Source organism: Schistocerca nitens, chromosome 8 (genome assembly GCF_023898315.1).
Source record: "Schistocerca nitens isolate TAMUIC-IGC-003100 chromosome 8, iqSchNite1.1, whole genome shotgun sequence".
NCBI classification, from domain to species: Eukaryota; Metazoa; Arthropoda; class Insecta; order Orthoptera; family Acrididae; genus Schistocerca; species Schistocerca nitens.
In genome coordinates, this window is record NC_064621.1 from 607,738,360 (window position 1) to 607,882,538 (window position 144,179).

At 42.1% G+C, this 144,179-nt stretch overlaps 1 protein-coding gene across 1 annotated transcript; it reads left to right on the plus strand.

The window, feature by feature from the left end:
* Positions 1-9,547: 9,547 nt before the first annotated feature.
* On the plus strand, positions 9,548-83,063 carry LOC126199693 (homeobox protein CDX-1-like). The gene is made up of 3 exons (XM_049936620.1): positions 9,548-9,629; positions 19,512-19,657; positions 82,821-83,063. Exons 1-3 carry the CDS (start codon positions 9,548-9,550, stop codon positions 83,061-83,063), a joined length of 471 nt encoding a protein of 156 aa, XP_049792577.1.
* Positions 83,064-144,179: the final 61,116 nt, after the last annotated feature.

Sequence of the window (144,179 nt, forward strand, 5' to 3'; positions counted from 1 at the left end):
ATACTTGATATTTATTAAAAGAAATAGCCCACTTCTATAAGTAATCAAATGCTATGGTTTAGAAAGCCATTGTATCTTCCTCAAACTTCGGAAATCAGATTAATTATTTCTTGGGTAGGGCTCTCATTCTTTGATTTGTTTAAATTTCCCTTGGTTTCCGTGCCAATAAAACTGGCAGTCTTCCTGTCATTCAGACATCTTTGACTGTCGATTAATATATTTCCATTATCGAGAATTTATCCTTCCCCACGCTTTTTATATTTATTCAAACAGAGTCCTGTTTGACTGCAGAAACATGAAGTAAATTTCAATGATCGCACTACTGGAAAACTCTGAAATTATTTTATGTGGCTTGTCTTCGGCGTGAAAAAAATTTACTGGAATACAAAGCTTAAGAATTCTCTCAGCTGCGGGCATTAACGACAGCGATTTTGTTTTTGAGTGAGGTAGAAGGGTGTGATGACTGACAACATATAAGCAGAACTCTTTCAGCTCCTCTGTCCTTCCCGTGTATACTGACAAATAATTTAATATTTTCGTGGCGATTATTTCAATGTCGACAGTTAAGACTCCACCAGCGCTTGATATACTATTGTGGAGAATATGGGCAGGGCATCCAGTTCCTTTTACATTTTTTCCTAATTCTTCTTTAACGTGGTGAAACATACTCCGCTGGCCGCTTCGACGAAGCCTTCCAAATTTGGTATTGATACTGCCTCCACAAAAAGCGATTAATTTATCTAATGGAATATGCAATTGTCTTAAAGTGTTTAGACAAAACTTTGCAATTGTCTCAGATGTTTCGTCATTCGCCGAATCAAACTTAGACAGCTTCTGTTGGGTTCCATGTTACAGTAAAGTATTGAACAACTAAAGCTAACATGTTTTCAGTCTTGCGGTTCGATGCGTCGGTGCCTATGCTGCAAAATGAAACTTTTGCATTTGTACACGGAGTGTGGTGCGAGAATATTTTCTAACAATCGCTATAGCCTTGGTCCTGGCTGTAGACTGCTTTGCGGCGACTTTAGAGTCAGGATACAAAAAAAAAAAAAAAAAAAAATGGTTCAAATGGCTCTGAGCACTATGGGACTCAACTGCTGTGCTCATCAGTCCCCTAGAACTTAGAACTACTTAAACCTAACCAACCTAAGGACATCACACACATCCATGCCCGAGGCAGGATTCGAACCTGCGACCGCAGCAGTCGCACGGTTCCGGACTGCGCGCCCAGAACCGCGAGACCACCGCGGCCGGCTGAGTCAGGATACACTGTGGAATTCAGTATTACGGGACAGTCAAGGTAACTGAAGGTTTGATAATGCTTGGCAATTTCATAAGCTGTTGTTAGTTTCGCAGCAGACCGGGCAACTCTTTCTCGGTATCTTCTTTAGTCATGAAAGCAGAAATAGATTTTGATGTCGACGCTACCGCGAATCTATTTGTATGATTCTTCGTAGAAAAGTGATGCCTCACATCTGCCTTACCTCCGTGAGTTACTGAGATGGAACAGCTACATATCTCTCACAACGCTTCCTGATACGTACGTCCTTTGTTGACCAAAAGACCATTATTTTCTGTAACCGTCCGAAAAGTGACACTTTCTCTTTCCATCCTTAGGCATTTTCTTAAGCTATAACACGATAAATTTATTAGATCGTAAACAGTCGACAATGACACTTTAGTCTTCGAAGTACACATCAAAATGGTTCAAATGGCTCTGAGCACTATGGGACTCAACTGCTGAGGTCATAAGTCCCCTAGAACTTAGAACTACTTAAACCTAACTAACCTAAGGACAACAAACACATCCATGCCCGAGGCAGGATTCGAACCTGCGACCGTAGCGGTCACGCAGTTCCAGACTGTAGCGCCAGAACCGGTCGGCCACCAGCGGCCGGCGAAGTACACATCAATACATGCTTGTCGCCTTATATACACGTAGTAAACACTTTAAACATTATTAACTTGCACTCGTTATTCGTATTCGTTTACAAAAAATCGCCTTATCAGATCGCTATTCAAATGGGAACTGCCAGATTCTTCCGCGTGGCGCTGCTTGAATACTTCCAGCCCCGTACCGCGGGGGAAGTCGGGTATTTTCTCGAATGATGGCGCTAGATCTAAAAGGTGCTTGCATCGCCGATACAACACGCAACGTCATCTGTGGGGCAACCTTGTTAACATAAACTTGTTGACATAAATAAAACCAAGGGAGGTTGCATTTACATGTTGCGCTAACAGATGGCGTCACTTCAGTATTTGAGCCAAGCTTTTGACAGTATTTCGGAAAATCAGGACCAAATTGGGCCGTGTCGGGACGAAAAGGTCCACAACGGTGATGGTCCCGATATATCGGGACGGATGGCAACCCTATTTTTCACAGCAAAAGTTACTTCTTACATTGATGACAGAAAATCAATTTGCTCTCCTGTACTATATTGCGAATATAGACATTAAGTACATATCTGACAACATGTTGTATCTTCTGCGACCGGCGTCTAAAACGTTTGGTTTTCATACTCCGTAAGCCACTACGCATGGCGGAGGGTATCTCGTGGCGCTTAATAGTAATTCCATTTCCTGCAACATTCGTAAATGTTACGAGGAAAAGACGACCGACTGTATGCCCCTTGCGAACCTAATTTCAGTTACCTTATCTTTGCGCTCCTTACGTGGGATATATGTTTGCGGTAGCGTTGCTTCTTATAGAAAGGTATATGATGACTTCGGTTCGTTGAAATGCGTATCACTTAAAAAATTTAAACGTAAAATCTTTGGGCTTTTGGTGTGTGTTGAAGAATGAAGATGCTAGTGCGACAAATGTATTGAGTTTTCATTCAGTGTTTGGAGTCCTTCAAGTAGGCATTATAGCAGACTGTAGCGAATGTGACTCAGTCCAAGCACGAAATTTAGCCATACGTGACGAAGGGCACCCCACGGATGTTAACCTAACTAGAAATGACCGAATTCGCCTAATAAATGTGGAAGAACCCCGATGTGTCTCCCCTGATTTCTCGCGTGCGTAAGTTTGGAGCTAAATGAAACCAAGAATATTTAACTTTACCCAGGAATAACTGAATATTATGGTCTCATACGCAAGCAAGGCTCTTAAAATTATAACATGATGAGTGTTTACACATCTGTCAAAATCAAAAAAAGTTTGCCCTAACAGATATTTCACCAAGTCGTGGTGGGGTACTGTTCGCTAACGTGATAGCGGACACTGCGCAACGCGCTTATTTGATCCACGCAGGACAATAATCCACACTAGAATTAGCACGGAAACAAGAAAACATGGAAATACAAATACTCACTAATAACACAAATGAATATGCAGAAGCGATTAAAAAGAGAATAAAAATTAAGACTGAATAAATTTGGTCTTATTAGTAACAATAGCATTTATTTACTGTAATAAGGACAATGTAGGAAGTTAATGGATTTGTAGAATTATAACGTCTATAGTAACAAGTAGTTTAATAAACGAAACAAGTTTTAATTATTATCCTGAAGGAACGCAGTTCAATGTGATAATTCAGTGACAACGAAAAGCTATCAGTGTTTTCGCAAAAAGTCTTTGCAGTGCTATTTGGGAAAATAGCACGTGAGAGTTGAAACTTTTATCATTGTTTTTCAAGGTCAGTCCCCACATAACTGGTGCTACCGGAGAGTCGTCGACGTCCGTGTCGTTGGTCCACAATCCTTGAGCGTGCAGCCCACTTGTTTTAACTGTCTTGCTGTTCCTCTTGATTGTAGACGGCCATTGCGAATGTAGCAGGAACGCGCGATGTTCGTAGAATTATCTTAATTTGCGCGTCTGTATGCAGCGACGAAAGTAAAACACGAGCCATTCAATTAACACGTGACATATCCCAACTTCATAATGTTGGTTAACTGTTATTAGTCACAGTTTCAGATTTATGGTTTTCCGTTCGATCGCGGAAGTTACTCGTACACTGCCTTCAACAGTCCGTATCAAAACAAACCGTACCGTGCACAACAGTCACCGTAACCGCATCAACTGCGCCGCGATCGGCACATATTGCATTCTCGATTGAAGTTTTTGGTACCAGTTCACGACACTAAAATGCGTTATCATATTTCTGTTTAATTTCGCTGTCCGCGGTATGCACTAACCAGCCCGTGCTATCTACAATCAAAACAGATCATTTTAAAGCATTCACCCAGCTTAGCGGTCCGCACGTCATCGTTTAAGATTTATGTCGCGAGTAGCAAAGTGACACGTTCGGTTATAGACTCCTTGTCCGCGGTACACACCAAAACCAGAAAACATATCACCGTCCATACAGTTACTTTACATCGGTCACGGAAATGTAGGTAGTGGGGAGCGGGCGTGGTAATTACGACGATAAATAATCACTCCCCTCACTTGCTATGAACACTTTTACTCTCGCAGCGTATACACGATTCGTGTAGCATAGAGCGCGTACTACAGAGAACTGATCTGGCAAAGATACAGTGGTTCTTGCTGCGGTAGGGCAGCGATGTTATTGGGGGGTAGAGACAGTGGTTCTACGTCCACACAAACACAATGCATACTATAGAGCACTTTGTTCTCGCTCCCGACTCTATGCTGGCGCTTTTCTCTGTCGACCTATCGATATGTTTCTATACCTCTCACACTCGCTTCGCATTACACATTCAAAGTTACCGATTACGTCGATTTACGGTTTATTATAAAATTATAACACCACATTACTCTGTTCGTGGAAAATAAATTTAAACACTGTTAACAAGCGTGAAAACGTGCAACATCAGAACCAATCAAAATAGGGATTACATTCACAACTGTATGATGTAAACAAAAACATAGTTATTCAAAGAAATAAATTTACAACACTCGGCCTGAAATAACTGTTTCAGTGTATCAAGAAAACAAACTAGAACGAAAAAGAAAGCACGGGAAACACGGGAAAAGTCTGTATCGTTCTGTAGTGTTAGCTTCACAAGACATCGTACGAAGGCAGAGACGCTATGCTGTATTAGCAGCACGTTAATTGTAGCTGGTACGATAGTGTAGCAGAGATGTGTGAAACACCAACGCAATGTTTTTTCTCTCGAAATGCTCTTGGGCACATTTTCGACGGGACGTTTAAACCCTAAGCTTCCTTCTTACCTTTGGGTAAATTTAGAGCACCGGTGCTAGTGGTAAAGTAGGAAACAATTCCACTACTTCCATCGCAAGTGTGTACCACGTAGGGATAAGACAAAAGAGATTAGGGTGCTCACAGGGGTGTCTTCCTTTGCTCCAGGTGCGAACGAAATAACAGAGGAAATAACAATACAGAAAAAATTAATCCTGCGCCAAGGAAAAGGGGGGTTTGTTTGTCCTACGCGTTTCAATGACGAGAGCATCTTCATCAGGTGGCAAGCATCTCGCACTTAATGATTTAGTATAAACTACTACACATGTATGGAAGTGAAACATGGACGATAAATAGTTTGGACAAGAAGAGAATAGAAGCTTTCGAAATGTGGTGCTACAGAAGAATGCTGAAGATTAGATGGGTAGATCACATAACTAATGAGGAGGTACTGAATAGGATTGGGGAGAAGAGGAGTTTGTGGCACAACTTGACCAGAAGAAGGGATCGGTTGGTAGGACATGTTCTGAGGCATCAAGGGATCACCAATTTAGTATTGGAGGGCAGCGTGGAGGGTAAAAATCGTAGGGGGAGACCAAGAGATGCATACACTAAGCAGATTCAGAAGGATGTAGGTTGCAGTAGGTACTGGGAGATGAAGAAGCTTGCACAGGATAGAGTAGCATGGAGAGCTGCATCAAACCAGTCTCAGGACTGAAGACCACAACAACAAACAACTACACTAGTTATGTTTATTCATGTGTAGTACAAGCTAGAAAAGTTCGAAAAAATCCTAAATGGCAAATTATATTATGAAAACATTTTTTAAAAACGGTTTTCTTGTACATAATGAACAGAAAATCCAGTAATATTTTCACACATCTCACTGCTATTAAATAACTGTATCCATGGAGCAAAATCTTATGCGCAATTACTGTTGAAATAAATGAATTTAAACCATTGTATTTTAAACTGTCCTAAGCACCAGCTAAGGAAAATGAAAACATGTAATCGACGAAAAAACCAGTTTGACTGTAAGCTGAGTCTTTGGCAAGTAATACTATAGTTGTACTAAGTTGTGATTTACCACTCTGAATATGAGTATGCGAATTTCTTTGTTTTGAAGGAATCACAAAATATAACATCAGCATCTAAATTCTAAGGATTTCCCGACTTTCGAGTGCAGTGGGAACACGCAAAAAGACGAAGGCAGGGAAAAACAGAGGCAGAACAGCACGCAGATAGACGTCATACCCAATAAACTTCCACAGAACTCGAAATATAAAACTGGAGCACTGACTTCATAATCTAAATCCTTACGGACTCAAATGAATGGTGAAATCCCTTACGTAACTGTTTTTACTGGCTAGCATTGGCAGTTTCTTGCAACACTATGCGATGGAGCCACTAAGTTATATTACGTCTTGCTCTGGTAATGATCAACTGAATTACCCGCACTGTGTATAGACGTCAAATAGCAAACACGTTGAAGATATAGCAGGATTTTCCTTACTCGAGAAAGAAATTGTTTTATGATCCGCAGGCGACTTGTGTAATTTGACGTACGGCGGAAAGCATTTGCGATTTTCCGCGTCAGAATGCAGTGCTGCTGCAAGAAACCGCCAGTCATTTTTGTTAGATCGGTCGTGAAGGGGCGGCCTTCTTCATCTGATGAGTAATATCAGACTTTTCGCGCTTGATGAAGTTACCTATGAGAACTACCTGAAAAGAACTGCACAAACTTTCAGTCAGATCTTGATAAGATTTCAAAGTTGTGCATGGACTGGTTTCTCACTTGAAATATTCATGAACGTAAAGATGTGCACTTCATCAAAAGCAAAGTTGTAGTACCCTATGATTACAATAATGTTGAGCTACAGCTGGAATCCGTCAGCTCATGCAAATAACGGGCTGTAACGATGTGTGAGGCTGGGGAAACAGATACATCGTATACGCTAAATGGTGGCTGTAGCAGGCGCAACACCAGTTCATCGGGAGGGTACTGGCGAAATGCAGTCAGGGGGCTGATAAGGCACGCGTGCGAACCATTATTAATTATTGCTCAAGTGTATGGTAACATAGCAAACAGGATTAACAGGAGATATTGAAAGTATGCAAATCGCAGGAAAATGCTGAAGACTACGTGCGTAGATCGAACAAACAATAAGGAGACACTGAATCGTATGAGGGTGAAACGAGATTACGGCTGAAATTGACTACAAGAAAGGTGTTCACTGGTAGGACATATCTCGAAGCGTCAAGGAATTGTTAGTTTGGTAACGGAGGGAAGTCTGGAGGGTAAAAATTGAAAAGGAAGACCACGGCTCAAATACAGTAATTAGATTCAAATGGCTGTACAAGTTGTGCTAGTCCTGCAGAGACTCATACAGGATAGACTGACGAGGACAGCTGAATCGAACCGGTCCTCGGACTGGAGACCGCAATAAAAATACAAAGAAGAGCAGTACGAATGGCCACGTGTTTGACACGTGACGGGGTGTCACGAAGTAGCTGCCGTACCTACAGTGGCAGGCGGCCGACAATAGACCTCAACTGTCCCACCAAATCCTACTTAACAGTGCTTACAGGGCCAGTTGTGAGGAATATGGGCATACGCTACAATCCCCTACGTTTTGCTGCCTTAGCTTCTGCGAAGACAAGTTTTAAAAAAATCAGAATGCGCACAGGGGTATCTAAGCGGGCATTCTGTCAGTTTTCCGTGCACGAATACAACGGGAGGTACCTCTAATAATTGGTACAGCGAGAAGCTGGGAAGTTGCACAGGTCACACCAATATTCAAGAAAGGTAGTAGGAGTAATCCATTAAATTACAGGCTGAGTGCTATTGACAAGGGATTTCAGATCGATACCACATTCCTGAATTTCCGGAAGGTTTTCGACACTGTACCACACAAGCGGCTCGTAGTGAAATTGCGTGCTTATGGAATATCGTCTCAGTTATATAACTCGATTTGCGATTTCCTGTCAGGGAGGTCACAGTTCGTAGTAATTGACGGAAAGTCATCGAGTAAAATAGAAGTGATTTCAGGCGTTCGCCAGGGTAGTGTTATAGGCCCTTTGCTGTTCCTTATCTATATAAACGATTTCGGAGACAATCTGAGCAGCCGTCTTCGGTTGTTTGCAGATGACGCTGTCGTTTATCGACTAATAAAGTCATCAGAAGATCAAAACAAACTGCAAAACTATTTAGAAAAAATATCTGAATGGTGCGAAAAGTGGCAGTTGACCCTGAATAACGAAAAGTGTGAGGTCATCCACATGAGTGCTAAAAGGAACTCGAACTTCGGTTACACGATAAATCAGTCTAATCCAAAATCCGTAAATTCAACTAAATACCTAGGTATTGCAATTAAGAACCACTTAAATTGGAGAGAACACATAGAAAATGTTATGGGGAAGGCTAACCAAAGGCTGTGTTTTATTGGCAGGACACTTGGAAAATGTAATAGACCTACTAAGGGGACTGCCTACACTACGCTTGTCCGTCCTCTTTTAGAATAATGTTGCGCGGTGTGGAATCCTTACCAGATAGGACTGACGGAGTACATCGAAAAAGTTCAAAGAGGGGCAGCACGTTTTGTATTATCGCGAAATATGGGAGAGAATGTCACAGAAATGATGCAGGGTCTGGGCTGGAAATCATTAAAAGAAAGGCGTTTTTCGTTGCGACGCAATCTTCTCACGAAATTCCTATCACCAACTTCCTCCTCCGAATGCGAAAATATTTTGTTGACACCGACCTACATAGGGAAGAACGATCACCACGATAAAATAAGGGACATCAGAGCTCGTACGGAAAGATATAGGTGTTCATTCTTTCCGCACGTTATACGAGATTGGAATAATAGAGAATTGTGAAGGTGGTTCGATGAGCCCTCTGCCAGGCACTTAAATGTGATATGCAGAGTATCCATGTAGATGTGGATGAAGCACCCTCTGCCATGCAGATCAGTGGTTTGCAGGGTACAGCCGCAAACGTAGCTGTTGCTGTAATCGTCGCAACGCATAGATTCTGAGTATGTACCGAATTAGCAGTCGCCGAGTTGAGAGGGCAGTCCACGATTGATGACACTGGCAGGAGGCGAAGGTGGACTGTCTTGTGGGGCGTTCACGGAGATCCGGGGAAGAAAGGCCAATTATTTTTTAGTAGTGCCCGGCGCAGGCTGGACGCTGGATGCGGGCTAATTGGCCATTACAGCTGCGGCCTGGGCCTGTGCTATCGTGAGTGGAGCAGAGCAGAGCGGGGGATCGTAAAAGGGCGGCCCGCGGCCCGGCCAGGGACCAGGGTAGGCTGTAGGCTCGGTCTGCGGCTCTCTCCCGTTTTTTTGTGCCGGCCGGCGGGCGGGCGGCGTCCGCTTTTATTGGAGCTGCCGGGCCCGGCCGGACGTTTCAATTGAGCGGCCTCGCATCGCATCGCAGGCATGGCGGCGGCGGCGACCCAGCAGCAGGTAGGGGCGGCCGGCTTTCTTCTGCTCTTCCCAGAAGAGCCGCGGGAGGCCGCACGCACGCCGTGTTCTCGTCTCGTCTGGCGAGCGATACCTACCTCTCCTCATTATGTCCTTACGTTAAATCACGTTAGTCGCATTCCCTGAAACCCTCGGAGAGAATCTGTGGGATGTGGAAAGAAGTCCCTAGCAGATGATTAAGAGCTTGAAACCGTGTACGACAAGATGAAAAAAGCATTATGCGGAGTATTACAGGACTGATGCGAACTGGTATTCGATAGTCGTAAAAGAAACAGAAGGAAGGAAAAATAATAGTGAAACATGCACCGGGGAAATCTCGGAGTACCACTAGCAACTTACGACGTCAATTATTTGCTGGATGTATTCCAATCTCTTTCTCTACACTTTTTACCGTGTACAGTTCCCTCTAGTACCATGGAAGTCATTCTTGATGTCTTAACAGATGTCCTCACATCCTGTCCCTTCTACTTCTCATTTTTGTAACGCATTCCTTTCTTCTCCGATTCTGCGGAGAACCTCATTCCGTAGCTTATCACTCCACCTAATTTTCAACATTCGTCTGCAGCACCAGATCTGAAGTGCTTCGATTCTCTTCTGTTCCGTTTTCCCACAGTTCATATTGCACTACCACACAATGCTGTGCTCCAAACGTACATTCTCAGAAATGTCTTCCTCTAATTAAAGCCTATCGTTAATATCCAGACAATGCCAGTACGTAGTTTAAAAACATCACCCTGAGGAAGCCATGTTATACATCTCTCGGAAAAGTTTTAGACCAGAAATCTTAAAAGGTTTAAGCCTACATCCAAGTGAATGTTAAAACTTTAAAGATTATAATGGCACCAAGTTAAAATTACAAAGCAGGGATTCTGTATTGACTCGCTATCTCTATAAATTCAAAATTCACTTGGATGTGGACATAGCTCTTTGAGATTTCTGGTCTAAAATTCTTTCGGCGGGTCTACAACCTGGCTTCCTCACGGTGATGTCTTTAAACAACACACTGTCTTTGTGTTTACGAACGCATGTCATTGCATGACTACAGCTAATTATGTTTTCCTATGCATGTTCACTGCTTTTTTACATTATTTTATAAGCATCAACATATTTTATACTACAATGTTAAATGGATCTGTCAAATATTGACCTTTACTATTAGAACTCCTCACATTTTTTGGTCAGCATTTACAGTGTTTGTATATCCTACTTGAGTGTACGAAATTTTATTAGGTTACTTTTCCTCCATCTGTTCACAGATCTGAAGATGGTTGAAGATCGCAACGAAAATTAGTTTTCATACTTTAACCTTTTCTAGAGGAAGGAAAATTTTTCTTTGTGAGATTTATACAAAAATATGTACCTATTTCAAAATATACTTTCTACACATGGCCTCAATTTATGGACTAAAATAGCCAATGATGAAATATTCTCTACTGCTATAAATAAAATGGCCGTGCAAAATGACAATCACAGTATACAACTGTACAGTTGGCAGCACTGGCACATGGTGAAAGGACTGAACACTCACTCACAAATGTGTACCCCAGGTTCCCATTGGCGAAAAATATTTCTGTTCCAGCTAATACACAGTGAAATTAATGTACACAGTTGTTGCCAGAGGCCCTGAAAGGGTTCATTGTAATAGGAAAATTGCAATCTGGGCATTAAAAGTTTACTTAAAAAATTTAATTAAAATATGAAGCACTACCGAGAAAGCTCAGAACGGAATGATAGTCTCATGCGGAGCTATATAATATTTTACGACTGATATTCAAAAGTCGATTTATTAACCAACTTCGATGGAATTTCTTACAGTTCGGATGAAGTCTAGGAATGATTTAAATGAATGACGCTGACGTTAAATGTTTTTACGCGTCGCATGTAATGTACAGAAATAGCAATACATCTCATAGCGAATACTGAATCAACTTGGATGATTAATTACCACGTCAGAGTTAAATCGCGTTCTGGACCCAGTGAAATATCAGGAACTGTCTAATTAATTCAATACTCATTCATTATTTCATGGGCAACAATGAGAGTTATTGAAAAGTTTCGAATTCGGTTTACGTTAATTTTGGGCCGAGCGATTCAAAGTTGAACGGCAAAGTTGAAGGGCATTTAACCTGGGTAAGGGTTTATAGAAACTACCTGTCAATGCTATAAGTTTATTGCAGTAAGTTTAATCTTTCAGTGATAAATAATAAATTGAAATTTGCGTACGCATTCTTGAGATTCTTGGTGGACAGTTTGTCTGTGACCGGGTTCGTATTTGGTTTCAACATTGAACGTTAACCTAATTAACGAAATTTGTAGGGTAAGAGTTAAGGGAGACATTTATTTAAACGCCTCTGTACTATAGAAAGGCTCATCGGAAGAAATTATCACTATAAATGAACATGAAAGAAGAAACTGCAACCAGCGGTTAACGAACTTTATCAAAATCGATTTACTGAGACTTTGTTTCACAAAAATCACAAAATATTTACCCGAGAAACGGAATTCAGCATTCTACGTCTACAATTTCCTGATTCTACTTCTTGTTAGCGAAAATGGTCTACTGTTGAAGAACTGGGCATTAGGAAGGAGAATCACTGCATTTAGATTAATGCGTGTTCGTTTTGTTTCCGGTAAGAATACGATTGTGCACCTGCGGCGTGGCAACATAGGATCACATCAACTGTGTAAAAAATAAAAAGCCCTTATCCATTAAAGAATTTCGTCGTAAGATGCCCGTAGTTGACATCGGGAGCGAGTTGGTAAAGCGCACATCTTTCGCAGCTTGTACCTTGCGACATCCGTATCTGCGACTACAGCAACCCGATCGTCAGCGAAGAGAGGTTGCGCAAAGTTGTATCTTCTGTGGTCGCCCCCATTCCGCAGCACCTATTCCTCCCTCTCTTAAGGTCTACCTCGAACGAGTTGCTGAACAAGGCAGGCGCTACAGAGCATCCTTGTCTTACGTTAAAATCAACTGTCGAGATCGCAATAATACAGAGTGATTCAAAAAGAATACCACAACTTTAAAAATGTGTATTTAATGAAAGAAACATAATATAACCTTCTGTTATACATCATTACAAAGAGTATTTAAAAAGGTTTTTTTTCACTCAAAAACAAGTTCAGAGATGTTCAATATGGCCCCCTCCAGACACTCGAGCAATATCAACCCGATACTCCAACTCGTTCCACACTCTCTGTAGCATATCAGGCGTAACAGTTTGTATAGCTGCTGTTATTTCTCGTTTCAAATCATCAATGGTGGCTGGGAGAGGTGGCCGAAACACCATATCCTTAACATACCCCCATAAGAAAAAATCGCAGGGGGTAAGATCAGGGCTTCTTGGAGGCCAGTGATGAAGCGCTCTGTCACGGGCTGCCTGGCGGCCGATCCATCGCCTCGGGTAGTTGACGTTCAGGTAGTTACGGACAGATAAGTGCCAATGTGGACTCTCCATACAGTTGATTGTGGAATTTGCAGCTCTCTGCTAGCTCTGCGAGTCGATTTTCCTGGGCTGCGAACAAATGTTTGCTGGATGCACGCTGAACAACTGTCGTCGATTCACTTCTGCCGTACTCAATAGCACAAAAAGCTTTCTGTTGAGCGGTCGCCATCTTAGCCTCAACTGACGCTGACGCCTAGTCAACAGCGCCTCAAGCGAACAAATGTACAACTAAATGAAACTTTATAGCTCCCTTAATTCGCCGACAGATAGTGCTTAGCTCTGCCTTTTGTCGTTGCAGAGTTTTAAATTCCTAAAGTTGTGGTATTCTTTTTGAATCACCCTGTACTATTGCGACAGTTGATTTTAACCTAAATATAGCGTCAGGTCCCTGTACTCCATAGACAATGTTGTCTAAATTTATAACATTATTGCGATCTCGACTGTCGATTTTAATCTATATATAGCATCAGCTCGCTGCGCTTCATAGGCAATTTGTCTAAATTTATCCTTGCCTTAGTCCTTTCCAACATTAATGTTGACCATCAGCCGCTTTTATTTTATTTTATTTTTATTTTGAACCCAAATATCGACCGGTTTTAGTCATGGACCACCTTCACGGATAACTGTTAAAATGGTTTAAGCCACAACATTACATTTGTCATTATTTAAATAATGTTCTTCAACCTTACTAGTACAGCATGTACAGAGTTGCTGTGTAACTTTCTTTAACAAATGTATGCGATACTACCGCAATTATCATGATGGTGCACAACCTGTTCTGTGGACCGGTTATCACAAGTTTTTTTGCAGATCTGCTAAGATTAAATGAGTAACTGTACCTCTAGTTGTTTGTTTCTCCATGAGGTCGCGAAGAGTACCGACTCTGCTATTTGTTTCGAAATTGCATGATGTCTCGAGGGCATTCTACGCGTTGTTTGCGCTGTGATTTCCCATTCTCATCTCAATGTCTGCTGCAGCACTCTGCCATGCCTCGTTCTTGGCTTTACTTATTGCTTCTTGGGAGTCTTTGCTCTTTGCCCTCTATACAGCGAGACATGTCGGATTTCGTTATTAGCCATCGATGGTATGCCGTCCGCAGCTCGTGGTCGTGCGGTAGCGTTCTCGCTTCCCGCGGCCGGGTTCGCGGGTTCGATTCCCGGCGGGGTCAGGGATTTTCTCTGTCTCGTGTTGACTGGGTGTTGTGTGATGTCCTTAGGTTGGTTAGGTTTAAGTAGTTCTAAGTTCTATGGGACTGATGACCATAGATGTTAAGTCCCATAGTGCTCAGAACTAATTTTTTTTTATGATATGCCATCTGTTTCTCCTCCGCTATTCTCCCACGTACCTCGAACCACCACAGGTCGTTCGATCTGATCCGCGTGGGTTGTTTTTTGGCCATAGCCTCAATGTCTGCACCCCGTACTGCAGATTTAATGCCTTGGTACATATTAGTTGCTTAGTCATCCCTAACACCTGACATTTGTCCAGCTATCCTGAGCTGATAGAGAAAAATTAACTAATTTTCAAGTTATATTGTACTCCGTTTCGGTAGTGTAGTCCGAAGACTCATCTGATGCTGTTCTCCATGCTACTCTATCCTGTGCAACTGTCTTCGCCTCCGAATAACTACTGCAAACTACACCCTTCTGAATATATTTACTGTATTGATCTCTTGGTATCCCTCTACGAATTTTACCCTCAACAATTCCCTCCAAATTTATTGAACAACATGACTAAAAGAAGACATCTGCTGATAGGACACATTCTGAGCCACCAAGCTACTACCAGTCTAAACTGGTAGTAGCTTGATGGCTCAGAATGTGTCCTTTCAGCAGATGTCTTCTTTTAGTCATGGTGTTCAATAAATTTCATTCTGCTCTAATTCTATTCAGTGCCTCCTCATTAGTTAACTGATCTGCTCATCTAATCTTGAGCATTCTTCTGTAGCACCACATTTCAAAAGCTTCTATTCTATTCTAGTCTAAACTGTTTATCGTCTATGTTTCATTTCGACACATGGCTACATTCCATACACATACATTCACACATACAAATACTTTCAGAAAAGTTATCTTAACATTTAAATCTGTATTCAATGTTAAATTCTTCTGCTTCAGAAGCGCTTTTCTTGCCATTGCCAGTCTACATTTTATATCCTCTCTACTTCGGCCATCATTTATTTCGCTGCCCAAATAGCAAAAATCAACTACTTTGAAAGTCACATTTCCTAATCTAATTCCATCAGTATCACCTGATTTAACTCGACTGCATTCCATTATCCTTGTTTTGCTTCTGTTAATGTTCATCGTACACCTTCCTTTCACGACATTGTCCATTCTGTTCAGCTGCTCTTCCAAGTTCCTTGGTATCTCTGACAGAATTACAATGTCATCGGTAAACCTCAAAGTTTTGATTTCTTTTTCTTGAACTTTAATTCGTATTAAAAATTTTTCTTTGGTTTACTTTACTGCTTGCTTAATGAACAGATTGAATACTAAATCTACAAATGTTATAAACGTAGGTTTGCTTTTGCTTTACTTGTCTTCGAAGACAAGTCGTAGGGTCAGTATTGCTTCGCGTGTTCCTACATTTCTCCGGAATCCTGACTGACATCACCCAGGTCGGCTTCTACCAGTTTTTCCATTCTTACATAAATAATTCGTGTTAGTTTTTGCAACCATGACTTATTAAATTGATAGTTCAGTTGTGTCCACACCTGTCAGCTCCTAATGTCTTTGGAATTGGAATTATTATATTCTTCTTGAAATCTGAGGGTATATTACCTGTCTCATACATCTTGCACACCAGATGGAAGAGTTATGTCATGGCTGGCTCTCACACGGCTATCAGTAGCTCTGACAGAATGTTGTCTAGTCTCGGGACCTTGTTTCGACTTCCGTCACTGCTCTGTCAAATTCTTCTCGCAGTGTCGTATCTCCCATCTCTTCATCTTCGTGCTCTTCCACTTCTATAATATTACTTTCAAGTACACCTCCATTGTATATATCTTCTATATACTCCTTCCTCCTTACAGGTATCCATTCCTTGCTTAGGACTGGTTTCCCATCTGAGCTCTTGATGTTCATACGGCTGTTTCTCTTTTCTGCAAAGGCCTCTTTATTTTTCCTGTAGGCAGTATCTATCTTTCCCATAGTTATACCTGCTTCTAAATCCTAACATTTCTCCTCTAGTCATTCCTGCTTAGCCATTCTGCACTTCCTGTCGATCTCCTCTTTTAGATGTTTGTATTCCCTTTCGCCTGCTTTATTTACAGCATTTTAAAAATTTCGTCTTTCGTAAATTACATTCAATGTCTCCCGTGTTATCTAAGGATTTCTACTAGTCTTTGTCTTTTTGCCGGTATGGTCATCTGCTGCGTATACGCTCTGCCCCAGGACTGCTTGTGTCGCAGTCCTAGTCATATGTTATTGGACACTTTGACAAATTGCCTATTGGCTTCTGTCTCGGGTTCTTCGGCCGACGTTCATCTAATGATTTTTCTGACGTTTCGCCAGCACGAGTGGCTGGCATTGTCAAAGCTTCACCCTCCATTGCCGGTGGTGAACTGGAGCCGAGCTCGCGGGCGCAGACTATATGTACCTGGCGCGCCAACGTCCGAGGGCTTCTCCGCGGTCATTTCCGGTGCGGTTCTCCTCTTGCTACCTGCGACGGTCGTTCGCTGCAGTACGGGAAGCCAGGATCCGTTGACCTTAAGGCTTTCCTCTTTCTTGTTCAAACTGTTCGCGTGTTTTTGTATTTCTACAGCTTCTCTGAACAAGCGCGTGTGATAGTGGTTCTCTACAGCCAGAACTTCCGTGTCGGCGAATTTTATTACGTGGTCGGTCTCATTCAGTGCGTGTTCTGCCACGGCCGATTTCTCCACCTGCCCCAACCTGCAATGTCGCTTATGCTCCTTGATCCTGGTGTTAATGGATCGTCCAGTCATCCCGACATAAACTTTTCCGCATGTGCATGGTATGCGGTATATTCCCGACATTGAAAGTGGGTCTCTTTTCTCCTTCGCCGATCTAAGACACTCTTTGATCTTCCTTGTCGGTTTGAAGATCGTCTTTACGCCATGTTTGCGCAATATACGGCCGATTCTGTCCGTCACTCTGGGAATGTATGGCAGAAAGCCCTCGGACGTTGGCGCGCCAGGTACATATAGTCTGCGCCCGCGAGCTCGGCTCCAGTTCACCACCGGCAATGGAGGGTGAAGCTTTGACAATGCCAGCCACTCGTGCTGGCGAAACGTCAGAAAAATCATTAGATGAACGTCGGCCGAAGAACCCGAGACAGAAGCCAATAGGCAATTTGTCAACAAGTGGCCACGAAAGCCTCAACAATTTTGTATTGGACACTTTCTTTGAGTTGTCAAGGCTGTACGCCTGGTTGGTTAGGAAGGAGTTGAAGTTTGTGATGTCTGAAGATGGGTGAAATCCCGAAAGGCGTAACATGTTCTAATAAAAGAGTCAATTGAACATCTCATGACTTTATTGCGATTGTACAGAATTGGTTGCCAATTATTAATGGTTTTCTTTCACTAGGTCGATTGTGTCACCGGGTTGTGGAACTGCATATATCCCATTTTAGACTAGGGCGTCGACGAACTGGAGTGGACAGGCCGTTGTGTTAGTGCTAATTTTAAAATAACGTAAAAGATCTAATATTTAGAGTTTCTACGAATATACTCTTCAGTAGAGTAGAACGAGTTGTCCAACGGAAAGTATTGTACTATAAACCGTTCTTAAACTCCTCTACATCACCCACAAAGCCACAAGAGACCTGACATACTCCTCCTACTTGTTTCACACATGTGTACGCATGTATTTGAGTCCTATCTGTACTCGTGCTAAGCCCTGGAAGTGTTTGTAGAGGTTTTAGTCCCTTGTCTTTTACTATTTTTTGAAAAAGGTATATATATTGTGAAGAAGGCGTCAAAATACAACCTTCTGTAGGATTTCTCTGTAGGATGTTCTAGAATTAATCCCACTTTATAATTCTTTTAACTGCCTGATGCATTCTAATGTTACCATACTACCCCAGTAAGTTGAGTTTCTTCGAAAAATGGTTCCACAACTCATTAGTGGATGGATACGTGCAGTATAGTTTTATCATTAACTGCAGCAGTAATCAGTCTTGCGGCAAATGTAGCTGAACTAAGATGCTTCATTAGTTCTAGGCTGTGGGTTTTCTAATTAAGGATGTGACCTACCTGTAGACCCAAAGTCTTCATACTTTGAACTTCTCGAATTTCATTGTTTCAGGAAGCTATTTTGATAGCTTGTAAAGTTCGATGAGAAGCAGTGAGGTGTAGGCGCCAGCTCTTGTCAAAATTCGACGATCATTCATTTGCCTCGAACCATCCGTTGACGTTTTCAAGTACTTAGTTTGCTTCCTTTTCAGTAAGGGGATTAGTACTACTTTCTGTTCTTACAGATGTTTCACGAGCCAAAAGGACGAAGTTTCCATGTTCCGAAACGGCAAGTAGAAGATCATTTATGTATTAGAAACGAAAGAAGACCCAAAATAGAACTTTGCGGCACGCCACATCTGATGGGGTGTGCCCGTTGTCGTGTGAGCGATACGGAAGAGTCCATCTTGAAAGTAGGACAGGCAGGGGACTGACACCCACTTAGCCGTACGGATATCTACTTCGTGTGACGCTACTTCAGCTTACAGCCATTTAACAGAGCAAGATGTTGGCTCGTTGGGGGAATTGTGTAAGCAGACACGTCCACACGACGCCCGCAGACGCATGTCAAGAAATACGCGTGTGTCCAAACACTTGTTGTCCCCACGCACTCCATGTACATGCTCCAAGCTAGCGTCAAGTCATTGCTAATTTGTCAGTATATATGTATGAAATGCCGTTGCAATATTTCAGAAATTTCTGCTCGCAAAACTGAAAATTCGTATCTCTGGAAGGGATAATATTACCCACGGTGCAATTTCTGTAGAGATACAGTTGACAAATAGATACATGCAAGCCAATACTGGCCCTACAACTTGTCTTAGTTGATAAGTTAATGAAATATATATATTTTTTATCCGTGTTGGATCTTGTTGAACTCTGTGGTTGTCATTGAGTTAAGGACTGTTGGCGGAAGACGCAACCAGCCACAAATAATAATAAAAAACTCTGCTTTTTTGCCATGACCTGTTTCGACATATGTCCCGCTTTGCTACAAAAGTATGTCGTCCGGTCTAGGACTGCATAAGAATATTTGACCAGTTAGTGCCACTGTATGCTGCTTGTGTGATATAAATAACACAAGAGGGCTATGCCAATGTGCTACGATTGATAACATTTAACACCACTGAGTTCTATGCAGTTGTATTTGTGCTAGTCTCCTTTTCCTTTCTGGAAGGCTGCACGAAGTGTTTTAAGTGTAAACTTATTTCGTGGGCGAGTTACGGTTGCTCAGAACCGTTGCCTTCGCTGTGTTAACGGCGCGCTCTCTGTCCCGCAGGCAAGACGCGGACCAAGGACAAGTACCGGGTGGTGTACAGCGACCACCAGCGCCTGGAGCTGGAGAAGGAGTTCCACTACAGCCGCTACATCACCATCCGCCGCAAGGCCGAGCTGGCGGCCAACCTGGGGCTCTCCGAGAGGCAGGTGTGTACAGTCTGGGCTTTGCTCTCACTCTGCAGTTTTTACCCGGCCCCGCCCTTACCCTCAATGCGCAATTTACTATTCACGGGTGCCTCGGAGTGTATCCTAGCGACCTCTCTCTCCCCCCCCCCCCCTACGTCTGCACTCTGCAAACAACCGTGGAGAACGTGGCAGAATGTACTTCTCCACTGTACCACGTGTTAAAATTCCTTCCCGTTCCATTTACTTGTAGAACACGGGAAGAGTGATTGCCCACGCCCTCTGTGAGAGCTGTAGTTAGTCTCGAGGTTGTACTTCACCCCAAGATGCCTTTTGTAAGAAGCATTTCACGGGACAGTTTGCTTCATCTTCAATTGTTGCAAGTTTAGTTCTTGAGCGTCTTCGTGACCAACTTGCGACATTCGTGCTGCCCTTTTTGGCACGCAGTCAATATGCCCTGTTACTGTTATTAGGTACAAGTCTCACACTCTTGCGCAGTATTCTTGGATAGGTGGTGCTACCGCTCTGTAAGGACACTCCTTTATAAAATCATTGCATATTCTTAGTATCCTGCTAATCAACAGAAGTCTGACACACGCCTTACGCGCGACTGAACCTATCTCGCCGTTCCATTTCAGATCCCTACCATGTGTTACACCCAGATATATGTATGGGTTGACCGATTCCAGCTGTGACTCCTTGATCTTGTAGTCGTAGGATATTACGTTTTTCATTTTTATAAAGTGCACAATGTTACATTTCTGAACATTTGAAGCAAGTTGCCAATTTTTATACCAATTTGAAACGTTATCAACATCTGACTGAATATCTGTGCTGCTCTTAAACACACCACACGAACATTTTTATACCAATTTGAAATGTTATCAATATATGACTGAATATCCATGCTGCTTTTAAACACACCACACGAACAGCAACGCTCCGAACGCACTTCCCTGGACCAACGGGAGAGAGTATGGTGCGCCCTCCCTTCTCAATCCAGTTACAAATTTCGCTTGATATCTCATTAAAAGAAACTGGAGAGATCGTCAGATGAACTGAGGTAGCAGTCATTGAAACAAAGGCCATTTTCGTCGCAGCGAGATCTTTCGCAACATTTCAATCACCAACTTTTTCCTCCGAATGCCTAATACTTTGTTGACGCCTACCTACATAGGGAGAAATGACCGCATAATAAAATAAGAGAAACCGGAGCTCACATGGAAAGACTCAGGTGTTGGTTTCCCTCGCGTACTGTTCGAGAGTGGAACGGTAGAGAAATGGGTTGAATGTCGTTTTGCGAACACTCTACCGAGCACATAGGTGTGAATGTACGCACGTAGATGGCTGAAGTAGGTCCAAGGTTTTCGGGATTTCATGTGAGAAAACGCGAGCAGGTTTTGGGATCCACGCTCACTGGCACGGAGGCGGCACTATGTCCGAGATAATCGTGCCCTGAATTTCTTTTTCTCCCCAGTCCGAGTCAGTACCTTTTTATTAGTTGCCCGATCTGGCCACCCCCTTTCCAGCATTGTTCTGTCATACGATGCTAGACAGCTTCTGTCCTTGTCTGTCGTCTTTATCGCTATCGTTTCATTTCCGCGCAGGTTTTCGTTTCGCTTTGTTCACAGGGAGTAAGGGCTCTACGTAGGCATCAGCGGGCACGTACCATTCTGAGAAGTCGAAGCAGTAGTTGCCATTTCCATTGAGAGGGATTATAAATATAAAAACAATGATACTCTGACATTGTGCAGCTTGTCCTGTCGAAGTAGGGATTCAAAATTCATAGGAAGTTAACAGTAATAGGCACCAATACACAAGGCTGGACTGGGCGATTTCGAGTCATTCATGAAACAACGCGACGCATTATTAAACTTTCGACCTTCTAAACGGAACAAGGTAATATTAAGCGAAGATTTCATCTTAAATGTTTCGGGCGTGTCTATTGTGAAACTATGGTCAAGTCACTTTCCTTTTCATATAACCTGTCTTTCTCTCATACAATTTACAAAAAGAGTCGTGGGAACCGGAACGGCTGCACTTGATGCCGTTTGTACATACACAGCGAGATTGCAATGCTGTTATGTAAATACTTGAACTATGATCAGAATATTATGCGAAATAAGGAAGAAAAAACATAGATGATGACAGGGTTAAACACATTACAAACTGTTTTACAAAATTTTAAGCAAAATTATGAGAGCGTCAGAATTTGTCTCTGGAAGAAAAAGTTCCTCCTGCAACAAGATAAGAATTATTTGGACATTTGTAAAAAATGAGACTGGAAAAAGGAATCAGGACATTTCTTTAAAGCTAAATAATGAACTGACCAAAGAGAGCCCCCAAATAGTAGGAACTTTTAACACGCCTTTTTTCTGTAAGCAGTGGGTAAGTTACGCCTGACAACTACCCCTGTTGGTGTACATCGCTGTGTATAGATGCCACTTCACGCTACTTTTTTAAAATTTCTTTTAATTTGAAAACTTCTGTCATTCGACTCTTCACTTAATTAAGCATTCTGTTGAAACTATTACTCCTCGACAATTGTCAGGTCCCGGCGGAGGTTCGAGTGTTCCCTGGGGCATGGGTGTGTGTGTTTGTCCATAAGATAATTTAGGTTAACTAGTGTGTAAGCTAAGGGACTGATGACCTAAGCAGTTAAGTCCCATAAGAATTCACACACATCTGAACTTTTTTTTAATAATTGTCAATTGAATATTCTGATAACCTAGAGACTAAAACAAAAATAAAATAAAGTCAGTTATGATAGGAGCGGCTGCCTCCGCTGCGTCTGTGAAGTTTTGAAGTGTAAGTCTTGCTGCTGAACTGATAGGCCACCCAAAAAACGTATTGGCTTTATTCTTCCTGCTGCGAGATGGGTGGGACTTGGCAACATTGTAGAAGACGCTTGGCAGCACTGTGGTAGTCGAATTACTACCTGGAGAGACACAAACTATCCTGTTGAACTCACTTGATATTTGCTTGGTACTTGATTTAAATAGTCTGAATGATGTTTACTAATGTCGTCATGTAATTATCACATGTCGAGTACCGTGCTGAAAATATTAGATGTCTTAACTTCTGATTGTGCTTCGTTAGCAATCCGACGAAGTGCTGGTTTCGGATCCTCATGCAACTCAAAAATTTACCACATGCCATTTCAAGTTTGTTATTTGTGAATGAAACCATAGTTATCACCTTTCGTGAATGGATAACAAGGACTATAATCGCTGGATAAGAGTCCTGGTACAGTATAAACATTTTCGTCATGTGATTTCACGATAAAATTTGCTAACTGTTATCAACAAACAAGAAATAGTTTTGAGTAAGGATTAGGAAAATATTGATGTGGAAGAGTTACAGGCATTTTTGGTGTCTCAGATATTAGAGTGCTAACATTTTAGAGATGTCACTCACTGTAATGAATCTGAGTTTAGGAGCGTTAAGGGCCGTCTCATCTGTATTATTAGACCGCTATCCTAGAACCTACCACCACTTGCAGGTTGCCTGTTTGGCGTCTTGTTGTTGTGGTCTTCAGTCCTGAGACTGGTTTGATGCAGCTCTCCATGCTACTCTATCCTGTGCAAGCTTCTTCATCTCCCAGTACCTACTGCAACCTACATCCTTCTGAATCTGCTTAGTGTATTGATCTCTTGGTCTCCCTCTAGGATTTTTACCCTCCACGCTGCCCTCCAATGCTAAATTTGTGATCCCTTGATGCCTCAAAACATGTCCTACCAACTGATCCCTTCTTCTAGTCAAGTTGTGCCACAAACTTCTCTTCTCCCCAATCCAATTCAATACCTCCTCATTAGTTACGTGATCTACCCACCTTATCTTCAGCATTCTTCTGTAGCACCACATTTCGAAAGCTTCTATTCTCTTCTTGTCCAAACTGGTTATCGTCCATGTTTCACTTCCATACATGGCTACACTCCATACAAATACTTTCAGAAACGACTTCCTGACACTTAAATCTATACTCGATGTTAACAACTTTCTCTTCTTCAGAAACGCTTTCCTTGCCATTGCCAGTCTACATTTTATATCCTGTATACTTCGACCATCATCAGTTATTTTACTCCCTAAATAGCAAAACTCCTTTACTACTTTAAGTGTCTCATTTCCTAATCTAATCCCCTCAGCATCACCCGATTTAATTTGACTACATTCCATTATCCCTGTTTTGTTTTTGTTGATGTTCATCTTATATCCTCCTTTCAAGACACTGTCCATTCCGTTCAACTGCTCTTCCAAGTCCTTTGCTGTCTCTGACAGAATTACAATGTCATCGGCGAACCTCAAAGTTTTTACTTCTTCTCCATGAATTTTAATACCTACTCCGAATTTTTCTTTTGTTTCCTTTACTGCTTGCTCAATATACAGATTGAATAACACCGGGGAGAGGCTACAACCCTGTCTCACTCCTTTCCCAACCACTGCTTCCCTTTCATGCCCCTCGACTCTTATAACTGCCATCTGGTTTCTGTACAAATTGTAAATAGCCTTTCGCTCCCTGTATTTTACCCCTGCCACCTTCAGAATTTTAAAGAGAGTATTCCAGTTAACGTTGTCAAAAGCTTTCTCTAAGTCTACAAATGCTAGAAACGTAGGTTTGCCTTTTCTTAATCTTTCTTCTAAGATAAGTCGTAAGGTTAGTATTGCCTCACGTGTTCCAACATTTCTACGGAATCCAAACTGATCTTCCCCGAGGTCCGCTTCTACCAGTTTTTCCATTCGTCTGTAAAGAATTCGCGTTAGTATTTTGCAGCTGTGACTTATTAAACTGATAGTTCGGTAATTTTCACATCTGTCAACACCTGCTTTCTTTGGGATTGGAATTATTATATTCTTCTTGAAGTCTGTGGGTATTTCGCCTGTCTCATACATCTTGCTCACCAGATGGTAGAGTTTTGTCATGACAGGCTCTCCCAAGGCCATCAGTAGTTCTAATGGAATGTTGTCTACTCCCGGGGCCTTGTTTCGACTCAGGTCTTTCAGTGCTCTGTCAAACTCTTCACGCAGTATCTTATCTCCCATTCCATCTTCATCTACATCCTCTTCCATTTCCATAATACTGTCCTCAAGTACATCGCCCTTGTATAAAACCTCTATATACTCCTTCCACCTTTCTGCCTTCCCTTCTTTGCTTAGAACTGGGTTGCCATCTGAGCTCTTGATATTCATACAAGTGGTTCTCTTCTCTCCAAAGGTCTCTTTAATTTTCCTGTAGGCAGTATCTATCTTACCCCTAGTGAGACAAGCCTCTACGTCCTTACATTTGTCCTCTAGCCATCCCTGCTTAGCCATTTTGCACTTCCTGTCGATCTCATTTTTGAGACGTTTGTATTCCCTTTTTCCTGCTTCATTTACTGCATTTTTATATTTTCTCCTTTCATCAATTAAATTCAATATTTCTTCTGTTACCCAAGGATTTCTATTAGCCCTCGTCTTTTTACCTACTTGATCGTCTGCTGCCTTCACTACTTCATCCCTCAGAGCTACCCATTCTTCTTCTACTGTATTTCTTTCCCCCATTCCTGTCAATTGTTCCCTTATGCTCTCCCTCAAACTCTCTACAACCTCAGGTTCTTTCAGTTTATCCAGGTCCCATCTCCTTAAATTCCCACCTTTTTGCAGTTTCTTCAGTTTCAATCTGCAGTTCATAACCAATAGATTGTGGTCAGAATCCACATCTGCCCCTGGAAATGTCTTACAATTTAAAACCTGGTTCCTAAATCTCTGTCTTACCATTATATAATCTATCTGATACCTTCTAGTATCTCCAGGATTCTTCCAGGTATACAACCTTCTTTTATGATTCTTGAACCAAGTGTTAGCTATGATGAAGTTATGCTCTGTGCAAAATTCTACAAGGCGGCTTCCTCTTTCATTTCTTCCCCCCAATCCATATTCACCTACTATGTTTCCTTCTCTCCCTTTTCCTACTGACGAATTCCAGTCACCCATGAAGAAAAATTCGGAGTAGGTATTAAAATTCATGGAGAAGAAGTAAAAACTTTGAGGTTCGCCGATGACATTGTAATTCTGTCAGAGACAGCAAAGGACTTGGAAGAGCAGTTGAACGGAATGGACAGTGTCTTGAAAGGAGGATATAAGATGAACATCAACAAAAGCAAAACGAGGATAATGGAATGTAGTCAAATTAAGTCGGGTGATGCTGAGGAAATTAGATTAGGAAATGAGACACTTAAAGTAGTAAAGGAGTTTTGCTATTTAGGGAGTAAAATAACCGATGATGGTCGAAGTAGAGAGGATATAAAATGTAGACTGGCAATGGCAAGGAAAGTGTTTCTCAAGAAGAGAAATTTGTTAACATCGAGTATAGATTTAGGTGTCAGGAAGTCGTTTCTGAAAGTATTTGTATGGAGTGTAGCCATGTATGGAAGTGAGACATGGACGATAACTAGTTTGGACAAGAAGAGAATAGAAGCTTTCGAAATGTGGTGCTACAGAAGAATGCTGAGGATAAGGTGGGTAGATCACGTAACTAATGAGGAGGTATTGAATAGGATTGGAGAGAAGAGAAGTTTGTGGCACAACTTGACTAGAAGAAGGGATCGGTTGGTAGGACATGTTTTGAGGCATCAAGGGATCACAAATTTAGCATTGGAGGGCAGCGTGGAGGGTAAAAATCGTAGAGGGAGACCAAGAGATCAGTACACTAAGCAGATTCAGAAGGATGTAGGTTGCAGTAGGTACTGGGAGATGAAGAAGCTTGCACAGGATAGAGTAGCATGGAGAGCTGCATCAAACCAGTCTCAGGACTGAAGACCACAACAACAACAACATGACTATTAAATTTTCGTCTCCCTTCACTACCTGAATAATTTCTTTTAGCTCGTCATACATTTCATCAATTTCTTCATCATCTGCAGAGGTAGTTGGCATATAAACTTGTACTACTGTAGTAGGCATGGGCTTTGTGTCTATCTTGGCCACAATAATGCGTTCACTATGCTGTTTGTAGTAGCTAACCCGCACTCCTATTTTTTTATTCATTATTAAACCTACTCCTGCATTACCCCTATTTGATTTTGAATTTATAACCCTGTAATCACCTGACCAAAAGTCTTATTCCTCCTGCCACCGAACTTCACTAATTCCCACTATATCTAACTTTAACCTATCCATTTCCCTTTTTAAATTTTCTAACCTACCTGCCCGATTAAGGGATCTGACATTCCACGCTCCGATCCGTAGAATGCCAGTTTTCTTTCTCCTGATAATGACGTCCTCTTGAGTAGTCGCCGCCCGGAGATCCGAATGGGGGACTATTTTACCTCCGGAATATTTTACCCAAGAGGACGCCATCATCATTTTATCATAAAGTAAAGCTGCATGTCCTCGGGCGTCTTAGAGGAGCACAAAAAAGTTATTTTCAGTATTCCCCGTAATTATTGCCCGAATTTAATAATTTACAATGCTGTCGTAATCTACTCAGCAAGAGCTGACAATACGTCAAACATGAAAGTTGAAACTGTGTAAATGTCCTGAGGCAGCGTAAGTTGCGGCTCCCAGATTGTCCGGACAATATCCATCTAGTGTTCGGGAATGAGAGCACTTACGACTTCCAACAATTGTTACACATAATTTCAAACCTTTACGATCCTTTTTCTCGCTGATATCCCCACAAAGAGAAGAAGGGAAAATAAATTTTCAAAAATTTAAATTTTTCACTCCTCATGCAGTAAAACTGCCGCATCAGGCATGACATTTTTATTTATTACTTCTTTACTACAGACTGTATTCGCAACACAACTTGCTGAATGTAGCCACATACACATCGCTGAATGTATCTGCCAAATTATATCGTTGTACAGCAAATAGTTCAGTAACTACCACATTATAAATATTGAGTTGCGTGAAAAATTAGATTTTGCTTAAAATGGAGCGCAAATTGCCCAGACTATATTCCTCCAGTGTCTCATAATGAGAGCACTTAGCGACTCGCAACTCATTTTAAGGATAATTTCTCGCCTACATGCCTGAAGTCAAATAGTTATGCATTAACTCATCTGGGAAGGTAATCAGACTTTTGAAGGTGTTTTAAAACGAGAGTTGCATTCTTTGAAGAGTAGGAGATTTACTAGTCTCTGGTATTTTTGCGTATAGTGGTATTCATTTACGTGTGGACCTATTGCCGTGCAGTCCGCCTCCGTAGCTGGGTGGTCAGCGTAAACGGCTGTCATGGGTTGGACTGTGTTTCGATACCAGCCTCCTAGCGCCGACTGAGGAGCTGCGTGGCAGTGTAGTAGCGACTCCACGTTCTGGAAGTCCGCCAAACGGCCGAGGGTGGATGTGTGCTGACCACGTGCCACTCCACACAGCAGGCAGAGGACGACACGGCGGCCGGTCTACATCCCTTCGGTCTTACCGGTCTGGAAGTTTACTGTCGTACAGAGCAGTGTCCTCCAGCACCACTTGTGGTGACTATCCTGTGTAGTCAAACGATATACCGAAAAGAGTTTAGAGGACCTGCAAGAAAGTTACGATATGTGGGCTGCGTGCAAATCAGGAGGAACGCAATTCAAGTCATTCGGATACTTTTGAACACGTTAATAGCATTTTCTGATCCACAGGTACGGAGCGTATTTATTTTATATTTATTTTCAATTATGCTTTCCCAGATAGAAGAGAAACGATTTTTTAATTCCATGTTGGCAATCCTACCCCCATGAACCATGGACCTTGCCGTTGGTGGGGAGGCTTGCATGCCTCAGCGATACAGATGGCCATACCGTAGGTGCAACCACAACGGAGGGGTATCTGTTGAGAGGCCAGACAAACGTGTGGTTCCTGAAGAGGGGCAGCAGCCTTTTCAGTAGTTGCAGGGGCAACAGTCTGGATGATTGACTGATCTGGCCTTGTAACATTAACCAAAATGGCCTTGCTGTGCTGGTACTGCGAACGGCTGAAAGCAAGGGAAAACTACAGCCGTATTTTTTCCCGAGGACATGCAGCTTTACTGTATGATTAAATGATGATGGCGTCCTCTTGGGTAAAATATTCCGGAGGTAAAATAGTCCCCCATTCGGATCTCCGGGCGGGGAATACTCAAGAGGATGTCGTTATCAGGAGAAAGAAAACTGGCGTTCCGCGGATCGGAGCGTGGGATGTCAGATCCCTTAATCGGACAGGTAGGTTAGAAAATTTAAAAAGGGAGATGGATAGGTTGAAGTTAGATATAGTGGGAATTAGTGAAGTTCGGTGGCAGGAGGAACAAGACTTTTGGTCATGTGAATACAGGGCTATAAACACAAAATCAAATAGGGGTAATGCAGGAGTAGGTTTAATAATGAATAAAAAATAGGAGTGGGGGTAAACTACTACAAACAGCATAGTGAACGCATTATTGTGGCCGAGATGGACACGAAGCCCATGCCTACTACAGTAGTACAAGTTTATATGCCAACTAGCTCTGCCGATGAAGAAATTGATGAAACGTATGATGAGATAAAAGAAATTATTCAGGTAGTCAAGGGAGACCAAAATTTAATAGTCATGGGTGACTGGAATTCGAGAGTAGGAAAAGGGAGAGAAGGAAACAGTGGGTGAATATGGATTGGGGGAGAGAAGTGAAAGAGGAAGCCGTCTGGTAGAATTTTGGACAGAGCATAACTTAATCATAGCTAACATTTGGTTCAAGAATCATAAAAGATGGTTGTATACATGGAAGAATCCCGGAGATACTAAAAGGTATCAGATAGATTATGTGATGGTAAGACAGATTTAGGAATCATGTCTTAAATTGTAAACCATTTCCAGGGGCAGATGTGGACTCTGACCACAATCTATTGGTTATGAACTGTAGATTAAAACTGAAGAAACTGCAAAAAGTTGGAAATTTAAGGAGATGGGACCTGGATAAACTGAAAGAACCGAGGTTGTACAGAGTTTCAGGGAGAGCATAAGGGAACAATTGACAGGAATGGGGGAAAGAAATACAGTAGAAGAAGAATGGGTAGCTTTGAAGAATGAGATAGTGAAGGCAGCAGAGGATCAAGGAGGTAAAAAGACGAGGGCTAGTAGAAATCCTTGGGTAATAGAAGAGATACTGAATGTAATTGATGAAAGGAGAAAATACAAAAATGCAGTAAGTGAAGCAGGCAAAAAGGAATACAAACGTCTCAAAAATGAGATCGACAGGAAGTGCAAAATGGCTAAGCAGCGATGGCTAGAGGACAAATTTAAGGGTGTAGAGGTTTATCTCACTAGGGGTAAGATAGATACTGCCTACAGGAAAATTAAAGAGACCTTTGGAGAGAAGAGAACCACTTGTATGAATATCAAGAGCTCAGATGGCAACCCAGTTCTAAGCAAAGAAGGGAAGGCAGAAAGGTGGAAGGAGTATATAGAGGTTTTATACAAGGGCGATGTACTTGAGGACAGTATTATGGAAATGGAAGAGGATGTAGATGAAGATGGAATGGGAGATAAGATACTGCGTGAAGAGTTTGACAGAGCACTGAAAGACCTGAGTCGAAACAAGGCCCCGGGAGTAGACAACATTCCATTAGAACTACTGATGGCCTTGGGAGAGCCTGTCATGACAAAACTCTACCATCTGGTGAGCAAGATGTATGAGACAGGCGAAATACCCACAGACTTCAAGAAGAATATAATAATTCCAATCCCAAAGAAAGCAGGTGTTGACAGATGTGAAAATTACCGAACAATCAGTTTAATAATAAAATACTAACGCGAATTCTTTACAGACGAATGGAAAAACTGGTAGAAGCCGACCTCGGCGAAGAACAGTTTGGATTCCGCAGAAATATTGGAATACGTGAGGCAATACTGACCCTACGACTTATCTTGGAAAATAGATTAAGGAAAGGCAAACCTACATTTCTAGCACATGTAGACTTAGAGAAAGCTTTTGACAATGTTGACTGGAATACTCTTTCAAATTGTTAAGGTGGCAGGGATATAATACAGGGAGCGAAAGGCTATTTACAATTTGTACATAAACCAGATGGCAGTTACAAGAGTCGAGGGACATGAAAGGGAAGCAGTGGTTGGGAAGGGAGTGAGACAGGGTTGTAGCCTATCCCCGATGTTATTCAATCTGTATATTGAGCAAGCAGTAAAGGAAACAAAAGAAAAATTCGGAGTAGGTATTAAAGTCCATGGAGAAGAAATAAAAACGTTCAGGCTCGCCGATGACATTGTATTTCTGTCAGAGACAGCAAAGGACTTGGAAGAGCAGTTGAACGGAATGGACAGTGTCTTGAAAGGAGGATATAAGATGAACATCAACAAAAGCAAAACGAGGATAATGGCATGTAGTCGAATTAAGTCGGGTGATGCTGAGGGAATTAGATTAGGAAATGAGACACTTAAAGTAGTGAATGAGTTTTGCTATTTGGGGCGTAAAATAACTGATGATGGTCGAAGTAGGGAGGATATAAAATGTAGACTGGCAATGGCAAGGAAAGCGTTTCTGAAGAGAAATTTTTTAACATCGAGTGTATATTTAAGTGTCAGGAAGTCGTTTCTGAAAGTATTTGTATGGAGTGTAGCCTTGTATGGAAGTGAAACATGGACGATAAATAGTTTAGACAAGAAGAGAATAGAAGCTTTGGAAATGTGGTGCTACAGAAGAATGCTGAAGATTAGATGGGTAGATCACATAACTAATGAGGAGGTATTGAATAGAATTGGGGAGAAGAGGAGTTTGTGGCACAACTTGACAAGAGGAAGGAACCGGTTGGTAGGACATGTTCTGAGGCATCAAGGGATCACAAATTTAGCATTGGAGGGCAGCGTGGAGGGTAAAAATCGTAGAGGGAGACCAAGAGATGAATACACTAAGCAGATTCAGAAGGATGTAGGTTGCAGTAAGTACTGGGAGATGAAGAAGCTTGCACAGGATAGAGTAGCATGGAGAGCTGCATCAAACCAGTCTCAGGACTGAAGACAACAATACATGTTGGTAATTTGTTATTTTAGTTTCCCACTGTAGTTTCTGAAGATCTGGACATTTAAGCAAAAATTTTGTGATTGCGTCCGACGGAAAATAAAATAAATTATAATCACTTCCAATTGTCGAACACATTAAGTCCTGTTCATTTGTACTGCCTGCCTGGAATGTTGCGAAGTTGGGACAGAAGTCTCAGTGGACGTTTCATGGTCCTTTTAAGGCCCAAATTTAACTGTGTGCAGCTTACAGGAAAACTAACAGAGCAAAATTTTGGAGGTTATTCATTAGCCGTTAGTTTTTCGGGTTTGAGAGCGCATTACGATTGCGGATCAGTTGTATAGGATTTACTATAGGCCAGCACTTAGTTCGTAACTATTTAGTTGGAAAATTTTGTCAGTAGAATAAAGAGGACAGGTTGGCGCTCCATAACTGATGCCATAATTTCGGCTTCCTTGTCTCCAGGTGTTTAATTTTTTCCTGATAATTACCAACTGATAGTAGAAAGGACAGAAATTGCTGCCTAGTAATAATTTATGTATATCATCAACGCAATATTTGCTGTTTCCATTTTACTTGTCCTGCTTTGAATTCTGCTCCACTCTGCTGCATCTTTTGCCGTTCGTAAATAATGTATTGGGTCGCCTTGCTCGGTGGTAGCCCTTCTTCGGCGACTTGCAACACAATTTCGCTGCCCTCAGCTTTTCACTTGGCCCCAGAAGGCTGAGTGGACCTCCTTCCAGACTTTCCCACCACAAAAAGTCAGCAGCGGTCATCGGGAATCGATCCTGGGAGCTCGGCGTTACTATAAGGAGACGCTAGCCGCCAGATCACGCGGTGAGTTCGTGTTTATTGCTGTTTTATTACCTTTCGCTGTTACGAAATTAGAAAAATTTAAAATTAAAAGCCTTGTGTCACGCCAAAAAAGTGTGTGCTGTCTAATGGAGGAGAGGCTCTGACGGGCGAGGAAACTAAAAATATAATAAAATCTGTCGCGTGCTCCCCTTCCGTAATTTGCGCACTGTTCACTGACTTATCTTTGCCTGCGAACATTTGCTCTCCTTTCCATTATATTCTATGTCGGCACCGTCACACCTCTGGTTCTGACTGTCTGTAAAATTAATTACGTTAACAGCAACTTGTCGTAGCTGCTCGAGGAGGTATTTTGCGCGGTAGCTTTAGTGATCGGTTTTCACGCTCGTCCTGCCGGGTGACAATTCGCGTTACTTTGAACTGGAACGTGACTGTACAGTCACGTGACCAGTCAGTTTCTGCTGCAGTCGGATTACCACTTCGCCATGACGGGTAATACATACTACATTGTTGATACAAATTAATGTGCTCTCCTGTACTATATTATGATTATGGGGAGTAAACCACAGGCTGCATAAATGTATCCTCAGCAGCCTAACAATAAAATACGTGTTATTGATGAAAAGTGGGCAAGCAATAAAAGCTCAGATGCTATTTAGTACAATTTGTAAAAAGGATATATTGATTAATATAAGGTAAAACTGTGGAAATACAGTTAACAAGGCATCAGGCCGTAACCTTAAGTTAGGCGTGCAGCGATCAGGATTGAAATCTGTAGCAAACAGAGCCTATTGTGTTGTAAGTTAGCTACTTGAATTTTGCTATGATGAAATCGGTGCTGATGGACAATAAAACCGGGTTAAAAGCTGTGAGCTGTCTGGGGAAGTTAACCGTGGATTACTGGGCAACTGTTTCACCAGGTATCTATTCTAGGTTTACCGAATTCCCAAACAGACTAACATTAATGATAATCTTTTAATAGTCATACAACAACCGGTAATATATATAAAAAAGAGAATTTAAATAAAAAGAAAGAAATCAGTTTATATTTGGAAATTTATTTTTAAGATTGATCATGAAATTTCAGCATATTAAATTCTATTCGTAACTAAGCTGGTGCCTTGTTTAAGGATTGTAAAAATGTTACGGAACACATCAAATATGGAGCCAAGATTGGGAGACTGCATACAACACTGCATTCATAAAACAACACACAAAGAACGTTGAAACGCATGCAAGAGAAAGTTAACCACTACAAACAGATTCAAATTTTCACCCAAAGAAATTACGTTCGTAGCACAATCCTGTCCGTCACGTAATTACCACACACTGGTATACTAAATTCATATTAACTCTTTGTGAAATCTTCGCGAAAAGAATAGCTGAGGGCTACTTTGATGATTACACCACATGCTTCACGTGGTCAACTTGGTTTACACAAAGCGTATAACTCCACAATAATTTTGATAATCAAAATAAATTTGATCAAAAGCAATTTCCAAAAGAAAAACCTCGAACTGGTTATTAACGTCTTACTGTTAACCTGACGGGTCAAACAGTTATATAAGCACGTGGTACTGGGCTCGCAAAGTACATCCCACGTGGGTTGAACATAAAGAAAAGTTGCTATATTGAAAAATATTGTCAAGACGAGACGTTATAATCACACAAGCATTCGCATTAAGATTGATCTTAGTTAGAGTTACTGATCAACACGTGGTTCCACTTTACTCAAAGTAGTGACAAAGCAACTACCGGAAAATAATCTGAACTTCACACGAGAATTACACTGCGTTGCAATTTACGATAACATTAGATATTTTAGAGCTAAACCTGAAATAGAGATGATTAAATTTTCAGTTAGGCTGAACTTAAGAAATCCATTGTCCTACGGACTTAGCAGACACGCGCTTAGCCGGAGATCTTACCACTTCAGACGCTCGCCACGGACCAACTGACCTGCGCTACTACCGAGCGTGCTTCCTGAGGGTGGCTCACAAATACAAACGGAAGTGGCCAGAGGGGCAGCTTCCTATACCAACATGACAACGGACGGACAGGACCATACTAAGGATGGAAACTTCTTTGCTTTTAGAAAGCGTAGCTACCTGTTCCGACGTTGGTCCTACTGTTCTCTAGCAGACAGCCTTGTCTGCTACCCTCAAGCATGCAACTACAAACACGTTTGCTCATTCATCCTCTCACACACAAGGGAAGGGGGATGACAGTATCTTATCATATACAGTATATAAAAGAAAGCAGATGTAGGTTCTGTATGAGACTGTGTGACATGAATTACATATAAACTGTGTTTTAAAGTGTAGTAGTGTGACAGATCGTTCTTGTTTATGTGTAAAAGTAACACGTTCCACTACTCAGTCTCCTCCCAGATAGTCAGAAACGCCACAGTAAATTTAGAAGAGGAATTTATGCCGTAATGACAACAGATTTAAGAAATTAAACATGAAAGGAATCCAACAGAGACCTTTCAGTGTGTACATGAGGTTTAAGCGCAATGTAGGGATTACCCACCGCAGCTACTGAGCCAATACTTATATAGCCACTTTACCCGCACTCTGTTCGTCTCTGTTCTTTATACACTCGATATAGAAACTCAGGAAACGCAGATGTTATTTTACAGTTAGCACCATCAGTAACTTTTTCTTCCAAAAAGCATTAAACATCATTTGTTTCTCCCCGTCTTTTAATAGCTTACCGCACCTATGTTTCGCTGTAGAACGCTTAGCAACCTAACAGATTTTCACAACGCATACCGATTGCCAGACCCACATGGGGTTGACTGACGGGACAGAGGAAGTGACTGTCCAGTGAGATTTGGAATGATAACTAGAATGGTGAATCGTATAGCTCTGCGATTAGCAGAAAAAGCTCAACACTTTCGATGGTTCAGCATGCCTTCCATATAATTATATTAACAGCGAAATATCTCCTAACACGCCACGCGGGGTAGCCGCGCGGTCTTGGGAGCCTTGTCGCGGTCCGTGTGGCTTCCCCGTCGGAGGTTCGAGTCCTTCCTCGGGAATGGGTGTGTGTGTGTTGTGCATAGCGTAAGTTAGTTTTTAAGTTAGATTAAGTACTGTGTAGGCTCAGGGACCGATGACCTCAGCAGTTTGGCCCCTTTAGACATTACCACAAACTTCTCCTAACACGTAAGTATGGACTATCCCAGATGCAGTCATAAAACTTCTTTATTTTATTTCTTTATTAATTTATGCATTTATTTCACCTGTCAAGCCGGTCTTACATCCAATAGACATGCCTAGTTCGGTGATATGACATATGTAATACATGAACAGTAGATAATAATAATAATAATAATAATAATAATAATAATAATACCCGTGGAGGCCCGGGAAAAGAATAGGCCTCCGGTATGTTCCGCCAGTCGTAAAAGGCGACGAAAAGAACAAACCACTAATAGGGCTAACCCCCCTTTAGTGTGATTAGTTGGTTCAGGACAGATCTAAAGAAGCCTCGGACAAGCGCCGTCATGGTCGGGGACGACGCTTGAACCCTATGCCCGCCCACAATGGTAACGACACTGCTAGCCAACTGGAAAATGATTTAAATCCAAATAGAGGTGTTTTGCAGGATATGCTTCCTGCAACCACCCTAGAAGGAAAACAAAGGCAGAGGATGAGATGGTCAGATGAAGTTAATCGACACCTCATGTTCTGTTATTACCAAGCAACAAACCTAGGAACCAACACAACTGGATACAGATCACAAGTATACACAACATTTATTACCAGATACCCAGAATTAAAATTTTTAACAGAACAACGACTAGCTGATCAGATCCGTGTAATAATCAAAAATAACAGGATACCCCAGTCAGAATTAGAAAACATCAAACGACAAGTACAACAAATACTGGAACAAAATAATGTGCAATCAGAAGAAGAAGAAAATACAGTAATGGACTCAAACATCCCAGAGCAAACAAACAAAGAACAACACGCACCAATTAAACAATCAGAGGAAAACGAAATCTTAAGACAGCCACCAGAACAAGCACAAATAGAACACGAAGTGACACACATGTTAGATATAGAAGAAAAATTTCAGCTAACATATATAGAATACAAAGACACAAATACAGACATAAGACCATTCTTGCATAGACCACCAAATAACCCACAAGTCGAAACAACAATAAAAACTACAACACAATCATACACAACAAAATAAATGAAAACACAACTATCGAAGAGTTACAACTACTGGTTTATATAGGAGCACTCACTACACTAAATATACACACTAGACAGAGATCAGAACCAACCAACACACAGAAGAAACCCACAAAACCAGCATGGCAACACAGGCTACAGATCAGAATAGAAAAACTGAGAAAAGACATCGGACAGCTAACACAATTTATAAGAAATGAAATCTCGGGAAAAAAAACGAAAAAGGTTAGGTAAAATCTCACAACAAGAAGCGACAGAGCAATTAGACGAAAAGAAGCAGAAATTACAAAGATTAGCCAAACGACTCAGAAGATACAAAAAAAGTGAAAATAGAAGGAAACAAAACCAAACATTCAACACAAACCAAAAGAAATTTTACCAGACAATAGATAACACACACATTAAAATAAACAATCCACCAAACATAACAGACATGGAACACTTCTGGAGCTCAAATGGTCTAACCCGGTACAACATAACAGGCATGCACGGTGGATACAAGCAGAAACAGACACATACAAGATGATACCACAAATGCCTGAAGTGATAATTTTGCAACATGAAGTCACCCAAGCAATTAATTCTACTCACAATTGGAAAGCCGCTGGAAATGATAAAATAGCAAATTTCTGGTTAAAGAAGTTCACCTCAACACATTCACATCTAACTAAATTATTTAACAGTTACATTGCAGACCCATACACATTCCCTGATACACTTACACATGGAATAACTTATCTGAAACCTAAAGATCAAGCAGACACAGCGAACCCAGCTAAATATCGCCCCATAACATGCCTACCAACAATATACAAAATATTAACTTCAATCATTAAACAGAAATTAATGACACATACAACACAGAACAAAATTATAAATGAAGAACAAAAAGGCTGTTGCAAAGGAGCACGAGGATGTAAAGAGCAACTGATAATAGATGCAGAGGTGACGTATCAAGCTAAAACTAAACAAAGGTCGCTACACTACGCATACATTGATTACCAAAAAGCTTTTGATAGTGTACCCCACTCATGGTTACTACAAATATTGGAAATATACAAAGTAGATCCTAAATTGATACAGTTCCTAAACATAGTAATGAAAAATTGGAAAACCACACTTAATATCCAAACAAATTCAAATAATATCACATCACAGCCAATACAGATTAAGCGTGGAATATACCAAGGAGACTCATTAAGTCCTTTCTGGTTCTGCCTTGCTCTGAACCCACTATCCAACATGCTAAATAATACAAATTATGGATACAATATTACTGGAACATACCCACACAAAATCACACATTTGCTATACATGGATGATCTAAAACTACTGGCAGCAACAAATCAACAACTCAACCAATTACTAAAGATAACAGAAGTATTCAGCAATGATATAAGTATGGCTTTTGGAACAGACAAATCTAAGAAAAATAGCATAGTCAAGGGAAAACACACTAAACAAGAAGATTACATATTGGATAACCACAGCGACTGCATAGAAGCGATGGAAAAAACGGATGCCTATAAATATCTAGGATACAGACAAAAAATAGGAATAGATAATACAAATATTAAAGAAGAACTAAAAGAAAAATATAGACAAAGACTAACAAAAATACTGAAAACAGAATTGACAGCAAGAAACAAGACCAAAGCTATAAATACTTATGCCATACCAATATTGACCTACTCGTTTGGAGTAGTGAAATGAAGTAACACAGACCTAGAAGCACTCAATACACTTACACGATCACAATGCCATAAATATAGAATACATCACATACATTCAGCAACAGAAAGATTCACATTAAGCAGAAAGGAAGGAGGAAGGGGATTTATCGATATAAAAAACCTACATTATGGACAGGTAGACAATTTAAGAAAATTCTTTATAGAACGAGCAGAAACTAGCAAAATACACAAAGCAATCACTCATATAAATACATCGGCTACACCACTACAATTTCATAACCACCTCTACAACCCTTTAGACCACATAACATCAACAGATACAAAGAAAGTAAATTGGAAAAAGAAAACACTTCATGGCAAGCACCCGTATCATCTAACACAGCCACACATCGATCAAGACGCATCCAACACATGGCTAAGAAAAGGCAATATATACAGTGAGACAGAAGGATTCATGATTGCAATACAGGATCAAACAATAAACACCAGGTATTACAGCAAGCATATTATTAAAGATCCCAATACCACAACAGATAAATGCAGACTTTGTAAACAACAAATAGAAACAGTAGATCACATCACAAGCGGATGTACAATACTAGCAAATACAGAATACCCCAGAAGACATGACAATGTCGCAAAAATAATACATCAACAGCTTGCCTTACAACATAAACTTTTAAAACAACAAGTTCCTACATACAAGTATGCACCACAAAATGTACTGGAGAATGATGAATACAAATTATACTGGAACAGAACCATTATAACAGATAAAACAACGCCACATAACAAACCTGACATCATACTCACCAATAAAAAGAAGAAATTAACACAACTAATCGAAATATCCATACCCAATACAACAAATATACAAAAGAAAACAGGAGAAAAAATTGAAAAATACATCCAACTGGCTGAGGAAGTCAAAGACATGTGGCATCAGGATAAAGTTGACATCATACCAATTATACTATCAACTACAGGAGTCATACCACACAATATCCACCAGTACATCAATGCAATACAGCTACATCCAAACGCTTATATACAACTACAGAAATCCGTAATTATTGATACATGTTCAATTACCCGAAAGTTCCTAAATGCAATATAACATATACCGTACAGTTAATATGAAGTGACGCTTGATCAAGGTCCGCGTCACTTTCCATTCTCAACCAGACTTAACGTCTGAGAAAGTAAAGAAATAATAATAATAATAATAATAATAATAATAATAATTATTATTATTATTATTATTATTATTACATGGTAATGGATATACAGGGTGTAACAAAAGGTGTGGTCAAACTTTCGGGAAACATCCTTCACGTATGTAGGAATGAAGCGTATTACATGGCCATTGTGGTGTCACCACAAGGCACCACACTTGCTAGGTTGTAGGCTTCAAATCGGCCGCGGTCCGTCGGTACACATCGGACCCGCGAGTCGCCACTGTCGACGCTAGCAGACCGAGCGCCGCCACTCGACTGGTCTTACGAGACAAGCTAGCGCACTGGCCAGTTCTACAGCCGACTTTAATAGGAATGGTTCACTTGTTATAGCTTCAGAGATCTCATTTGCAGACACGCTAGTTAGCATAGCCTTCAAATAAGTCAGTAGCTACGACCTAGCCAGGCGCCACATACAGTTTATGCATTGACAACTGGTCTATATGTGTGAAGCAATCAAAATTGTAAAGAAGTATTCGCAGTTCCGTCTATAACTGCACTTGTAAATATTATTGTACAAAGTCAAGATCGACGTTTACCGCTGATTCTGAATTAAAGCTAAGTATTTAATTGTATTCCCGTCTAACTAACTTTCTAATCACCTACGATGTTTCAGATACATCCCGTCAATGATGGTTCATTGATCCTCACGTCAGCCTATGTGATAAACGCGTGCAATTAATGGCCACACCTCGTGATCAGTCTAAGAGGCAAATTGCATGACTCAGCCGGGTCACCCTTTTTCCATGAGGCCCATAGTTCCGCCTTATACACAACAGGCATGGTTCTCGGAATACATTATTTCCATGTTAGAACTTTGCATAATCACATTAACCATGGAAAATATACAGAAAAAAAGATACCAGTATTACAGGAAATGTTTTCTTGCATGAACTGTTCAAAATATCCTCGTGTTACGTATGGTTTGAATGTAGGTACAGTTCACCGCCAGAGATTGTTTTTCTTGTGGAGCGAAGGTAATGTTGACAAGTGACACTTCTCTGCTTGTGTTGACTTGTAAATTTAATCACTTTTTGCTTTACTAGCATCAAACACGTAGCGTCAAGTGTTTCGTGTTCATGACAGAGTTGGTTTTCCGTACAGTGCAACTGAAGTGTACTCAAATGTGGAGTAGCAGATGCCCACTTACTGCACGGCTTAGAAGATAAGGGCCGTGGCGTTCAACATTTGCACGGGAGAGATGTCCAAATCGACGGTGTCAAGACGTTTGAAGCAGTTGGTTCTCGTGCTAGGGAGCATGGGACGTTTAAGCCTACAGCTCGAACTGGAGGAGGCCTAGAAGGATAGGGAGACCTCATCTGGAGGAGCAACTTCTTCGTCCAATTGACAATGACCCTAGTGTCAGCGTAAGATAATTAGCTGCAACAAGTAATGTTGATCCCACGACTGTCTGGAGAGTGCTACGTGAGAACCTGCGGTATCCGAACCGTGTGGAGCGTGTGCAGGTAATGTCAGCAGTTAAGTTTCTTTCTCGTCTCACTGTCGACGTTGGCTGGCTTCTAAAAAACAGAGGGACAGGCAGAGGTGGAGCCAGTTCCTCGTCCTCCGCGCTCTCCGGGCGCGTCAGCTGTCCTCGCCGGCTGTGGCCGGCGACTTGCGTCGCGACGCGCGCCCCACCCAACTCCGTTCTCTCCCGCTCGCGGACGGGCCTGGTTGGTTGTTTCGGGGAACGAGACCAGACAGCGAGGTCATCGGTCTCATCGGATTAGGGAAGGACGGGGAAGGAAGTCGGCCGTGCCCTTTGAAAGGAACCATCCCGGCATTTGCCTGGAGCGATTTAGGGAAATCACGGAAAACCTAAATCAGGATGGCCGGACGCGGGATTGAACCGTCGTCCTCCCGAATGCGAGTCCAGTGTCTAACCACTGCGCCACCTCGCTCGGTTTCGGACGGGCCGGAAGACGGCCGATAATACACGGTCGACAGCTGACGCTCGACCTTGTAGTCATGTTAGTATTCTTTGCTCTGCCGTAATTACTGCAGTACGACAACGCAGTGCAACATGTACATACTTTTGTCCACCCCTCCACTTTCTTCTGAGCGAGAGGTATCGTTTCTGTTTCGTTCGAAAAGTTAATGACAGGTACACCAGTAGACGGTAGAGGAGCTGTCTTCTGTTCGATAGACGCACAACACAACGACAAAGTTAGAAATGATCTGCGCAATGCCGCAATGAATACTACAGTGCCGCAACGTAATACACTGCATAGGTTGAGAGTAGTTACGAGCAGTACCAAACGTTCCAAATTCTGTCATTCAGTAGAGGAGGGGGAAGGAAGAAAAAGAGAATAAAATACCACGCTCGTCGACTTAATTTCTCGGTCACAGATACAACACTGATAAAAAGCAGATGCGTTTTTTGGACATTATATCTGTAGTGGACTGTTAAGGCAGCCAGTCCACAGTGAAGTAGCCGAAAGGGCACGCGTCAACTCACGCCGTCTGGCGTTAAGTCTGGAACAGGATTCGTAATGAATGTGATAAAGAAAAGAACGTAGCTACTAGAACACTTAACTTTTATATTGTCCTTTGGTATACAGCATTCTGGATGATACAAGTGAGACTATCTTGAGGTACATGCAACGTTACAAATGGTTAATGGCGCCTTGCTAGGTCGTAGCCATGGACTTAGCTGAAGGCTATCCTAACTGTCTCTCGGCAAATGAGAGAAAGGCTTCGTCAGTGTAGTCGCTAGCAAAGTCGTCGAACAACTGGGGCCAGTGCTAGTACGTCTCTCGAGACCTGCCGTGTGGTGGCGCTCGATCTGCGATCACTGCCAGTGGCGACACGCGGGTCCGACATGCACTAATGGACCGCGGCCGATTTAAGCTACCACCTAGCAAGTGTGGTGTCTGGCGGTGACACCACAATATCTAACATCTATTAACTTAATATTTAACAGAGGTGTGAAGTTCGGAGCTGGCCTATTGCTTAGAAGACAGAAAATATTTTCATCACTCTGCTATCGTCTTTAAATGTTTTTTCTCTAGCATATCTATGTTCGGACCATCCATTCAGATCAACGTCAGTAACGCTACGCTAAGATTAGTATTTGTTAATTTCATTGCTGAATAAAACACTTCCACAAAAATATGTGATCCCTAGCATATTACAGACTCGAGCAGCTATTCGAAACAACTTCGGAAACCGTTCTCGAGGGAAGTTCTTGTAAAACATTTCAGTACTTTCTGCAGTACGAAACCTATCCGTCAGCACACGACTGTGCTCCACTAAAATCAGTTTCAGATCTATTTTAGTCAAATCTACTTTCAAAGTTTTGTTACAAAGCCTGTAAGCACCGTAACAGATGAATCAGAATCTTCGTTCAGTGACTTTTTTTCAAGATTTATTTCATTTCTAAGTAGTACAACTTCTGAAAACCGCGCAAATGGCCATTCTGAAAGTTGCTTCATTTTCTTTTAAAACCCAAAGAAGATGTCAAACATCGGCAATTACTTTATGCCTACTTTGTAAAGTTGTACTCAAGACTTTCAGGTCCTCTGTAAGATCAGTCAGAAATGCAAGATCTAATAGAAGTCATGAGACTGTTTTACTGGTGTTCTTTTCATGTCTCGACACAACCAGCGTACTTTTTAAAAAAGTAAAAAAATAAACGGGACACCGCTATAATGACACCAGAGCTCCGCCAGGAACGATTTAAACTGCCGATGTCCGTGTGATCTCAATTTATTAACTCTTCTTACAACAACGTAAATGATGCCACTGATTGTGACAAATTTTCACAGTGCATCGTTGCTATTTCCTGCTGGATACCATCTTATTTCACCTTGTTCCTTACCAAAGCAACAACACAAGCCTTTTGACCAATCATTGCAGGGATTTCATCTGTTGTAATCAACGAAAGTTTTTCCCAACAAAGCTCATATTTGTCAATACTATTTCCTAAGAGGCAAAATATGTCATCAGACGTACCTGTATCGTGCACTGGCACTAAATCAAGGAGTTCCTTCACTAAGATGAAATAGGGTCAACACCTCTCATAAACTGAGCAATATCCGGTACATCCACGCTTTCATACAAAGCCAATGAGAAAAAAAGAACAAATCTTTAGTCTAACCTTTCAGTTCCTTTTTTATGTCGTTTGCCATTTCTTCGATGCGTCTACAAACTATTTTCCGTTAAAGAGGAACTGTTTCGAAAACTGGAAGCGTCGAAGGAGACAAGACTGTTGTAGCAACAACAAAATATTCTTAAACAAATTTTCCGTCCTTGTTTTGGCTATTTTAAGAGATATGTGCTAGCTTACTCTCATTGCTCAATCATTGTGGATGAGATATACTCTCCCTTACATGCGTTACAAGGAAGAAGTGAAATCGACGGCAAAGCACCACGATGCTATATAAATTACAGAAACATTTTTAAGAAATGACGTATATCTGTACGAACTTTCTGTCTTTTCTGTTGTAGCTCGAGAAGTTTGGCTATCATTTCCTCAGTATACAACGTTATCACGAATTTCTCATCAATTTTGCTTCACAGCTTACTTCTTCCACGCCAATAAAATAGCATTACAGCACAGGCACTGACGGGTGGTTTGTGTTTGAATCGAAAAAGTAATCTTCTTCCCACTGTGGGGTGGAGAGTAGGGATTTGACCGATTTTCGTTTTGAGTGTCTTAATTGCTCCTCAGCCAATCTCCTCTCAGTAATTTTATACTACCACGAACGGCAAAGAGGCTTCGCCAACACTAACGACACGAAGTAAGCGGGCCAGTTTTGTTGCGCGCGCATCTCTAATAAACGGTTGTGGAAGGCTGTGAAATACACACATAAAAAAAAAAAAAGGTTTTGCGTCACCTGGGTTCCGAGACTTCTGGAACCTGTACAGAAAAGTGGCATGGAGATCAACATAAACATCATTTCCGCCCTTTTTATTGCTAATGATAACCACACATTGTATGTTGTACCACCATACAGCGAGACCTTCAGAGGTGGTCGTCCAGATTGCTGTACACACCGGTACCTCTAATACCCAGTAGCACGTCCTCTTGCGTTGATGCATGCCTGTATTCGTCGTGGCGTACTATCTGCAAGTTCATCAAGGCACTGTTGGTCCAGATTGTCCCCTTCCTCAACGGCGATTCGGCGTACATCCCTCAGAGTGGTTGGTGGGTCACGTCGTCCATAAACAGCCCTTTTCAACCTATCCAAGGCATGTTCGATAGGGTTCATGTCTGGAGAACATGCTGGCCACTCTAGTCGAGCGATGTCGTTATGCTGAAGGAAGTCATTCACAAGATGTGCACTATGGCGCGAATTGTCGTTCATGAAGACGAATGCCTCGCCAATATGCTGCCAATATGGTTGCACTATCGGTCAGAGGATGGCATTCAATACAGTACAGCCGTTACGGCACCTTCCATGACCAGCAGCGGCGTACGTCGGCCCCACATAATGCAAAACAGCAGGGAACCTCCACCTTGCTGCACTCGCTGGACAGTGTGTCTGAGGCGTTCAACCTGACTTAGTTGCCTCCAAACACGTCTCCGGCGATTGTCTGGTTGATAGCATGTGCGACACTCATCGGTGAAGAGAACTTTATGCCAATCCAGAGCGGTCCTTACGGCATGTCGTTAGGCCCATCTGTACCGCGCTGCATGGTGTCGTGGTTGCAAAGATAGACCTCGTCATGGACGTCTGGAGTGAAGCTGCGCATCATGCAGCCTATTGTGCACAGTTTGAGTCTTAACACGACGTCCTGTGGCTGCACGAAAAGCATGGTGGCGTTGCTGTCGGGGTTCCTCCGAGCCATAATCCGTAGGTAGCGGTCATCTACTGCAGTAGTAGCTCAAATGGCTCTGAGCACTATGGGACTTAACATCTGAGGTCATCAGTCCCCTAGAACTTAGAACTACTTAAACCTAACTAACCTAAGGACATCACACACATCCATGACCGAGGCAGGATTCGAACCGGCGACTGTAGCGGTCACGCGGTTCCAAACAGAAGCAGTAGTAGCCCTCGGGCGGCCTGAGCGAGGCATGTCATCGACAGTTCCTGTTTCTCTGTATCTCTTCCATGTCCGAATAATTTCGCTTCCCTTGTTGAGAGCCCTTCCTGCACAAAGTACCAATCCGGACACGATAGAATCGCGGTATTGACCGTCTAGGCATGGTTGAACTGCAGACAACACGAGCCGTGTACCTCCTTCCTGGTGGAATGACGAACTGATCGGCTGTCTGACCCCTCCGTCTAATAGGCGCTGGTCATACTTGGTTGTTTATATCTTTGGGCGGGTTTAGTGACATCTCTGAACAGTCAGAGGGACTGTGTCTGATACGATACCCACAGTCAACGTCTATTTTCAGGAGTTCTGGGAAACGGGGTGATGCAAAACTTTTTTATGTGTGTTAATACGTGGTACTTCTGGGAGAGATCAGCGCACAGGGATCACGTGCAACAGCGGGTTGATGCATGTGTCCTTGCTAGCGGTGGGCACTTAGGAAAGTGTTTCACATTGTGCTGATGCGTGCTTTTCCGGTGTATATTCCGTGATGAATGTGTTGAAGAGTTGTAGAGACTGAGCACGTACATGGAAATAAAGCGGTTCCAGATCCATGCCCGTATAATATATTTTCTTCGTCTACGTACGAGGAATTATCTTCTCGAAATTATATTATATATGTCTGCCTGATTGACATCGCGCGAGTAGTTTTCTCTTTACAGTTTTTATCAAACGTGATTGACATGTAACAGAAGTGTGTGGCGGAAGCACTAAAATAATCAAAGGTGGGGAAGAAGCAGATTCGTCAGAGGGAGAGCGAGAAAGAATAGAGTAAGGTTAACAGATGAACTGAAAGGAAGAAAATAAATGTAGAGACGAGGAAACCTGGGTAGTGTTGACGATCTGACAAAAACACCGGTCCGCTGTTGACCAGAACAAAGACAACAGAGATACACTCCTGGAAACGGAAAAAAGAACACATTGACACCGGTGTGTCAGACCCACCATACTTGCTCCGGACACTGCGAGAGGGCTGTACAAGCAATGATCACACGCACGGCACAGCGGACACACCAGGAACCGCGGTGTTGGCCGTCGAATGGCGCTAGCTGCGCAGCATTTGTGCACCGCCGCCGTCAGTGTCAGCCAGTTTGCCGTGGCATACGGAGCTCCATCGCAGTCTTTAACACTGGTAGCATGCCGCGACAGCGTGGACGTGAACCGTATGTGCAGTTGACGGACTTTGAGCGAGGGCGTATAGTGGGCATGCGGGAGGCCGGGTGGACGTACCGCCGAATTGCTCAACACGTGGGGCGTGAGGTCTCCACAGTACATCGATGTTGTCGCCAGTGGTCGGCGGAAGGTGCACGTGCCTGTCGACCTGGGACCGGACCGCAGCGACGCACGGATGCACGCCAAGACCGTAGGATCCTACGCAGTGCCGTTCCACAGGACTACATCCAGCATCTCTACGATCGTCTCCATGGGAGAATAGCAGCCTGCATTGCTGCGAAAGGTGGATATACACTGTACTAGTGCCGACATTGTGCATGCTCTGTTGCCTGTGTCTATGTGCCTGTGGTTCTGTCAGTGTGATCATGTGATGTATCTGACCCCAGGAATGTGTCAATAAAGTTTACCCTTCCAGGAGTGTATATCGGAGGGGGAAGCTACGCCTGTTCCCGTATTTATTGCCCTCCAGCAGAGTTGTTGCGGTCGAATTAATCTTGGAACCGAGAGCTGGCTGAAACCCGTAGTAGAAAGCTCCGAAATATTTAGCGAGTCAAGGTAAGTGTATCGAGAAGACAGACAAGACTCCGCAGGAAGGAGAGTGTTCGCCGCAGCCAACAAAGTATTACGTCTACGGAAGTCGGAATTGGCTGTTACTGTTGAATTATCTGGATGCGAGTAACGGCCCTAGGTTAACTCAAATTAATTATCGGACTTCTTAGCGGCACCGATTCCGCTGTCAGTTTTAGAAATCATTCAGTGAAAGTCTACGCTCTGTAGCGCGGAAATACAAAGGTGGCAGGGGTAAAATACAGTGAGCGAAAGGCTATTTACAATTTGTACAGAAACCAAATGGCAGTTATAAGATTCGAGGGACATTAAAGGGTAGCAGTGGTTGGGAAGGAAGTGAGACAGAGTTGTATCCTCTCCCCGATGATATTCAGTCTGTATATTGAGCAAACAGTAAAGGAAACAAAAGAAAAATTCGGAGTAGGTATTAAAATCCATGGAGAAGAAATAAAAACTTTGAGGTTCGCCGATGACATTGTAATTCTGTCAGAGACAGCAAAGGACTTGGAAGAGCAATTGAACGGAATGGACAGTGTCTTGAAAGAAGGATGTAAGATGAACATCAACAAAAGCAAAACGAGGGTAATGGAATGTAGTCGAATTAAGTCGGGTGATGCTGAGGGAATTAGATTAGGAAATGAGACACTTAAAGTAGTAAAGGAATTTTGTTATTTGGGAGCAAAAGAGCTGATGATGGTCGAAGCAGAGAGGATATAAAATGTAGACTGGCAATGGCAAGGAAAGCGTTTCTGAAAAGAGGAATTTGTTAACATCGAGTATAGATTTAAGTGTCAGGAAGACGTTTCTGAAAGTATTTGTATGGAGTGTAGTCATGTATGGAAGTGAAACGTGGACGATAAATAGTTTGGACAAGAAGAGAATAGAAGCTTTTGAAATGTGGTGCTAAAGAAGGATGCTGAAGATTAGATGGGTAGATCATATAACTAGTGAGGAGGTATTAAATAGGATTGGGACGAAGAGGAGTTTGTGGTACAACTTGACTAGAAGAAGGGATCGGTTGGTACGACATGTTCTGAGGCATCAAGGGTTCACCAATTTAGTATTGGAGGACAGCGTGGAGGGTAAAAATCGTACGGGGATGAATACACTAAGCAGATTCAGAAGGATGTAGGTTGCAGTAGGTACTGGGAGATGAAGCTTGCACAGGATAGAGTAGCATGGAGAGCTGCATGAAACCAGTCTCATGACTGAAGACCACAACAACAATAAAGTCCGCTACTGCTATACCATAACCTTAAATTTGGAGGCAGATCGAATAATGAAACTATCTTGTTAAAGCGATCATGGTATAGAGCAGTGTTACCCTATGAGAGGAATTTTGTTATGTTGACCGTGGTTTACCTCACGGAGGTGGCTTATCGGAAGTGAAAGTCAAAATTACGTAAATATTTAAACAGTAACAAACCTGTTTTACCTATCTACACTGTTCAAAGAATAAAGAAACCGGACGCCAGCCTAATTAGGCAAGAGAATGAGTAACATTCTTATTCAAGAACTGAAAATAAGTAACTTTAATGGGCAAACAACCTATACTTTTGTCACTCGAGAGTGCAATGAACTCTGGCACCTGAATACAGTATGTTCACGTTAAGATGGGAGCTAACAGATTAGAACAAACTATTTGCATAAATATAACAGATAACAAAACACCCTATTATCATGAGGACTTAGTCAAACTGAATGGTCTCAATAACGTTACTATTAATGTTCACTGTAGAATCGTAAATTGGATATAGGTTTAATATTACTTTTCAAACAAATTCCTATCTGACATGAAATACGGATATGGTCCACAGCAAATTTAGTTACGGTGCATAGGTTAAGTCTTTCACTACTGAACACCATTCTAGTTAGAATGAAAATTAAATGGAATTCACTAATAGGTTACTTCTCACTGTCTTTTCAATTAAGAAATTATTATTTTCATAAATAGTGGTCTTTCTATTAATCGTTATCTAGCATGAGCACAATAGACAAACTGTTGGTCCTGTTACGCCATTAAAATGCAATTTTAATACACAAGAGGAGCCCAATATCGTACAGAATTTGACTTGAATAGCAAGAGTAATTAAAACTTTCTATAATTAACTTTGTGCATTTGAACTACTGTCAATGGAGAAGGTCCTTAATCTTGACCACTGTAGCAGAGCAAACTAAACACTTTCACTACACTAGAGAAACACGTACTTAGCAAGCATGAACATACAACTCTCAACAGTTGCAGTTCTGAACTTTTACTGCAGTGAAACACAAATTTGAGATATTTGTAAGAGCCTTTCAAACAATATTAATTTTAGCACACTCTATTGCCATATTAATTTTAATATGCCTTCAATAAAGGACACTCGGTAAACACTTAGGCGTGGGCGGGACCCTAAGCGGATATGTGATTGTGGATAAATCACGGTAGGTGCAAGAGTTCAGTCAATTTTTTTACATTATATTTGGGTACACTATAACATCCTATGAGCTGATCCTTCACTGTACATTACTATAGTGTTCCATTGCAGTGATTGCGCAATGTGGTGGCGATTGCATATTGGTAGGTGGATTTGCAGGTAGAATTGCTGGACTGTCACTTCTTGGTGGCGATGATAGATAACAACTCCAGGATAGTTCTAGCTCTTTATCCATCCATCCGAGGCATTGGAAGACGTCAGGAAAAGCCTCTCTCAGAACCAACACAATACACAACTTTTACAAAGGGGATGTTTCACAGTTTAGCGGTTTTACGTAGGAACAGAATTTTCTCGGGTTCTCGGCAGGATATTTTGCTAAGGTATGCGGAAGTTGTATGCTTTGCGCATTGACCTTTTTACAGACGTACGAATTTGTACTAACTTTTGGCTGTTACCATTTGCACGTTCGTTTTGAATCGAGATTGCTAGAGTCTGTGCTTCCTCACAATTTTCCGGGTTTTGTTCTTAAACCACGGTGCGTCTTTTCCATTCTTTAATGTATTAATGGTTCAAATGGCTCTGAGAACTATGGGACTTAACAGCTGTGGTCATCAGTCCCCTAGAACTTAGAACTACCAAAACCTAACTAACCTAAGGACATCACACACATCCATGCCCGAGGCAGGATTAGAACCTGCGACCGCAACGGTCGCGCGGTTCCAGACTGAAGCGCCTAGAACCGCTCGGCCACACCGGCCGGCACGCCAACTAGAGTGTGTCTTGAGTGATAATTACGGACGGTCGTTGAAGAGGTTCGTGACGCAGGCTAAGAAGACAGCTGCAAAAGCTACTGCAGAACTGAATGTCGCCCTCGCAATTACTGGGCAATTTATCACTGAGTACGACATCCTTCGTAGTGCACGAGTGCTTAACGATTTCAGTTTCTTCCACAAGCGCGGTGTAAAATCATGAAGTTCCGAGTGAGTGCCGCGGCTGACAGCCACTAGATTTGAGACGCACAACGAAGGCGGTACTGTGTTTCACCTGCCCCCTCCTTGTGAGCGAATGTTCGTGGAATCTATTTTTAAAGATGCTCCCCGTTTGGGCGATGCAAGCCACATTACACTCGTTAGACGCAAGCTTATTTTCTCCAGAAGCAGCATACATATCTGTAGGGGGTGGCTCATTAAGGATGTACTGATGATGAATTTTATTAGAGCTGGTGAACATCACATTTACATTATGATCACAAAACAGTTTGGCGATTCTGTAAGACACGTAACCTAGAAACGGGAAATTATCGCCCCTATAATCCTGCGTTGAAAGGCTGTGGGCATACACAACTTGTCAACGATGGAAGGACTGTGGCCATATTTTAAATTATCCATTTCCCTATTAATTGATTTTGATGTAAGTGGAGTTTCAGTAATACGAGGCATCACGGCCCTGAAGTAACCCATCCTATATTTATGGGGATGACAGGAAGTGGCGTGAATGACAGAACCGCTTGTCGAAGGCTTACGGTGAATATCGCATTTGATTACGTTGGCAGCGAGGCAAAGTTTCAAATCGAGGAAGTTTAGGATCCCCTCGCTATTCGTAACTCCGTGCATAAAGGTTATTTTATCGTGGAGGTCACGGAACTCTTCTACCAAATGTGCTACGTCGCGCTCATCACTGTGAAACACCGTGCACATGGCGTCTGTAAAAACAGATGTTAGCGGAAGCAGCGAAGGCACGGGCAAAATAATTACGCTCCAAACTGCTGTCAGCGAGAAGCCCCGCGACACAATACCCCTGGCTAGGCCACCTTGCTACGTGTTACAAACCGGACACAATAGGAAGGACCAGGCCCCTTTGCTTTTTTCTTTTATCACTGGTTTATTACATCAGAGAAATACACATTTTAAGACAAAATTTAACTACATGAAATATTGCTTCCAGTAAAGGTTAACATGAGCATTGACAAAACTTAGTTCTCTTAAGGGTTTCTGGTGGCAACAAATTTTAAGGAGGCAATGTAAGGTTTATATCAATTTAGCTCAAACACGTAGCTAGTGGTTGAATCACGACACAGACACTTTAACAATTTCGGCAACAAATAAATAGCGTGAATTTGTACTCTCAGTAACCAACTAATCAACAGCCTTGCCATTGAATAAGTAGTAGGCCATTTGGAACGAATTAGCAACAACTAGGGGAGTTAATACCAACAGTCCTTAAATGTCTTGCTCCCCATTAAATAAACTTACAGTAATTAAATGAATAACAAATCAAACACACTACGCTCCACTCAAACTCTTCAGTGGAAGCCAAGCCAAAATGAAGATTCACTTCACTGACCAGCACTGAAGTCACACTGAAGCTCATCTCTGTGTTCCCAGACACAGATGAGGCAAACTTGTACAAGACAAGATTTTGAAGGGAGCACATCAGTAAAACCGGTAGTGGAGCTAACTCGTGCCACTGAAAATTAAGGTACTAGACCGGGGCACAAGGTGGTATACAATGAGGTTGCCTTAGTGATATACTGCACTCCAAAATATTAATTCAAATGGCCAATTCAAAATTAAGTTCACATAAACCAGTATTAATTAACGAGGAGTGACACCAGGTCGCTCGAAGGGATGACAACACTTCATTGAAAATACGATTGCCGGATGCGGCAGTAACACCAAACACCTACTCCGAGTTTTAAGCAGGAGTCACTTCCCGCTATACAAGTAAACATTTAACCAAGCACAAGGAAGGAATCCCAAAGAGAAAATTAAAATAAAACACCCAAAAGATTATAAAGGAGAGGGAACCACAACTATTTAAATTTAAACGAATTAGCTCCCTCCAAAGGCAGTGTAAACGCTAAGGCCACACTTAACAGGCCATCAAAATTGGTCACAAAAAGTCTTATACATTTGCTCCTTTTCTTTAAAAGAAACACAAGGCTGCTTAACTTCTGCTGGACGTCCGGTATGGCTCGTGTAGGATACACCAGGCATCAATCCAAGCTAGGCGGTCGCAAGGCACGGCGAGCAAAATCAGGAGAGCAGACAGACAGGCAGGCAACACATATCCTCCATCCTGAACCGGCACATCGCGTACAACCAACTCCACATATAATGTGGTTGCTTCCCACCTCGTACCTCGCGGCGTCTCAGCAGGTAGCCCGAGCAAACGTCAACTGCCAATGCGGAAAACAACAAGGCAAGCAAAGATAAGAAACATCGAAGGATCGATAGTGGACATCCAAGAGACTGGCGCGCCAGTAACGAGAGCCACGGCTCACATCTGACTGCCTATAAAATTTATTATGAAAAGATCAACAACTGTACGACAACAAAAATCTATGCAAAATTATTAGCTTCGCAATTTCATCAGTTCCTATACCTCAGCACCTGAACAAATGATCTCGAATAACAGTGTCAGTATGAAGTAGCTAGCAGCGATAGAGTTTGTAAATGGTCAAAGCAAAATTCATTACGGAGGTTCTTGACAAAGTCTGTAAAGCAAATTTTCGCCTGTGCTCACAAGTGAAACAATAGAAAAAGAGTCGTGCAAAGATTTCAAAACATCTACAGGTGGATAGTTTAATTTGACAGAGAAAATATGTAGGCCTACGTACAATCGCACGAAATAATATTCAGAAGGCAATTCACGGAGCTTTTTTATCTTATACTGTGCATTTAATTTCTAAGTAGCAAATAACGCTGAAAACCTGAGTATTTGTCCGTCAATAGAGCCAACTTTTTCGCTGTTACGGATTATTTGTTCTTGATTGTTCCGTTAATCTATGTTTTTATTTATGCAAAGTGCAGGTTTTTCTTTGTCCAGGTATTGTGAAACCTAAAGTAAGAATATGTCAGCAGACGACGCCGCCTGCCATTTTAAATACGTTGCTGAATGTTTTTTATCGTTCCGTTCCGTCGAGTGTAAGTCTACCTTTCATCGGTACACAGCGAGAATAGTAATGCACCAAGGAGTGAGACCTGTGGGGTTCTCGGTTAGGTATGTTTCCACGGCGATTTCTCCAGGCTACAGACGACTCGTCGAGACGTAGTACAGCTGAGTGAAAGGCGTTGCCGAAACCGAGCGTTAATAAAACGGTCGTTTCGTGGCTGTCCACAGCACTAGTCACTCGGACGAATGCATTAGCTGCGCTACTGTGTTTGCAGAGTAACGCTGTAGCTTGTGAGGCAGCCCGTCTGCGGAACACGAGCGACGCGCTGCGAAGCCCTGTGGATGCAGACCCACGTCCGGCGGCGGACAGCAGCCGTCGCCAGATGAGTGGCGCTGTCGCCTGTCTCGACTGCCCCTAATTGCGGTGCCACGCGACCGCCCCGTCTCTCCACGCACACACACACACACACACACACACACACACACACACACACACTCCACGCCGCCATATTTCTCCGCGACGCGGTTTACGGCCTCGCGGAAGTAGTAAAGATAACTGCCGCCGCGAATAACAAAAGCGAAGCCGCCACCCATAAACGGCCTAATGCGCTGGCCAAACGTTATGCTAATTAGCGACAGCGCCGAGCGCCGGCGCTCAATCATCGCGGTAAACAAGCGGCAGACGCTACCGCGGCGCGCCGCACGCCGCCGTTGTCCCCGAGATCGCCGAGAGCGCGCGTCACGCACGCCACGCGAGGGCCACTTCAACTCCGGTATCCGATTTTGATAAGATTTCAAACTGCTTGAAATATTGGAAATTTGCGTTAAATGTTTGCACTCCACAAAAAGCAAAAATGGACAACAATGTGCTGGATTTCAAGTATGTTCTCGACCTATACCGTTCGATTCAGTGTGACTCGTTAGAGACTACCTGGAAACCCCTGAGTTCAAGAATCGATCTCCCGTGCATAAAACAGCTTCGAACATCTAATTACACTACTGGCCATTAAAACTGCGACACCACGAAGATGACGTGGTACAGACGCCAAATTTAACCGACAGAAAGAAGATGCTGTGATATGCATATGGTTAGCTTTTCAGAGCATTCACACAAGGTTGACGCCGGTGGCGTCACCTACAACGTGCTGACATGAGCAAAGTTTTCAACCGATTTCTCATACACAAACAACAGTTGACCGGCGTTGCCTGGTGAAACGTTGTTGTGATGCCTCACGTAAGGAGAAGAAATCCGTACCATCACGTTTCCGACTTTGATAAAGGTCGGATTTTAGCCTGTCGCGATTGCGGTTTATCGTATCGTGACATTGCTGCCCGCGTTGGTCGAGATCCAATGACTGTTAGCAGAATATGGAATCGGTGGGTTCAGGAGGGTAATACGGAACGCCGTGCTGGATCCCAACGGCCTCGTATCACTAGCAGCCGAGATCACAGGCATCTTATCCGCTTGGCTGTAACGGATCGTGCAGCCACGTCTCGATCCCTGAGTCAACAGATGGGGACGTTTGCAAGACGACAACCAGCTGCACGAACAGTTCGACGACGTTTGCAGCATCATGGACTATCAGCTCGGAGACCATGGCTGCGGTTACCCTTGACGCTGCATCACAGACAGAAGCGACTGCGATGGTGTACTCAGCGACGAACCTGGGTGCACGAACGGCAAAACGTCATTTTTTCTGTTGAATCCAGGTTCTGTTTACAGCATCATGATGGTCGCATCCGTGTTTGGCGACATCGCGGTGAACGCACATTGGAAGCGTGTATTCGTCATCGCCATACTGGCGTATCACCCGGCGTGACGGTATGGGGGCCATTGGTTACAAGTCTCGGTCACCTCTTGTTCGCACTGACGGCACTTTGAACAGTGGACGTTACATTTCAGATGTGTTACGACTCGTGGCTCTACCCTTCATTCGATCCCTGCAAAACCCTACATTTCAGCAGGATAATGCACGACCGCAGGTTGGGGGTCCTGTACGGGCCTTTCTGGATACAGAAAATGTTCGACTGCTGCCCTGACGAGCACATTCTCCAGATCTCTCACCAATTGAAATTGTCTGGCCAATGGTGGCCGAGCAACTGGCTCGTCACAATACGCCAGTTACTACTCTTGATGAACTGTGGTGTCGAGTTGAAGCTGCATGGGCAGCTGTACCTGTACACGCCATCCGAGCTCTGTTTGACTCAATGCCCAGGCGTATCAAGGCCGTTATTACGGCCAGAGGTGGTTGTTCTGGGTACTGATTTCTCAGGATCTATGTACCCAAATTGCGTGAAAATGCAATCACATGTCAGTTGTAGTATAACATATTTGTCCAATGAATACCCGTTTATCATCCGCATTTCTTCTTGTTGTAGCAATTTCAATGGCCAGTAGCGTACTTTGCAAATGAGTTAATCCCTTAAATATTTCATTTCAAGCCTGTAAGCGAGAAAAAGTTTATAAAATATTCGAAATTATGTTTAAAGTTTGTTGGAAGTCGCTACCGGACGAATGAAGTCCGGGTACCAGCACGCCATCTGGTATGCCCCCTCAAGACAAACATACAGTTTCTAAGCGTAATTCTTGTCTTTTTGTGTGAAACTACTGACATAAGATAATACTACTTAATGAGTAGATTGCTACAGCATTTTAAATTCTTAAATTCGGACAGTAATTACGCCATCTATTGAAATAAAATTCCTCGGTGCCACTGGAAGACGCCAGGTAGGCAGGCTGCGACTGGTGCCGGGTTCCGGGGTGGCTCTTCACTGATACAGATGAGGCGCTCCTTAACGCTTCCAAAGTGAAATTAGTGACATTTCCAAAATTTTACTACCCTTTATAGTGTCTCAAACAAATATGCACGTAACATGCACTGTCTTAGCCTTAAGTTCTGGTCAACGAGAACAAGTACATTTTCGCAGCATTTTATCTCGTCTTTGGCTGATGTACAAGCTAACAATCGAAAATCAGTAAAAGAATCTTAACTTCTCCGCGTTACGTCCTCTTGACTCCTCAATTCATTACTGCATATATACGAAGGTGCCAACGGCCTTGCCGCAGTGGTAACACCGGTTCCCGCCACATCACCGACGTTAAGCGAGAGCACTTGACTGGGTAACCATCCGGTCTGCCGAGCGCTGCTGGTACGCGGGGTGCACTCAGCCCTTGTGAGGCAAACTGAGGAGCTACTTGATTGAGAAGTAGCGGCTCCGGTCTGGGAAACTTGACATACGGCCGGGAGAGCGGTGTGCTGACCACATGCCCCTCCATATCCGTATCCAGTGACGCCTGTGGGCTGAGGATGACACGGCGGCCGGTCGGTACCGTTGGGCCTTCACGGCCTGTTCGGGTGGAGTCATATATTCGAAGGTGAAAGCCACATGAAATTACATAATCGCAGACTCGGCAAGAGCAGTATTTTTCTGCCTCCGCCGACATAATTTTTGTTTTTTGTAATGCAGGAATATAGCACTTCATTGATTAATGAGTTTCACTGAATAAACTGTTAACTGTATTTTGTTTCTTTGCGTCTCCTCTCAGGGTCAGATACCTAGTTTTATGTGCTAGTCCCGAAATGCTACTTCATTGTGGCAAAAGGACTTCACATAGACACAGAACGTATTGAATTTAAAAGTATCTAATCTCTTACTAATTCGTGAAGTTTCGGGCTCGCTCTTGTTACAGAAATTGCTTATTGTATTAGAAGAGCATTTCGTCAGAATGTTACTTGGTAAACTATAACTGATCTGTATTAGTTCAGTGCATGTTTTGTATCGTTTTGTCGTTAATTTGTTGAACATCACAGATAAACATCAGAGAAAAATCAATCACCAACATTATATTCTCTAACGCAATCTACAGCAGCGTAACAACAATCGGGTAGTTTTTCGATTTTAAGGCCGTCGCAATCTACCCGTTTGGAATTAGAAAAAGTTGTTGTCAAACCCAGTTTCAAACATATTTTCGTCCAGAAAAGAATTTTGTCGATGCTCTTTCCAGAAGGAGCGAAATAGGTAAATATGTGAAAGCACGAGATCAACAGCACGGGTAAGGAGAGGGAAAACGTCCCAACCCTGGTTATGGCTGTTGTTTCTGGCAAATCAGCAGAACACAACCTTGCTGTAGACTTCTTGCCCGTTTCTCTTACACTGCACTAAACGGCGTCTCAGTTGTAGCAGTCAGTACCAGCTGCGATGGACATATAGGTAAGCTGTTTGTAGAACACAACACCCTCTTCTTGCCGCCACATGCGCGACATTTTAATTTGTGGACTCACAGTGACCTTTGCTTCAGGAGATGTTTTATTTCTTATGATGAAGTTAACATCAAGACATCACACGTCGTCGTCAGTTATGATGTAACGAGGTAGGGCAGCAATGCTTGAGGACAAAACTGATGACATTCAAGCAAAAATGCTTATATAACCATCGCTTTGACTTTTGTTGTTTCGAATTAAAGCGTGATATTCGCTGACACACGAGATTTGACCCTTACCCATTGAATGAAAATCTTAAGCGAAAAATGAATGTGTAAGTAGCCCGTTTGTATGTTGGCAGCGCTGTAGACTATGTTAATATCGCTGACAGCGCTCTGCGCCCTTAGCAAGAAATTCTGTGGTTGGACGGACTAGCAGTTAGCGAGTGGATAGAGAAGTGAATGCCCATGTTTTTTCTTAGTGGAGACTCTGTGTTGGTAGGACATGCACTGTAAAGTGAGACGTAAGGAAATGTATGATGATATGTTTGATTGGTAATGTTTGGGCAGTGCAATTATTAACAACTATACAATTTTTGGAACTGGATGTCAAATGAATACGGTAAAATTTTCTAAATACGTTATTTGCTATTCAACAAAATTTTTCTTTTTGCTAACCACATGCCTCCTAGTAGTTAAGAGTCTACGGGTAGTTAGAATCTTTTTATTAAGCTGGCCGCTGTTGGTACTTGCTGTAATTGCTGCAGTTCGTGTTATGAAGATTTTTTGTGTGGTTAGTGACTTATGAAAAATAATGGGGTTTGCACTATCGGGATTCGTGATTGAAATGAGTTTAGGCAATTAACAGTGTTGGAGGTAGTTTCGTATTTCTTTTATTTAATATTTTTTGGATTTTTATTATTGTCAGGATTTCTTGCAATTCAGGGTCATTCTTTTGGGTTAACTATCGTAAGTCATGTTATTACTGTATAGCAGCACTGTCACCAACTAATTCTTTAATTATTTTTATCATTTAAACACTGACTCACATAATTTTCCCTGACAAAGACGACTCAAACTTAACCTATTCATTTATTACTCACAATAATAAAAACAATAATTAGTTCCACCAAATACGTCTTCAATTCCAGAATGAAATTATCACTCTGCAGCGGAGTGCGCGCTGATATGAGCCTTTCTGGCAGATTAAAACTGTGTGCCGGACCGATACTCGAACTCGGGTCCTTAGTTCGAGACTCGGTCCGGCACACAGTTTTGACCTGTCAGGAAGTTTCAAGTCTTTAATTATTTTCATCATTTAAACACTGATCTACAGAATTTTCCCTAACAAAGACATCTCAAACTTAACCTATTCATTTATTACCCACAGTACAAAAGACCAACGTAATGTGACTGCTATACAATGACAACATGACTTACAATAATTAACACAATAGAATGGCCCTGAATTGCAGGATATCCTAAGAATAACTCATTCTTTTTCATAAGTCACTTACCACACAGAAAATATTGATAACACGAACTGCAGCAATTACAGCAAGCAGCAACTACGGCCAGCTAAATAAAAAGATTCTTACTATACTCAAACTACTAGCAGCATATGGTTAGCAAAACAAAGATTTTGTTGAAGAGCAAACAATGTATTTAGAAAATTTTACCCTATTCATTTGACATCCAGTTCCAAAAATTATATAGTTGTCAATAATTCCATTGCCCAAACATTACCAATCAAACACACGTTATCATACATTTCCTTGCGTCTCACTTTACAATGCATGTCCTACCAACACAGAGTCTTCACTAAGAAAAACCATGTCCACACACTTCCGCATCCACTCGCTAACTACTAGTCCGCCCAACCACAGAACCTCTTACCGAGGGCGTAGAGCGCTGTCAGCGATATTGACACAGTCTACAGCGCTGCCAACATACAAACAGACTACTAACAAATGGTTGCTGTTGATCATTGGGTGTACTGACCCGAACCATCATTGATTAAACTGTCGAAACGTTCTTAATCATAGCTCGTAAGTCTTTCCGAATGTGGCAAATCATTCATCTCAGAACGCTCCTCCTTGAAACGAGAAAAAAATTCCTGTCATCATTTCCCTGGGGTCAGACGCCCTACACGCGGCACCAATGTTTACACCTGGCTTCACTGTCTTCCTCCACATTCTAATTGCAATGCGGACAATATTCCGCTAATATTAGATCTTTTCACAACTGACCCTCCATTTTCTAAGCTTTAAGCAATACCCATGACTTTCAAATATGCAAAATTCAGTGCGGTTGAAGTCATAGATCAGAAAATGAAATAAATTGCCTTTCCGCTTGCGCCAAACTTACACCGTTAGCGTGTAAAGGAAATGTGTTTTAAAAACAGTCGTGGAAGGAGTGGGTTCAGCTCTCAACTGCACGATCACAACGTGCGATGTCGACCGCCAGGCCACGAACTGATAAATCGCCAGCACGGCTCGTGTCCCCCTCGCAGGACAGTCGCTGCAGGTGGCTGGACACGGGGTCCTGCGGGCAGCCGGTGTACAAAGCCTTCCACGTGGTGTTGGTACAGTACCTGTCGCCGCCTCAGGCGAACGACTCGGATTTCATATGTGCAGTCGCCGCGAATCGCCAGCTTGTATGTCAAAAAGACTGTACATCGGGAATTACGGTATGGATTTTATTTTGTTGATAATCCAAAGACCACGGTGATTATTATGGCAGTCGAAACTTCCTGGCAGATTAAAACCGTGTGCCGGACCGAGACTCGAACTCGGGACCTTTGCCTTTCGCGGCAAGTGCTCTACCAACGGAGCTACCCAAGCACGACTCACGCCCCGTTCTCACAGCTTTACTTCTGCCAGTACCTGGTAGAGCAGTTGCCCGCGAAAGGCAAAGGTCCCGAGTTCGATTCTCGGTCCGGCACACAGTTTTAATCTGCCAGGAAGTTTCATATCAGCGCACACTCCGCTGCAGAGTGAAAATCTCTTCTGGAATATGACAGTCGTTTTCATTCACTTATCTTTTCCTTTTGTATAAGCCGCGTGTTTTTCATTAGCTTCCTGTGTTCGGCACGCCGTTCAGCCGCCCATTTGGGACCAGCTGTTTATTTCTTGTGTGGCAAAGACCCGCATGTGACCATACTGTTGTGAAGATGTTTCCGTTTTGTCTGTCGCTTTTTGTTGTATGACCATTTCCTCCAGATATTTTCTGACGTTCACCTAACACGATGTTCTTGTGTTCATACGTTCCAGTTGCAATTGCATTTTATCCTGCTCAAGTCATGGTGCATTATTCGTAGGCGGACATAAAACCCAACTGTGACTTTCCACACTGTGTCAGTAAAACTCACATTTTTACAGTAAATGAAGTTTCTAAAATGTTACTCTGTCATTGCTGTCTGAGAAAACTAATGCCCATAACTCTATCACGTACATCATTGCGGAATTCTTACTCAATACTAACTTCGTCTGTTAATAACAGATTTTTCAACAATATCTGAATAAAAATTTCACTATAATTATTTCTCTCCAAAAAGTTTTCCAAACAACTATTAGACGTCATAGGGTTGGCGAGTCGTTTTGTATAACCTCGTTAGTGAACTAACCAGTTAGAAAAATCATTAGGATGAAACAAGGACAGATAGCCATACGGGAGCGATGGCCAACAGCTGTTGTTCTCCAATTACATGCCTTACAGCACGACCGGTCACATGGTGGTGAGTCTTTCTCGCGAGTGACATGTTCATGCTTGCCTTGACTCTTTTATTTCAATGAAAAGTAAGTATTTTTCGTGATTTTAGATTTTAATACATCTTAATCTTCTATATAACATGTCAATACTTTTCCATCTTTCCATAAGCTAGACTGTGAGTAGTTACGGATGCTTACATTTCATGGCTGTAAAGGTCTATCTACCGTCATGTTATTTACTTTTCATTTTTGACGGGATATTTTTTTTTCTTTTCTTTCTGGTGTCAACTAAATACGTTCGTCTGCTGCAGTAAGGGGCAATGGACAACTCCCGAGTGCCTACGTGTGTACACGTCGGTGTTTACGTTTTACTGTTCATTCACAGATGCCCACGACAGTAGTGGGCGAACAGCAGACAACTTCGCCTTTTCCGAGGCGCTCACTTCTAAGCGCCAGGCCACAGCAACCTGCCAGAGTCGCTTATGTCGGTGCATTTCCCTCTTTGCACCTGTAATGCCGCTATAATGGTTCCCCATTACTCTCTGCTCCATTTTATACTTTCCTTTCTGCGTGATTTGTCCGTAACACCACCAAGACGCATTCATTGTGGAGTTAGGCTGTGGTCATAATGTTTTGGCGATATCAAGTTAATAAGAAAGTCCCAGAATTTTCACAGGTACATAAATTAAAAAAAGCTCTATGCAGTAAGCAGGACGCAGAGTGGAATTTTTTCAGATCTCAATCCGCGTCTCTATTCACCTCATTACAGTCAAGAGATGTCAGTTCGAACTTGTGTCTTACGAAGCCTGTATCTTTCTATTTTCTGAAGAATTTAACCTCAGATACGTCACTAACTGGCATTTAATTATAACAAATCGTACAAAAAACAACGATCTTTTGATTAATCTCTAATTCGGAACTGCCTTAAAATGGCATACTCAAGCTATAATACGAAAAGCACCACGTATGTATAGCCTTTAAGCAGCTATACGTCGTTTCCTGTCTTTTTTTTTTATAACAAGTCGTACCAGAAAGACGGTATACTCAATTTAACCCTTGCTTGCCAACGTTATCTGAGTGTCACTATATTGATTGATTGTTTGTCATGGTACTCCGTGGTATAAGGAGAATTTTGTCCACTTAATACTAATGAAACATGGCCATTTGATATGAGAATGGGCCCATTTGTATTTCATTTTAATGTGTCACACTTCCCATTTCCTGTCTGTACCCATCCATGAATGTCTGATTGCATGAAGTTTGAATGTTGTTGTTGTTGTTGTTGTTGTTGTTGTCTTCAGTCCTGAGACTGGTTTGATGCAGCTGTCCATGCTACTCTATCCTGTGCAAGCTTCTTCATCTCCCAGTACCTACTGCAACCTACATCCTTCTGAATCTACTTAGTGTATTCATCTCTTGGTCTCCCTCTACGATTTTTACCCTCCACGCTGCCCTCCAATACTAAATTAGTGATCCCTTGATGCCTCAGAACATGTCCTACCAACCGATCCCTTCTTCTGGTCAAGTTGTGCCACAAACTCCTCTTCTCCCCAATCCTATTCAGTACCTCCTCATTAGTTATGTGATCTACCCATCTAATCTTCAGCATTCTTCTGTAGCACCACATTTCGAAAGCTTCTATTCTCTTCTTGTCCAAACTATTTACCGTCCATGTTTCACTTCCATACATGGCTACACTCCATACAAATACTTTCAGAAATGACTTCCTGACACTTAAATCTATACTCGATGTTAACAAATTTCTCTTCTTCAGAAACGCTTTCCTTGCCATTGCCAGTCTACATTTTATGTCCTCTCTACTTCGACCATCATTGGTTATTTTACTCCCTAAATAGCAAAACTCCTTTACTACTTTAAGTGTCTCATTTCCTAATCTAATTCCCTCAGCATCACCCGACTTAATTTGACTACATTCCATTATCCTCGTTTTGCTTTTGTTGATGTTCATCTTATATCCTCGTTTCAAGACACTGTCCATTCCGTTCAACTGCTCTTCCAAGTCCTTTGCTGTCTCTGACAGAATTACAATGTCATCGGCGAACCTCAAAGTTTTTATTTCTTCTCCATGGATTTTAATACCTACTCCGAATTTTTCTTTTGTTTCCTTTACTGCTTGCTCAATATACAGATTGAATAACATCGGGGAGAGGCTACAACCCTGTCTTAATCCCTTCCCAACCACTGCTTCCCTTTCGTGTCCCTCGACTCATATAACTGCCATCTGGTTTCTGTACAAATTGTAAATAGCCTTTCGCTCCCTGTATTTTACCCCTGCCACCTTTAGAATTTGAAAGAGAGTATTCCAGTCAACATTGTCAAAAGCTTTCTCTAACTTGAATGTATGGGATATAGAAAGTTGAGAAACTAACCAAAGGTAGTTATAATGTGGTGGTCTTGCTAAAGCAAAACCTATGGGCAAAGCAAAACAAAGAGATTGCCTGAGGGTTTCGTAAAAGATCGACGGAATTGAGAGTTTGAGGGTCGCAGGTTGTCACACCCAGTAGGAGATGTTCCCCTCCCTATAATTCGAACAGAGAGACTTTGTCTCAGGAAGTGCGCCATTTTTTCGGCACTGTTAGACTGGCTGAGCTGAAGTGCAGACGTTCTTGTGGAGCTGTTGCGGGTATGGTGAGAAAAACGCATCAAAACGAGTTATGTCATCGTCGATAAGATTCGCAATCTGTCGTTTAGAGTCTATGTAGTCAAGGAAGTGTTATAAGACAGTTTAATTACGATTATTTTGATGATTCAGGTGATAGGAGTAATTGTGTTGGCCATCAGTTCCGCACTCTGCTTCGTGAATATTTGCGGGTGAAATTTGTTCAGTTGAGGGAACGTTTGATGAAGTTGCATTTTAACCGTAGTTTTTGTAGAATAAGTTTGATTTTCATACAGGTTTCTTTGAAACGAGGGTGTGAGCACATGTTCGCACCATTTTGCGGGAGTAGAGCTTAACGAGTAGAAATTCAATGTTTTGCATGTGTTTAGCCATGTTAAATGTTTGCTAATGGGAATAGAAAGCGACAAAAGTATTTTTATTTAGTTATTCTGCGAATTTTTGGTCGTTTCTTTGTGTCGTGTAGTGGAGGGATACGGCTCACCAACAGTGAGTGTAAAATCTGTTCTAAGACCCGTAAGGCATTAGAGTGTTGTAAATTGTACCAATGATTTATAAAAGTGATTTGGAGAAATTTGAGACCGCTTTTTGTGGGAATTTTCGTTCAGTTTCAACTTGTTTCTTTGTAAGTAAGATCTGACCATGTGGTTTAGCAACAGTTCATATAATATCTGAATCGAGAGTGATTCAAATGTTGCTTCTTGCAGTCCCATACAATGATTTTGGTATTTTTCGGGTAGATGTTTTTGTGAGTACCAGTGGATTCCCATGTGTTACCGCCACGTGTGTCTTATTTCCCCCACGCTGGTTCAAATAGTTTGTTTCAATATCCTTGCATGAATTAATGACCAATCAAACATACATCCAGAGACGTGACTTAGAATTCAAATTTCGTGTAGATGTTATTTGGTATAGCCAGGCTGCCCCTCTTTCTTTATGGGAACAATATCAGATATGAAAGGCGTACAAAATATAATTTGAGTGTGTACAGCAGCATAAGTCCCCTCAGGAATCTCTCCCCCCCTCCCCCCCCCCCCTCCCTGTATTTGCGTGAATGTTGTGTTAAATGCTGACATGCTGAACGGAATAGAAACTAACTCACATCCACTATCCCACAGCGTGACGGAAATTCTTTTGTATGTAAGAGAACAAAGGAAAATCTTAACTGTCTTCATTGTTTGGAGTCAAAACGCTAGATGTTATTGCCATACCAAGCCTCTTGTTGTATAAATCCCTTTTGAAAGTTGTTTCGAGAATAATTAAAGTAGATACTTATATAGAATCATGAAATTCTATCGATATAACAAAATTACCACTCCCTTTCCTCATTAAATGCGGATTGTTTTTCAACTCCACTGTAAAGAATAGTCTGAAAGATAAACTAAGAGATTGCTGAAGGAGTAGTCGAAGCATTAATGGAACAAAATCAATGAAAGTTTTAGTTATGGTCAAGAATAACCAAAAGGTTACCCTCCCTCCCCCATCTACTGAATGTTTTGGTTCGAGGTAATGTAAACGTTATCCGTTACATCCCTAATTAATTGAAGTTTTATGGACAGTGAAGAACCATTAAATACATAGATAATGTTGGGCAGTTTTGAACGAATGAAACCGATGTACTACGAACCACAACATCCAGTAAGAGGCTGATATGTGTCTAGCAAAGTGGAGAGAATAGCGAAGGAAATTAACACAAGTTGCATATGCACGAAGAAAGCGTAAACTGTGAGACAGTAGGAGAATTAATGAAATTCATGCACCGTAGTTCCATAAACACAACAAACGGCAACCGTGCGTTCTCATTAGGCCAGCCCTTTTAAACAGTACATAAAAAGTACTAAATAAGGACTTCATCCATAAAAGACATAACCCAGCATTGCGTCTGTGCCGTGAACGTTACGTTGCACTTCGATCGCCGCGTCTGTTTACAGGAGGCCAAAAACCTAGCGTTCCAGAGCTGCCCTTCACGCCGCTCTTCGTTGGATCTTGTTTCTCTCTTCTATTGATCAAAGATGCTAAGGCTCCGACGCTAATGAGCAATGCTCAAGAACTGGGCGACAAATTTTCTAGCAAGCCATCCCTTCAAATGCGAACATTTTGGTAAAGCTTTATCGTGAATGAAACACGTTTACTGTTACCAGTCACGACGAGTTCGGGGCGTTTAAGTCTACATTATCAAGTGGATGTGTGTGGCACACTACAATGTAATGTATCATGACAGAACTATCCCACATAGAGCACAGGATAGGAGACAGGGAAAGTATAAGAACTCCAACTCCAAAAAAGATAGATGCCGACTGTCCTGCATACTGTAGAACCATCAGACATTAAAGTCATGGTTGCAAAATACTGACGCGGATTATTTACAGAAGAATATGAGGAACTGGTAGTAGCCCACATCGGGGAAGATCAATTTGGGCTGAGGAGAAATGTAGGAACGCGCGAGGCGATATTGACCTTACGTATTATCTCTTAGAACAGAGGTTGAAAAAACGTAAACCTACGGAAAAGTGTTCTAAAATGACATAGTCTGGTAAAATGGCAACCCCGTGTTTCTTGCTACTGCCACCAGCGGCAGAACTTTATGACACGAGATTATGGTCTAGTACTGGCTGCACTTCTACGCCAAAATGACGAGGTCGTTTGTTTAAACGGCTGCGTGTTACGTGAAGAATACGTTTGGAACGGGGTTTAGAAGTAGCGACAGTTGTTCTTGTGTGACATACTACGCCTAGATTACTTGAGTAATAATTGTTTTAAAGCACAAGGTGCGTAAACACTTCTTTTGAAACTCCGGGTAAACTGACATCCGATGGATGGAGGTAAAATGACGCAACTATGCCATTTTACCGCTAACTCAGTTTATGATTCCTATCTTTCTATTCGTTTCTGGTTATGGTCATACAACATGTAGTTCATTAATACTACTATTGTTATTATTATTATGATTATTATTTCAGTAACAATGGTTGAAATTTATAACAGAAGCAGTGATCGCCAGTCATGGGATTCAGAGAGCATGCAGAAGGCTATTGATGTTGTTAACAAGCAAATGGGCTGGCAGCATGCCTAAAAATGTTCGCTGTTCCTCAAGCTACTTTAAGAAGAACACGGCAAAAATAAGCAAGCTGTAGGAGCTAACAAAGGCATAGGTCGATTCCAGAAAATGTTTCCAACAGAGCTAGAAACTGCACTAGTACAGCATATTAAAGACCTCTATTCCAGGCTATTTGGACTTAACATTGAACGATGTAAGGAAACTGGCATTTGAGTTAGCCAAGAGGAATGAAATTGACAATTGATTCAGCAAGGAGACGTTGATGGCAGTTAAATGCCTACTTAATTTAAACAAACAAACAATTAGCATTAATAGGCTACCTACAACTGTTTTTAATACATCAAACTGATATTTATATTTTAAAGTATTTACAATAAATTTATTTAAACATATGATGATTTCAGGAAAAGAATGGTTGAACGGATTCAGAAAGAGAAATCCAAGTATTTCACTAAGGCAGCCAGAACCGATATCTGCTGCTACAGCCCGAGTCTTTAACAAGATACAAGTCAAAGCAGTTTTTGAATGAGATAGTGCAAACTCATCGTATTCAGCCAACAAAAATTTGGAGTGCAGATGAGTCTGCGTTTTCAAGTGTGTAGAGACCTCCTAAAATACTTGCAGCATGAGGAAAGAAGAAAGTAGGAGCAATAACTAGTGCAGAACAAGTGCTGTATGAGCTCTTCTGCAAATTTTATTCCACTTGTTCTCATTCTTGAAATAAAAAGAGCAAAAGCTGTACTTTTTGATAATGCTCCAATTGGCACATTAGGACTGGTTAATGAATCGGGTTGGATGACTCGACACTTTTTCCTACGATGGCAGAAGCATTTTAAGGAATATGCTAATCCTACCAACGAGAATAAGGTCATTCTTTTATTGCCACTCAACACACAAATATCATGATGCACTGATTTATGCCAAAGACAATGATGTCATAATGTTGTCATTTCCATTAGATTGTACACACTGTCTTCAGCCACTGGATGTGGCATTTTTTGGTCTCCTTAAAACAGTTATAACCAAGAGGTTTCTAGTTTGTTGAGAAACCATCCTGGGAGAGCTGGGGGACAATTTCAGGTGGCAAGTTTATACTTAGCAGTATATGGAAAAGCCGCCACTACTCACTATGCAACCAGCGGTTTTGCAAATACCGTAATCTGGTCATTCAACCACAGTACTTTCCCAGATAATCTTTTTTGTCCATCGGTTTTAACCGAGAGATCGCTCTTGGAAAAAGAAATTACTGGAAATGAAACTGTAGGCCTAATTACTAAAGCGAACCTACAAGCAGAAAACTGTGCTGTTTTAGAACTGCCTCAAATTTCATCAGCTGGCCTATATCACATTCTGATACTGCAACATCTCCTTGATCAGGACCTTCATTTAATAGGTCAATTTCTTTTCGAGAAACTTTACTGAGAAAAATTTAGAGAAACCACATTTGAAGCTGACTGCCGAACGATTCTACTGCCGCCATCATACATTGCCCGTAAGGACCACGAAGATAATATACGAGAAATTAGTGCTCAAACGAAGGCATATAGACAGTCGTTTTTCCTTGGCTCTTTTGCGAGTGGAACAGGAAAGGAAATTACTAGTAGTGGTACAAGATACCATCCACCACGCGCCGTACGTGGCTCGCGGAGTATCTATGTAGATGAAGACATATCTCCATCTCCTTCTGGATCTCAAGCTAGGCTTGTTTCCAACTAACGGAAACTGAGTTCATAAGTTCTGACCAGCAGTCCACCTGTTTCAGAAGTAAAAGCCAAATTCAATCTTGAAAAGAATGTTGGGGTGCAGGCGTGCCGCCAAGTAGACTGCGAAGGAACTTTGTTTAGATTTGCGTATTGGACGTGATGAAGCTATGGACTTTTGTAACGATGGTGATGATGTTCCTTGTCTATATTGTAATAACTTATTTAGTCACTCTGCAGCAAATGAGACACGGTTCAGGTGTGCAAAGTGTTAAGTGTGGGATCACAGTGAATGTGCTGGGGTTTCCCATAGGGCAAAGATGTTTACATGTGACATTTGCAAGTAAATGTGGAAATCTATAGAAGATATAAGTGTGTGTCATTTTATCCAACGATTGCCATGACAGGGGATTAAATAAACTTTCTGACAGTACGTTGCAATAATGATATGAGATGCGATAATTTGTTTTCGTGAATCACTGTGTCACTATGTAGTTAATGGTTCTTAATGTTAATTTGCAAAAATTAAAGTTTATAATTCGAAAAATATGCCTGCAGTAGAGTTTCTTTCCTTATGGTATGTCATTTTAGGACACCTTCCCCAACATTTATATAATATTAATATTTGAGAGTGTTGGCTGAACGATACACTTTGAAATTTTAGCGGTAGCACGGATGAAACAGAGAGAGCGAAAGGTCAATAATAACTTGTACGGAAACCAGGACTGAACGACGGGAAGGGGAAGCTGTAACTAAGAAGGGAGCGAGAGAAGGCCGTAGCCTATTCCCCATGTTATTCTATCTGTACATTGAGCAAGCAGTAAAGGAAACCATAGAAAAATTTGGAGGAGGAATTAAAGTTCAGGGAGAAGAATGAGGTTTGCTGATGACGTAATTCTGTCAGAGACGACAGCGGATTTGGAAGCGCAGCTGACTAGAATGCATAGCGTCTTGAAAAGAACTTACAGCATGAATGCCAGCAAAAGCAGTGGTCGAATTAAGTCAGGTGATGCTGAGGGGATTACGGTAGGAAAATAGACAGTAAAAGTACTCGACGAATTTTGATGTTTGGGTAGCAAAATAACTGGTGATGGGAGAACAGAGCGAATATAAAATGCAGATTGGCAATAGCAAGAAAAGTATTTATGAAAAAGAGAAATTTATTAATATCGAATATGGATTTAAATCTTAGGAATACTTTTCTGAAGGTACTTGTCTGGAGAGTAGCCTTGTACGGAAGTGAAATGAGGACTATAAGCAGTTCAGACAAGAAGAGAGCAGAGGTTTTTAAAATGAGTTGCTACGAAAGAATGCTGTAGGTTAGATGGGTAGATCGAATAACTAACGACCTGGTGCTAAATCGACCCTAGGGAAAATAAATTTGTGGTACAATTTGACTAGAAGAAGGAATCGATTAATACACAACTGGCCATAAAATTGCTACACCACGAAGATGACGTGCTACAGACGCGAAATTTAACCGACAGGAAGAAGATGCTGTGATATGCAAATGATTAGCTTTTCAGAGCATTCACACGAGGTTGGCGCCGGTGGCGACACCTACAACGTGCTGACATGAGGAAAGTTTCCAAACGCTTCGTCATACACAAACAACAGTTGATCGGCGTTGCTGGTGAAACGTTGTGATGCCTCGTGTAAGGAGGAGAAATGCGTACCATCACGTTTCCGACTTTGATAAAGGTCGGATTGTTTGTGATTTATCGTATCGCGACATTGCTGCTCGCGTTGGTCGAGATCCAATGACTGTTAGCAGAATATGGAATCGGTGGGTTCAGGAGGGTAATACGGAACGCCGTGCTGGATCCCACCGGCCTCGTATCACTAGCAGTCGATATGACAGGCATCTTATCCGCACGGCTGTTACGGATCGTGCAGCCACGTCTCGATCCCTGAGTCAACAGATGGGGACGTTTGCAAGACGACAACCATCTGCACCAACAGTTCGACGACGTTTGCAGCAACAGGGACTATCAGCTCGGAGACCATGGCTGCGGTTACCCTTGACCCTGCATCACAGACAGGAGCGACTGCGATGGTGTACTGATCGACGAACCAGGGTGGACGAATGGCAAAACGTCATTTTTCGGATGAATCCAGGTTATGTTTACAGCACCACGATGGTCGCATCCATGTTTGGCGACATCGCGGTGAACGCACATTGGAAGCTGCATCACAGACAGGAGCGACTGCGATGGTGTGCTCAACGACAAACCTGGGTGCACGAATGGCAAAACGTCATTTTTTCGGATGAATCCAGGTTATGTTTACAGCACCACGATGGTCGCATCCATGTTTGGCGACATCGCGGTGAACGCACATTGGAAGCGTGTATACGTCTTCGCCATACTGGCGTATCACCTGGCGTGATGGTATGGGGTGCCATTGGTTACACGTCTCGGTCACCTCTTGTTCGCATTGACGGCACTTTGAACAGTGGAAGTCACATTTCAGATGTGTTACGACCCGTGGCTGTACCCATCATTCGATCCCTGTGAAACCCTACATTTCAGCAGGATAATGCACGACCGCATGTTGCAGGTCCTGTACGGGCCTTTCTGGATACAGAAAATGTTCGAGTGTTGCCCTGGCCAGCACTTTCTCCAGATCTCTCACCAATTGCAAACGTCTGGTCAATGGTGGCCGAGCAACTGGCTCGACACAATACGCCAGTCACTACTCTTGATGAACTGTGGTATCGAGTTAAAGCTGCATGGGCAGGTGTACCTGTACACGCCATCCACGCTCTGACTCAATGCCCAGGCGTATCAAGGCCATTGTTACGGCGAGAGGTGGTTGTTCTGAGTACTGATTTCTAAGGATCTATGCACCCAAATTTCGTGAAAATGTAATCAGATGTCAGTTCTAGTATAGTATATTTGTCCAATGAATACCCGTTTATCATGCGCATTTCTTCTTGGTGTAGCAATTTTAATGGCCAGTAGTATAGTACACAAATACAGTAAACAGGTTCAGTTAGATGCAGGTTGCAGTACTTATGTGGAGATGAAGACGCTGGCATAGCATAGACTAGCGTAGAGAGCCGCCTGAAACCCGTCTTCGGACTGAAGGGCGCACCTGCAGCACACTGTGTTATAATACTCGTACAACTGTGGTATTGTCTCCTGTGGTCTTAGACTCCTTTTACTGTCATGTTAAATCACATACACCATCGCACTTTGTAAACACTGAAAGGAACAAAGATGATGTGTGGAATCTAAGACACAACACAATCCTGCGTGTCATCTTAGGACACACAAATTCGTCTGATGATAGAAGTTAGCCCGCCGAAACGGGTCGTGAACATGAATAAGTTATGAACAGTAAAAGCAAACTTGTTTCATTTGATTAGCCACTTCTTTCGTGAATGAAGTACATTTCATTACTATTCTTCCAACGACTCGCAGCCTGGCATCGCCTTTTTCTAAAACTTGCTTTGTGGTCATTCCACATTAGGTCGCTGAGGGCGGTTGCTCAGGTATTTTACGGTTGTTTCCTTTTCCAGTGATGTAGTGCCAGTGGTATAACCGAACAGCATTGGATTTCTACACCTATTTATATGCAATAAATTACATATGTTGACAATTGGGATGGAGTGCACCAACATTCGCTAACATTTATTGGTGACCACTGTCATAACAAAAAAAGACACAAGTTGCAGTTAAACAGTATTTAATTGTGTATGTCATACCTTTAGATAAGAACAAATGCTATTGAGTTTTGCAGTTGAGCGTTTATTTTGTTTCCAACCAAACATGGTTCAAAATGGTTCAAATGGCTCTGAGCACTATGGGACTCAACTGCTGAGGTCATTAGTCCCCTAGAACTTAGAACTAGTTAAACCTAACTAACCTAAGGACATCACAAACATCCATGCCCAAGGCAGGATTCGAACCTGCGACCGTAGCGGTCTTGCGGTTCCAGACTGCAGCGCCTTTAACCGCACGGCCACTTCGGCCGGCCATACCAAACATGTTTCATATGTTACACGTCAGGTATCATGAATGATTTATAAATAAAATTATTTAACCTTATGTCTTTTATTAGAATACATCTAAATGTGCTGTCAAGAAACATTAAAGATCTCCTTACAAAGTATGTATAAATCTGCTTCTGTTGATAGTCAACTGGTGATGCCTAATATGAGTAGGTAAAACATGTTTGGTTAAATACAAAATAAACATTGTGTTGCAAGAGATGGATAGCATTTGTCTCTATCTGCATGATGAACATAACTGAAGTATCTACTAGGAAGAATGGTTGCAGACATGCATGCACAGTAGCCAGCTGCGGATGCTGACGTCACAACCTAGTCCTGCCACCGACATAAATTGTGTCGCCACTTCGTTGTTGAGTGAATGCAAGATGTGGTTAGACTTGAAGGGCGAACTATTTAATCTTCTTCAGAAGCAGAAGTTGAAGCCTGAGACTGTTCCAGCTGTATGTGACCCATCCTCCAGAGCTGATTTAGGGATCGTGATGACTGGGTGTCGTGTGATGTCCTTACGTTGGTTAGGTTTAGGTAGTTCTACGTTCTAGGGGACTGATGACCATAGATGTTAAGTCCCATAGTGCTCAGAGCCATTTTAACCATTTGATTTAGGGAGCAGTAATGAACATAGTAATGAGAGAAAAATTCGGACACAGAAGTGAATTTACGTAAACAAGCAGAAGAGACTTTAGACGTAAATATATTAGTAACTAATGAACAAAAGCCTGGTGAAGAAAACAAACAAAAAAATAATGATGTTGTTGCGACACCGCTCGTTTGTGCCAGCAATTAGAAATTACGACAAAAGAAATAACAGAACTTGGGCAAAAGAATTCAGATTTACAGGATCGCATCTCTAAGTAAAATGCCAATTTACTTAAAATAAAACATTTGCAAAAATTGGTTGAGTATTGGCATTAACAAGTTGCTATGAGATAACAATATAATAAGTCATCTGAAGATATTGCAATTACTGCATCTTTACATTGCGTACCTCATAAGGCGTTATGTTTTTAAATAAAGTCAAACTTATTTGTTTATTTAAGTAATAAATAAGGTAACTGTATTAATACAGCATAAAATGAAATATCCCTATTGTATTCGCAGTTGTGTATGAGTTAGACATATGGTTCATATGGCTCTGAGCACTATGGGACTCAACGTCTGAGGTCATCAGTCCCCTAGAATTTAGAACTACTCAAACCTAACTAACCTAAGGACGTCACACACATCCATGCCCGAGGCAAAATTCGAATCTGCGACCGCAGCAGCCGCGCGGTTCCGGACTGATGCGCCTAGAACCGCTCGGCCACCGCGGCCGGAAATTAGAAATATGCCTGGGGTTGCTATGCACAGCGTGATTCCGTGATGATGATACAAATTGTTAGGGTTGATGAAGAAGGGTAAATGTTTGAATTTGAGGTATGGGATCCTAGTCTGGACAAGACCGAGTCGGAAGGTGCAAACAATAACCTACTCAAGTTCCGCCTTAGCGTCGCGCAGCGCCAGAACTAAGGCCCCAACTTCGAACCCTGATCATGATGTACAGAATTCCCGCTAATAACTCCACAATACCCTCATATAATTTGCCCTGTTAATGGACTGGTAACGGTGCATGTAAAATGGTGCCAGAGAGACCGTAAATCCTAAGTCTGCGGCACAGTAATAATGAATTACGTTTACCTGTCCAAGTTTCACAGTCTGCTACATTTAAAACAGTTGTTCAAAATAGTGTCCTCCAGTGTCAATGCAAGCATAGCATCGTCACACAAAGATCTGTCGTACCCGTTCTAATATCCCCGGTGACGTTTGATCAGTGGCCCAAGCAGTGAGAATTAGTCGCAGAAAAACTTCTTTAGTCTCGACAGGCGTCTCATACACAAGACTCTTCACATGGCCCCAAAAGAAGAAATCAGGTGGAGTGAAATCTGGTGGACGTTCTGTCCACGAAAAAGAACCTCATCTGCCTATCCACTTTACAGGGATTGTCAGATCCAGGTATTCACGAACCCTCAGTCCAAGTGAAGTAGGGCTCCATTGCGTTGGAACCACATTTGTTGACGAATAACAAGTGGGATATGTTCCAAGAACCTGGGGATGATGTCTCTGAACAAACACTGTATACACTGATGCGTTTCAGTGGGGAGGAAGGAGAAGGAATGAGCCCAGTACGTAATCACTGACTATGCCTGCTCACACATTGACTGTAATCTGTGTTCATGGCTCTTCACAGCTGCAGCGCGGGGATTTTGATCGGCCCAGACATGACTGACTATTTAGCACTCCGTTTCTAGTGAAACATTCTTCACCCTTGAAAAGTAGGAAAGTGAGGATCGAATCTAAGCAGTGCAAGAACACGACACGAAGTCTGAAGTCAGCAGGAGTCAAGGCCTGCACTTTCTATGGATGTTAGGGGCGTAGCCGCATTTCCCATTATTCTCGCCATAGAGTACTCTGTGCAACATTTATTTCACGTGCAACTGATCGAGTGTTGATTGTGTGCGCCTCGTCCACGTGAGCAAGCACTGCGTGTTCTGAGCCGGCAGTCCATGTATTTCATCCTCCTCAATCACTGTACTGTACAATTGCACTGTTTCACTTAATCGCTGGACAGTCTTGGAAGCATAGTGTGAACCGGATGCCTTCTACGTGGATATTTGGCCCTGTACAACCATTCCGCTTCTCTGCTGCTTCAATCTGCTTGCCTATACATGAAAATCAAGTCCGCAAGTTCCGTCGAACTCCATTTGGTTAGGGCTAGTCGACGTTAGTACTTCAACTTGTAGATACAGACTGCAGTCTACTACAGAACAGACATTTTACACCAAGATTACTCATGCCAGTACACAGAGCCACATTTGCATTGGATTACCTGAGCTTGTAGCTGTGCTGGTCGGGGTTGTCTACTGACAATCTTAGCAGCAGCAACAACAGTACCGGTACATGTATTCGACAGCCAGAGCTATCAGGACGTTTTTTGCTTATAACTTTCGACTCGGTCGTTTCCGGACTAGGATCTGTTATCTCAAATGAAATCTACATTTCTCCCTCATCCCTGAATGTTTGCGACATCATCAGGGGTCACCCTGTATAAGCTTCCGTGCGTTGTGGTGAGGTGAGAGGGTCACCTGTGAGGTCACCGATCACAGTAGCCACCGTGTTTTCCGGTGACTGGCGCACACCGCAGCGACGTCATTCGGACTTTCACCCGCTGTCGTAAGACACACAAGTTTGAAAATCTGTCTCGCACCAGTCGTCCGTAGACGAAACGCCGGCTGATGAGTGCAACCTGAACATTGTGCGACTTAGGTGCCCTGAGGAGGATCTGGCAGAGCTGCAAGCTCCCTCTGTAGAGGCATCTGGGGTAGTCCAGCTGTGGCGATACAGACAGAACGCACTCGTCTCCAAACCACCAATTTGGCCGTCTAGGCGGCCATTACGAGCAACAGCCAAGGCCCCAGCACAGTTGGGCGGGAAGACCTGGGATTGAATGTGGATCAGCCTCTTCACCTTTCACCGATGGGTGGAGAACTTCTGTGACGATGGATAACTATTCGGAAGGGTCATGTTTTGGGCCGCCTTCACGTACGGATGTCGAGTGCATCGCTGTCGAGGGTAATCTGGGAGCTGTGGAGTATCCCGGCAGGACCTTCCAACGCTGTTTCCTGTCCCACTGCCAACATTTTGGCGATCAATTCGAGACAGCAGCGCCCGACAAGACCGCACCCACAATGCGAACACCTTCCTACAGATGCAGAAACCAGAAAGGAGTGGCCCGCGGCGCCTGCCTACACGAATGCGACTGGGCGCGCCTGGAAACAAATTGCGTTGTGTGCGTGTGGGCGGGGGGGGGGGGGGGGGGCGTCCTCCTCCTACGCTAGATGGCCTCAGGACAGCTCACGGGACAGGCTGTGAATATTCACAAACAGAATTTTCTAAATAACACAAGGGGCAACTCGCGTTTTGCGATAATAGAACGAATTGCAAGCAGTTGTACGACCTCCCACTTAACATATGGCTTTTGGAGGACAGCAAACTGATTATAGTTTTTTGTCCGTAGAGCCTGCAGCATCGAGTAATTCGAAATACGACCTTTTTTTTTAAAAAAAATAAGAAATCAATTCCAGTAGCTGTAATGTAATCTTTATTGGGTCCGCCCCTCGTGGTCTCGCGGTAGCGTTCTCGCTTCCCGTGCACGGGGTCCCGGGTTCGATTCCCGGCGGGGTCAGGAATTTTTCCTGCCTCGAGATGACTGGGTGTTGTGTCATCATCATCATTCATCCCCATTACGGTCGGAGGAAGGCAACGGCAAACCACCTCCAATAGGACCTTGCCTAGTAAGGCGGTGCGGGTCTCCCGCAGCGTTCCCCTACGCTCTGTAAAGAAGCATGGGACTTCATTTCCATTTTTTTCCAATCTTTATTGGATTGTATATAGAGGTTTCTGCACGCAAAGGTTGCCTGTTTCGGCTTGCAAAGCCATTTTCAAGTGCACCTGCGGGTGTTGTGAACAATGAATGTAATTTACGTCTCACTTATGATCAACAACTGATTTTTATAGATTAAATTTTTGTTGACGTCTAGGTGGAGTTGACGGCCATGTGGAATCCGGGGTGAGCTGTTTGTTATGAAATAATATTATTATAATCACGCAGTTTTCTTTAATGTAAAATGTTTCGTGGTAACTGCTTCACAGCTATTTAACATTTGGTATCCTTAGATGCTGTATGTTTACAAATTTTTCGCCTTTGGGAGTCGCGGATGATGTCTTTGTTTCATAGATTTTAATGGTTAAGATTTTTTGTGTATGTATTATCTGTGATTTTATACGTCCATCCTTTCCCGTGGTTGAAAATTTCAATAAAATTTTGGGCTTCTGTTTCATGTCAGTTTGTTCATTAAGTAAGCCGATCACGAAATTCTCGTTTGTATGTATATCTCTAATTCTTCCAATACATTCATAATACGCCCCTTAGATATTTTGTGTAAAATTTGCACAGTGTTTTCAACTTGTTCTGCTTTGTGGTTTTCATTTTTAAGATGTAGGCGGTTAGTTGATTGATTGCTTTCACCTGCTCTCGTATATTCTTTGAATCTAATGTTGTTTCCTCCTGCTTGGCTGCTGTAGAATTTCGCACAATTTTCATAATAAATTTTGTTAACTCCGGGGCTCGAAACTTCTGAGATTTTGGCTTTCCCGGATCGAATTCGTATTTTCAGATTACTGGTCGTGGAAATGCTAACTTTACAATTATCTTATGTAAAACTTCGTTCATTTTATTCGTTAAGTGGCCAGATAATTTGATGGCACGTATGTTATTTTTGTTTTAGTAGTAGGTTCTTTTTTCAGTGTTATATCCTTACGTGTGGTTTGTATTTTAAGTTTTGTCTGTTGGTTAAACATCTAAGCTCTACATTATTTAAATTTAATGAAGCCCTGTGTCTGTCTTCTCACTGGTTTGAAACCGTAACCGATAATTCTCTTTCGGTAAATGCTGAGGAGACGTGAACGGAAATCATGTAAGATATACTTTTTAATTGTTTGGTGACTTTATCACTTGCTTTTTAATCGTGTATTGTCGCTTGTCGGGAGCATTTTTTCCTCAAAAATATTTGTCATTGTTCATTTTCTTTGAATATCTGTAATAAATATATTTTTAGAATATGAATTATCCTTGCAGAAACGGTAATTCATTGAATGTATCTCGAGGAACATTTTTTATTCAGTCATGTGATCTTCTTTTCTCTCATTACCACGCCACCGAGCGTTTCGGAATTTTGATCCAGACGCAAAATCAGTTATTAATTAAACGCCTTTTCACAAACATTGCCGAAAAATTAAACTGAAGGCTATTTGTCGGCACTAGATAAAGAGCAGATATCGAGTTACGTGTTAACTGTATCTGAAAAACATAATCTACAGCAATATATTAATTAGTTTTTACCGATGTGGAAGCTTTTTTTCACTTAGTGGAATGAATGAATAAATCAAACGAAACGCAAAACTAGAAGCAAACGAGTATAAATTTTTCAAACAACCGACTGAATAGAGTCAGTTCATTCATTTGTACAGCGGTAGGCACTTTCTTGTAGAAAGGGAGCTCTTATTCCGCTCTGCAGTATCACAACACTCTGTAAAATGTTATCACTTATTAACATTCTCCTGACAATTTTATTAATACTCCACTTTCAGTTACACGATAATAAACGGCATCGTAAAACAATATTTACGTAACAATAACTAATGTATCTGTGACTTTATCTTTAAAAAGGTTTATCAAGCACCATGATTAGTTAACGTTTTGTACAAGCCAAAACACGAAAAATAATGTTAAAGTAGCACAATTACAAAAACCACTGAAGCTCTATGTAACAAGACATAAAAAACTTTTTAAGTGATAGAGAACCGTCACCACAGGAGAAGGTACCGTCCGACATACAGGGTGGTTATAACTGAACTTTCACTAGTTGGTAGGGTCCCCATGAAAAACTTCGTGGAAACATTTGTAAGGACGTACAAAAGAGAAAAAACGGATAAACCATTGAAAGAATTACGTCTTAATGTCCACATGAGAAGGTAAAATTTGTTAATTGCGTAACACGTTTGCGTTCTAGGTTACAAACGTTGCTCAGTGTGACGCCCATCTGCATCCGTAACATTCAGGAACGCCACTACAGATACCATTTCTCAGTCGTTCGCAGAATGCTGCACCGTGGAATGTTCAGCTGTCGTGACACAGCTCGTGCGCTGCCTGAAGATGGGACATTGCGTCCACCATTCTCAACCGTGGAAACTAACTTCCTCAACATTTTTTGGCGCAATTGGCCGTCGGCCTCTCCTAGAAGCAGTTCCCAACTCGCCAGTTGATTCGAACTTCCGAATCCTGTTCTTCAGCGCCGCTGCGGAATGAGAACCTCTGCATACTCTTTTACTGCATCGATACTCGCCAAGAGCAGCTGCGTACTGCTGTTGTTTCGATGAAACAACTTTACGAGTAAAGCCCTGCTCAAGTCGTGCTGATTCGCGTTAACTGCAGCTGTAATGCACGCTGATTTATGTTTCAATCCTACGTCGCCGAACGGCCAGTCTTGACAGTAGCAGTAGTAAACTGCAGCACACAGTCTGAACATACGGTAAGTAGTTTCCGTGTACATTGGCTCAAATAGCGAACGTGTGATTATAAGCACCCTGTACGTGAAGGCATCGTGTCTTTCTGTACACTGATGAGCCGCTATGGCTGGCGCTACATATGGGGAAATGCTACATAAAGGGCAGTCCGTCATGGCCCAACGACGAGCACTTCGCAAACGGCGGAGCTCATCGGCTGTTCGCGTGCTGCTCTACGCAAAGTGGTTGAAAGACGGCGCAACCACTGTTAGGCGACTAGATGTTGGTCGTCCTCTCCTTATCACACAACTTTATCAACTGAAGAGATAAAGTCTTGACGTTGATATTACATCAGAATATTTTATGATCTGAAGATGACAGTGAAATAAAGTAAAAACTACACTGAAAAAACTAAACCTCACCCAAGCAGGCCATGAAGGACCAACGGTACCGACCGGACGCCGTGTCATTCTCAGCCCACAGCCTTCACTGGATGCGGATATGGAGGGGCATGTGGTCAACACATCGCTCTCCCGGCCGTATGTCAGTTTACGAGACCGGAGCCGCTACTTCTCAATCAAGTAGCTCCTCAGTTTGCCTCACAAGGGCTGAGTGCATCCCGGTTGCCAGTGGTCATCCATCCGAGTGCTAGCCCAGCCCAGCAGCACTTAGTTTCGCTGATCTGACGGGAAACGTCGTTACCACTGCTTTAAGGCCGTTGGCCTGTAAAATGAAGTGAGGTCGGAGGCTCGCAGGATAGGCGGCTGCCTGCGGCTTATCTGACGACAAAGTACGTTGCTGTTGAAGACACGAGTGTTTCCGAACACAACGTTCAGCGCACCTTACAGAACACGGGTCCCCGCAGCAGAATACCACTACATATTCTCATTTTGGCCCAAAGTCAGTTACTATTGCAGTGGGAACGGGATCGTCGAGATTGGACCGTGGGTCAACGGAAACGTGTCGGCTGGTCGGACGATCAGGACTCCTGTTACACCAGGTTGGTTATCGCGTTCGTATATACTGCAAGGCGAACGGCTGCTGAAAACGTGCACCACGCTACGGGTGCACGCCATTCGGGCAGGTATTATACTACGGGGCACATTCGGCTGGATTTGCACGGGAGCTGTGGTTTTAGTACAAAGCACGTGAACATTATTGTGGACTACCTGCATCCCGTCACGGTTCCTTTCTTTCGCACGGAGGATGGCAACCACCAGTGGAATACCTGTCCTTGTCACAAGGCTAGGAAACGTGCCGCGGTGGAATGAGGAACACAGCAGTGAACCCACGTTGCCGTCGTGGCCACGTTCGCCCGGTCTGAAGCACCAATTCAACACATCTGGGATGCTAGCGGACGCCGGCTCCGCGCCCACGAATTACCGGTTCGTATTTTGTGGGAAAAGAGTGACCTGCGCGAAAACTTCTGGTGCCACATAGTCTGGAAACGTACCGAGGACTTTTCGCACCATTGCCCGCAAATTTATTGTTGTGGGCCAACACGCTACTGCGCGGGTTGCAGTACCTGAGAGCACTCTACAACCCAATGTCAACATGTTCACTGACACCGTACTGGGATCCGTGTGTGAACGCGGGCCAGATTTAAATGTATGCAGTTATTGTTACCGTCGATTGTTATTGCATGTACGTCCTGAGCATCTACTACTGTTCAGTTCAAATGGTTCAAATGGCTGTGAGCACTATGGGACTTAACTGCTATCGTCATCAGTCCCCTAGAACTTAGAACTACTTAAACCTGACTAACCTAAGGACATCACACACATCCATGCCCGAGGCAGGATTCGAACCTGCGAAACGTAGCGGTCACGCGGTTCCTGCGCCTAGAACCGCACGGCCACTCCGACCGGCTACTGTTCAGTTCCTGAAAAACAAATTTTAAAAAAATGCCATTGGAATGAACCGGAGCTGCGTGTTAATGATGGAACATTTTTCCATCACACGTTATAATAAAAAATAAGGAGACAATAATCTGCCCATTGTATTCATAATTATCTCAGGGTTGCTTTTCTTACGGTTCAATTGAAGATCTGAGACATACAGTACATCGACAGGCGTATATTTATGACAGTGGTTTAGCGCGCATCGCTACCGCGCAACGACATGTCAGCACAGGGGCAATGCATACTGTCCGTGCGTGGCAGCACAGGGGTGGTGGAGCGTCCCATGCCAGGATGGTCTAGGACTCTCCCTCCCCTACTGTGCCCTACCTCTCATTCGCGGATTCTTCATAGCACCGAGGGGATTATTTATTTATTTGAGACCAACTATTAATGCTGCTCTGTAGCGACCCCTTTTCCCAAACTAGAGGACACATGCACTCGCCAAGAAAGTTCCTCTTAAAAACATTCCTTAATAATCATATCGAGATACGCTCAGTTTCTCCGATACCTGAAACGCGTGGCGATTCTCATCGATTGATCGGTTTGTAAGTTCTTCTGCGAAACGCCCTCTCTGTGCTGGTCTGTATCCCCGCAGCGAAAACACAAGGCAGGTATCTTCCGGCGTCTTCCACAGTTCCTGTAGCTCTGGGCGAAAAGAGGGCTCCCCTGACTAATACGCTGTAGTCGAAATTTGACACACTCGTTTCAGTGGGTGGACGGCCTCGTTCTTTGAAGGTCGTGTCCCCTGTTGAGCCCCAGCCTCCCACACAGTTTTCTCGATTACTGTTCACTTCTTATTCTTTAATCGTACGATACCGGAGGATCGGACGCAGAAATAGCGTGTGCGTTTGACGCCTGTTGCAGGTGAAGATCTGGTTCCAGAACCGGCGCGCCAAGGAGCGCAAGCAGGTGAAGAAGCGCGAGGAGCTGCTGCACAAGGAGAAGATGGAGGCGGTGCAGCAGCTGCACGCGGCGCAGCAGCAGCCGCCCCCGCAGCCGCCCCCGCAGCAGCCGCCGCCGCAGCAGCAGCAGCCGGTGCAGGTGCAGGTGCAGGTGCCGCCCCCGCACTGCCACGCGCACGCCCACGCGCTGGCGCCCGTCATGTGACAGCCGCCTCCCTGGGCGGCGCCGGCCACCGCCGCCCCCTCCGCCTCCGCCGCCGCCGCCGACGCGGCCGTCCTGTGACGCGAGGCCGCCGCCCCCAGCGACGAGGACGCGGCAGCTCGGCTCGGCGACGTCGACCACCCCAGCTGGGCACCGCCACTGCTCCCTCGGCTGCTCTAGTGGATAGCCGGGCGCCTCTCCAGCTGGGACAGTGTGTGATCGGCCACGACGCGAGATCAGCTGACGCGGAGACTACGGTAGACCTGCTGCCGGCCTGCCACCTGACCCACCACTGGCGAGTCACACAGCAACTGTGACACAGAACACAAGTGACTCCTCTGCTGAGTCCGGTTTGTCTCGTTCGTCCATTAATTTTGGACCCGTTGACGGCACCACTACCTGTCCCGGGAACTGCCCGCATGCCCAGTGGATCGGGCAGCAGAAGCTTTGCGACTGTCTCTTAGTGGCTGTCCTAGAACACCGGACGTAGCCTCCAGATTCTCCAGCAGACTGGCCAGTGAATCGTCAGAGCAGCTTGTCCAGCAACCTGTACAGCTTGTGACAACCTGGCACGACACAACGTTCTGTGTCACGACTAGAGGAGAGGAATCGTATCACTACTACGAGGCAGTACACGTCTCACCGCGCCCAGAAGAATGTCCAACGCAACTGACCTCCTGCACAGTTTCGAAAACAGCAAGCCTGAGCCTCAGTATCAACAGTACAGTCTAGACTGTCGACCAATAATGTTATCAAACAACTCCAGCCTGTAACAACCACTCTGGTGAAGTGGCAGTCTGAAGGTTTACCGAGAAGGAAGACTGTACCGCATAACATTTACAATTATTCAGCTCACTGGGGCCACATTTCACACAAAGTTGCCGCTTGGCACGGGGACGGAAAACCGTGCCAGGTGATGGCAACAACTGGCGCAGTGATGCAAGAGCAAAAAAATATCTGTGAGACCATCACAGTATGTACTGTACGCCTCTAGTTCAATATTGCTGCTCCTGATATAGGGAGGGCGAAGAACGCAAGCGATTCCTTAAGAAGATTTGTATATCGACAGACAGCTGTACAGGGAAGTATTCTACAATTGTGAAGCCTGTCACGAATGTCACGTATGGTGCCACGCGAGTATCTCGCAACGCCACAACCTCAGCCTGACAGATAGCTCCACAAGTGACCCCGCCTCCAGAGCCGCACTGCTTCGACGATGACTTAGCGCTTCTCGCACGTTCTGGAATGCGTGGTGTCCTGCAGCAGCCGCGGCTGATGTCCTCGAGTACGGCCAGCCCAGCAGTCACGCTGCCGTTCTGGAATGACAACCTTCAGGCCGGGTTTCGACACGATCTGCCGGCTGCCAGCCTCAGTTGTCGAACCTGAGGTTTTCCCACTGTGTGCGGACTCGCCGTAATGATTGTGGATTGCTGCTGAGAGATAAGAGACATATAGTTGGCCATTCACCTCTTTCGTGCAGCCTCGACAATTCTGTTAGGAGACATCAAATAACTCAACAGTTGATGAACTTTTGAATTCTGTCTATACCTCGCTGGCCACTTTTCGTCCTGCATTGGAAGCCGCGACAGAGAACAGCCGATCCAAATCCAGTGCAGTCACAAACTAGCGTGTAAATGGTGCCTCTAGCGTGCCAACAGAGAGCAGGCCCTTCGTGCAAACAGACAATAGAGGCATAGGGAAGCTAAGATTCGTCTTCCTGAAGACGGTTTGTGAGCAATCAGTGTGACGTTTCGATTAGTCTCCGAGTGCAGTGAAAAGAACAGAGGGACGCCATGTGACTAGGACTTTTTAGTTACGAGTGTGCTATTTAGTGATATCGAGAATCAGTGGATAAACGCAGAAAAACTTGCTGAGAAGAACCTCTTTTTGTGTTTCATCATTGAGCTTTCTGACTATGCAGTATGCTATTTATAAAAGGGAGAAACCGCTTGTAAGACTGGAGCCACTGCACCTCCATTATAACAATCAGCAGTACTTGTCTGCTGGAGTAATTACAGGTTATGTAAGTAATTCATTCTTCGGAGGCCAGGCTGAATGCTATCCGTGGCATTGGAGGAGCGCCATTTTTCGAGGCGCGCTCAGCCTTGTCGCTGAGACGCCGCTGACGCAAATGCGCGGAGGGATACCGAGGTAAGCCACCTTCACGTGGCGCCATGGTAGAAGGCGAGATCTGAAGCCGCGATACACTGGCGAGTACGTACCTCCCTGTACTCACGCACAGCTCTGTGGAAGTGAAAAACTGCCCCGACTGTATTACGGTAGAACATTTCGTTTTATTCGGTAGACCACGTCGTTCCGATGTCACCGCGTACTCGAACCTGTGGCGGAGATAAAGAGAGAAACGTGACATGTGTGGTGCACGGCCCACTGAAGCCTCCAAAGTGCTTTAATGGCTTCTTTCGGATTTTCCCCGACTGATTTCGGTTTAAGATTCAATAGACGCCCGTTCCACAGTGCTGACGTTGCAGAGAGTGCTCCTCGAAGGTCTGAACACGAAGCTGTGCTCCGAAACGCACTCTGGCGAATACACCACGCTAAACCGTAAGACAGTCCACCGAATTTCCCACCTTTCAGCTATGTAGGTGGTGCCTTAAAGCTTGGAAATGTCGTCATTGGCGAGATAAGCTGCTGCTCGAATAAAAACTTTTTATTGGCTCCCAGTTCCAATACAAAAATTACCGTTAGCTCCATAAAAGGAGGTCATGCCGATGTACTTAATATAGTTAATTGTAAGTCGAAAAAAGTGTAACCTACAGTCGTATCTGCTGACAGAAAATAATACGACACCCATAACTGTTCTGATCAATTCACCATACGATTAGGTTAGCTAATAAAAGCTGTAATGGTCAGAACAGCACACGATTTTCTACCAGTACATGTGATCATAAAGGAACCTCTCACATTACATTTTGTTACTGACGTCGTACTATTAACTGTGTAAGGACATTGACTCGATCTTTTACATAGCTGATGATGACACTTCGAGCGAAAATTGATGTCAATAAAAAGATTTTGCCCGAGCAGCAACTTATCTCGGTATTGATTTTTAATTTCCGTTTAAATCTACTCTGGGTTTTAGACCAGAAGCGCTATGCTACCTCGGAAGGGGTACCTGGGTCACGTTTAGCACTCAGCCTGCAGTGGCCTGCTCCTAGCAGGACTTAGCCCAGCTCCGACTGCGTGGCAGCTCGGCCTCCCCTGTATAACAGGTCTCACGTCGAAAGCAGATAGAGGGGACAGAGTATATTTTTTTATACAAAGCGTGACGGAGTGTGCTAGTTTCAGTCTCATTTATTGGTTTATCGCTGCTGGGACTTTTGTGTCGAGGGAAGCTAGCAGAAGATGCTGTTGTTGTTGTTGTTATTGTTGTTAAACGGTTGTTGTCGTTTCTGCACGCCTGTTGCGACCACACCCGACGGAGGGGACGACTGCAGTTAACAAACGACGGCCGAATGTTTTGTACAATACTGTCGCTAAGCACCATGCGTACTTCAGAACCTCACATGCAGTTCGACTCCGAAAACAAGGAAACAATGTCACCGACGCCATATTAATCAACATCCACTGACGTTAATCGGATCTGATTTTATCTGTCAACATCCGATATGTTTCTAAGGCATTTTTATCGGACACACACTTCCATTTTTACCAACCCTGGGTTCGGAATCAGCTTCTTCTATAGCGACTTGACGTATAACCACTACACAATGGGGCGTATGTTTCTTTTATATGTTGAACACCAAATTTCTAAATTAAATTCCGTTCATAATAATTTTTTTACATAATTATGGGAACTCAGAGTTTAACTTCAAATAACGTTTTAATCTCAGATGTTAGTAATCTCTTTTCACCTACACGAACAGTGACCAGATGTGCATGAAACAAAAGAACAACGCATTTTCGCAACTTGATCAACAAATCACCGAGATGCAGACTTCAGCTTCGTTTCTTTATTTTTAAAACGAAACACGGTATATATTATTAGCAGATCGGTGTGAGAAGAACTTAGTGATATAACTGTTTTGTAGATACGAGAAGAAATTACGGAGTGAGAACACGTCGAACGTGGAGATTTCTGCGCTGCCGCTGTTGCTGCCGTTTGGACGGCGCACCGTGCTAAAGCCTACACTGGACGTAGTTTTACACCGTAACTTCTTTCCAGACTTACAGAAAAGTTTCAACGCTGATTTCTTCTTATACTTATTTGGTAGTGTGGTACGTCTATACTGTACTTATGTTTAAGAGATGAAACGAAGTTAATGCCTGGATCTCGGTGAAAGACTATACAAGTTATGAAACGCGTTTCGTGCGCTCCTAGTCAGAGTTTGTCTACGTGAAAACGGACTGCAAATATCTTTAAGGGAGGCGTAAAAATCTGGCGCCTCGGTCCGTACTAAAAATTTAATGCCGCTGAGGATAGTTAAAAAATGAGAGGACATGGAACGCGCAGGCATATTTTATTGCTTTTATTTCGTCGCAGATGCGGGTCTCATAAGAAAATAAAATTATAGTGAAAGTCAAATAATCATATTCACTTTGACGAATTCTCGGCGATAAAATGAAATGGCAATCTCACTTGTTTTTGTGATATATGTTGTTTTTTCCGGCCATGGGAATCTCTTGGACACATGCTATGTGGGAAAAACGTTTCGAGAACGGATGTCAAAGGTTAGGTAACTGTGCTCTGTATGGGTGAAAAAGTTAACCCGCGTAGCCCGGTACCGAAAGCTGGAGCCGGCATACCGCGCTAACTTCCCTCGAGCGCCAGTTGGTAGCCTCGCATGCCTGGCTCGTAACTGGCTAATCTCTCACACAACACAGCAGCAGACGTCACCAGCCGAGCCCTGTGTACATTCTGATAGGCCTAGGACGAGAGAGTACCCGCCAGAAACCCGAAAAAAACACTACAAAGTAGCAATTCTTTAGCATCTTATTTCATCGGCGTACAGGACGTAGACCAATTAACAAAATGAAGAACAGGAAGCGTAACATCACTCGTTCGGTAACATATTCTTTTCTATTCACGTTAATGACAGATAGTTCGGCATTAACATTCTCGGAGCGTTGCTTCTGTGTAACAGACGTTTCTACCTGCGATGCCATGTTCAGTAACAGTATCTTTATTATTTTTATTTTCATGATCCAGTCCTAAGCATTTCGATGGTACTCCTCAAAGACTTCACTGACGTTTTTGGCGTTACGCTTTTTTCAGTTTGTCGCCTCGCAGCAAGTGAAAGACACAGTTGTTAAGGTTACGAAAAAGCGTGTCAGACGAGAACAAATGAAACATTGGTGTCCACAATCTCTGCCTTACCGGCGCGATAGTATTTAGCGGAAATATAAATTACTGCGGAACTCTGTTATGTGTGCGTTACGAGAACCAGCCCGGCTGAAAGCGGCGAGTGTCGGGTGAGCGTCGTTATCAGCACGTCGCTCTTTGTTTGCCGCGGTCGGTCGCAGCAGGCGCCGCAGAACAATGCTTATCGCTTTGTAAAGTAGTCCCGTACACAGCTTTGTACAAACAGACCTCCTCTGACGGAAAATGTTTAGCACTCGGTGCCTACCTTGTAACATATTACTGAATAATATATATTCTAGTTACACTTTTAAAGAAATGAAGCTGTTGTGTGATTTCATTAAAAAAAAAAGCAACGGAGAATTCCATTTCTCCTTTGTGTTCTTTCCTTTGATCCTCAAACACCACCTTTCGGCTTCCCCACTCCTGAACGTGCCGAGATTGGCGACGTAGGTTTGTACTTCTCAATACAAAATTTGAGTGGGCGAGCCTGGGAACCAGTGGAACACACAGGTAAGATAGTTGTACTCACATTTGGTGGTTACGAAACACGGCTCACAAACAGTTTAATACACATATTACTCGCAAAGTCAGCTGAAGACCTGATCATGTTTACGCACGAGAAACGTGTAGGGGGAGGGGGAGGAGGAGGTACACTCCGGTGTTCCCGCGTCACCTCATTCGCACACACGGCGACTAGGCAAAATCCTTGAAATCTAATTCTGCGCAACAAAAACAAAGCCTTCGCAAATTGGTTTTTCGTTATTTGTTAATCAAATCGCAGAAATGTCTGCCTAATAAAGCAATTGCCCATATCGTCAGTGGCACGTTCGTTAGGCGCCCTCCGGATGTAATGTGCAGCCCGCCGACTCACTCAGTTTAACACTGTGCTTGCGACGCCCGTCACCGTTTCCGGCACCACAATCATTCATTTTTCCTCGTCATCGTCAACAAATGTAATGACGGTAACAGTAAGCATTTTGCGCGGTCACTTCCCGCACTTGCACTAACAACCAGAACGTGGTTGTACCTAGTCACGTGATGAACCAAGTTCGGCTATGGCCGCGTCCCCGGTTCTCTCCCTCTCGGGGTAACACAGAAGCACCACTGCTCGTGTAACTAAACGCGCCGCGTGGGAGGTGAGCCAAACGCGGCGGGTTAACGGCCACCTGTCTGGTACACCGAGTGTTGTTTTCTCGGCGGTTTTCCGCGCTCGTTTAGGCAAATGCTGCGTCGGCCCCGTGTCTCCGCATCAGAGAAAACGATACACAAAACAGTTAAAATCCGTAAATATGCAGAATGAATCCAGAATGAGATTTTCACTCTGCAGCGGAGTGTGCGCTGATATGAAACTTCCTGGCAGATTAAAACTGTGTGCCCGACCGAGTCGTGCTTCGGTAGCTCAGTTGGTAGAGCACTTGCCCGCGAAAGGCAAAGGTCCCGAGTTCGAGTCTCGGTCGGGCACACAGTTTTAATCTGCCAGGAAGTTTCATATCAGCGCACACTCCGCTGCAGAGTGAAAATCTCATTCTGGAAACATCCCCCAGGCTGTGGCTAAGCCATGTCTCCGCAATATCCTTTCTTTCAGGAGTGCTAGTTCTGCAAGGTTCGCAGGAGAGCTTCTGTAAAGTTTGGTAGGTAGGAGACGAGGTACTGGCAGAAGTAAAGCTGTGAGTACCGGGCGTGAGTCGTGCTTCGGTAGCTCAGATGGTAGAGCACTTGCCCGCGAAAGGCAAAGGTCCCGAGTTCGAGTCTCGGTCGGGCACACAGTTTTAATCTGCCAGGAAGTTTCATGCAGAATGAAGTTTACACGACTCACAGACAGATGACGCACACGAGTTCCCTATACAGACACAAGAGTGTGAGGTCAGTAATGGTATCTTCCCTGATTGGCTGAGAGCACAGTAAACTATGTCTCTTTCTATCATGTATCCTGTCGGCTAGTGTTGTGCATGCGGTACTGTAGTAGATTGCTTTAAAGCTCCAAATAACGATTATGTGGTACAGTATTTGTATATACAAATATGGTAGTTCTCTTCTCGCTTCCTTTTTAATCAATTTAACATCTACAAACGTTCGTTCCGTAAGTCAGGCCTGTGGCGATAGTTTTTGATTTAAATTTTCACAACTTTTAATACTCTTATGTATAATATTCCCTCCTGTACGTCAAATTTCGTATTTTGTTGCTACTGTTCTTGGAAAAGAGACTGAAATTCATTGCACTGTATTGCTGAGACTATATTTGTCGCTTATACAACATTTAAAGATGTTTAGAAATCGGTGCGTGATACATTCACTTTTGGATAAAAAATCGCACTTTCGTTATATTATTATTGAAGCAAATAGACAACAATACGACCTCACATTCATAGTCTTCGAATGATAAATCCAAAGATTTAACATTACAAAGCTACAGCAGAGTGCGAGTTCGTTGTGGTCGCAATCACGAGAAACAATCGTTCACTTAATTTGTCGCAATCTTGCACACCGTCATAACTCCAATTGTAACATTTACTTACATTTATCATTCACTTCCTCAATAATTATTGACGAATTCAGTGATATGTTATATAAATATTGGTCGTTTTAAACTTTAAATACCGTAAATGGAATGAAGCATGTAATCTTTACTTCTCAAAATCACTATTAACCAATTCACAAATGCTATGACACTACAAATTGAAATTCAGTTCATCATACTAACACTATTCTTTCGGTTGACCACTGTTTCAACACCTCACGTTGTTGTTTTAAGCAAGACAATAAACACAAATTGAAAAAAAAAGCAACGCCATTACGCCGTTAAGAACACTATTAATGGGCAGAATAAGGCCCATCTTCTTACCGTTAATATACGACATTTGTAATACTATATTGCTGTAGAACATTAGGATCAGCGGATCACAGAGAACTTTTACTTGCTAATAACCAGCACTCGAATGGGCACCCGACTCATACAATTAAAGTTGGTAGTGACTTCAGTCTGTCCAGCGGCAAGGCGAGAGGGCGGCACGGGGTCTATCATCCCCCAAGCGCCGCTTGCAGAGGAGCGCCAAAGGGTCTCCAAGACAAGCAAGATTTTCCGGAAAATAAATTATTACTGGAGTAAATTATATATATTACGTTACTATATGGGTTTCTGGATTGTCGTGTCCTCGGAGCCGAGGAGGAAGGGAGAGGGCGCCAAAAAAGTGTCGTGCCCCCGGCGGAGCAATTTCTTCAGGAGCCCATACGAAGCGTAGATGGTTTTGATAACGTACTAGACCAATTGGCAACAAACAATCCTGAGATACTAAACTTCTTGGGAACAAGCAAATACATAGTGTCATGACGGATACAGGAATTAGTGACCACGGAGTCACTGCTGCAAGATTGCATGCCGTAGCATTCAAACCCACTAAAAATACCTAGGAATTACAATTGCGAACAACTTAAATTGAAAGGAACACATAGGAAATGCTGTGGGGAAGGCTAACCAAAGACTGTGTTTTATTGGCAAGACACTTAGAAAATGTAACAGATCTACTAAGGAGACTGCCTACACTACGCTTGTCCGTCCTCTTCTAGAATACTGTTGTGAGGTGTGGGATCCGTACCAGATAGGACTGACGAAGTACATCGAAAAAGTTCATGTAAGGGCAGCACGTTTTGTAACATCGCGAAATAGGGAAGAGAGTGTCACTGAAATGATACAGGATTTGGGGGTGGATATGATTAAAACAACGGCGTTTCTCGTTGCGACGAGATCTTCTGACGAAATTTCAATGACCAACTTTCTGCTCCGAATGCGAAAATATTTTGTTGACGCCGACCTACGCAGGGAGAAACGATCATCATAACAAAATAAGGGAAATAAGAAGTCTCACGGACAGACATGTGTTCATTTTTTCCGCGCGTTATAGGAGATTGGAATAACAGAGAATTGTGAAAGTTGTCCGACGAACTCTTTGCCATGCTCTTAAATGTGATTTGCAGAGTATCCATGTAGATGTAGAAATAAACACAAAATATGTCTATTTAAACAAGCAGAAAAAATATATCTATTTAAAAAAGCAGATAAGAATTTGAGTGGCGCCTTCCTAAGACACGATCTCCACTCTTTCCGAACTGTGTAAGCGTAGACTAAATGCTGCTTAAATTCAAATAATTAAGAGTTTCATGCTAACTAAATTAATTAGAGTCGGAACAGATCCCCACTGCACACAAAACAGATCAGTATCGGCCTAGGTGTGCGACTGGATTCGTAATTTCTTGTCACTAAGGTAATTCGTAACTGATGAAAAGTCGTCGAGTGGGTCTGTCGTTCCCCATTGTAGTGTTATAGAACGTCTGCTGGTCTTAACGAATCTAAACGATTTAGGGGACGATGTCAGCAGACCTTTTAGATTCTTTGCAGATGATGCTATTATTTAACAGCTAGTAAATTCATACCTGTTTAAAAACATGTGTCACATGTAGTGTTATATGCTGTTTCGGTCTAGGCTAAATTTTGTTCGAAGATAAATTAATTACTGGTCAGGGTTAGTATGACATAAAATTATCAGTGACAATCTAGAACCATGTCAGGTTCTTCCCTGTTGACTGTGAGAATACAAGTAAAAATGATTTAACGTTGGCAGTGTTTCCAACAAATAAAAGCAGCAATAGTTAACAATAGTAGTTAACAGAGAATACGAAAATCATAAAGGTGCCTTCTGGAAATATTAAATTACGAATAATTCCCCTCTTTGTGAAGTAACCATCTTGTCGTAGTCATATTGTAATCTTCAACTAATTACAGTGTACAATTTTTATTTTGCTAACAAAATAACAAAAATTCCATATTTTTATAGTTATGCGAATATTAGTACTATACAAACGGTTAAAATCTTTCTCACTTACTGCATAACGTACTGCAACTAATGCTACATTACAGAATAACGGCCTGTCAAATCACGCTGAGATCTTTCTTAGTATTTCCAGCTAGATAATGACAAAATTTGTTCAATTTATCTGTCTTATGCATTCCTGTTGCCTTTTGTTGCCAGTGGTAACGAACCAACGTAACATGAAAGTGGGTCGTTTTTTATTTTTGCCATTCGTAACTTTAAGTACAGGAAAACGTTAATCCGGCTCTCTCAATGCAAAAAAGATACTACAGCTACAGTGACTACAAAGAACGTACATTGTGTGGGAGATTTTCAAACTTCGTTGGTTACTAGCTTCAGCGATGAATATCCAAGTACGAAAAACTGAAGTCGCTTGACTGTGTATGAAGTGATATAAATGAAAATGTATTTTTATGGTCGGTTGGTTTCCGTAACATGCAATTATGACTAACGTGTCAGCAATTGTGCCGTTCGCCTGTCTTGACAGTGCTGAACTGCTCTAATACTACCGCTAATACTGCTACAGTAATAATAGCGTGCTGCTCCACAGTCACTAAATAAATGAAGTTTTATTTCTGTCTTCTTTGCAAGAATATTTTGTAGTTAAACCGTTGTTAATAATAATAAATGTCTCCAGTTAGTGAGGTCTTCCGACGGGAGAAATGAATGAAAACACTGAGCAAACTTTAACACCTGAACTACATTCAATTCTCAGGCTTTCCTCCAATTACTCATTACGTGTAACACTATCGCAGGAAGACAACGCGGCACATGCACATAAATACTTACCATTCACTCTCTCTCTCTCTGTCAACAACAATAAAAATATAATACATCATAAAATAAAATACATTAAATGTTGTGGGTATAAATTATTTTGTTATCATGCAGAACAATTATGCCTTCTACATGTAACTGAAGTAGATATGCAATTTTCAGGTGAATTATACTGTCTTTAAACTCACGATCTGTCACATAACCCGTTAATCATATGGTGTCTCATAATAGTAAATGTCTGCGAGTAATCAGTTAATTTTTTAATTAAGAAACATCTCTCCCAAAAGTTATATCAATATTATATACCGTGATACTATGTATCATGCTGTTGCTTTGGCTTACACTACAATCTATTGTAAAATCCTACTAGTACGTAAATATTTCTTTCCCACTTAGATCGAAGGTTCTTTTATGATTCTAGCTTAGTGGACTGGGTTTTAAACTTCAGAAAATTTCGTACAGTTCGTTATTTCCCGCGTTACAGTTGCCCTCTCCAGAGATGTAGTGGAATTACAAAGACGTACCTTCATGCCACGCCTGCCTTGGAAGCTCTCTGATACTGCAACAATATCTGCGTCTTCTGCTGGACCATCAAAGATCGGAAGGGCAAATTTATTCTTGCTGCATTCCATTTAATATCGTATTAAATACTGTTTTTCCTCTTTCACACTGCACGGACTTTAATTTCGTTCTTCCGGTTACGCCTCACATTCCTATAACAACATGAAGTATCGATAAGGGAGTTTTAAGTCGGAAATGCAGGTGAAACACTATATATCTGTAGCGAGGTGTACATGCCCGCTTCCAGTTTATTTTTCAGGAACGTGCTCGTTTATTCAGTCCTTCGTCACAAACAAAACTTACGAATGGTGCGTATAATGTCGTTCGTAGAGTCAATCTGGAGCTAGCGCGTTCGTAACATCATTCGTTTGCATCTTCCGTTCTCCTACACCACAATTCTGTACGTCACTGATTATAGACGAACACCATACAATGCAGCTGTATCACGGTCCACTTTTTTCATTCGGTTCTTCCGCCAACTGTTTTTCTTCTCTTCTCACAGTCCAAATCCGCAATCTCAGTTACCAGTGTTGGTTCCCTTTGATAACAGAACAGTCAGCCATTTGCTCAACGGTGCATCACATTGAATCGCGTTTCCACAGTCCCCAAAACGACTCCGATTAGCAAAACACTTCCAGGCTCTCATTAAGTCCTGACTTTTCACAATACCGAATTAAAGTTTCCGAAATTTACGCGCACCGGTTCGATTTCACTCTGGCCTTCACACGCCAGCGCGGCCACACACAGTCTCCTGTTTTAACAAAATAATCTCCACCTTCAGCAAAATCCTACAAATGTTATTACCACAGTCCAATATGACAATCACGACACTGTCTTTTTTTTTGTTACCCACTGCGATTGCAAAGCGCCAAGCGGTCAGGAAGTAATACTGTTAGGTTCGGTGATATCTTGTGAAAGATAAAGCAAATTGTAATTGTTTATATTGGTCTGTATAATTGTTTTTACGAACTGCAGCGCCTGTAGAGCAATAAATTGCAGCAACAACAAGAAGAAGAAACCAATTTGTGTTTTTTTTTTTAGGTTTCCTAACGACCCTAGGAGGTGTGAACCGATACATTCCACAACAGTTTATTTACGATTTTCTTGTAACCTACAGATATTTACTGGATCATGTAGCGTTCTTCAAGAACAAAGAAGTTGCTAGTAAACACCAGAAGACCTGACCTTTTGCAGAAAGGTGTCGTGTATCTATTCAAAAACGAGTTTTCTTCATCACACTTCCAAACAAATCAGTGAATGTAGAACATGGAAAACGTGTATGGAATGCAATACCTACTTTATTTAATGCGGCAGATAATCTACCACAACTGTAGCTGAACAAGAAACCCACATGGAGGTGATGATAAAAGAACAAAAGCAATAAAACTGTTTCCCGACGCAGAAGAATCCGCTATCACAATTGTTGCTGCATTTTAGCCACAAACGGCAATAATCTTCAACACATCCGCCTTTAAAGCGAAAGCAAATAAATTTACAAAAATATTTATGTACTAGAAAGTTGAGTGAAGCGTAAGACTGTACGAAATATTAGGCTTCCTACAAAGTTCCAAGGAAAGTGCTTGTCAGAATAAGAACAGTCTACAAAGGAAATATGTTCTTCTCTTGCATAAATTATGTGTTTATATTCTCTTGTTTTCAATGGAGTAAGCTGTAACAGTAGACACATTCTGAAGTATTTCTTTATCATTAAGTTGTAGCTTATGTCACTGAATCAGAGAGATCCACCGTTTTTACATGCTTTTCATGATCACTCATGTCTCATGATAATTAACTAATGCTTGGAACGCAAAAATTAATAACTATTTCGCTAATTAACTAGAAAAATAATCAAAAACAAACTTTAATTTTAGGGTTGCTTTCCCGCCGCTTGGGGCGCTAGTGTCGCACTAAGTGTCAGACGGTTACAACTTTCGCAGAAATGAGTGTCACGACTGTATGTTAGACTACATTATTGGTGACCCATCGTATCACATTAAGTACACATAAAGTCTGTTTCCATCATACGCTTCATACGAATCATGACAGAAACTTACACCAACGCAGATAATATACAGCATAAAAAAATAAATTTTATTGCCATTTTTATACCAACATAAAAAACACTCCGTACAATAAAAATTGGAAAACAAGGGAATGAGATATACACGCAGAGATACACGTTATTGAAACGCGGATGTAAACGAAAAAATTCCTCCGTTACAAACTTACATTTTAAGGAGCACAGTATAATCCGCCAACAAATTTCTGCTTACATGCTGTACAAAAGAATTAGCAACACCGCCTTTTCTTGTCAGCAGTTGAAATTAAACATGAGCGTAAGTTAATTATTTAACAATCATATTTCTATATTGTGTACGGATATAATATGCAAAAACTTTTTATACGATCTGCAATAATTATTTATTAATGTGACAGGTTACCAGAGTCACAGTACTGCGTCCGCAGTCAAATTCTTATTTACACAGAGTTTGAGCCAGCGTCGAAGCTCAAAAAATATGCATCAAAAGGCAAACTAGAAAACAGCCTCATCCCAAGTTGCCTATGTGGCATCCATATTGTCAGTCCCGTCAGCAATAGTTAAATGGATTGTGTCAGATCTAAAATTCTTCGTGTTCCGAGGACATATACAGGGTGAATTTTTCCACCGTGTACAGACTCTAGGGACTGATCGATGAGAGGATACGAACAAAAAATATCTAATGAAGTCCGCAGCTCGTGGTCTCGCGGTAGCGTTCTCGCTTCCCGAGCACGGGGTCCCGGGTTCGATTCCCGGCGGGGTCAGGGATTTTCTCTGCCTCGTGATGACTGGGTGTTGTGTGTTGTCCTTAGGTTAGTTAGGTTTAAGTAGTTCTAAGTTCTAGGGGACTGATGACCATAGCTGTTAAGTCCCATAGTTCTCAGAGCCATTTGAACCATTTTTTTTATCTAATGAACTTAAGTCCGGAAATGCATGGTTTCAATGCTAGAGACCATTTATTCAATTACATGTGGTCACAGAAGCTGCGGTCTAACCCAAGCTGTACCATGTGGCCACAGTACAGCACACATGGTTTCCCTCTAGATGGTGGTACCGTTCCTCATACGTCATGCCCTAGCACCTTCTCCTGCCCTAGTAATTGTTAATGTTGTGCTGACTCATCTTGTAGTGGATAGTGGATGTGATACAGCGTTGTACACAATGATTCCATATTCGAATCGAGAACTTGCCGACATTGTCTTTACTTACGGAAAGAGAAATGACAACAGGCGGCGGGTGGCAAGGTTGTATCAGGAGGCCTATCCCCGCCGACAACAACCACGGTCTTAACGTTTGCAACTGTGTTTCGCCGTTTGTCTGAGACAGGGTCGTTTCATGAAGCAGGGAATCATGAAGGACGTACCCGAAATGTTCGGACACAAGACTTGAAGGAAAATGTGGTTGACACTGCGGAAGTTGACCGCCGTGTCAGTGGCAGGCAGTTGGCCTGCCAGTACAGGGTAAACCAGACGACCTAATGGAACATTCTCCATGACAATTGTTACTACCCTTATCACTTGCAGCGTGTCCAGGGCTTACTGGCGACAGACTTTCCAGATCGGGAACAGTTTTGTCACTGATTTCTTCACCAGGCAACCAAGATTCTGGTATTTGTGTCATCCATCCTATTCACAGATGAGTATGTATGCAGAGCCCCCATGGTGCGGTGACAGCGAATCATCAGCATCGGTGCAGCCGGAATGTGTGGGCCGGGATAATTGGCGACCTTATTTTGGGACCAGTCTTCCTCCCACGTCGCCTAACAGATCGGAACTACCGACGTTTCTTGCGGGTGACTTTGCCTCCCCTGCTGGAAGAAGTGCCATGGATGATTCGAAGGGTTATGTGGCTGCTACATGATGGTACTCCAGCCCACTTTGCCGTTAACGTCCGGACGCATCTCAGTCGTGTCTTCCCTGGTCGATGGATGGGACGAGGGAGTCCAGCTGCATGGCCTGCTCGTTCGCCGGATCTCAACTGGTGTGATTTCTGGTTATGAGGCCATCTTCAAAGTATAATATATGCAGAGCCCATTCCAGATGGGGAGACACTGGAGTAGTGTATTCATAGTGTTCGCATTCATCCTGGCCGATGTGAAAGTGTGAGACATGCTACGGCAAGCACACGCATGCGTTGAGGCAAAAAAAAAAGTTCAAATGGCTCTGAGCACTATGGGACTTAACATCTATGGTCATCAGTCCCCTAGAACTTAGAACTACTTAAACCTAACTAACCCAAGGACATCACACACATCCATGCCCGAGGCAGGATTCGAACCTGCGACCGTAGCGGTTACGCGGTTCCAGTCTGAAGCTCCTAGAACCGCACGGCCACACCGGCCAGCCAATTGAGGCACATGGTAACCATTTTCAACACATACTTTAACTATGGCTACATGGCACAGCGCGTATTAGACCGAAGTCTCTGTAACTATGTGTGATTGAATAAATGGTCTGTAGCACGGAAACCACGTATTTCCGGACATAAGTTTATTAGCCCTTTTTTGTTCCGTATCCTCTCATCGATCAATCCCTAGAGTTTGTACACGTTGGAAAAAATCATCCTTTATTCAGTGTCAAATACAAGACTTTAACTTCACTTGGCGAGAAAGGTGGATGGGAAGACTGAAGTGGAAGCAGAGTACAAGGCGTTGCCTTGCTTGTACGTAATGTGATCAAAGGGCAAAAGTAAACTCTGAAAATCTGATGGGTATCCTCGCAAATGCTGTTTCCCCTGAAAGCCACAATGCACCTGTTAACACTGGAGATACCCTAAACTTAGCTTCACGAAAACGGCAATAACTGAGAGTAGCTGTGTAAGTCTGAACGATAAAATGTGCACTGAGAGGAAATGGTACACCCACTCTACTGAAGCATCATCACCTAACAAAATCCAGAACAAGTACCTCTTTTAAACTGAGTCTGTGGTCTGGAAAAATATTAATAACGTTAACTAACAGTAGAAATCAGGTCAACGTGTTATGAGGTTGTCAAACCATTTCGTTACGTAGTAAGCTGCATGTAATTCGGCTAATCGACAAGCTCAACAGTGAAAAATGTAACAAATATGAGACATTTGCAGATATGAAGGGCTTATTTCAATAGTGGTAGAAGTGCATTTTTGTTCATTCTGAGATACACAGTCCTAAAGTTAAATGAGTGCTGAAAAATCTGCAGTTGAGATACCAGAAATATTTAAATATATATATTCTTGAATATTTCTGGTATCTCAACAGCAGATTTTTCAGCGCTCATTTAACTTTAGGACTCTGTATCTCAGAATGAACAAAAATGGACTTGTACCACTATTGAAATAAGCCCTTCATCTGTAAACATGTTCTACAGCCAAGGAAGTATGGCAATGGCTTCAAGGGAGACTCGCTGTCACGTCAAGAACATGCTATTCTTGTGCTTAGTATTACAACCAGTCATTTCCTTAACCTCGGTATCTGTAAGAAATGTAAGATTCAGCCATAAAAAAACTGTGAGAATATGTTCGTAGGTAAGCCCACTGTAACTGTGAGATAAAATGACAAGAATATTTATTCCCTAAGGTGTCAAACTTTAACTCAAGAGAAGAAATTTCTTCATGTTCGTCACAGACCGAACTACATTCTGTTGTAATTGCGTTGTAGCTATTTGATGACAAAAGAAACTTTCCACTCAGTCCAAAATTGATCTTTTTCTTTCGTCCTCTCTTTTTTGCTGTATGATTCTGTTTTACACACCTTCGTTTATTTACAAACTTTAAGATAACTTGATTTGCTGTTTCATTAACATGTTGACAAACAACTAAGGAAAGGAGAGGACCCATTTCACTTACATTAGTGCATCAACTGCTTTGTATATACATACATAAAACTCCATATACAGCAAACTACACTTAAGTGACAAAAGTCATGGGCTAGCGGTATGTAGATATACAGATGAGGCTAGTATCGCGAACATAAGGTATAATAGGCAGTGCATTGAGGGAGTTGTCATTTAAACTCAGGTGATTCGTCTGAAAAGCTTTGCGACGCGATTGTGGCGGTATGACGGGAATTAGCAGACTTTGAACGCGGAATAGTAGTTGGACTTAGATGCGTGGGACATTTCATTTCGTGAATCGTTTGGGAATTCAGTATCCTGAGATCCACAATGTGAAGCGTGTGCCGTGAATACCAAATTTCAGGCATTACTACTCACCTCGGACAACGCAGTGGCCGACGATCTTCACGACCGAGATTAGCGGCGTTTGTGTAGAGTTGTCAGTGCTAACAGACAAGCAACACTGCGTGAAATAACTGCAGAAACCAATGTGGGGCGTACAACGTGCGTATCCGTTAGGACAGTGCGGCGAAATTTGCCGTTAATGGGCTGTGGCAGCAGGCGACCGGTATGAGTGTCTTTGCTAACAGCACGACACCGCCTGCAGCGCCTCTCCTGGGCTGCATTCCGACTGGACCCTACACGACCAGAAAACTTTGGCCTGGTCAGACGAGTCGTAGCTTCAGTCTTCCAGACCTGGGGGTAGCGTTAGAGTGTGGCGCAGATCCGACACACCCGCAGACCCAAGTTGCCAAAAAGGCACGATGCAAGCTGCTGGTGGCTCCATAATGGTGGGGGCTGTGTTTCATGGAATAGACTGGGTCCCCTCATCCAAATGAACCGATCATTGACTGAAAATGGTTATGTCCGGATACTTGGAGACCATTTGCAACCATTCATGGACGTCATGTTCCCAAACAGTGACGGAATTTTTGTGGATGACAATGCACTGGGCCACAATTGTTCGTGACTGGTTTGAAGAACATTCTGGAGAATTCGAGCGAATGATGTGGTCGCCCAGATCGCCCGAAATGAATCCCGTCGAACACTTATGGGACATATCGAGAGGTTAGATCGTGTGCAGAATCCTTCTCAGGCGACACTTTCGCAAATTATGGACGGCTATAGAGGCAGCATGGCTCAGTACTTCTGCACGGGACTTGCATCGACTTCTTGAGTCCGTGCCACCTCGAGTTACTGCTCTACGCTGCGCAAATGGTTCAAATGGCTCTAAGCACTATGGAACTTAACATCTAAAGTCATCAGTCCCCCAGAATTAGACTTTCTTAAACCTAACTAACCCAAGGACATCACACACATCCATGCCCCAGGCAGGATTAGAACCCGCGACCGTAGTAGCAGCGCAGGTCCGGACTGAAGCGCCTAGAACCGCTCGGACACAGCGGACGGCTACGCTGCGCAAAAGTAGGTCCGACACGATATAAGGAGACACGCCTTTCCCGTGAGGTTTGTCACCTAAGTGTGCAACAAAACTGACGAACAAAACAAAAAAAATCTACTTCAATAAAGCAAAAGTTAGCGTCGCTGGTTTCGGCTAGGAGAGACCCAAGTTCGAATCCAGTTACCTCCTCAGATGTTATTTGAGGTACGGAGGTCTGAGACTGGGTCCACTTTGTCTCTTGAGGTCAGATGAGGACCTGCTTCAATAAAGAGCAGCATCCATCTGCTGGCAGTAACAGCTTCAGGGATTGCTGATGTGTCGATCACATGTCCCACAGTCATACGAGGATCGCTCCTCGTACTGCCTTGAAAGCAGGAGTCGACCAGGTCTACGGGCTAATCCGTGAGGGGTGATTACGTTTAAGACAGTGAACATAATTTATAGTTGAGTTTTTTCTTATTCCAGTGCCTCGATTTTGTCAAGATCATCCACTACGGCGACCATGAAATAAAATATTTATTTTCAGTTTTTGCAGTATTTTAAATTCATAGTTACAATGTGTTGCTTTAGTGCTCATACGAGAGACAGCTTTTCTGCTTGAGATACAAATGAGAACTCACAAGTACAACATGCATATAACAAGTCACTAACAATACTCAATTTTTGTTTTTCAGTCACACAATGTTCATATCATGCCGCTGGCCGTGGTCAAAGCTGTGTTTCGTTCCAAGCGCCCGTGTTCCCGCTCGTTTTATGACTCTGAAACAGAATAACAATACCGTAATTAACATTTTAAAGAACAAAGTTGTTATTATAGGAAACAGCGATCTATAATTATTATAAATAAACTCGAAGCAGTCTTGATCGCATAAATTTTTTAATGTGGTGCAGTACACCACCAGCCACAAGCAAGAGGGTCTTGCCTCCGGCAGACACCTATGGTCTGAAGATGATCTTATAATAAGATCGAAACCGGCCACCACATTAAAAAAATTATGCGATCAAGACTTCTTCCAGTTCATTCGAACAGTAATTAGTTAAAGACTGCAGTGGATAGACATTTATTAAATTTATTTTAGAGACAAATATGTACCTTACATTACGGGGGCAGCAAAGATAGCAATCTTGTTCTTCGCTTCCTGAAGTACGCTTACAGCACGGTCCGCCTTCACTAAAGCCAGCTCTTTCACGTTCGTCCTATATTCGCCTTTCCTGCTGTTTACAATTTATCACTTCTTTAGCTAATCCGTCTTTCCTCAATCTGTCAAAATGTCGATTCCATTTTATCACTCTTCGCTGTATTTTTTTCATTTATACAATGTGTTGTGACTTGGCAAGACAGCCAAGCCACTATGATTGGTAGCCGAAAGGCACGCGTTAAGCTCACGCAGGCTGGCGTGCGGTCTGGAACATTTAAGGAAGTTAAACTTTAGCAAAAAAGGTCGTAGCTTTTGGAATACTTAACTTTAATCCATAATTGGTGAACATCGGTCTGACGGTACATGCATCACAAGATAAATAGCAAATGATAATGGCGCCTTGCTAGGTCGTAGCAAATGACGTAGCTGAAGGCTATGCTAACTATCGTCTCGGCAAATGAGAGCGTAATTTGTCAGTGAACCATCTGTAGCAAAGTCGGCTGTACATCTGGGGCGAGTGCTAGGACGTCTCTCTAGACCTGCCGTGTGGCGGCGCTCGGTCTGCAATCACTGACAGTGGCGACACGCGGGTTCGACGTATACTAGCGGACCGCGGCCGATTTAAAGGCTACCACCTAGCAAGTGTGGTGTCTGGCGATGACACCACACAATGCGTATTAAGTACGTTTCCTATAATATTGTTTCATATTTGATCTCTAAGGGTATAAGTCCGACATTCCTTAAAATTTTCATGGAAAGTCCGACATTCCTTAAAATTTTCATTTCAGCCGACTTTATCTTTATTTTCTTTCTCTTAGTTAACATCCCAGATTCATTTCTGCGTGCTATAATACATTAGTTTGCAAAATTTCAGCTTCGTATCCTTCCTTGCCTTGTCAGCCACTGGTCTGTTTATAGCGCCACATACCTTTTGGCATTTATTTTTGTTACAATGGTAGGTAGTGTGAGCGATAAACTGAGTGATTAATGTGCAGAATGACCTGTTAACATTTACTATCTTAGTATTAAAAATTCTGCAAACTAATATCTGAGAGTTTCACAGCACAGAAAAATATTGGTTAATAAATTACACAGCCTTCCGCAGCAGTTTTCTTTAATACAATCAGAAGCTGTCTTCACTCCTTGGTAATATCATTCTTTCTGACACATATGTCTATATATGATTATGCACAGCTTACAGACCGTCAGTTGCATATGGTACTTTACCGTCAACTAAAATATGCGTACAGTACACAGGAGGATGATATTGCTCGGCTGAGAAAACAGACCACGTTAAAATCGGCCCAAGATACAAATAATTACAGTACATAGACATAACATCCTGTGAAGGATGTACAAGTTAATTTTTTTACCGGGACACTTAAGATAGTGAATAATCATTAAAATTTCATCAAATTTTGTTAAAAGCAATACTCCGTGCCCCGAGGTGAAACCTTACACATGCATGCCAGTTAACAAGTTCGGCGACAACCTCTAATATAATATCACAGCAACGACAAAAACACCCTCCATTAGAAAGTGAACTTGCAAGGCTTAACATTCGGACTCCACGATTATGGCTAAGACCTTTAACTAAGGTTAACACAGTTAATAGCGGGCATAGCCTCCGAGTAATATGAACATAACTACTTGCAAATGGCCAATGTGCGACTCACACACGGCGTACACTGGCAACAAGTTGCGTCGTGCAACTGGCGCCCAATGCGTGCGCTAGGTGCGGTGAAATGTGATCTAAGCAGCTCCACCCAACGCCGTTCTTTCTTATTTCGCGTGGTGCAGCTACTGGAAGTGAAACAGGCAAATTATCCTACGGTAACCGTAAGCCAAACTGTGATCTTTCGCGAGGAACTGTAAGGAACCAGGCGTGACGCAGACTGGAAGTTTCGTTTTAAGCTAGTACTTGCACGAATAAATGCAGACAGTCGGGAACGAAATCCTGGATTACACTAACACGTCAAAAACAAATGACAGAATCCGAACGTGTGGATAGAGAGTTGCTTAAACGTATCTCGTCAGACTCAAACCAAAACACATCGCTGGCTAGAGCCGTCCCAGCATAGCGCAGTCTTCTCCCGTAGCAGTTTCGCCACAGTTGTAAGTTCAAGTACTTGAGAAGAGGAGACAGCGAAATTTATGGTCTCAAATTAGCAAAATAGAACGGAGGTAAAAGTCGCGTTGCCGCCAATCGGCAGATTACTTCTCGTGAAACGCGAGCACCTTTTTATTCTCTGGAAGCAAAGAGTGCTATCGACAGGAGATGTCTAATTGATTACATATTTTTAGATTTTCAGAAGGCTTCTGATACCGTTCCTCACAAACGACTTCTAATCAAGCCACGTGCCTGTGGAGTACGTCTCAGTTGTGCCACTGGATTCACGTCTCGTCAGAGACGACACATTTGGTAGTAACTGACGGAAACTCACTGAGTAAATCGGAAGTGATTCCTGGAATTCCTCAAGGTAGTGTTATGGGCCCTCTGCTGTTCCATATCTATATAAACGATTTAGGAGACAATCTCAGCAGCCGTCTTAGATTGTCTGCAGATGATTATCTCGTTTACTGTCTTGAGAAGTCATCAGAAGACCAAAACCAATTGCAAAATGATTTAGACAAGATATCTGTACGGTGCGAAAAGTGGTAGCGGACTCTAAATAATGAAAAGTGTGAAGTCATCCACATGAGTAATAAAAGAAATCCGTTAAATAGCCATTACACGATAAATCAGACAAATCTAAAGGCTGTCAGTTCAGTTAAATGCTTAGGGATTATGGTTACGAATAACTTAACGATCACGTAGATAATGCTGTGGAGAAAGCAAACCGAAGACCGCGATTGATTGGCAGAACACTTAGAAAATGCAACAGGCCTGTTAAAGAGACTGCCTACACTACACTTGTCAGTTCTCTTCTGGAGTACAGCTGCGTAATACGGGAAACTTACCAGATATGATTGATTTTAGAAAAAGTTATGTGCAGGCAGCTTCTCAACCATCTGACCACAAATAATATATTATCAAGAACACAATTTGGATTTCTGAAGGGTTCTGATATCGAAAAGGCTATTTACTCCTACAGTGAAAATGTACTTAATTCATTAAATAACAAGTTACAAGTAGCAGGTATTTTCTATGATTTGTCAAAGGCATTCGATTGTGTAAACCACAACATCCTTTTAAATAAATTAGAATTCTATGGTGTCATGGGCAGTGCTGCAAAATGATTCAAGTCATACCTCGCTAACAGGAAACAAAGGGTGTCAGTGCAAGGGACTAGTGAATTAAGTCATCAGTCATCATCAGAATGGGAAGAAATTACATGTGGTGTCCCACAAGGATCCATCTTAGGGCCATTGCTTCTTCTTGTGTACATTAATGATCTCTCATCAGTTACACTGCCAGAAGCAGAGTTCGTTTTGTTTGCAGATGACACAGGTATTACAAGAAATAGTATGTCGAGTGTAGTTCTGGAAAGATCTGCTAATGATATTTTCATGGATATTAATAAATGGTTTAAAGCCAACTCACTGACATTAAACTTCGAAAAGACTAACTATATGCAATTCTGAACCTGTATGAGGTTTCCTCCCAGCATATGCATAAAGTACGAAGAAGAGTAGATAGAAGAGGTTGACAGTCTTAAATTCCTGGGATTACAACTTGATAATAAATTCAGTTGGGAGGAGCACACCACAGAACTGCAGAAACGCCTTAACAAATCTGTATTTGCAATTCGAGTGTTAGCAGACATATGCGACATAAAAGTGAAAAAGCTTGAATACGTTGCCTACTTTCATTCCATACTGTCATATGGTATAATATTTCGGGGTAACTCTTCAAGTCAAACGGAAGTTTTCAGAGTCCAAAAGCGTGTATTTGTGGAGTAAACTCACGGACGTCTTGTAGAAACCTCTTCAAAGAACTGGGTATACTAACTACTGTCTCTCAGTATATTTACTCCTTAATAAAATTTGTCCTAAATAATATATCTCTTTTTCCAACAAACAGCTCAGTTCATACATACAATACCAGGAACAAAAATTAGGGACCTTGTTCTTCGACATCTTGGCGAAGTACAGAGTTTCTTTTCCGAAATCGGAATATTTATAACTTTTGGGAAACGAAAGTAATACCGAAGATAATGTCAGTATGTAATTAGTTCTGCCAAGTATAAATATAGACCCCTCTGCCGGTAGCGTAGCTTCCTTTCGCGCTTACTGATTGCGATAGAAACAGTCCACCGGCATGGGAGCAACAAGAAAGGAACGATGTAAAGAGAATGCGAATATACGCTAATCATTTCTTTTTGACCACTTCATTAGTGCCTACATTAATTACTACAACTGCATGCCAAAAAGACAATAAGGAAAGAAGAAATGGGAATGTGAATGTTTGAAAAGAACAACGACATACTCCATATTAATTAACTCTCTAAAATCCGATATCCCTTGCGGCGAAACATTAGTTTATAAAGTGTAGTGGGACAATGTTGAATACATGACTGAAAATACGTTCAGTAAATAGAGATAAGAACATCTATGATTGACACGTCATCTAAAGTCGACATAGAATTTTAAAATGTTAGAAATAATGAAATGAAGTAATACAGAATGCTACGCTTGTAACGTACGTTGTTGTTCTACATTGTTTAGCTCTGATATTTACAGGGTCACAGAGAAAGTATCCTAGGTTTTGGAGGGAAAAGCCGTAATTGTAATGATCTGCACTACAACAGAAACAAGAAGCACAACTTAAGGAAAAATAATGTAATGTGTGTTTCAGCTCACAAGCGACTTGGAGCAGATAGTTTCTGTGACTTAGTATGGGCAGAGGTTGTATTCGACAACCGGAATAAATTAATAACCGGCTCATTTTACCGACCCCCGGTCTCAGATGAAACAGTTGCTGAACAGTTCAAAGTAAACTTGAGTCTCATCACAAATAGGTACGCTACTCATACAATTATAGTTGGCAGTGACTTCAATCTACCTTCCATATGCTGTCAAAAATGCATTTTCAGACCTTTTGTAGATAGAAAACAAATTCCGTAATTGTTCTAAATGTTTTTTTAATTATTTTGAACAATTAGTTCACTAGGTCATTCAAATGCCGGCCGGAGTGGCCGTGCGGTTCTAGGCGCTACAGTCTGGAGCCGAGCGACCGCTCCGATCGCAGGTTCGAATCCTGCCTCGGGCATGGATGTGTGTGGTGTCCTTAGGTTAGTTAGGTTTAATTAGTTCTAAGTTCTAGGCGACTGATGACCTCAGAAGTTAAGTCGCATAGTGCTCAGAGCCATTTGAACCAAGCCATTGAAATTGTAAATGGTTACGAAAACACACTTGACCTCTTAGCCACAAATAATCCTGAGCATCACGACGGATATAGGGATTAGTGAACACACAGTCGAGCGAGGCTCAATTCCGTAACAAAGAAATTCACCAAAACTAAACGCGATCTATTGATAAAAGCAGCTAAAAATTCGGTTGACGTCTTTCTAAGAGACAGTCTAAAATCCTTCCAAACTATGTAAGTGAAGACCATATGTGGCTTAAGTTCAAAGAAATAGTTTCAACAGCAGTCGAGAGATTCATACCAAATAAATTAATAAGAGACGGAACTGATCCGCCGTGGTACACAAAACACGACAGAAAGCTGCTTCGGGACCACCGAAAAAGGCACGTATAATTTAGACGAACGCAAAATCTCCAAGATTGGCGAAGTTTTACTGAGGCTCGAAATTTGGTGCGGATTTCAATGCGAGGTGCATTTAATAGTTTCCACGACGAAGGTCTCTCTAGAAATGTGGCAGAAAATTCAAAGAGATTGTGGTCCTATGTTAAGTAAACCAGCGGAAAGTAGTGATGGGGAGCTCGCGAATGAGTCGTTCAAATGAACGCTTCACTCCAGCGAAGTGTGAACTAGCCACTCAATTTCAATTTTCTGGTACTTCAAACTCTGCACAGATAACACACTCCACACTTTTTTACAGTTCACTCACTCTCTTCCCCTCTCCCTCATCCCATTACATCGGCGCTACGTCACTCATTCTCCCTTCACTTCAGTCCCCCCTCTACTGCCTGTCGACGAATCGCGCGGCGTTTGTGGGGAACGATACGTTTCCGATGGATTGGGGTGGTGAGGGGCGAGGGGAAGGCAGCGTCAGCTGCTTCCTGCAGTGCTGACATCATTACCCGTGACTATTTGTGCAGTTCAGTTATACAGTACTTCGCGTCTACCGGTAGCCTACCGTTGGCAGCGCTTGCGTACAAATGAATATTACAGATACAAATGAAGAGGCTGGCTGTGTGAGCACGCACAGCCAACATGAAAATAAAAGGTTTATTAATAACACTGAAAGAGGGATTTTACCTGAAATCGTACTAATGACTACAGGTGACAGTTGACGTTTTGAATCTGGAGGGTTATTACTCTCAACAAAAATGAAATCTACAGGAAAACTTCTGAATCATAACTTAACATAGATATATAGACTTTGTGACAGTGGTAAACATACTCATTCTATTTTGGATTAAATTTTAAAAGGAACATAAAATTGGACTGCATTTCGTTGGTAGACCTAGTTTTCAGTGCATGAATACAACAAATAATGTTTCACTTGGCAGATAAAGACTTTTTTGGGCGCTTCATGAGAAAATGTCGAGCAAGATTAAATGTAATACCTTCTTTATATGTGACAGGCTTCTCTGTTTATCTTTCCTTTGTCCCCTTCGACATGCTCTGTTTAAGTTAGCTCAGACTCTGTAAGAGTGTAAAACGTTGCGTGCACGTTACTGCATAGTTCGGCCATCTGTTGGTAAAATTATGAAGTATTACGAAGTTTTATTGTATGAGCGAGGCGAAGCGAGCGTAGCCGCGGCGAACTGGGCAACTTCGCCAGGCTTCCGCACTTCATGAATGAACTACTTCATTTGAACGCTTCACGGCAAAGAGTGAAATGAATGAAGTAGTTCACGGGAATGAACGAGTTCGACCCATCTCTAGCGGAAAGGCTCAGTAAGTACCTTTACTGCGTGACAGCGATGAGGAGGAGGAGAGGGAGACAAGGGACCCAACCCTTCGGAGCTGGTAAAATCGTGGCAAATGTCCGCACACCGTTTGCGCGGACCTACAGAGGGAGAGCTGATCGTCATAATAAACTAAGAGAAATCGGAGCTCGCGCGGAAAGATTTTAGTGTTCGAGAGTGGAACGGTAGTTCTCAGCTCGAAGGCGGTTTGATGATGCTCTGCCAGGCACTTAACTGCGAATTGTAGAGTAGTGGAGTACGCAGAGTACTGCAGTTTTGCCAGAGACACTGCAACCGCCGCTCTCCCCTCGCAGTAGTGTGTCGCTCTCGGTGTTGTCACGTGTTCAGCCACCTGCCGGACTGCGTTCCTTCCTGTTGGGGAGCCAGCGCCGGGCAGCCCGGTCCGCTGAGTCGGCGCACAGTGCACCATCCGGCCCACAACCGAGGACCGACTTAAACAGCGGCTTGCTTTTATAGTCGCAAGTGACGATACATAATGCGTCGCCTGGCAGCACAGTATATTAGTTAAGTCGTTTCCATAATCATAGGTGATATCCCAGCCATAATCTTAGGACAATATTATGGAAATGGAAGAGGATGTAGATGAAGATGAAATGGGAGATATGATACTGCGCGAACACTTTGACAGAGCACTGAAAAACCTAAGCGGAAACAAGACCCTGGGAGTAGACAACATTCCATTAGAACCACTGATAGCCTTGGGAGAGCCAGCCCTGACAATACCCTACCATCTGGTGCGCAAGATGTATGAGACAGGCGAAATACCCTCAGACTTCAAGAAGAATATAATAATTCCAATCCCAAAGAAAGCAGGTGTTGACAGATGTGGAAATTACCGCAACTATCAGTTTAATAAGTCACAGCTGCAAAATACTAACGCGAATTCTTTACAGACGAATGGAAAAACTGGTAGAAGCCGACCTCGGCGAAGATCAGTTTGGATTCCGCGGAAATGTTGGAAGACATGAGGCAATACTGACCCTACGACTTATCTTGGAAAATAGATTAAGGATAGGCAAACCTACATTTCTAGCACATGTAGACTTAGAGAAAGCTTTTGACAATGTTGACTGGAATACTCTCTTTCAAATTCTAAAGGTGGCAGGGGTAAAATAAAGGGAGCAAAAGGCTATTTACAATTTGTACAGAAAGCAGATGGCAGATGGCAGTTATACGAGTCCAGGGGCATGAAAGGGAAGCAGTGGTTGGGAAGAGAGTGAGACAGGGTTGTAGCCTATCCCCGATGTTATTCAATCTGTATATTGAGCATGCAATAAAGGAAACAAAAGTTCGGAGTAGGTCTTAAAATCCAGGGAGAAGAAATAAAAACTTTGAGGTTCGCCGATGACATTGTAATTCTGTCAGAGACAGCAAAGCACTTGGAAGTGCAGCTGAACGGAATAGACAGTGTCTTGAAAGGAGGGTACAAGATGAACATCAACAAAAGCAAAACTAGAATAATGGAATGTAGTCGAATTAAGTCGGGTGATGCTGAGGGAATTAGATTAGGGATGAGACACTTAAAGTAGTAAAGGAGTTTTGCTATTTGGGGAGCAAAATAACTGACGATGGTCGAAGTAGAGAGGATATAAAATGTAGACTGGCAATGGCAAGGAAAGCTTTTCTGAAGAAGAAAAATTTGTTAACATCGGGTATAGATTTAAATGTCAGGAAGACGTTTCTGAAAGTATTTGTATGGAAGTGAAACGTGGACGTTAAATAGTTTAGACAAGAAGAGAATAGAAGCTTTCGAAATGTGGTGCTACAGAAGAATGCTGAAGATTAGATGGGTAGGAGGTGTTGAATAGAATTGGGGAGAAGAGGAGCTTGTGTCACAACTTGACTAGAAGAAGGGATCGGTTGGTAGGACATGTTCTGAGACATCGAGGGATCACCAATTTAGTATTGGAGGGCAGCGTGGAGGGAGACCAAGAGATGAATTCACTAAGCAGATTCAGAAGGATGTAGGCTGCAGTAGGTACAGGGAGATGAAGATGTTTGCACAGGATAGAGTCGCATGGAGAGCTGCATCAAACCAGTCGTAGGACTGAAGACCACAACAACAACAACAACAATCTTAGGCGATATCGCAGCCGAACAGCTGAAAGTGTCCTATTCATCTAGTGCCATTTTGGAGCACAGTGAAAATTTCTCTTTGAAGGCCATTACCTTTTTGTACTGGTATTTTTAGGAGATAGTTCTTACATATTTGATTTATGTGACTTACTGCAACGTAAAGGTCGTTTTCCTTTTTCTGAATCACTATTGCTTATCGGCAAAGAGCAGAGTATTTATTTGTATGTGTCCTGGTATTAACGCGACACCCCGTTTCTAGTGTCTAACAATCTCATCCATGTATTCAGGGCGCTAGTGGTAAGGGTACAGATATTGTGATCATTGCTACCTTAACACGCACATACTTCAGTGTGTTAATTTTTTTTCTGTGTGCCTCAGAGTCTTCACACAAATACGCCACATTATTCGCCACTTGACGTTTTCTGCGCGGTCGTAAGTGCACCTCAAAGTGGACTGCTCCTGTCAGTATAGTCTATTCGTTTTGCTTCGTCGCGTTCACGTTTCAGTACATGACCTGCCGCCCAGAGGAAATAAACATTTATGGCTTACTTGTGCCCTGCGTAAGTACAGGTACTAACGAACCTAAAAACATCCTATTCGTGGTAGGTACAATTAGTAGTTTGCAAATGAAGTATATACTGACGCGCTGTTGTTCAGTACTCTCTCATCGCTCACCAATAAAAGTATCTGCACTTGTAACCCTAATGAATAAAGGAGATGAAAAGCTACACACTTGTTACACTCCGCTGATGGTCTTTAATGGTCCTATCTTCTCTTCCCCTGTATATATTATACCGAGCGAGGTGGCGCAGTGGTTAGACACTGGACTCGCATTCGGGAGGACGACGGTTCAATCCCGCGTCCGGCCATCCTGATTTAGGTTTTCCGTGATTTCCCTAAATCGCTCCAGGCAAATGCCGGGATGGTTCCTTTCAAAGGGCACGGCCGACTTCCTTCCCTAATCCGATGAGACCGATGACCTCGCTGTCTGGTCTCCTTCCCCAAACCAACCAACCAACCTGTATATATTATAATTCCTATGTGTTGATACAAACCCTTTCTTACTTTTGAAAGCCATCTGTTAGAAACATCTTTCAAATTATGTATCTTTAAGCGAGCTGTCAGACACTCATGTGGATCAGAGTATATAGGCCTATTCCACTTTCTCCTCTGATTGAGAATTCGTATCTTTGGTGGTATTGTGAGAATCGTATCTGTAAGGTTTCCCTTTGATTGTGGACTCTTGGGTTGCTTGGTGCAGAGTTTTAAGCTCTTACACTCTTCCCGTGGTCGCCACATGCAACAGTTAACATTATTCTACTTGCTGACGATACGTCAAGTTCAGAAATTTTGTCTTGTGTATTATTGACATGGGCATTACTAATCTGCTGTGTTCAGGATTTACGGAGAGAGCCTTGCTTCATGGCGTTTCACTGGTGTCATTCCGTGTTGCACGAATTTTCAGGTTTGCTGATGTGTATCCATGTAAACGAGGTCAGCTGTTATTTCGGGACGTGTCTTTTTCTGGTATAGTGAGCAGCAGCATATATTTTTGCTTGAGCCATCTGCATAGATCAGTCGCTTTTCATTTTACTTTCACAATCACTAAATCATATACAGAGACATGAAAACATATGAGGTAAATTTTCTGGTTTTGTGAATGTACGGTACTGTACATCCACTTGGTCCCTTGGAATTTTCATGCCTGTTGGTTGAATAAGAAGTGAAATTAATTTCATAGTTCTCGTGATTTTTTTCCCTACTGAAGTAATCTCCCAGCCTTATGATTTTTACATTCCATACACATATGCCCATTTAGCTTTTGTCCACGTTAGTCGCCAGTGCGAGCACAGCTTTTTCCAAATGATTTTCCTTGAGCAGAGTTTACAGTAGTAGATACTGCCTACTTCTTTGTACTCATTGTTTTAGCCAACCGTGGTGGGTTTGAGCCGCAAAGAACTCCAAGGCACGTTTTGCAATGCTGAATCCGCAGAGATTTTGCACTTTTGTAACTCACATCATGTCGCTAGGTATTAGACAATACAAGGTACAGTTACACGTCCATTGCATACGTCTTTCCTACAAGAATACACGCTCCTGTAATTATAGGGTGCATCAGAACCTTGGCTCCAAGTTGGTTTGATTCGTTTCGAAGGCCTCTTTTTCATATTCTGTTGTGATATGAAAGTATGCTTACTACCTAATATTTTATTAACAGTAGTCGAATTGCGTTGTTGGTCATTCATGAGTCAAATTTTATACAAAAGGGAGTGAATTTTCAGGGCACTAATACAGAAGTCATTGTTATGTACAAATGTCTCGGATACCCTCGTTTTTGGATGATGTTCCAAAGTTTGTTTCTGTTTACTCTATCGAAAACGTTTTGATAATCTATAAATGCGATATGAATATCCAGGTTGTATTCTCGACCTTTTTCAATTAATTATCGTACAGTAGTAATACTGTCATTACAGGATCATCCCTTTCTAAAACCATATTGTTTCTCCATCACCAGGGCGTCAACCGTCTTTCTCATTCTGTTCTTAACAGTTCTTGCTTAGAGTTTGTTGGGAGCATTTAGTACGCTTATTCTTCTGTAGTTATCACAGACATTCCTTCCTCCTTCTTTGTAGGACGGTATTACCTGGGCTGTCTGCCAAGATTCAGGTCCCACCGCCTCTTCCGGCGTTCGTTTGAGAGGAGTTAGTCTTAACTTTGACCCGCGGTGACTAGTCAGTTCTCCGTTGACTCAACAAGGCCCTGCAGCTTCCCTGTTTTTCATTTGTTTCAGGACCTCCTGTACCTCATTGGTGTGATGGCATCTTCCTGATACACAAGGTGGTGCCCTTCATCTAGTCTCTTTACCTTTGAAATTTATTCTTGGACCATTTCTAAAGACAGCAGTGCGACCGAAAATAATGTCACACTACAATAGCAATATAGTGATGGCGTTTGCTTTAATCCATCATCAAATTAATAACAGATGGAAGTGTTGCACAGGTATCAACTCGTATCAGGCCAGTCTCTTTTAGTAGTCGGTAGATGACCGCATTTTAGTTTGCAACGCCATCCAGTTCGACAGCCCACGCGCAGCCTGCCAGAGCCATGGCGGTCCCTGGGCGTTTCGCCATACACACTGTGCTATACTGTGGAGCAGGGGTGTCCAACATTCTAGGCTGCCTGGGCCACACTCAACGAAGAAGAGTATTTTTGGGTAGCACATAATGAATTTAAACAGTAACAGTGTTTCCAACATTCTAGGCTGCCTGGGCCACACTGAACGAAGAAGAGTATTTTTGGGTAGCACATAATGAATTTAAACAGTAACGGTAACCGCTCAGAAAATAAAGTGGTGGTGATGGTGGGGGTGCGAGTGAGGGAGGGGGGGGGGGGAAGATGGAATTAATTTGCAATTTTATATATGAGATTTCATAACGTTACATAAACAGAGTTTTATGGAACCTTTTTTTAACCGTTCCTGTGATAAATCCTCACTTCTTGGGCCACATTGATACTTGCCTTGGGCCGCATGTGGTGGTCCGCGGGTCGCGGCTTGGACACCCCTGCTACGGGAGCTTCCTACCTTTCCTTGGGTTAACTAGCGAGAGGAAGAGCCTGTGGCCACAGAGCTAAAATAATAAAATAAATTCAGCCTAATCTTGCAAACAGCAGGAAAATTTTCGGAAAGGAAAATAAAGATTTTTATAAACCAACTGTCTATCTTTCAATTTTTTTTTATTTTAATTACCTGAAGGAATTTTGAAGTAAAAGCTGCATCTTCAGGATTTACAAATTTCAGTCGCGGCTCTTCTTCGTGGTCTAATGAAGAAGTCCACGAGGGAGGCTACACTCTTAAACAAACGCATAACGCACACGTCCCGCAGTGGAGAACAAGCTACAGGGTTGCAAATATAGCCGTTACCTGTAGCAAATATAGGAACTTAAACGTCGCAAACAGCACTCTAAAAAGTCATAGTAAACAAAGAAACGCACTTGATACTGGGAATTTTTTGCAGAAACGCGTCGTGCAGAAAATGTTTCTTTTATACAAACAAGACCACAATGAGTAAAGCCTTATTGCTTCGCAATTGATATCACTCACGTGATCGATGTAGCTGTGTTCCGTAGTTAGCCCAGTATTTGCATTTTCCATTTTACGTCCATAGATGGCTTGTGTGCACACTGTTCTCTTATTTTCTGTTGGTGAATTTAGTGATAGTATCTTCATAGAATATTACAACGTTCTTCAACTGAGAAACGTGAGATTTTGCCCTGACACAGGAGTCAAGTTTGAATCATATTTTATAACTGGGTACGTCGTTCACAGGCTTTTATACTTTTCAAAAGGCTGAAGTAGGGAGTTAGAGGTACGTTAGTAGAACTGACTTGCGCAGCTACATTTCTGCACATTAATGAGAACATCAGCTGATAGGAGCTCAGTTCAATGATTTCCTCAAATGAAGAAGTTCAGTGAGTTCGTTCTCTAGCTGTACCAGTTCGATATCAATCACACAACGACAGACATTCAGAATCTGAAGCAATCAGACACGGTACATACCATAAGGTTCGATTTTGTGTCTTCTGTTGTTTTTGATGAACATAATGATTTTTCACATGCCGTTTCAGAAGATGCAAATTTTGTACTTTTGGCAATTTCACAAGGAATAAAAATAGTAGTAGACCCATTGCTGAACAGGTAGCAATTGAAACATTCGACAACATGAGTAGGTGATTTAAGACAAAATGATTTATTTCTGATTTTGACAAGACGAACTATACACAAGTCATAGAATTCCACACCCTATAAATGTAAGTTTGGCAGATAATAAAATACTTGAAGTGGAAACTGGAATGTTTTTGGGACTACGTCACAACTGTAACTGAAAGACCCAGTGACTAGATTTAATGAAGGCCCTTAGAACATTCAATGGTACGCATCACTACCGCTGTAGGCGATTTGTAAATGAAGAACCTACCTTATTCCGGGTATTCTTATTCTGACGAGTTATGGAATCATGTCCAGGGGAAAGTCGACTTGAAGGAACAGTATTTTCAGGATACAGAAGCGTGTTATGAGAATTATACCAGATGTTAACTCTACAACATCCTGGAGAGACCCCATCAAGACACTTCGTATTTTATCGACTACTTCACAGTATACATATATTTTTAGGGTTCCGCACCTCAACCGATGAAAACAGAACATTTACAGCATTACTCCGTTGTTTCTCTGTTTGTCCCATTCTTAAGAAACCTTTCTCTCAAGAACAGGTGGACGTGCCATGTTGAAATTTATGCCACATTCTAAGGTGCCTTGGCGACATACAAAATTTAAGCATTTAAGTCAAACCAATCGAAGAATACGCGATTTGTACCACACGTTTCGATAACCGCAGACTCAATGATGAAAACGTCTATGGTACTTCCCGCTGATCTAGAATCATGAATTTGGCAAGATGCAAGGTTTCACTGTACAAGTAAGGTAAAAAAAGGAAAATGTTAATTTGCAATCATAACACACGAAAAAAATATTTTTGGTCATTCGCTATCTGTCTCCTCCTCTGGGTAGACCCCTAAGCAGTGAAAAAAATTAAAGCTTATACATCACTTAAATCAAAATATACGGCCATTTGTGTGATATATTTTGATATCTTGTCAGTATCGATACCGCTAACGGGCAAAAGTCGATTCCAGGGGTGGATGGACTAGTTGTATACGAAATTATCAAGTTTGTGCACAACCCTGAGGGCGTGAGTGGTGTTAGCACTCACCTGCCTTCTTTAAAGTCGTTTGTGTTTAGAAATACTTCTCTTTTCTCAAAAACATAGTGAAAAGCTCGAATGTAACGTTAGGACCAAAACAGACCTCTACGGAGATTTAAAAGGGTTAGCATTGGCACACAAATCAGTCAGATACATGGGGACAAATGTATTCACGAATTTTCCACAGCACAAAGAAAGAATCCGGTCAATTTTGAGTAAGTATTTAGTGATTACAATTACGAACAACTGAAATTGGAACGACCACATAGATAATGTTGTGGGGAAAGCAAACCAAACACTGCGATTTATTGGCAGAACACTTAGACAGTGCAACAGGTCTGCTCGTACTAAAACGACAGCCCACACTACGCCTTTCCACCATCTCCTGAAGTGCGGAATGAGATCTGCATCAGATACGTTAGACGGAGGATGTCGAGAAAATTCAAAAGAGGGCAGCTCGTTTTGTACTATCCTGATATGATCCAGAATTGGGGTGGTAATCATTAAAATAAAGGCGGTTTTCGTTGCGGCAGGATCTCCTCATGAAATTTCAATCACAAAGTTTCTCCTCTAAATGTGAAAATATTTTATTAACAGAATCTTCCGTCGGTTCTTGGTAGAACAACATTATAATAATAAATGTAAGCACCAGTTTGCTTTTGTTCTACAATATTACTTTTATTGCTAACCGGTTTTCGGCTTACAAGGCCATCTTCAGACATAAATGTTCAGAAATAAATATTGTAGAAGAAAAGGAAACTGGTGCTTTTATGTCTGAAGATGGCCTTGTAAGCCGAAAACCGGTTAGCAGTAAAAGTAAAATTGTAGAACAAAAGCAAACTGGTGCTTACATTTATTATGAAAATATTTTGTTGGTGCCCACGTACATAGGTGGAAATCATAATGATAATATGGTAAAATAAGAGGAATCAGAGCTCGCACGAAAAGATTTAAGTGTTCGTTTCTCCCGCGCGTTGTATAGCTTGAAGTGGTTCGATGAACCCTATGCCAGGCACTTAATTGTGAACAGCAGATGTAGATGCAGATAATGTGGTGGATTGTAGGAGTGTCTCAAAGAAGTTTCTGTCACGTGACTCCTACTGCGCCGATGAGATCCTTACAGGAACACTTACATTCAATGTTTTAGGTTACAATTAGAGTCAGCACTGTACTGCAGTAATGAGAAACAATTTAAATTAGATCTTCGTCTTCTCTGCAGCTCCTAGAGATCTTCTCCTTGGGTTGTATGGACATGAGTACTCCAATGTAACTGATCCTGCTGCAACCATTTCGAGTGGGAGAAGTCCACCTGGGCGCTTTGAAAACTTATGCGCGACGGCTGTAAACCAGCTAATGAAGCACTGCCGGGTACCATATAAGCAGCAGTATTTATTAGAAGGGACTAACTTTAAATCTGCTCTGCATGAACGTCTTCTTTTTCACTGTGGAAAAAGCGACTTGAAGCCTTTGGGACTCGTGACAGATTTTTTATTCACCTGACAAACCCGATGTGAGCGGCAGCATAAGACGCCATGACATCACCCCCGCCTGCTCGTCACACTTTGTCTCCTCGCTTTCCGCTGTGTCTAAATGGCTCTGAGCACTATGGGACTCAACTGCTGAGGTCATTAGTCCCCTAGAACTTAGAACTAGTTAAACCTAACTAACCTAAGGACATCACAAACATCCATGCCCGAGGCAGGATTCGAACCTGCGACCGTAGCGGTCTTGCGGTTCCAGACTGCAGCGCCTTTAACCGCACGGCCACTTCGGCCGGCTCCCGCTGTGTCTGTCCCTGCTCTTCTCGAGGAGGAATCACCATCCATTTCACACCCACTAGTGGTCGCCGCGCGGGATTAGCCGAGCGGTCTTCTAAGGCGCTGCAGTCACGGACTGTGCGGCTGGTCCAGACGGAGGTTCGAGTCCTCCCTCGGGCATGGGTGTGTGTATTTGTCCTTAGGGTGATTTAGGTTAAGTAGTGTGTAAGCTTAGGGACAGATGATCTTAGCAGTTAAGTCCCATAAGATTTCACACACATTTGAACTAGTGGACGTTCAAATCCTCCAGGCTGCAGTCTCCAGCGGCACGCATTTTGCTGCTTCGTCGCTTCTCCCGCATGTCTTGTGACGTCAACAAACCGCCTTCCATTGCGTAGAAAATACTTCGTCGGTCGACGCGACGAGCCCTACTCCCGGCTATACGTCGCACCAGCCGCCATTTTATTTACATTACAGCCGCAGTTATTTATTCCATTGCCTTCTGACCCTGCACAGTTTGCGTGTTTCGCTGTCTCTCCTAACAACACACGAAACATGCGCTTTCCCATTCTTCACTGACCGGTCCTCAGCTCCTGTATGGCTATTACGTTAAAGGTCCGGCCGCGTCTCAGTGCGGCAGTCAATATTGGCAGCCAACTTCTCCCTTCAGACATACAATGGGGTGGTGTCGAAATTCCTGTCTAGTTCACGGTTCTGTGTATTGCTCTTCCTGCTCATTCTGACGTTTTTTCGACATGTCGGATGTTCTTCCTTTTTACAACTGATTTTCAGGCCTGCTTCCAATCTTGCTCTATTAAGTTCCTACATTCGGGGGAGAATTTTGTCCGAACCGTAGGCAAGCAGTACCGTAGCCCCTGCAGTTTGCCGTCAGCAAGGTGCAGGCATTGCAGGTCAGCTGCGTCAGTACTCGTTTCCTGTTTCCAAGATTTCTGTTATATTGTTATTATTATTATTATTATCATTATTAGCAATCTTCACAAGCTATGGAAGCTCTTCGCTGCTGAGATCACAACGTTTTCTCAGGTAGTTCACATGCAACATTTCCACATCTTCTCTCTTGGTGTAGCCGCGCGGGATTAGCCAAGCGGTCTTGGGCGCTGCAGTCCAGTGTGCGATTTGCAGGGGGGGGGGGGCGGGGATTTCCCCCCCCCCTCTGGATCAGACCATCCCCTCCTCTGGTTTTAGTTTATGCATCCCAACCTGGGATGTTTATTTCCTACGCACTGGAGTAAAACTTTACACATAATTTAAATTTGTGGAGCCGAACATTGAAAGTTTTTAATACAGTCTTACTATTAATACTATTAATATGTTTGCTTATTAATTTTGAAAAAGTGTTATGTAGTAGTTAAGCATTTCAAAACATTTAGAACTGAATCATCATGTTGTCATTGTTGCTTTCGTCTAAGGTGCGTCATCCGTTTACATGCGAGCTTGTGAGGGAAGTAGTGTGGCAGTCATACCGCAGCAGTCGTACCGCAGAGATGGGTTAGCTGGGGGCTGAAATTCCCACCCGGGCCCTGACACAGGGTGGTGACCCGATACCTGTGCGAACATTTGCTGGTCGGCCACTTTTTGGCAACGGTATGGCGCAGACTAACGCGCCTGGGACGAAAGCACAAAGTAGCGCGAACTGCGAAGTGAGCAACGGTACTGGTCAGACGGGATCGGACAGTCTTGACTTCGCTAGCCGCGAACCATGTGGGTGGAGCTTAACACAGGCTCCCCAGCATAGCGTACTCCAAATTAATTGGTGCCGTGTGTTCGTTGCCTCGCGTCTGCCAAACACACGGCGATCTTCATACGTTCCCGCTTCAGTAGCTTCATTAGTCAGTTGAGCGCGTCCGGGCCTGTAAGAACTACGGAATTTCAGTATCTCATTGAAACAAAGCAAAATTTCTGATTTCCTTAAGAGCAGTGCATTACCTGATACGTGTACAAACTCTGACAGGATACTAACAGTGGTGCTAAAACAGTTAAAATAGACAGTGAATGTAAAAAAGAAAACGGTAATGATGGTGCTGATACAGGGGAAGACACTGAATCTCTGGTGACTGAAAATTGTGGCAGTTCTCAAGGTAGGATGGGAGTAACAGTACTCTTGAGATTATAGTAGGAAATTGTGTTGCCTTATTACGTTTTCAAAACTGGCAAAAGACTAAGCCGTGGCTGTCCGTAAATGAAATAAAACTTAGTAATATGCACAGTGTGTTCACAAGTTCGTGAACCTAAGGTGGAAAGCAGTGAACGTGTGCGTATTGACAACGCGTTTTTAGCTGGTGTTTCTGCTAATAATACCAAAAAGCTAAATGATAAAATCGGGGATCATGCAAAGTACAAATCACACATGAAGTGCGTAAAAATCTTGAGTATAAAAAAAAGAAAAGTTTAGAAAAATGAGTGGGTGAAAGTGAAAAGTTGTGGGTAAAGCAGCATCAAGAAAAAGTAATCGCAACTGCTTGGTTGTTCAGATCTGCATATGTAATAGCTAAACAGAAATTATCATTATCACAGAAATTTAACTCTTTTAGCACCACTGTTAGTATCCTGACTGTCAGAGTTTGTACACGTATCAGGTAATGCATCAGAAATTTTGCTTTGTTTGAATGACATCCTGAAATTCTGTAGTTCTTACAGGCCCGGACGCACTCAACTCAATCATCATCCTGCAGTAATCGAACTACAAAAGCTTAATGGCTTATGAGTCGATAATATGCTTCATTCTGACCATGCATGCCGAAATATCATTTTATTTGTAGGAGAAGAAATGAAATAGAATCTTGCTCACTTCCTTGCAGAATCGGGTACAAACTTTAGTATCATAATGGACGATAGTACAACGGTTTCCAATAAAACTTTTTTAATAATACATTTACGTTTGTCCTTTGAGGGAGTTGCTTGCAATTATTTTTTTGACATTGTTGAATTAGAAAGTGGGACAGGAGAATGCATTTTCAGCACACTGTTAGTAGCTCTTGAAAATTATGGCATTACAAATGACGTTTTAGTACACCTTGTAGGTATCGCAATAGATGGTGCCTCAACAATGCTTACATAAGTACTTTTCTAACTGTATGGTGGGATCAGATTTCAGCCTGTCCTGTGTTAGCTCCTTGGTTCACGTTTTTGTCACAAATTACAGTCATTACTTTTCTCCTTCCTTCAAGACAATTCTCGCACCGTTCAACACCTTCATAACAATAACTTGCCGGTTTACAGTATCGAACATAAATTACTCGAATTTTATTAATTAATAATGTTGTCTGCACGCTGGCAAGACCGCTCACTTTTATGGCTTAAAGTCGACCTTCTTTACACTTTCACACTACAAGCAGAAGTACATTAAAATCTGAAGATCTACAAAAGTTTGTTACTGTCATCTTTTATTTAGATCGAAGCGGAACGTCAGTTCAGCTTCTGTTAAAATGTTTCTTTGACTGCGCAATCGATGTATTAGCGTCCGCGCTAGATGCGCATCTTTACAGTTATGTAAATTATATAAAACAAATGTCTTTCAAAGAATATATCTCATCTCATAAGTTGATCATTTAATATAAAGATAGGTGAATGCCTTTCCAAGGGTACTCACAGCTTTCATACTACGGAAATCCCAATAATATTGCAGGGAGTATGAACAGCAAACTCCGAGCATCGAAACATTGGTTGCAAAACACAGCTGTGAAATTGTATATGTGGGCAATAATAATTGTGACGAATTTGTTCAAACAGAAACAGAAGAGTCGGAATTAATACTATTTTAGAAATAAGTATTTTTAACAGTTCTTTAATATCCATTTTAATTTGCTTAAAAATGCCAATAAAACAATACTTAAATGAAATCAGTATTGAATGTTGCGTGCTGACCTTTACGTAATTCTTCAACACCAATGAAACAGCTTCACATACTTCTGGCACTATGAGGGAAATAGCAGAATATGATACTTTAAATAAGTACATTAGTGACTTGTATGAATCGCCAGTGGCTAAAAATCGTAATGTGATGGCCCATCGAATTCTTGGTGAATACTGTCTTGGCATTTGTTATCTTTCTTTACAATAAGAGGTGTAGTTAACTGCAGTAAGTAATTAATGTCTTAGTCGACATTCTCGTAAAATTACTAAATAACACATCATCGTCTGCTTCTAGTTCCTATGATACTATTTCGTGGGCCTTCTTTAAGTACTCTTCTCTTCCACCATCGTTTTCTTTTCCTTTAGTTTTCATTTCCGTTGTTAGCTGCACGTGAAAGTACCAATTAGGCCGCCGCTGTGATCACTTTATCATCCATTATACTGCAAGACCGACACACGTGTGGCACAAATTCTGTTGCTTTGGTATACATTAACCTGCCGCATGCAACATACGCCGTAAGATGTTGCCTGTTGTAGCATGCTACAAGACGACGCACGCCACATTTCCCTAGGATGCCACAATGTTGGAAGACGTCGACCCAGCGTAAACGAGGCTTTAGAGCCAGGTCTGTATTGTATGGTGGATGTGAAACTAAAACCTGCAATCAGATCCAAACGTCGTGGAAAACTGTGAAGAGGTGTCATTCTACAGCAAGATAACGCTCGCCCACATTCTGCCAAACGGACAGCCGACGCAATAAAGGAGTTGAGATTCGAGGTGCTGGAACATCCACCATACAGTCCAGACCTGGCTCCAAGCACTTTTCACATGTTTGGACCCTTATCGGAAGCACTACAGGGAAGAAGATTTGAAAGTGATGAAGACGTCATTGCTGCGGTGCAAGATTGGTTACAGATGCAACTGGAAAACGTATTTTCTGATGAAATAAAAAAAAAACTCGTACAATGTCGGGAAAACTGCATTGAAGTCCAGGGAGGTTACGAAGAAAAATAACGCATGTTTCAGTTTTCTATCATCAGAATAAGTACAGCTTTTCACAAATGTGCCTTTACTTTTTGAATTCCCCTCGTATACTTGTATGTAGATGATTTTGTAAATAAGCTTTACCTATAATGTACTTTTAAAGATATAACAAGGGATGGCTTTTCTGATAGCGCATACGCGTGAATAGTGGGTTTCGGCATTAACATCTATTTATAAACAACTGTTTAACCAGGGTAACACCGCGGTCCAAGCTAGTAACATACATGATTATACTAACCCACTAAGACATCCCCCCCACTGGTAAAAGCACAAATCGCACACTGCTGCAGTCATGGACTGTGCGGCTGGTCCCGGTGGAGGTTCAAGTCCTCCCTCGGGCGTGGGTGTGTGTGTTTGTCTTTAGGATAATTTAGGTTAAGTAGTGTGTAAGCTTAGGGACTGATGACCTTAGCAGTTAAGTCCCATAAGATTTTACACACATTTGAACGTTTTCTAGTGGTGTAATATTCATCTTCCAAGAGATCTTTGTCCTCTAGGATGTTCTGTATATAGTTGATGGATTTCTCTTTCTTCTGGAATTCGAACTGCCTGTCCAACCCAATGAAGTATCGTAGCTTTAATTTTGGAAACAATGTCTGGAGCTCCGTATAAATCATGTACTTCTTTTTTTGTTAACATACTCCATTCCGCTCTGTCCTTACCTTGAGTCCCATCAAATATGTTCCCCATTAACTTTCCTTTTAAACATTATAAATTTTGCTTCTTCTAATTTAGTTAATGTCTATGTTACAGTCAAAACCCGTTTTTAGTTAGAACGCGTTCTTACTAACTGAAATTAATTTTTACTGAGCCACTTCGTCAAAACGCGTTTTGCTTAGTTAAAACTAGTTTTAACTGACTTTCGCTTTTGACCAGCAGTAAATTCTAGTTGTAGCTAAGGTTATCAGTATCAACTAGTTTAAACTAGTAAGAACGTGTTCTAACTAAACTAGACAGAACTAGTTTCCACTACATTTATTTCGGGCCAAATATTAAAATTAAGAGCAACTACGTGTTGATTGAAATAAAAAATAGCATTTTTGTATTGTGCAGTCTCACGAGTGTACGTCCGAAAAGATCTTATAAGAGTTTTACATATGTGAATCTTTGAATTTCTTGAAGTAAATTTGCTTTTTATTACATCCAGTAATGATAAATAACATCTATCGGCTTTTTTATTCTACTATTTATTTCATCTTTTACATTGTTGTCCATAGTTAGCAAGGTACCAAGACAAGTGAACTGAATTACTATTCCGCTTTCTCTGCATTAATTTTGAAGACATGATCTGCTTTAGTTTGTGGTGAGACAGTGAAGTATCTGGTTGTACTGATGTATTATTCCCCTGAAGATCTGCTCAATAATGAGGTTCAGAAGTGAAGGTGACAAAACGTCTCTTTGTTTGACTTTGGAAGTGAGATGGAACATTTTCGAGATAATCTGAATTCCGCATGTACACTTTTACGTGCTATATTAATTTGGCTGGGATTCCAAGTCCTTTCATAGTCATTCATAAATAGTTCCTGTTAATACAATCAGTGCTTTCTTACAGTCTATGTCTGGCATGTGTGCATCCTGAGCATATTCAAATTCTTTTCAGGTAGGATTCATAAAATGAAAATATTATACAGTATAGGCCTATTTCTGTGCTTCGACCAATGAAACAATTACATTATTAAAATTTGAGATAGGATTATATTTCCGATACCATCGGAGTTGCTACCTTCTGGAAATGCTGACTGGACATGGAAATGAATGAATGGATGACCATCTTTCTTCGCGGTTAGTACAAAGTTTCACATTCGGCAATGAAGGTTCAGCTAATTGTTGGCGTGAATAGTTTTCAAACAATCAGTATGTAGCAGTTAATCAATTTAAAAAATTACCGAATTTGCAGGGTCTTGACGCCTTATCATGAGCCAAAAATTATCAGCATAGTACATATAAAATCTCTAATGGGTATAAAGGGTACTTATTCAATGTGTTAATGAATGAGATTACATGTAGTTAAGTGTTGAATTCCACTGAAGGCATTTATTATTCTCATGAATAATTGGTTCTGCTCTACAGACAACTCGTGAAGACAAAATGGTGTAAGAGTGCCTTGTAAGTCCACCTCTAACTTTCCTGAAGTAAAAATCAGAACATATCTTAAAATCGTGATTTTTCAGATAATGAATTGCAAACAATTGCTCGGAGGTAAAGAGAACAATTCATGAGTAGACCGCTACGGCGTACGCGAAAATAGTTGCATTTCCATGATACATAGTACTGTTATAAAACCATATCGCGCATCATCAGTATTTTCTTCGATATATGGCTGTAGCCTTGTTAAACTTATGTTTGCAAGTATTTTGTGTGCAGAGTTGAATAATGAGATTCCGCTATAGTTGTTTAAGATACATGGATGGTTTCTTATTCGGTGATGTGAAACATCTTTCCAGGTCTCTGGAATTTGGTCTTTCCAGATCTTGACAGTCAGGAAAATCACATTATGGTGTTTTTCAGTATAGCGGATTCCTTATTTTCCAGATATCGGTAGGTGTTGAGTCACTGCCAGTCGCTTTATATCTTCTAGTTCCTGTACACTTCTCTTATAGACATTCAACTAATATTTCAGTAATTTGAAACTGTATACTATAGATGTTTCAGTTAATGTGACTTATTACTTAGTAGTGCTTCAAAATTGCATTTCCATATTTTTAAGATGTGATGGTTCTCTTATCAGACTACCATTTAAATCTATCATGTAACTGCACGAATAATTAATATTATTTCTTTTATTGAGTTTGTATGTACTCAAAAAAACCTGTTGTGTTCGTCCTCCTGTTTTTTTCTATTTTATTCATAGTTTCCTTGACTGACTCTCTTTTTCTTTCACATTAAAGTACGACAAGGTTTTTGTTTTTGGGTAAAGATGGATTTGTTATCATAATTTGGATTTTGTAGGAATGTTATTCCTGCTATCTTTCTATCAGTAATAGCTTTAGTACAACCCTCATTAAATTATCTGTGCTTGCTCTGTTTCTTGAATCCTAACATTTTCTTTGCGGTATCTGTTATTGTGTTCCTTAAGCATTTTCACTCATCCTCAGTTGTGATATCTGGTTTGCCACCTACAAAACCACTAATCCTAATTTTATTCCTAAAGCCTCAAAAAATTCCCCACAGACCCTGAAATTTGTGAGTTTAGACGTATTTTGTTTGGGCTTGTGTGCACTTTCAGCGAGTTCGTCATCATCAACTTCCTTTCAAGCTAACATACAAAATCAGTCTCATCTTTTTGGAGGCTTAGCTTGTAGTTCAGGATATTCTGGGGAATTCTGTGACCTGGCGTTCTCTGAGGTGTTGCGTCCAATCTTCATGATATTTTCGAATTTTTTTCATTCGTGTTGAAAATATTTAATTCTTTTCTGCTTGTGAAGTTCTTTGTATTCCTTAGGAAGTTCATCTCTGCTGTTTTAATTTAATTTTATTGTTTTCTTGGATAACCCAGCTTTCACTATCATACAATAACACGGCAACTTTCATCACTTTATAGAATTTCATGATAGTCTCTTTTCGTATTTTTTTGAAATTTCGAATTTGTTTGCGTGGCCATCCTCCGCAGAAGCATAGAGATATTTGTTTTGCAAAGAAAAAACGCCCTCTCTTGCAGCACTGTATTTTATTCTCACAGACGCGTTTTACCTTTTTTTCACTTTAAGGGCTCACCAGTGGGATCTATAATGATGCAGTTATGATACACTTTTGTTTTGCTAGGTATTATTCGCAGATTATAAGTCAGTTCACATCTCGATTTTTATATAAATAAGTGATTATTTACCGTTTATACCGAACGAGGTGGCGCAATGGTTAGCACACTGGACTCGCATTCGCGAGGACGACGGTTCAAACCCGCGTCTGACCATCCAGATTTAGGTTTTTCGTGATTACCGTAAAACGCTTCAGGCAAATGCCGGGATGGTTCCTTTGAAAGGGCACGGCCGACCTATTTCCCCATCCTTCCCTAATCCGATGGGACGGATGACCTCACTGTTAGGTCCCTTCCTCCAAATCAACGAATTAACTTATGGTTTTTCTAGTTTTTAGTTGGCATGTGCGCTTGCTCTCATCTGGTCACTTGCTTGAGATCGCACTACCGCTCTATTTACGAAACATAAACATGTTTTTCAGTTTCGAACATTTTTCTTCCCACTTTTCATTTTGTTTGTCCTTGTTGTAGTGATGCACTATTAGCCTTCTGTCACTACTATAGACATTTGATCGAAAACTGTGACTTCAAGACGTAATTACTCTGAGTTCACTGTGTTTGTCATCCTGCCTGGGTTGTTTACGTAAATGTTGCCAAGCTAACGAAGTATATGTTGAAAACTAACTTCTGTTCATTTCTTTTATGTTAATATCTGTGTGTGTGTGTGTGTGTGTGTGTGTGTGTGTGTGTGTGTGTGTGTGTCTGTGAGCGAGACACAGAGATGATATTTTTATTTGTTGCTGTAGAATGTAGTTGCTGTCAGAGAAGGGTTGAAAGTTTTTATGTTCAGTTGATTTGAGTTTCGGTTTAAATGTTTTGTGGAGAGGTTCAGAGACAGGCGAGTGGAAAGAGGTTGGGTATTATTATTATTATTATTATTATTATGATAATAGTAGTGTTGTTCTATTATTTTATCTATTAGTGTAAACAATGAGTTGTTTGAAATATATGCTTCATCACCCAACAGGGTTTTCTTTTCTGCTTTGATTTTCTGCCTGTGGTAATTTTCGTGTTTGGTTAGGTGTTTTTTATTGTCGATTACAATTATTTTCAAGTCTTGTTCACTAGTGGTTGTGCTCTATTAGGTGTTCTGCAAATGTGGAGTGGTTTCTCCCACTCTTCCAGGCTCTTGTGTGTTCTTTGAATCTGACATCATGTATTCTGCGTGTTTGTCCTATATATCTGCCATGACAAGCGTTACACTATAATTGATATATACCTGCTTTCTGGTATATATCTCTGTTTTTGTCAGTTTTGGGTTGTATTTTTGGAGAGATTTGCCTATTGTGTAGGCTATGTTTATCCCCTATCTTTTGAAAATGTCGGTGATTTTATGTTTGAGTTTGTGTTTGGATGTCATTGTGTGCCAACTTATGTATTCTATTATATGTTCCTGATTGTTCTGTGTAGTTGTTATGGTACTGTAGTTAGTGATTGTCTTTGGTCTGTTGTGTTGTTGTCAATGGTTTTGTGCTTTCTGCTTTTATTTTGCTTTTAATTTTGTTGCTTAGCTTTATGACTATGTTATTATTGTAACTATTTTTTTGGGCTATCTGCATTATTATGTCCAGTTTTGTTTAGTAGTTTTCTTTCAAGAGTGGGACTGTACTGAGTCTTTGGAGCATGTATCGAAGTGCTGCTTCCTTTTGTGAGTGTGGGTGGTTCAAGGACTGGGTGATGATAATATCTGCTGCTGTGGGTTAACAGTAAATTTCAAACATGTGCTTATTGTTTTGCTTTTTGATTGTTATATCCAGAAAGTTAATTTGGTTATTCTGTTCTCTCTCCATTGTGAATTTTATATTTTTACATTGTTGATCCAGTATGAAAAAAAATCCACGCACACACACACAGATAAATAGAATGAAATAAACATTGAACTCAGAATACTTATGTATGAAAGTCACAGTTTTCCGTCAAATGTCTATAGTTGTGACAGAAGACTAATAGTGCGTCACAACAATAAGGGCAAACAAAATGAAAGGTGGGAAGAAAAATCCTCGAAACATAAAAACATGCTTATGTTTCGTAAATAGAGCAGTAGAGCGACTTCCAGCATGTGACCAGATGAGAGGCAACGTCGATACCAACTGAAAACGAAATGAACTATAAGTAATCACTTATTTACATAAAAAGCGAGAAGTGAACTGTTTTATAATCTGCAAATAATACCCATCAAAACAAAAGTGTATAATAACTGCATCATTATAGATCCTACTGATCATGCCTTAAAGTGGAAGAAAGGCGAAACACGTCTGGAAGAACAAAATACAGTGCAGCCAGAGAAGGCATTTTTTTTCTGGGATTTGTTTATTTTATTTTCAATGCCTGAGTCAAAATCAAAACTTGTAGCATAGTCTAAATAAGGGATTTGAGAGACAATTTTTGATCTGACTGGATATTGTCCCTGGAGTGCCATCATTTTCGTTTCATTACTAGAAAGTTTAAACTTGTATTTCTTCCATATTTCGTTCACCATAGACACTGATCTTTGGAGGTCTTCTTCATTCTTTTAAATAATAAAGATATCTGCAAACAAAAGCACAGTCAGATATTCCTCATTTGTTGTCTTGATTCCTTTTCCTACCTTACATTTACAAACAATGAAGTCAACACAAAACTGAAAAGAGTAGGTGATAGTCGATATCCTTGTTTTACACCTTGGTTAATAATTATTTCTTTGGGTAACAGAAGAGATACTGAATTTAATTGATGAAAGGAGAAAATATAAAAATGCAGTAAATGAAGTAGGCAAAAACGAATACAAACGTGTCAAAAATGAGACCGACAGGTAGTGCAAAATGGTTAAGCAGGAATGGCTACAGGACAAATGTTAGGATGTAGAGGCTTATCTCTCTAGGGGTAAGATAGATACTGCCTACAGGAAAATTAAAGAGACCTTTGGAGAAAAGAGAGCCACTTGTATGAATATCAAGAGCTTAGATGGAAACCCAGTTCTAAGCGATGAAGGGAAAGTAGAAAGGTGGAAGGATATATAGAGGGTCTATAGAGGGGCGATGAACTTGAGGACAGTATTCTGGAAATGGAAGAGAATGTAGATGAAGATGAAATGGGAGATGCGATAATGCGTGAAGAGTTTGACAGAGCACTGAAAGACCTGAGTCGAAACAAGGCCCCGGTGCCAGACAACATTCCATTACATCAACTGATGGCCTTGGGAGAGCCAGTCCTGACAGAACTCTACCATCTGGTGAGCACGATGTATGAGACACGCGAAATACCCTCAGACTTCAAGACGAATATAATAATTCCAATTCCACCAACAAAAGCAAAACGAGGATAATGGAATGTAGTCGAATTAAGTCGGGTGATGCAGAGGGAATTAGATTAGGAAAAGAGACGCTTAAAGTAATAAAGGAGTTTTGCTATTTGGGGAGAAAAATAACTGATGATGGTCAAAGTAGAGAAGATATAAAATGTAGACTGGCAATGGCAAGGAAAGCGTTTCTGAAGAAGAGAAATTTGTTAACATCAGAGTTTAGGGGTCAGGAAGTCGTTTCTGAAAGTATTTGTATGGAGTGTAGCCAAGTATGGAAGTGAAACATGGACGATAAATAGTTTGGACAAGAAGAGAATAGAAGCTTTCGAAATGTGGTGCTACAGAAGAATGCTAAAGATTAGATGGGTAGATCACATAACTAACGAGGAGGTATTGAATAGAATTGGGGAGAAGAGGAGTTTGTGGCACAACAAGAAGAAGGGACCGGTTGGCAGGACATGTTCTGAGGCATCAGAGGATCACAAATTTAGCATTGGAGGGCAACGTGGAGGGTGAAGATCGTTGAGGGAGACCAGGAGATAAATACACTAAGCAGATTCATAAGGATGTAGGTTGCATTAGGTACTGGGAGATGAAGAAGCTTGCACAGGATAGGGTAGCATGGAGAGCTGCATCAAACCAGTCTCAGGACTGAAGACCACAACAACAACAACAACTGATTCCTACCTATGTTTATTACTATGCATGTATTTTTGTAAGAACTCTTCCCTACTTCTTTTATGTGATAAAGATGTCCACATTCAGACATAACCTTCCATTGACTATAATCGCCACTAAAAATTGGTCTGAATTAGGACATATACGTGGGGAAAACATGTAATCTCAACTACCAGTTTTCTTGATGTTGCAAAGTCTATTACTTTGAGACCATTGTTATTTGTATCTGTGGTGTATTTACTGTGTTTGAAAACTGTTGGCATATAATATGACTCCTGTCCTACTTTTGCATTAAAATCTCCAATGACTACCTTAATAGCATTCTTGGGAAATGTGCCATAGAGCTGTTGCAGCTTTTTGTATAATTCTTCATTAACTCCATCAGGTTTTGCTTTTGTGGGAGTATGTAGATTGGTGACGATTAATTGTAGATATTTACATTCTGTTAATAGATAGTTAATTCCCTTATCTACTGCCTGAGAATTTTTAACAGCATGGGTAACGTTGTGCTCACTACAAGATCAGTTCCAAGTTCATATTTTCGAGAAGTATTTCCACCATAAAATATTGTGTAACTTTTTTTTGAAAGGGTGCCTTCATTGAGCCATTTTCTTTTGTGCCCAACAATAATATTCATTTTGTATTAGAAGAATTCTTCAGCTATAAATGATATGGTATCTGGCTTATGTAGACTACATTTCTAAGCTATACAACTACATTGTTTGTCAGGCTCATAGCTAATGGTTTTACACATGACTAGTTTGAATCATACTAAAACAAACAGACTGCAAAATGTTGTCTAAATAAATCAGACATTGTTGGAAATGTAGAAAATTTTAGTGACTGGAGAGAAACCACAAACGGAGTCCCACAAGGTTTAATTTTGGATCCACTACTGTTCCTTATATATGTGAATGACCTTCCACTTAACATGCAACAACCAGGATTTGTACTTTTTGCAGATGATACTACTGTTATTAAGGCCTATGAAAGGGAAAGCTAAAATAGAGATGATTAGTGACATTTTTCAAAGAATTATTAAGTAGTTCTCTGAAAATGGACACATCCTAAATTTACAGGAAATATGCTGTACAACATATAGTCATCTGAACAACTGATGTAGTACATGAACTGGTGTTAGTAAGTAGGGTAAAAGGATCCAAATATTTGGGTGTGTGTACTGAAGAGAACTATAACTGGAAGAAGCATATTACAAACTTCACAAACCATTAAGTTCAGCTAGTTCTGCTCTTCATATATTTGCCAGTCTTGAAAACAAATGAATCGAAATCCTGACATATTTTGCATAGTTCTATACAAGAATATGTTATGGAATAATTTTCTGAACTTATGAGAAAAGTGTTGATTGCACACAAGTGAACAATAGGATTAATGGGCGGTGTTAACCTGCAGTCATCATGTAGATATCGCTTCAAGGAGCTACGCATTTTAATTGTGCCCCCACACTACACATATTTGCTGATCAAATTTGTCATAAATATTTCATCACAATTTGGGGAAAATGGTGATATCTGTACATACAACACTAGAGGAAAAACTAACCTTTATTACCCAGTGTTAAAGGTATTAGAAAGCTCAGAAAGGAGTTGAATATACAATAACAATAATACAAAATCATTTCACCAATAACATAAAATGTCTGACAGGTAGCAAGTAAGTTTTATATCTAACCTAAAATCATTTCTCTTGGAAAAGGTTATATATTTCATGGACGAATTTCTGTCTAAAAATTGCCATAATAGTTTCGTTTGTTCCATACTGCCTTTATATACCTCATCACCAAGATGGTCATGACAATCTAACGAAGAGTTCTATCCAAAACACATCAAATAAAGTCACTGGCTTATCAGCTGATAGCTTCTTATTTAGTGACCAATACAACAATTGTGCACTACACCTGTTGGTTTGGAATATGGCCACGTTCTCCCTTCGTGACTTTATGTCACAGTTACAACTTCAAAGACTATACTAGAGATGTACCTCCACTTTACCAGCCAAACACTGTGGTACACTTAGCAAAATATAGTCTGGGTACAGAATGCATTTGCAACAGCTTAGTGTATCAGAGCTCATGTGACTATTTACTGAACTTTTTCATCATCCTTCCTCTTGATTTAGGTCAACAATTAGAACGGTTTTTTGGAAAGGGATTAGAGGAAGGCATTCCAGAAATGATCTCCAACCCTCGCGATGTGAACAAAATAAGCACACTGCTTGCCTGTGATCCACAATAAGCTAAAATAAACTTGTGGACAAATAGGCACTGGTACAAATACGAGTCCATATGACCTTACAAAATTGCTTCAGATAAATCTTTTAGTTATTACTCAATATCCCCTAAAGGTAATTAGAATAGCATGATGTCTTTTGCAGTTAAAACCCTTTCAAAATAAATCACTGAGATGAATGTATTATTTCTACGTGTATTAATGAATGACTAGAAATTTTGACTCCTTACATATTAATATGATTACCACGAAGTAAGATACATGTTGTCTTTTTTTTCAGCCTCTTTTTCCTGCAGTTGCATGTATACCAGTTTTATATGTTAGTTGCCATGTCTTACAACTGTAATAAAATCCTTATTAAGACCAGACATGTTTCGCTTTATCCTATTTATTTTCTTATAATGATGAATAGCTTGCATGCTTTACTTACTACCATAAACAGTATAGTGAAATTGCTATGGACAAAAACTCAACACATACAAATGGAAGAAGAAGAAGAATGCAGTAAACAACAAAAGAAGTGAGTAATGAAAAGAATAAAAACTGTTTATAGTAATAAGTAAAGCATGCAAACTGCTCGTGATCTTAACAAGCAAAAATTTAATGAAAAAAGAATATCGTTACAGTGACTACTGAGGGTGCTTTAGAATAAAGCGAAACCCGTATGGTCTTAATAACACTTTTATTACAGTTGCAAAAGACGGCAGTTAACCTATACAACTTGAAATAAGATCTGTACGAAATGAATATAGCTTCAGTTATAGTAAGAACACACTGGTGTCGTATTCGAACTTACAACAAAGTACAGTACAGAGTTCTTTCTGAAAGAGAATACATTCTAGTCTTTTCCTGAAGGAGAATGTATAAGTCGACACTCGAGAACTGTTTCCGGGGAAGCAGATTAGTGCAGCTGTCCTCCTGAATATATTACAGATTTACGAATTACTCTAACATTTAGGCTTTCTTGTAGCAGTTTACTATGGAGAGAGCGGTAGTGTATTATGTTCGTCACATGGCTGACAGGCTCTGACACACAGGGGGAGGGGGGGGGGTTCGGAGGGCGATCCTACCCATAATGCAAGATTTCTCCCACTCTAGAGGTGTAATCAAGTGGTGGCATTATGGCGGACAGGCACAAGTTTTGGTGCAGTTGACGAGGAAAACTTGAGTGTAGAGATCACAGACATACTCATCGCTATGATTACAGTCCTATACGACGCCTTCTTGATCAACAGCGAAGCTACTGTGACAACTGTTCACCAACTTCTACAATTCACCCTCCACTGGCAGCCTGGTCATCATTTTTTGTGACAGTTAACAGCTGGCCTGGGAGGCAGTGCTCCAGAATTAGTCCTGGCTGGGCTGACTGTGGTTTGTGGGGTGTGTGGGGGCTGTTAAAATGGTCCTCCACATTGTTCAGGAGGCTGGATTTGTGGTTTTATTTCCATCTCGTCACGTGGAAAGAACCTTCATAGTGAGTTCCACCACTTGATTTCGATAACCAGTAGCTTCGTGTGTGCCCTCGTTTCAGTTCTCACTGCCCATCTCCTTTTCAACTTCTCAACATGAAAATATGTCCCAGGAGGTTAGTACAAACTTTAGCAAAAGCACTTAACCACTATGAGTAATTACCTTTCAATACAATAAAAATATTCCCTCACGAATGCCGGACGTGGTGCACAGCCACATTCTCACTTTAATTCGTTTTCAGCAGTCTACACCTTACCAGTCAGACCTCTGAATACTTTACACTGGCTCCAGTACCACTAACTATAAACAAGACTATGTTCCATTACTGTCAGTCAATAATCTACAGGGTGGTTCATTGATCGTGACCTGGTCAAATATCTTACGAAATAAGCGTCAAACGAAAAAACTCCAAAGAACGAAACTTATCTCGCTTGACGGGGTAAACCTGATGGCGCTATGGTTGGCCCGCTAGATGGCGCTGCCTTAGGTCAAACGGATATCATCTGCGTTTTATTAAATAGGAACCCCCATTTTTTATTACATATTCGGTAGTACGTAAAGAAATATGAATGTTTTAAATGAAACAACAAGTTCACTGTTACCAGTCACCGTTTTATTTATTTCCACGACGCGTTTCTGGAAATTCCAGACGACATATTTGTTTACAAATGTGGCAGTATACATGTGATGTGTTACGACAGCAAAAGGAACCTGTGACCACTGAAGGCAGTGCCACAAGTTCCTCCAAAAATCGTAACACAACACACACACATATGTAATACTTACTAATGTAAATCCACCCGATGATGGAGGTTTAAACCTTCGAAACGCGTCGTGGAAATAAATAAAACGGTGACTGGTAACAGTAAACTTGTTGTTTCATTTAATGTCAGTAACAGTCACGGTAAAGCCTAACCTAAAAACGTTCGCATTTAAAATGAATGTTTTAGTTGGACCACTTTTTTCGCTTTGTGATAGATGGTGGTGTAATAGTCACAAACATATGGCTCACAAATTTAGTCGAACAGTTGGTAACAGGTAGGTTTTTAAATTAAAATACAGAACGTAGGTACGTTTGAACATTTTATTTCGGTTGCTCCAATGTGATACATGTACCTTTTTGAACTCATCATTTCTGAGAACGCATGCTATTACGGCGTGATTTCCTGTAAGTACCACATTAATGCAATAAATGCTCAAAATGATGTCCGTCAACCTCAATGCATTTGGCAATACGTGTAATAACATTCCTCTTAACAGCGAGTGGTTCGCTTTCCATAATCTTCGCACATGCATTGACAAAGCGCTGACGCATGTTGTCAGGCGTTGTCAGTGGATCACGATAGCAAATATCCTTCAACTTTCCCCACAGAAAGAAATCCGAGGACGTCAGACCCGGTGAACGTGCGGGCCATGGTATAGTGCCTCGACGACCAATCCATCTGTCATGAAATATGCTGTTCAATACCGCTTCAACCGCACGCGAGCTATGTGCCGGACATCCATCATGTTGGAAGTACACCGCCATTCTGTCATGCAGTGAAACATCTTGTAGTAACATCGGTGGAACATTACGTAGGAAATCAGCACACATTACACCATTTAGATTGCTATCGATAAAATGGGGGCCCATTATCCTTACTCCCATAATGCCGCACCATACATTAACCCGCCAAGGTCACTGATGTTCCACTTGTCACAGCCATCGTGGATTTTCCGTTGCCCAATTCTGCATATTATGCCGGTTTACGTTACCGCTGTTGGTGAATCACGCTTCGTCGCTAAATAGAACGCGTGCAAAACATTTGTCATCGACCCGTAATTTCTCTTGTGGCCAGTGGCAGAACTGTAGACGACGTGCAAAGTCGTCGCCATGCAATTCCTGGTGCATAGAAATATGGTACGGGTGCAATCGATGTTGATGTAGCATTCTCAACACCGACGTTTTCGAGATTCCCGATTTTCGCGCAATTTGTCTGCTATTGATGTGAGGGATTAGCCGCGACAGCAACTAAAACACCTACTTGGGCATCATCATTTGTTGCAGGTCGTGGTTGACGTTTCACATATGGCTGAACACTTCCTGTTTCCTTAAATAACGTAACTATCCGGCGAAAGGTCCGGACACTTGGATGATGTCGTCCAGGATACTGAGCAGCATACATAGCAGACGCCCGTTGGGCATTTTGATCACAACAGCCATACATCAACACGATATCGACCTATTCCGCAACTGGTAAGCGGTCCATTTTAACACGGGTAATGTATCACGAAGCAAATACCGTCCGCACTGGCGGAATGTTACGTGATATTACGTTCTTATACGTTTGTGATTGTTACCGCGCCATCTATCACAAAGCGAAAAAAGTGGGCCAACTGAAACAATCATATTTCTTTACGTACTACACGAATATGTAATAAAAATGGGGGTTCCTATTTAAAGAAACGCTGTTGATATCCGTTTGACCTATGGCAGCGCCATCAAGCGGGCCAACCATAGCGCCATCTGGTTTCCCCCTTCAAGCTAGACGAGTTTCGTTGTTTGTAGTTTTTTCGTTTGATGTTTATTTCGTGAGATATTTGACCTGGTCACTATCAATGGACCACCCTGTGTATCTAGTAAGTAAATATGTGAGGAGCACATCTCAGAACATAGCGTCATTTGACACTGGTTTCCAGCAGCACATGCGCAGCAATGCTATTTTTAGTAGACTGGTGGCTAATCGGTTCCGAACCTAATTAGAACAGCACCCACTGTATTGTGTAACAAATTACAAGAGACACGATCCCAGCACACTATGACGGCCCCACAGGGCTCGGACTATGGACAGGGTCTCACGCTCGTTATCTGACATTCCGACACCCCAGATAACTTGCAAGGCGTTCAGGAGACTGTTAATGCCTTAAGTCGGAATACTGCTTAGATGCAGCTCTGCCGCCCTTAGTGGCCGCGCGGTGTGAGGCGCCATGTCACGGACTGCGCGGCCGCTCCTGCCGGATGTTCGAGCCCTCCCTCGGGCATGGGTGTGTGTGTACTTCTTAGCATAAGTTAGTTTAAGTAGTGTGTAAGCCAAGAGACCTATGATCTCAGCAGTTTGGCCCCTTAGGAATTCACACACATTTGACATTTCTTTGATGCAGCTCTCCATACTAATCTATCGTGCCCCGGTGTAGCCCGTTCGTTCCTGTGTGACCACAGCAATCCAAGTCCATATGAACCTACGTACTGCACTCATGTCTTGGACTCCCTCTACAATTTTACCCAGCGCCATCCTCCCACTTCCTTCCGTAACCAAACTGACGATTTCTTATTGCTCGTTGATGTGTGCTCGAAACCTATCCCTTCTTTTAGGCAGGTAGTATCGTGAGTTTCGTTTTCCCCTAATTCGAACCAACACCAAATTAGTTATCTTAATTGCCTGTCTAATCGTTAGTATTCTTCTGCAGCACACCACATTTCAAAAATTTCAAGTCTCTTCTTGTCTAAATCGATAATCACTCACGTTTCACTCTCCTAAAAGGCTACACTCCACACAAATACATTCGGAAAAACCTTCCTAACATTTAAATGTGTATTCGAACTTAACAAATTTTTCTTTTCGTAAATACTTTTCTTGCTATTGCCAGTCTGCATTTTTATATCCTCTCCACTTCGATCATTATCAGTTATTTTGCTGTCCAAATAACAAAACTCGCCTTTTACTATTAGTGTCTCATTTCATAATCTAATACACCTCAGAATCATCTAATTTAATTCGACTACATACCATTTCCCTTGTCTTACTTTTTTTGATGTTCGTCTTATAACATCCTTTTAAACAGTATCAATTCCATTGAACAGCTCTTCCAATTCCTTTGCCACCTCTGACAGAATTTCAGTGTCATTGGCAAACCTAAAACATTTTATATCTTGTGTCTGAACTTTAATTCCCTGTCCAAATTTATCCTTGGTTTATTTCATAGCTTGCTCAAAATACAGATTAAATATTATTGGAGAAAGGCTACAACCTTGTGTCATTCTCTTCTCGACTAGTGCTTCAGGTCCTTCGACTCTTATAACTGCCGTCTCGTTTCTGTACAAGATGAAAATATCCTTTCGCTCATTGTATTTTACATTTGCTGCCTACAGTATGTCAAAACGTATAGTCCAGTCAACATTGTCAAAAGCTTATTGTAAATCTACAAATATTATCGATGTAGGTTTGCCTTTATTTAACTTATGTTGTAAGATAGGGCGTGGGGTCAGTATTGCTCTCGTGTTAGTGTATTTCTCTGGAACCGAAGCTGATCTCCTAGGGAGGCATCTACTAGCGTTTCCCTTATTCTGTAACTGATTCGTATTAGTATTTTCAAACACGACTTATTACACCAATGATCCGGTAATATTCACAACTGTCAGCACGTGGTTCCTTTGGAATTGGAATTCTCACATCCTTCTCGATATCTCAGGGTCCTTCGCGTGTCTTGGACACCAAGTAGAATGTGTTGTCATGAATGGCTCTCCCAAGGACTTCAACAATTCTGACGTAATGTTGTCGACATGAGGCACCTTGTTCCGACTTAGGTCTTCCAGTGCTCACTTCCCGCAGTACCAAACTTATCTCCCCTCTCATCTTCATTAACTTGGTCTTCCGTTTGCTTATTATTATCTTGAAGTTCATTTCTTTTGTATAGCCCTTCAATACATTCTCTCCAGGTTTCAGGTTTCCGTTCTTTGTTTAGTACTGGCTTCACATCTGAGTTCTTGATACTCGTATCGCTGCTACTCTGTTCTCCAGAGTCCTCTTTTATTTTCTACTGTCTTTCCTCCAGTTGTGCATACCTCTACAGCTTTGCGTTTGTCATCTGGCCATTCATTCTGAATTGTTTTGCACTCTCATTCAGCTTCCTTTTTTTAGACGTCTGTATTCCCCTTTGACTGCTTCATTTTATGTTCGCTTCTTTCATCAAAATAATTCAGTATCTCTTGGTTTATTCAAGGATTTCTATTGACCTTTGTCTTTCTGCCTGTTTCATTCTCCGCTGACTTCACTGTTTCATTTCTCAAAACTACCTATTCATCTTCCATTGTATCCTTTTCCCTTGTTCCAGTCTATCGTTGTCTAATGCTATTTTTCAAACTCTCAACAATCTCTAGTTCTTCAAGTTTGTCATCGTCGCATCTCCTTAACCTCTTACCTTTAAGCAATTTCTTCAGTTTTAATATGCAGCTTTTAATCAACAGATTCCATGTCTGCCCTTGTAGATGTTTCGGAGTTTAAAATCTGGTTTCGAAATCTCTGTCTTAGAATTATGTAATCTATCTATAACTTTTAGGTCTCTCCATGTTTCTTCCACATATACAAGATAGTTCCATGATTCCTGAACCAAGTGTTAGCAATAATAAAACTGCGCTACCTGGAAAATTCTACCAGGAGATTCCCATTCCACTCCTTTACCCCAGTGCATATTTATCAATTATTTGTTTGTCTCGTCCTTTTTCTATTGTTGAATTAGTTCCCCATCACAATTAAATTTTCGTCTCCCTTAAGTATCTGAATGATTTCTTTTATGTCATCATACATTCTTTCAATGTCTTCCATGACCTGTGGAGTTATAAGGAAAGTAATTTGTACTACTGTTTAGGTTCGTTCTTGTAACAAGGCAGTAACAGCATGGAACCACTATTAATAATGCTATTGGCTGGGAACAAATACCACTCTTGCCGGTTTCAAGCTGATAGTTCCTTCCACAGACGGCTGTTCAAGCTTCTAATTTCGTTTTCTTATCTGTACATGTTACAATGACTGTTTTTCGTTGTGACGAAAGCTTCTTGAGATGGTGTGCGCTACAGCTTAAAGGGATGTGAGACTACTGTACTGTAATTAGACTTACCAGTGAACTGAAACAATGTAAACAACTTCCTAAGATAAGATATGAATTAGTCTTGCGTTACGGCACAGCTGTCTAAAATTTTTGATTACATCAAATAATGTGGTGTTTGGAGCTCGCACTGCGTGTACATGACGAACACAGCGACTCATCAAATCCAGGAATAATGTGACTCTTTCATCATCATGTGAGCACTTGAATAAATGTGTTAAGTGTTGTAGAATTTACCTTAGCACCTTGCCTCTCTACAGCAGATATGGAGAAAGGAGGAGTCTCCACATTCATCAGGAAATGCCAAATTTAATAACGTAGATATTAATAAATTTTGATTACAGCAGCTTATGGAAGGAAGCCCATCAGAAGTACAATTTCATAAGAAATGCTTTACAAGAGAAAACTTGCGAATGACATCATATTTCTGTCAGAGACAGCAAAAGTCTTACAAGGGCATTTGAAAGTAATAAAAATTGTCCTGAAAAGAAATTACAAGATGGGCGTCAACAAAAGTAAAACAAGGCTAATGGAATGTAGTCGAATTAAATCAGGTAATGCTGAAGGAATTATATTAGGAAATGAGACACTAAAATAGTAGACAAGTTTTGCTATTTGGACAGAAAAATAACGTAAGATGGTTGACGTGCAGAGGATATAAAATGCAGACTGGCTATGGCAGGGAAAGCATTTCTGAAGAAGAAACATTTGTTGACACCTCTGTACATAAAAGGCAGCGTCCTGACTGACCAGCTGACGGCTGGCTCATCTTAGCCCAGGATAGAAACTTGAAATTTGCAAAATGTGTGGATCTTGTACTGCAGGCGTTGCTTAACAGGGGAGTTTTCGAAATTCCAAACCCCAAGGGGAGAAATAGGGGATTAAGGTACTTTTAAAAAAAATTTCGCTATCAATGCAATTCTGAAGCTAGACCTACGAAAATTGGTATTTGGTTTCTGGGTCAGAAATAAAGAAATATGTTAATCAAAATATCCACGGGTGTACTGCCGGTCTACAGTGCCCAACGGGCACAATATTTCGGCGATCATACATGTCGCCATCATCAGGTGAACTGACGGACTGAGCTCCTGTGAACGTGCCGGCACGGAGATCCGTACACTATGGCTGCTCAGGTGGAACTGGGTTCGGTCGCGACGGCGGCGGATTTAAATACCCTCCGCCCGCGGTGCGCTCACTCCGCCGTCCGCTCCCCGCGCCACGGTCGCGCGGTGGAACAGATTGCGACGGCGTCTGAGATGACGTCGGAGTGATGGCTCTGTCCGCCGTGGTCGTCACAACTATACATTTGCTCGATTTACTCTTGATTGACCCAATCGCTGGTTCCCAAGCCTTGCTAAGATTATAGCCACAGTCACGATTTATGAGGTCGTCATTGGTGCGAATTTCGATGGCCTCTCTAACAACGCTGTCCCAGTATCTCGACGTCTGTACCAGAATCCTCGTGCGTTCATACTCCATAGCGTGATTTTCCGACAAACAATGTTCAGCGACCGCCGACTTGCTCGGATACATCAGTCGAGTGTGCCTCTGGTGTTCACGGCATCGATCCTCGACGGTACGCATCGTCTGACCAATATACGACTTGCCACATTGACACGGAATCTGGTACACGCCGGCCTTCCTCAAACCGAGGTCATCTTTGGCGCTCCCCACCAGTGCACGAGTTTTATTCGGAGGACAAAACACCGTTCCGACCCGGTGTTTCTTCAAAATGCGGGCGATCTTTCCCGAGAGTGCGCCTGTATATGGGATAAACGCAGTGCCTACCTCCTCCCTCGTGATTTCATCCATATCCACAGGTTGTGCTGTAGTGGTTGGGCGGAGAGCACGTTGAATCTGCCACTCTGAGTACCCATTTTTTCGAAATACAGTTCTCAGATGTTCCAATTCCTGGGGTAGACTCTCTGCGTCAGAGATAGTGCGCGCCCTATGTACTAGAGTTTTAAGTACCCCATTCCTCTGTGAAGGGTGGTGGCAGCTGTCTGCGTGCAAATACAGATCAGTGTGCGTTGTCTTCCGATACACCCCATGACCTAGGGTGCCGTCAGGCCTTCCCTTGACCAAGACGTCAAGGAAAGGTAGTTTACCCTCCGTTTCAGTCTCCATAGTGAATTTGATGTTGGGGTGTATGGAGTTTAGATGTGTAAGGAAGTCAAGGAGTTTATCCATACCATGTGGCCAGATGACGAAAGTGTCGTCCACGTAACGGAAGAAGCAAGTAGGTTTCCATTCGGATGACGACAGGGCTTCCTCCTCGAAGTTCTCCATGTACAAATTCGCTACCACCGGTGAGAGTGGGCTACCCATGGCGACTCCCTC

What these genes read in the sequence shown, in the direction of transcription:
- LOC126199693 (XM_049936620.1), top strand. Translation starts at nt 9,548, where the DNA reads ATGGCGGCGGCGGCGACCCAGCAGCAGGTAGGGGCGGCCGGCTTTCTT. An exon ending in AGAGCCGCGGGAGGCCGCAC is followed by an intron (nt 9,630 to 19,511) that starts GCACGCCGTGTT and finishes TCTGTCCCGCAG; the next exon opens with GCAAGACGCGGACCAAGGAC. An exon ending in TGGGGCTCTCCGAGAGGCAG is followed by an intron (nt 19,658 to 82,820) that starts GTGTGTACAGTC and finishes CGCCTGTTGCAG; the next exon opens with GTGAAGATCTGGTTCCAGAA.